The 144179-nt window shown below is 42.8% G+C and overlaps 1 protein-coding gene and 2 long non-coding RNA genes across 6 annotated transcripts; 1 reads left to right on the top strand and 2 right to left on the bottom strand.

The window, feature by feature from the left end:
* Positions 1-39385: 39385 nt before the first annotated feature.
* On the bottom strand, positions 39386-55266 carry LOC309514726. The gene is made up of 3 exons (XR_014212132.1): positions 55144-55266; positions 52490-52549; positions 39386-39896 (listed from the first exon to the last, which is right to left on the bottom strand). It is a non-coding gene; the product is annotated as an uncharacterized lncRNA (long non-coding RNA).
* Positions 55267-61804: 6538 nt separating this feature from the next.
* Positions 61805-125455, bottom strand: PIK3R1 (phosphoinositide-3-kinase regulatory subunit 1). Of its 4 annotated transcripts, XM_082191912.1 has the most exons (16): positions 125275-125455; positions 115219-115955; positions 86537-86629; positions 84745-84819; positions 82798-82929; positions 81648-81849; positions 81216-81295; positions 73730-73832; positions 73087-73185; positions 72792-72972; positions 71413-71538; positions 69661-69803; positions 69370-69546; positions 69196-69264; positions 67375-67545; positions 61805-66258 (listed from the first exon to the last, which is right to left on the bottom strand). In XM_082191912.1, the coding sequence occupies exons 2-16, from the start codon at positions 115550-115552 to the stop codon at positions 66069-66071; spliced, it is 2175 nt and encodes a 724-aa protein (XP_082048038.1). In that variant the 5' UTR covers positions 115553-115955; positions 125275-125455; the 3' UTR covers positions 61805-66068. The 4 variants fall into 4 exon arrangements, with proteins under 4 accessions (XP_082048038.1, XP_082048039.1, XP_082048041.1 ...); XM_082191913.1 differs by lacking the exons at positions 115219-115955; positions 125275-125455 and adding an exon at positions 91421-91692; XM_082191915.1 differs by lacking the exons at positions 81216-81295; positions 81648-81849; positions 82798-82929; ... (2 more) ...; positions 115219-115955; positions 125275-125455 and adding an exon at positions 77479-77618.
* LOC309514738 lies at positions 82936-84422 on the top strand. The gene is made up of 2 exons (XR_014212154.1): positions 82936-83601; positions 84120-84422. It is a non-coding gene; the product is annotated as an uncharacterized lncRNA (long non-coding RNA).
* Positions 125456-144179: the final 18724 nt, after the last annotated feature.

Raw genomic sequence — 144179 nt, 5'->3', positions numbered from 1 at the left:
CTTGTTCACAGACGGCTTTCCAGGTCATGTGGCCAGCATGACTAAACTGCTTCTGGTGCAAAGGAACACCGTGATGGAAACCAGAGCGCATGGAAACACCATTTACCTTCCCGCCTCAGCGGTACCTATTTATCTACTTGCACTGGTGTGCTTTCAAACTGCTAGGTTGGCAGGAGCTGGGACAGAGCAATGGGAGCTTACCTCGTCACGGGGATTCCAATCAGCAAACCCCAGCTTGTAGGTCGCCAAGGAATGCTCACCCAGCAGATGAGACTCTTTAAAAGCTCCTTACTGCATGCATCCCCCCAAATTCTGTATACTTGTATTGCCACCACCACCAGGGAAATGCAGGATGAGAATGCAGGTGCTGGATATGGTTGGCACAACACGTACAAGTAGGGGACTTTTAACTATTACGTGGAGATTGAGGTGGCATGTAACAATGCGCTTTGCAACTTCAGTTATGTTACTGTGTCCCCCCCCCTTCAAACAAAACTAATCTCAGGGACGTGAAAGGTTAAGGATGGAAGTTATCCTGGCAACAGAGCTACTAGATTGGCAGTCACCTGGGAGGAACTGATACCAGTGCACTGATTTAAATAACAGCGAATTCACAGTAGACTCTATTGTCTGCCTTAGGCTACATCACAGTCATCGCTTGATTGGAAAACCTGGCACAGCTTATTCGGTTCGGTTTTATGTATTTATTTACTTTAATGTCTGTAAATGGCAAAAGACAAAGAAGAACCATTTCTCCCCCTCTCCCTCTCTCCTTCTCCCTCTACATGCTCCCCTTTCTGCAGAGAAGGGTACCAATTTGAAAGAATGTGGATTTTTGAGTTAAAGCGATAAAATCAATAGGAAGGCAACATGTCCCACTGCCTTGTCATAGAAAGGCAGCAATTTAGCACCTGCAGCAAGTAAGGAAGAAATTATAATGCTTTGCCACAGCCTTGGGCCTGAAACATCAAGGGGGCTCTCGATGGTGTGTCAATTTGCTGCACTTATTTTCACTTATTGCTTCATCTTGTACTGCTCTCCTGCGGACACACAGATCAAAAGCAAATTGTGCAAAAATTGCCTTGCACTATGCCCAGAAGTGATTTTCCTCTTATTTTCAAATCAATATGAAGGAAACGGAAGCTTTCAGGCTGCAGAAGTAAGCCTCTTACTTCTTTTCTATTCAGAGTTGTCTTAATAAAGCCATAATACCTCATAGGAGCTCTTTGTTGCACAACCAAATATACTTTGTGGACATGGCCAATTTGGAGGTTGCTTTGTAAAAATCCCTTGGGATACAACACATGCCCTTACAACAGTGCTAGCTGAAAATCAATGCTAACCATTTTTATTTATTTTTTGCATCCATATTCTACATCAGACTGACATGCAAACTTTCAAGTGGATAGCCACAATTTAATTCAATGTTTCTAAAACTCAAATTTGGGCTTCTAAGATCTGAATAGAAATCCTCTCTTTTCTTTAAATTAAAAACAGCAATGTTTTTCCTCACAGCATAATTGACAGAAGGATAGTAGCGATTGTGTGTGTTATTTTTTTGTACTTATTCATTCTGCTGTAGGTATAACATTGTGCCCGCCCCAGGAATGGTAGAATGCAAATTTCAATAATTTCCTGTGACTGCAGAGATCCTGTCCTTACCACCTGCAGCCTATGATGTTCATACATTGATTGGGAAGGTCTGAAGGAGGAATCTTTGTGCCTGGGGTTGGGATCACCTCAGACCTGGGCGTGAATATGGCCCTCCATCCCTCTATCTGACCTTCAAGACCTCTTGCCCTCACCTTCCTTGCTTTGCACCTTCATCGGGTGTTTTTCTCTGGCTGAAATGTGTCCTTGACCTCTGAAACAGCCTGAACGGAGGATAGAGAGGGGCTTGTGAGCATGTGCAGAAACTAGCCTACTGCACAAAGGCGGTGGTTTCATTCTAAAGCCACTGGGTGTTGTAAGGCTGAAGCAGGATGATGTCTGTGGAGCTGAGCTGCTTGGCATTCACCTGCAGAAGCCAGTGGATATTTGAAGGTTGAAGCTGGTGCACCAATGGAGAGTGAAAGATGAATGTGTCCATTGGCATTCTTCATGGATGTTGGCTGGTGTGGGGGAATGGGAGGTTTCAAATGTGGTTGAGGTGACTGGTGGTGTGTATATGCATGAATGTGACTTGTGAAAGGAAACTGATAAATAGATGAAACCTGTGGAAGTTGGCTGTGGATGAAGTCAGTGGATGAAGTTGCGAGGGAGAAGCCAGTGGAGCTGCCCAGGTGACGTTGTCGGATGGTAGCCATCCCCCTCATTGTCTCTCTGTTTTTCTTCCAGAGATGTCTAAAACCAGTGAAGATTTCTCAAGACCATACATGAAAGCAATGAAGAGGACAGCCACAGGGCTGCCTACCAGCAGGATCCCCCACCTTGGAAAGCAATGAAGAGAACTGCAGGGCTCTAAGTGCAAGCCAGTTTTTATTTCTAAATATATATTTATTTCTAAATACATCAACCTGTAGTGTCCATTCTGTCTTTTCCTTCAAAGTGAGATAATAGAAGGTCAACTACTTTCTATTTGTGGCCTTTCGGATGCTGTTGGATTCCAGCTCCCATAATCCCCAGCCACCTTGGCCAGTGGTTGGGGATTATGGGAGTCGTAGACCAGCAAGCAAATTTTAGAAAGCTGTGGTGGTGGTTTCTGACCAACAGCTTGGTCAGCCATTTTGCTGCCACCTTTCAAAATGCCCTTGCATATTTTGGAGTGTCTCAGATCAATGGAATATTTGGCTGCAGTTGAATATATCCCTGAGCACTGTCCAAGGTTAGTTTCATGTATGGAAGTGAGTGAGAGGTGTGATATGTAAACCACATTTTAGCCAACCATTCAAACCTCGCTCCAAATGATCACAATCAGAGAAGCAAATGACATTATCCTGGATCTTCCTCCCATACGTGATTTCATCACTGATCATATTTCTAGGGGAAATGGTGGAAATTATGGCTACTCTTCACTAACATGCAGAGACAATAATCTGGAAGCATTTGTGCAAATTGCTACTGAGGTGCTTTGCATGTATGCATGCTCTTGAGGTTTTTAGGCCATGCAGCAGGCTTCACATCTATTTCTGAAGGATAGTTGATCAACATTTTCATAGCTTGCCTCCCCTGCTAGAGAAAGATTCCAGAGGCGACTGAAAGGGCATCTCTTCCAGCAGCCTATAGATCAAATTTAAATGTTTGCAACACCACCTCCAAGAAAAGGCAGATGGAAAATAGCACCACAATAGAGCTTTGTAAACAGCCTGGTTTGTGGGTTATCCTTAAACTTTATCTGTGGTTTTCGTGCGTCAAAAGAACACATAAAGCTCACCATAAATGAAATTGGAGACATACACATGTTGTGACACATGCAAACTGATTAAATTTTCTTTTCAAGGGAAGTCTTTATATGCAACTGAAACCGTATTGTGGAAGCCACAGCAGTCTCTGAAATGCAGTTGAAAAGAACTGTAACCGCCTGCCCTCTCAGCTTTGCCTGGAGGCTCAGAGAGCAAAAACTGCTTGAAGGCCAGGAGACTAGATGTTGGGCTGGACTTCTGTGACCAGAGCATCCCCCAGTCTCCTGGAGAACCAAAAGCACTGAGCCATTCCATATTGTTTTGGAAAGTGCAGATTAGGGGAGTTAACATTTAAATGAATTGGATTTCTTCCTTCTCCCTGCTCAGAAGTAAACCCCACTGATTTTGATAGAATTTGCTCTGAAGTAAGGGTGTGGGTGGCGCTGTGGGTTAAACCACAGAGCCTAGGACTTGCCAATCAGAAGGTCGGCGGTTCGAATCCCCGTGATGGGGTGAGCTCCTGTTGCTCGGTCCCAGCTCCTGCCAACCTAGCAGTTCGAAAGCACATCAAAATGCAAGTAGATAAATAGGTACCACTCCAGTGGGAAGGTAAACGGCATTTCCGTGCACTGCTCTGGTTCGCCAGAAGCAGCTTAGTCATGCTGGTCACATGACCCAGAAGCTGTGGCCAATAAAGCGAGATGAGCGCCGCAACCCCAGAGTCGGTCACGACTGGACCTAATGGTCAAGGGGTCCCTTTACCCTTTACCTTTAAGGGTGCACTGGATTGCAGCACTAGACAACCAGAGCCCCATTGCTCAGATCAGTGCTTCATGCACAAGATCCACCATAGAATTAATTTTATTTATTTGTTGTCTTTCTAACAAGGGCTCTCATGGCTGTCCACATAAAACATTCATTTAAATAATAAGCTATCTTTTGAAAGAGTAACATTATAACCGATCAATCAAGATTAATGACAAAGCAGGGGGCCACTAGGGGGTGCATTGGAAGATGGCCGACAATACCATCTCTCCAACCCACACGGGGTAATTAAGAGGCAGTTATGGGAGTAGGCAGCTTCCCTTGTTGCCCCAAGGAAATGGGGAACACTGCCCTTGCCTGCTGTGCCCATAAATCACCCCCTAATTCGAAAGAAGGGGGTGAGGGCCCTAGGCAGAATGCCCCTGTGTGGACCTCGGCTCTCCTGGATGCTGTCTCTGATCGCGCACTAGCTGCAGCAATTTGGAATAATTAATTACAAAAGAAGCAAATGCACATATTTCAAGTGAAGAAGGGGAGTGAAGTCTGCTAATTTAAGTGACCTCTGTGAAAGAAGACGACGGGTTGGAGAAACAGGAATATTTTACGATGAAGATACACCAAAGGCTGGGTATGTTGACAACGGGACTGAATGGAGGGGGGGACCTTTTTTACTTTCCTTCTATGTAATTTACAAGAACCCCTCCTCATTAGAATCGTCGGTTGAACTGACCCAAGCAGGATGATTAAGGTCTGTGTGGAGATAAACTTTAACCAAAATTAGGCTTTATGGAGATCGTGAAGTAATAAGAGCTTTTGGAATGGCGCAGCAATTAATTTGGAGTCGCCATCTTGCCAAAGGATTTATAGCCGAGAGAAGGAATGGACTTGTTTTCAGACTGCATTCCTGGTGAATCTCCTCAGAGGTTTTGAGAAAGGAGGCAGATTGGTGAAGATTAATGACGCTAAGACTGTTTTGATGTATGGAAGTGATGTTACATGGAAAACGTCTGGATATGGCTACTGGATAAAAAATAACAATATCCACGCAGGATTACAAACTGTCTAACCAGCTTGTGGAGACTATCAGAGGTCACAAAGAGAAAGGAAAAATATATGAAAATAACAACAAGAGATGTGGAAAAACAAGAAGAAAGGACTGGATAGTACTGTGAACATCATAAGGTTAGATTTGTGGACATTAAAACAGCAGTAAGAAGCAAGAAGTTGATTGGATCCCCTTCAGAACTTGAAATATGGGTACCCCCAACAAAAAATTAAAATTCGGCTGTGTAATTTGGAATTTATGTAATTTGGTTTGATTTGATGTGATTGGTCGGTTAATAAAAAATTATTCTTAAAAAAAAGATTAATGACAAAGCAACAACCACCAAGGTTCATATAACCAGCAAACAGCAGCAGTAAAGCCTTTCTGTGGCCAGCTGTATCAAAGGTCTTCTTTGTTGCTGATCATCAAACTGGGCTTGAGTAGGGACAGGAAAACATACTGAGTTAGGAGATGTTGACTGAACAAATACGTGATTTCTTTTTGAATCTTCTCAAAGTGCCTTCTTGAAAGAGGTAACTTGGGAACACTGAAGGGGAAAAAATATCACACCCTGCTTCTGGTAACTGCCAAACCATATCTGGCCTTGCTTATTGTGCCAGAGGTGCAGGACCTCCACAGTTGCTTCTAATACGGGTTTCTGGAAACTACAGAGGGGAGAGTGCTCTTGTTCTCAGATCCTGCTTGTGGGCTTTCCATAGGCATCTGGATGGCCATTGTGAGAAAAGGATGCTAGACTAGACTGCCTACTGACCCAAACCAGCAGCCTCTTCTTATGTTCTTATGTTGGAAGTCTGTTCTAGAAGTTGCAGTTAGTTCAAAACACAACCCCTAGGTCACTAACTTGACCAGGACATAGGAAACATATCTTATCAGTGCTTAAAGAGCTCCACTGGCTTCTGGTCTGAACACGATTCAAAGTGCTGGTGTTTACTTTTAAAGCCCAACATGGCTTGGGAGGGAGTGGCTGTCTTTTCCACATCAACCTGCTTGCACACAAAGGTCTTCTCTGGGTTCCTCTGCCTTCTGAGGTAAGGTGGTGTGGTGGTGGGAGAGACGATAGGGCAGGTGGTGTTTTAGACATGAGGTCTCACTTGTTCACTTCAAGCTGGACTACTGGTTGAACATTTCTTCAACAAGGACAATGGGATAATGCTCTCCACTATAGCTGGGATTGTGGGTAGAGACCAGTCCATATAACACACCTCTGTTCTCCAGCACTTCACTATAGCTCTCTGCCCCCAGCAACTGTTGCCAAAGGCGGCTGCCTCCCTCTGTCTAATGTTTCTTGTCTACTTGTGCCAGATGCTGCTCAACATTAGAGCAATGACAGAGCATCTCTGGAGTTTGCACTACTAAATGGGTGCTACGCATGCCTGAATAATTTCGGCCCCTGCTTGCCCGCTAAGAAACAGGCACACAGGCTGCAACATGATGAAATGTGACATAAAATATTTGCCCTAATTGTGGATCTTGTTTAGGTTTCGAGTTTAGCCCTCCCTTTTGTTCTTGGGCTGGCTGAAGAGAAAGTTGAAATCACTGCACATTTTCCTTGCTTGAGCTCCTTCTGTCTCTGCCCAAGTAAAAACATTTTTGTGACCACAAAGGGGGCTTGTTCCACAAGGCTGGTGACATGTCTGCTTAAGCCTCCAATTAAACTGTGGTTGATTAATCATACTGACAATTTAACTCCTTTGTTAATTAGTGATATTCTGAGGGAAACCAATCTCCTCGAAGCATTTCCCCCCATTAATTCAAGTAGGTGTTTTGTTCAGATATTTGTTGGCATTACAACCTCTTCAGATTTGTGCTTGAAAGCCCAATCAACACTCCTGACCTTGTGATCCTCCTTGTGACTCCTAGTCTATATGCAACAGATAACTCATTGGGACAATTGCTGCTCTTCATACATCAGGTGAGGGATCCTATAAGTAAAATCTCCCCCATTGCTATCCTTTTTGAAATTTCTTTCTTCACATAGAAAGCTAGACACTTATTACATCTTTCTGAAGAGTTTAGCCTGTTTTGCTTCCGGAAATTCTAAGTTTTCATGTGTTTTCCCCCTGTGTCACCAATAGATCACAGTCTAGGAACAGTTTTACTTCATGGTGAGTTTGGAATGAATTCATTTTAGGCACATACAGTGGTACCTCAGGTTACATACACTTCAGGTTACAGACTCCACTAACCCAGAAATAGTACCTCGGGTTAAGAACTTTGCTTCAGGATGAGAACAGAAATTGTGTGGTAGCAGCAGCAGGAGGCCCCATTAGCTAAAGTGGTGCTTCAGGTTAAGAACAGTTTCAGGTTAAGAACGGACATCCGGAACGAATTAAGTACTTAACCCGAGGTACCACTGTACTGTAGGAAGCTTCCAGTTATGTTAAAGACTTATAACCACTGGGTTATAAGATATAAATTGTACTTATTACAGGAAACATGAAGAAATGTTCTCAGCTTCTTAAAGGGCAGATCTATACTTCCCACCAGCTGCTTAGGGTCATCTGTCACCACTAACTGGTGTTAGTCCAGGTGTGATGGAGGAGTCTTTAACTGGCAACCCTCATTTAAGTCTAATACATTTTCAGTGTCTTCACCAGCAGAAGTCTTTATGCTTTTTCAAGACCTGCCCAGTGACTTCCTTTATTGGATCCTGGTGACTTTCCTCATGATAAAAACTTCCTCGTCAGGGGACCAAGCCTTTGCTTGAAGAATTGCCTCCTCAGGCCTGTGAATCAAACCATATGACCTGACATCCTCAGTGCTTCTTGCTGCCAGAGTTAAAAGCAAATAAATCCAGTCTTTAGTTACAAAGCTGTTAAAACAGGGCTTGGATGTTAAAAACAAACAAAACCTGGCTGAATAGCAATCCTAATGTCTTACCTGGAATTGACTGTGTACCTGGAATCCACTGCTAAAGCCTTGAGTTTGGAACCATTGCTTTAGGCTAATGACACATTGCTGTTAAATAAGGCTATAGAGTTACTTAAGGGCACTGACAAGATTTTCTGGTATTACTGGTGTATGTGAAGCAAACTTCCTTATTTAAGGGCATTAGGCCCTTTTATAGCTCCTTTATGCTCCTTTAAACCCAAGCATATTCTTGCTGGCTTTCTTTTTTTTTTACTTTTCTGTATAGCTCCCTTTGGGTACCCTCAGTTTGTTGGCTCACTTGATTTGTGTAAAACTCTCTTAAGATCACCACAGCTGCCCTGAAAAAGCCTGTTACAAACCAAAATTTCATTGGGAGCAGCAACTGGGGTTGCTTTGTCTTGAAATAAACATTGGCATGTTCTTAATGGAGCCATTTTCATCAGATATGTTCCTTAATTCCTGCAGGATCACTTCACAAAGATATTTCTCCCCATTTTACAGTTTTCTGCTGTAAAAAAAGAGTGAACAACAAACAAGAAGGAAGGAAGAGGAGTAAATGGATGGTTCTCACAATGGAAGGAATGTGAAAATGGGTGTCCTCCAAGGATATGTATTGAGATTGGTGCTTTATAACCTAGTTCGTAAGTAAACCACAGCTGAGCAACAAGGTGACAAATTTGTTCAGGATAGCAGAAACCAAATGGGATTGCGAAGCACTCCAAAAGGATCTCTACAAACTGGGTGAATGGGTGTTAAAATGGCAAATGCAGTTTGATGTAAACAGGTGTAAAGTGATGGATATGGATGGGGAAGCGGGCAGAATCCTAACTCATGGAGGTTGAACTGGTGGGGACTGACCAGGAAAGAGCTCTTGAAGTCATGATGAAGAGCTCAGTGAAATTGTTTTCCTGGTGTATGTCAGCTGGGGAAAGGCCAAATTCATTATTAGGGATCATTAGGAAAGAGGTTGAAAAATAAAAATAAAAACTGTCTATATCATAATGCCTTTAAGGTGTAACTGCTTGAAATACAGTGTACCGTTCTGATTACTGCACCTCCAAGAGGTGAGACCCTCCAGCATTCCTCAGATGAAACCACTTGCCCCCATTTTTTGTCCTTCCCCAGGATATTTCCTACCAGAAAAAGGGCGAAAGCCGCCACCACTGCACCAATGAGACACAGCACACATGTTGTCCACCAGCCTGAGAAAACCCATTAGTTCCAATTTTGTATTACAGCGGTACCTCGGGTTGCATACGCTTCAGGTTACATATGCTTCAGGTTACAGACTCCGGTAACCCAGAAATAATACCTCGGGTTAAGAACTTTGCTTCAGGATGAGAACAGAAATTGTGCTCCGGCAGTGCAGCGGCAGCAGGAGGCCCCATTAGCTAAAGTGGTGCTTCAGGTTAAGAACAGGTTCAGGTTAAGAACGGACCTCCGGAACGAGTTAAGTACTTAACCCAAGGTACCACTGTATTTTATTCTTTGGTAGATTTACAAAAAGAACAACAAACACTAATAAAGAAATTTTAGAAAGGGGCAAGATTAGACATGGATGACCAAAGCATCCACTCTCTTTTTCTTGCCACCCAGGGTGGCCCTGCCCTCTGCTAGCCTGTCATGCGGGGCTGGACCTTAGCAGAAGCAGCCTCTCTTCCTCCTCCTCACGGGGTGCTCCCACACAGCCAGCCCTGCCGCCGCTCAGGGGAGATAGGGACATTCCAGGACTGTCCCTGGAAAATCGGGACACTTGGAGGGTATGAGAGGTTATCGTAAAACTGGGAAAGGTACAGAAAAGGGCTACCAAAATGATTAAAGATATGGAATAACTCCCCTGTGGTTTTAAAAAAGTGGGCTTTGGAGCCTTTTTAGTTCAGATAAAAGATAAATTAAGGAGACAAGGCAGGAAATTCTATAGTGCTGCAGGAGTAGGGTCAAAAGTTGGCTGCTAAAAAGTCCTAACATGGGAAAAGTGGAAAGCTTTCTTGCTGCTACTTAGTTGTTTCTAGAAATGTGTTTTGCCATTGTTGTAGTTCGGCTATTTTCGTCTTTTAAAGGGGGAGGGAAATGTGAAGGCAACAAGGTGAAGGGGTAGGATAAGGACAGGGAGAGATGGAATAACCGCAGGAGCAGGTAGCTCTCCCTGAACTACCTGAAATCGACCAGAATATTGCCCTTTTCACATTTGAAATGAGGGTGGAGGGAGAGAAACAGCACAGCCTTTTGGCAGCGTTCCCCAAGGCTTTAAAATATTTGCAAAACACTAGAGTTATATCCTGGGCTATGTAGAAAGCCATTTTGCTAATCTGCTGCTGCAGGTGGGGAGTTGGCCAGCGAAGGAAGGCAGGAAGGAAGGCAAGTAAGCAGCAGGTTCTTCAGCATTCAACTGGACTTGGACAAGCCAATCTCTCCATCAGAGGACTGTCCTCTATAACGTAGGACACATAGGACACAGGGCTGTCAGATGCTGCTGTCCATATGCAGGTAACTGAGCCAGGTCTGAACAAATAAAGAGACATATAAGAGAGTCCCCTTTGTGCTAGTGCAATCTTCCAAAGGATAGGTACTTTAATATAATGAAACGGATAAAGATGTGATGAGAAATGTTTGAAAAAAGTAAATTTGGCTTGACAGGAATGAGGAGGCCCTCCCCCAAAAAAAGGTTGTTTCCTAAAATACACCAGCCACCATACTTTGTGCAGTTATTGTGCACAATCCTGCCAAAGTGAAGCACCTATATGTCTTAATTATTTCAGTGACATCAAATTATGTACCTGCTTTTTTCTGATAAAATCAGTGGAAGTTAAATATTAGGTGGTTATGCTGAACCCCAAATTCACCTTCTATTTCTAATTGATTTATCAGTTGCTTTGATTGGGGTTTTGATTTCTGAGACAAATCTAAAATAAATAAAAAATAAAAAACAGCTATAACATTACCCCCACTTTGGCCAAAGCCAAAGTGGATGAAATTTAGAGGCATAGGAGTCCTTCCAGAGGGAATGGACCCTGCCAAATTGCAGACTAATAGACCCAGGGGCTTTTTGTGGGGGAGGTAACTTTCCTCTATAATCTACGTATATTAGCTTCATTAGTTTAGACCCCCAAATCACCAATCCACCTTGCTACTTGGTCCACACACTTAGCCAACACCCCCTTGCCCAGTTTAAAGATGGACTGAGGGATTCTGGTTATGAGGGATATATAACTCCAAATGCTTTTAAATACTTGTTTATTGGAATAGCATCATTAAAGAAGCTGTATCAAGAAAGCCACTAAAGTAAGTAGCCAACTAGACAACCATGGGACGCTTGCAATCAGGACCTGAGCACAGCAGCAATCTTGTGATTCTCTCTTTTTTTAAAAGTTTTTATTTATACTTTTCAGATTTATACATTTCATTAATTTTGCAATCATTTTAGCATCTCAAAGTCTGGCTTCCTTCCCCCTCTTTCTGTGGTTCCTTAAATTTATTTTTAAATATCTTCTGCATATCCAAATTCATTTAATTTGCTCATTTAGTTATTTACTTTAAATATAAACTCTTATGAAACTGCAGGTTGTTACAATAATCCTGCCAATGTTTTTATCTGTTTGCAATTTATCTGTAAATATTCAATAAACCATTTCCATTCTTTTATAAAAAGTTTGTTATCTTGATTTCTTATTCTTCCGGAAAGTTTCGCCATTTCTGCATATTCCATAAGTTTTTGTATCCATTCTTGCTTTGCTGGGACTTCTCCTTCTTTCCATTTTTGGGCGAGTAGCATTCTTGCTGCTGTAGTCGCATACATAAATAAATTTCTATACAATTTAGGCAGTTCTGTCCCTATAATTCCCAAGAAAAAAGATTCTGTTTTTCCCCACAAAGGTTATTTTGAGCATACTTTTCAATTCATTATATATAATTTCCCAGCAACTGGTATTTAGAGGCATGCTGCTATTGTGACTAGTAGCCACTGATAGCCTTACCCTGCATAAATTTGTCTAACCCCCCCTTTGAAGCCATTCAGATTGCTGGCTGTCACTACTTCATTGTGGTTGCATATTATACGCCTGTGTACCTCACTGGATGACCCAGGGTTCTAGTATTAGAGCATGCTTAGAAAACACAGAGCCTAGGAATTGCCGATCAGAAAGTCGGCGGTTCGAATCCCCTCGACGGGTGAGCTCCCATTGCTCAGTCCCTGCTCCTGCCAACCTAGCAGTTCGAAAGCATGCTGGTGCAAGTAGATAAATAGGTACCGCTCTGGCAGGAAGGTAAACAGTGTTTCTGTGCACTGCTCTGGTTCACCAGAAGTGGCTTAGTCATGCTGGCCACATGACCCTCCGGCTCCCTCGGCCAATAAAACAAGATGAGCGCCGCAACCCCAGAGTTGGCCACGACTGGACCTCATGGTCAGGGGTCCCTTTACCCTTTACCTTTAGAAAAGATTTTGACATGTAAGCAGTAAGTAAGTAAGCAAGTAAGTAAGTAAATAACATACAGCCAATCCATTGTTTGTGCAATCCTTCTTCAGGGCCTCCATAACATAAACGTAATGCTAAGACTTTGACTTATCATGTAATGCATCCTGCCATGCAATTGTTTGTTAGCCTGTGTTGAATAATCCCATGTATTTTAAACCACAATTGCTCCCACTTTCTAAGCAGGCTTTGGCATGATTGAATCACCATTCTATAATCCATCCAATATCCTTTCCTCCTGGCTTGTTACGATTATACCCGATCTTGGTCTGCTTCCATCCTCAATGTTTTAACTCCATCTAGCTCTTTGATTATTAGCACTGTTGGAAACTGGTGTGATTGTGGATCTAGTTTTATATTCTCATAAACAGAGCAAGCCTAAAGAATTCTATTATGCTTTGATATATTTGTTTTCACACAGAGAGAAAGGATTCTATTTGGATGTGGGCACAAATCATGGAAAGACTCCATTTACTCTGCCATTTATGTTCTAGATGATATATTTGCAAATAATTACCATGTCGAGTCCTTCAACGTTCGTAATCCTCCTGTTTGCTTTTTGTTCTCCAATTCTTCAGTCTGCGTCCTGCTCCTAAAAATCCTTTTCTTCCGACTGAAAGGTCTGTTTAGTCTGCATTGCTCTCAATGCATTCCATAGCGTCGATCCAGCTCTAGACAACTATTCTCATACAGGGGTGGGGCAAAGCCATTTGCCTCAGGTGGCGGAACAGATCCCCTCTCTGTCCCCACCATTGCACCACTGCCAGCATCTCCTGGGCTTCCTGCACTGCCAACACAGTGCCCTTGCCCTTGCACTTGTGCCCGTTGTGCCCCTGCCTCTGTGTTGTGGTGGTAGCAGGGGTGCAGCTGCAGGTGAGGTTACAGCTGTGGCGATGGGGCTGGCGGCTGCATGGATGCAATGGCGGGGTGGGATGGGCCCTGGACAGGGGGGAGGCATTGAATCAGGGTTGGGGCATTTTGCCCTGTTCTCAGGACACCAGTAGCAATGGGCATCCCTACTCTCTGCATCAAACAATACTGCAATCCAGTTCAAGAAGATCTGAGCTGAGAAGTGGGAAGCAGGGGTGCCCACTTGAATAAAACATGGCGCCGGGGGGCGGGGAGGTAAGCCCCGCCCCACATAATTAATCACAAGATGTGCTACAAGCACACCATATGGATGGCAATGCCACCCTAAGGCTTTGGGCCCTTTGACACATTTCACAGGCACAAACATACTCTTCGATATGCATTAAGCATATCCCCCCCAACACTATATCAAGTTTAGATGGCTTACCATTCGGAGTCTTCACTTATGAGTTTATTTTATTGGATAAGTGTAATTCTAGAATACATTGATTTACTCACATGGGAGCCAAAGGGTTGTTACCAACGCTAGCCCAACTCAGAGGAAATAACAACAACAACAACAACAACAACAACAACAACAACAACAACAACAACAACATTTATACCCCGCCCATCTGGCTCAGTTTCCCCAGCCACTCTGGGCAGCTTCCAACAGACTATTAAAATACAATAATCTATTAAACATTAAAAGCTTCCCTAAACAGGGCTGCCTGCAGATATCTTCTAAAAGTCTAGTACGGTGGTACCTTGGGTTAAGTACTTAATTCGTTCCGGAGGTCCGTACTTAACCTGAAACTGTTCTTAACCTGAATCACCACTTTAGCTAATGGGGCCTCCTGCTGCTGCCGTGCCGCCGGAGCCTGATTTCTGTTCTCATCCTGAAGCAAAGTTCTTAACCTGAAGCACTATTTCTGGGTTAGCGGAGTCTGTAACCTGAAGCGTATGTAACCTGAAGCGTATGTAACCTGAAGCGTATGTAACCAGAGGTACCACTGTAGTTGTTTATTGCTTTGACATCTGGTGGGAGGGCATTCCACAGGGCGGGTGCCACTACCGAGAAGGCCCTCTGCCTGGTTCCCTGTAACTTGGCGTCTCACAGTGAGGGAACCACCAGAAGGCCCTCGGCGCTGGACCTCAGTGTCCGGGCAGAACGATGGGGGTGGAGACATTCCTTCAGGTATACTGGACTGAGTCTGTTTCGGGCTTTAAAGGTCAGCACCAACACTTTGAATGAACCTAAGTTAGCCATGTCTACTCTTGTGTTTGACACAGAGGAAGGGGGTTGCGGTGGGTGCGGCTCACCCCAGGTGTCATGACTGAGGGGGGTGACAAAATGGCAGGCGAGTGGGTGGCACACCTTGTGCCCGGCAGTGGCAGCTCTTCTGACCTGGCGGCAGAGAGCAGCCCTCCTCAACCATGGCAAGGGGCACTGGACCACAGCAGCTCTGTTGCCTGGTCATTTCTGACCCGGCTGTGGAGAGCAGGAGGAAAGTGAGCAGCAGTTTCCCCGCCCCTCTCCTATCCTGAACTGTGGTGCATGGGAGGGCACCCTCCGTGCCCCACTCATCCGGTGTGGTGTAGTGGTTAAGAGCGGTAGTCTCGTAATCTGGGGAACCGGGTTCGCGTCTCCGCTCCTCCACATGCAGCTGCTGGGTGACCTTGGGCCAGTCACACGTCTTTGAAGTCTCTCAGCCCCACTCACCTCACAGAGTGTTTGTTGTGGGGGAGGAAGGGAAAGGAGAATGTTAGCCGCTTTGAGACTCCTTCGGGTAGTGATAAAGCGGGATATCAAATCCAAACTCCTCTTCCTCCTCCTCTTCTTCTTCTTCTTCTTCTTCTTCTTCTTCTTCTTCTTCTTCTTCCGGGAGCTGCTGGTTTGATATAACTCCAAGGCTCAGTATGACATGGAGGGGAGAGAGATTTCTCCATGCAGCTGTGAGTGGTTTCCGAATTGGGATCTGTAGGTATATTGTAATATACCTTTTAACCATATTTACTAATGTTTGCTTATCTTTTACTGAGTCATTCACTTGCTATTTAGGGTGTTTATTGAAAGCAATGTTTTTTTGAGTTTAAAATATACAGCATTCTTGTCCAAATAGATTTTTCCGGTGGTGAAAAGCAGGCCAGGCAATTGTAGAGGTATCAACTGAAAGAAAAGATTGTATCATTTTATATCTTCACCCAAAGTGCTACACGTCTGCCAAGGAAAACCCACTTAAATCTAAAATTTGCTGCATGAAAGCATTTTTCAAAACAAGGTCAATTTCGTTATAAACTATGTGGGGAGGTTAAATTACTTTGGAGAGCCTTGATTCACTTCTCCACTTTTGACAATCAGATGGCTGAGCGGAAATCAAAGGAATACCATTTTAAAACTCAGGTGACTTCATGATGAATCCAATGCAATGCTTTTCAGTCAGCGCTAACTACTTCAGATAAGGGTTGCAATGTGGCACTTTTTTAAAAAAAGAAAGAGAAAGAAAACTGCCCCTAACTCAAAAGAACTGAAGAGAATTTCTAACTTCTATCAGGAAATTACAGACCCGCCAAACATACAGGCCTATCTCACTCGCTCTCTTGAAATCCTCTGTGTAAAGCCATCAAAGGGCTCCCAAAGAGTGAATGATTAGGTTGGGAAAGGAATTATGAGATCAGAGATAGATAAGAACAGCAGTAGAAACCTCCTCTCCAAATCCTGTTGTGATTCTGCATCTTGATTGGGCTTTGCCAAAAACAACCTGTTCTCAAATCCAAGTTTATTCAGTGGTTGAGGCAAATTATAGGTGATAAATTGAATTTGGATATTTTAAAGCTCATTCTACATAATTTGGAGTGGGAATGGGCATATGACTGTTGGGAGGAAGAACACAGAGAGAAGAAAGGCCATGGTGAAGCTACATCAGCACAACCAGATGCCTTCATCTGCCTCAGTTGCAACAAAACATCTCTCTCCCGTATCAGTCTCTGCAGCCACAGCAGACGCTGAAACTCTCCAATGGTTTGACATCACCACCAAAGCTGCACTCCTCCGCTGTCTCCAGAGACAAATGAATGCCAGTGCTGAACTGTGCATCCTTCCAGCTAGGGAAGGGCGAATCTGTCACTTTTGTTTTCTCTCAGTTGCTTGTTTTTCTAAGTTTTGGTTCTTCATTTTTCTGCAACAGTCTGCATTTTAAAGAATAATCATCATCAGCATGCATTTTCCACTAATGCAGATATTTTTGCACAGCAAATTTCCCTAATATGATGCATTTTTGCATGCTATTTCCACTGATGTATGCATTTTATACACACTCTATGCATTTTTGTACATATTACTTAGCTGGGGAACTGCACTGCAAAATCTGAAAAACTGTGAATTTGAAACAATGCCTGAGTTTCCATTCACATGTGTTTTTTGGAAACTGTGAATCACCTTTAAATGCGAACTATTAAATTCCTCCCCCATCCCTAGCCGGTTGAGGCAGAAATCCACTCCTTCCTTGGATTCAACTGCAGCTATTTTTTCCAGAGTATCCATTACAGCAATTTACTCATTTCAATACATTTAAACATGGCTGTTAAAAAATAAAATAAATGTCTTGCTTCCCTCAGAAAAGATGCTCTTGACTTCTTCTGGTGGAAAAAGAATATAAACATATTATTCCCTGAGTTTTCATTTTTAAAGAGATGGTTGCACGGGTTACCCAGTGCTCAAGTAAAGGTCTATCCGTGATGAAGTATTCAGCTATAAATAGAGAATGAATCTGAATACAAAGCCATTACAATTTTCTCATACTCCTCTCATTTAATTACAAAATGCACAAATGCAATAAGGGCCATAATTTGAATGTTAGCCCTCATGACACAATACACTTTAATATGATACAATACCTACAAACAGGGCATTAGGTAGATTAGCACAATGCAGAGCAATTCAATTAGAAACAGAGTGACCTTTTACTGCTTTGTGTTTGCAAACACTAAAAGCAACTCTGCCTATATCAAACCCTTAGTTATCCCCTGCTTTGCCGCTGTTTTTCAAACATTATCTAAATTAAAGTGTCTCTTCGATGTTGCAGATGGATCTCAATGGGTTTAACCTTTCAGCAGGGAAAAGCCCTTCTGTGGCTCACCGCTCAAAATGTTAAGGCAGTAGAATGAAAAAGGCCACCTATGGCACACAATAAAACGATGGCTTCCTATTCAACTGGTTGGTACAGCCTACCTCTTGGTTCTCTGTGCTAACATTTCCTTCTCAGATGAAAAGGTCCCAAATTATATTTACAGGATAACTTACTAAGGTTGCCACATGATTTCAGAAATACCTGGCAGGGCCAGCGGTTGGAGAAAGAGAGAGCAAGTGCAAAAAGGGTGTACAACCTGGTGCTTTGTAGATTTCGGGATTTTATCGTCCTCTCCTAAGAACAGAAAAAGAAACTACTGGATCAGGCCAGTGGCCCATCTAATCCAGCGTCCCTTTCTCACAGTGGCCATCCAGAGGCCTGTGGGAAACCTGCAAGCGGGATTTGAGCCCAAGAGGACTCTCCCAACTTGGTATTCAGAAGAATTACTGCCTCTGACTGTGGAGCCATCATGACCCTCCATGAATTTGTCTAAGCAACTTTTAAAACTATCATAGATGGTGGCCTTCTCTGCCTCCTGTGGAAATGAGTTCCATAGTCTATCTTTTGCACGAAGAAGTATTTTCTTTAGTCTGTCCTCAGCATTCAGCTTTGTTGGGTGTCCATGAAGAAGAGTTTGGATTTGATATCCCGCTTTATCTCTACCCGAAGGAGTCTCAAGGCAGCTAACATTCTCCTTTTCCCTTCCTCCCCCACAACAAACACTCTGTGAGGTGAGTGGGGCTGAGAGACTTCAGGGAAGTGTGACTGGCCCAAGGTCACCCAGCAGCTGCATGTGGAGGAGCGGAGACGCGAACCCGGTTCACCGGACTACGAGACTACCGCTCTTAACCACTACACCACACTGGCTCTCATGAATTCCAGCATCATGAGAGCAGGAGAAAAACTTCTCTCTATCCACTTTCCTCATGCCATGCGTAAATTTACACCTTTGCTCTAAACTAATAAGTCCCAAATGCCACAATCTTTCCCCATAGGGAAGTCACTTCACAACACACACCCCAGTCACCCATAGTAATGGATGCACCCACCAATTCTGCTTTCTCATTTTTCCATTTCCATTTGCCACCTTTCTGCATCAGCCTGTGATTTAAATAAAACTCGTGAAAATTCACCACCATTTTCACACACACTTTCCCTTAATAGATGTGGTTTTGTAGATGTATGTTTTGGTTAGAGATCTGCATCACAAAATACATACAGTGGTGCCCCGCAAGACGAATGCCTCGCAAGACGGAAAACTCGCTAGACGAAAGAGTTTTCCGTTTTGGAGGTGCTTTGCAAAACAAATTTCCTATGGGCTTGCTTCGCAAGACGAAAATGTCTTGCGAGTTCCTGCGCGTTTTCCCCCTCCCCCCCTTTTCTAAGCCGCTAAGCCGCTTATCAGCTGATCCGATAAGACGCTAAAAGCCGCTAATAGCACTAATCCGCTAATCCGTTAATGGGCTTGCTTCGCAAGACGAAAAAACCGCTAGACGAAGAGAATCACAGAACGGATTCTTTTCGTCTTGCGAGGCACCACTGTATTTTGAAAGATAGCCAGTTTTTGGTTCACGAATTTGGGAAGTGCGAAATAGGTCCACATTCAGAACTGAACCAATTTTCTCCTCTACCACCAGGGACGCAGAAAGCTGCCTAATCTCATGTGGAAGGTTACCGTAGTCCCCGAGGGCTGGACTGAGCCCCAGGGCTGTCAGCTGACGACTCCAACATGACACTGATCGCAGCAAATTTTATTTCAGAAAAAATGGTCCACAGAGAAAAGGACAGTTGGAGGCTGCATGGGGAAATAACAACTGGGATGGTGGAAAAGGAGCCCATACAGGGAATCACAAAGGTTAAAGGGCTGCATAGCTTAAGGCCAGAGCTGTTCCATTGGACAGGACACACTAATTTGTAGTCACTTAATTAAAGGTTTTATTCCCCAAGCGCTGGTGACTTCATTCTTGTAGGGTTTTTCCACGACCTCAGAAACATGTGGTTTTCTCCACCTCTCTGCTGCCTGATGCAATGGGCGCCACATTGTTGAAACACTTGATTGCTGCTTTGCTGATTGCATTACTTGCCAAGTTTGACTGGTCCTGCCTAACTGCAGATGCTGCTCAGCTGACCTTGTTCATTTATGAGCATTCCTGAACTGGATCACATTCAATAGCCGGTCTTAGCCTGTGAGTCAGCTGATAAGGCTGTCTCCTCTGTACCGATAGGTATTCTGAAAGGCTCCTGGGGGTAAAGGCTTGATCCGTGATGTGTTTTATTGTAATTGTCACTTTCCTTACCAGAACAAGAGGGCAGTGATCCGTATCTCAAAGCTGTAGACTGATTACTGTAATTTTCATGTATCAGTAATCAAAGGGACTGTCTTCCAACACTGGGTTTCCACAGGGCCGACAATGCAATCATTTTATTTGAGCTTGAAATGGTCATATTTGGGGAGAGAAGATCTCAGGCCAGTTGAGAAAGATCAGTTATTCTGGCAGGACCAGCACCTGTTGACAAAAAAGCAAAACAAAACCCACCAAACACTATTTTAAGAAGAAAATATAAAATAAATACAGTAGAACTGCATCCAAACTGTGTTGAGTCCAGGGCGGTGTGAGCCAATAATGTCAACAATCAAAAATCTTTAGCTCACTATATTGACTTCCCCTTTCTTAATCGGGTGCACTAGAAACCTCGCAGACTATGAACCATGGAAGTTCAATTCAAAGCTAAACCAAGGGCATGTTTCCAAATATGCTTTCCATGGGGATGTTACCAAGTGGCTTGGGAGAAGAGCCAGGAGAGTAATATCTTCAGAATACCATTATATAGATATTCTGCTCTGTCACTGGAGTCTCATTCACTAGCTATTGCTGTTCCTGGACACTCTTAAGGTATCCTAACCAAATTTTACATGATCAAGGAGTAGGTTTTTGTTTATGCTTGGATGCAATTGGATTCCATTTTGAATCAATAATCTTTTAAAACACAGATTTTAACCACTGATTTCAAAACTTCACTGATTCTCTCTCTCCCCCCCCCCCCCCAGGTTCTCAGAATTTCCAGGGGAAGCATGCCAGTTTTGGGCTGAGTATGAGGGAGGCAAAGTGGCTAGAGAAATGGATGTAAATTTTAACTTTGTAAATGAAGGTAGGTTTTGGCTTTGTACAGTAGGCTAGTTTCTACAGATGCACACAAACACCTACCTCTATCCTCCATGAGAACATGCAAGAGGTTTTGTATGTATGTATGTATGTATGTATTGAATTTATATACCTCCCTAGACCCAGGGGTCTCAGGGCAGTTCTCAGAAGAAAATCAAGATATAAAACCACAAAATAACTAACAAAAATAAAAGCAATGACCTAATAGCCCCCCCAACACATTTTAAAAGGGCATGGGATGTAAATTGGATCAATCAAAGTCCTGGTTAAAAAGGAAAGTTTTTCCCTGGTGCCTAAAGGTGTATAATGAAGGCGCCAGGCAAACTTCCCTGGGGAGAGCATTCCACAGACGGGGAGCCACTGCAGAGAAGGCCCGTTCTCGTGTTGCTACCCTCCAGACCTCTCGAGGAGGGAGCACATGAAGGGAGGGAGGGCTTCAGAAGATGATCTCAGGGTCTGAGTAGGTTCATATGGAAAGAGGTGGTCCTCTGAGTTCAAAGGCACATTCCAATGAGACAAAAGCATTAGGGGTACCAAGTGGTGTCAGTGAAGGGCATGGCCTGAGGAGAGTTCTGAGGGCCAAACAGAGAAGGCTGCAGGGCCAGATTTGGTAATGGGCTGAGAATTCTTGCTTAACACTCTTCCTTCAGTCACATATCTTCAACTCTCCTGGTTTCCTTGGTGTGTTAAGTGAGCTCAAGGACAGCTGCGCAACCGCATTCCAAAGAGCACTATCGTGACACACAACTAGTGTGGGACAAGGCCAAATTTTCCCAGTGACAAAAATGTCAGTGCTAAAAAAAAAAATCAATTCCAGCTGGGTAGTAACTGAGGAGCAATGATGAAATACGGCAGGGAAAATACTTTCTCTGGAAAGTCAAATGTCTTGTCATTGCTGTGAAAAACTTTTTTTAAAAGCTGTATTTCAAAGCCAAGAGATTTCTATCTTCCTTATGAAACTCTGATGATTTTGAAATGGGAAACCTATCAATAATTTTACTGATTCTTTACCCTTCATATATATATATAGTATATGACAGCACATAACTGGTATATACGTTATCAGGGCTACATACAGAATAGCCCTTTTAAGAAATTGTCAAAGTGCCATAAGGTACTGAGTCTGCAATAACTACGAATTTATGGAAAAGTCCTTGAGGAAGGAGGAAAAAAAGAAATAGCACAGTGGAGGCCTTGAAGAGGATCATGTCTCTATGCCCGGAGCAAGGGCTTAACTTTGGATATAATTTGTGCTATAGGGAAGGAAAAGTCAATTTTGTATTGTACAATGGAAGCGTTTCATTCATTCATTCAGAAGATAACAAAATGCAAACATCATCAGACTTTCATCTCTACTGATTCACAGACCTGGCACGAAAAAATGCATTTGATGCAGAATAGCCATTTAAAGGACTTCTGCTCACCCATCCCTCTCATGCTAATGGAGAACAGGCTCCGAGAACATTCCTAAGAGCAGGAGATCAGGACCAGAGCACATGCTCTGCATACAAAGGCTCAATTTCTGCACCTGCGGTGTTTCATTTCATTTATTTATTAAATGTCTGTCCATCCTTCTTCCCAAAGGAGCCCAGGGTAGTAAACACCAAAGCAGTAAAGGACCGTGATTAAAATTGAAATTAATGCATATTAAAAACAATTATGTTAAAGCTACGGTTTTCCCAGTAGTGATATATGGAAGTGAGAGCTGGACCATAAAGAAGGCTGATCGCTGAAGAATTGATGCTTTTGAATTATGGTGCTGGAGGAGACTCTTGAGAGTCCCATGGACTGCAAGAAGATCAAACCTATCCATTCTTAAGGAAATCAGCCCTGAGTGCTCACTGGAAGGACAGATCCTGAAGCTGAGGCTCCAGTACTATGGCCACCTCATGAGAAGAGAAGACTCCCTGGAAAAGACCCTGATGTTGGGGAAGATGGAGGGCACAAGGAGAAGGGGACGACAGAGGACGAGATGGTTGGACAGTGTTCTCGAAGCTACCAGCATGAGTTTGACCAAACTGCGGGAGGCAGTGGAAGACAGGAGTGCCTGGCGTGCTCTGGTCCATGGGGTCACGAAGAGTCGGACACAACTAAACAACTAAACAACAACAAAAAGAAACATTTAATAGCCTCATATCTTTACAGCTAATAATGTCAAAGTTGCTTGGAACAGTTATGCTTGTGTGGACAGGAACATTTTAAAATACATCCTAGAAGTTAATAATGACAGAGACAGAGCCACCTCACCAGCGAGGGCATTGCACAAAGAAGGAACCATTACTGAGAAGGCCTTGTCGTGGGTTGATTCTAACTGAGGAGCACCATCCCCAGTTAGAAGGACCAGGTTGCAAGTAATGAGAAAGAGGTGAGGTTCTCCAGATGTTGTTAGAGTGCTGCTGCTGCCAGCATCTCTGACTCTTGGCCCTGCCAGCTAGGGTTGAAAAGAATATGAGTCTGATAACATATGCGGGGACGCGGGTGGTGCTGTGGGTTAAACCACAGAGCCTAGGACTTGCTGATCAGAAGGTCGGCGGTTCGAATCCCCACGACGGGGTGAGCTCCCGTTGCTCGGTCCCTGCTCCTGCCAACCTAGCAGTTCAAAAGCACGTCAAAGTGCAAGTAGATAAATAGGTACTGCTCTGGCCGGAAGGTAAACGGCGTTTCCGTGCACTGCTCTTGTTCACCAGAGCTTAGTCATGCTGGCCACATGACCCAGAAGCTGTACACCGGCTCCCTCGGCCAATAAAGTGAGGAGAGCGCCGCAACCCCAGAGTCGGTCATGACTGGACCAAATGGTCAGGGGTCCCTTTACCTTTTATCATATGGATGGGCACAATTCTGCGCCAGATGAGCAAATAGTCTAATCTGGTATAAGGCTGCTTCCTATGTAACTAAAGGATAAGAGATGCTGAACCATACTTCCAAATCTTGCCGGTGTTGGCAAGAGATCGTAAAATGGAGTGCATAAAATATATTGTCTGGTATGACTGCTGGTTGAAAGAATAAAGAAACTTAAAGTTTATTACTCCTGGCAAGCAAAGCCATTCTGAGAACAGGTTTACATGTGGCCATCATGTAACCATGAAGTTAGCAACCCTGCTTTTCTCTCTCACCTGACTCCACCTTATCCCCCACCACTCCACTTCCAGTCTCCCAGTCGCACACCCTCCAAGTGCCCTATGTGAAATAGAGCAATCAGTGTGGTGGGAGACTGAGAGGAAAAGTCCATTGTGCCCATGTTGTACTCATATTTTCCTCTTGTATTTTGACTTTCCTTCACTTAACTTTCTGTAGCCTGAAGGGCAGCTACAGGTTTCCCCCCTCTAGTATTTTAGAATGACATTAAATGATGAATAACACAATTACCAACCTACACAATATATAAAAAGGTGTGTGTTTTGTGTGTGTGTTTTAAAAAACCACACACACACACACACACACACACACACACACACGGAGGCATTAGTCAAACCATTTTATGCACCCAGTGATGTGAAAATGCCCTTTCAGTTCAAAACCCACAACTCTGATCCCATATAGCTCTTTTAAGTCCTGCTATTTAGAGCCTAGCTCTTAGTACTTTAGTCCACAATCCTATTTTCACTTGCCTGAGAGTAAGACTTGTTGAACTCAGTGGGGTTTATCATTGAGAAGACATACACAGGGGACAGCACTGTTCACTCTTCCTACATAAGCCACACACTTATTTTCACTTGAAAGCCTCCAGTGAGGAGTGCTCAAGAGAGCTGGATCTGTCAATTCTGCAAATTCTTGCCATTATATTTATTCAACAACATAGTGTAAACAAGAGAACTTGTAATGCTGTATCAGCAACAGATGTTAGGTATAAAGATGTCAGGGTGAAGGACAAGACTGCTATAGACTTGCCCTGAAATTAAGGCAATGCCATTTATGCAGGCAAGAGTTATGGGAATGTCGCCTGGTGTTTTGCTTCTCTGCCTCACTGAATAGTTGTGCATGCTGTGTGTACATCTATCTTGTGTGCTCCCCTGAATCTGAATTCATTTGATTTAAATATCCCACACCATTTGCAAAACAGGGATTATTATTATTATTATTATTATTATTATTATTATTATTATCAGAAGGATATTGAGAAATGCTTAGAAATGTATTCAGTTAATTTCCCTGCTCACTGCTTCTTTAGCACCCATGGTAAATATGTGAGGTATTATCAACATCCCATGGAAAAAAGCTGGATAAGTAAATAACTCCCCTGAAAAGTTCATGAACTCTTCCTTCCCCCAATAAGTCTTCATATCTAAGTCTGATACCCTTCTGAAGTTATGCACACACAACATTTTGCCCTGAAGTCCGGCTGATTGGATTTGAATACATGCTTGCTGTCTTCTTCACTCAGCTGAGCAAAGCATGTTACAGTTGCATTTTTAAAATATATTATTTACTGAAGTTTTAAAATTATAAGAAAAAGAAAAAGGATTACAGAAAGAAAATACAGTGGTACCTCAGGTTAAGTCCTTACGGTAATTCGTTCCGGAGGTCTGTACTTAACCTGAAACTGTTCTTAACCTGAAGCACCACTTCAGGTGGTGCTTCCTGCTGTTGCCGCACCACTGGAGCATGATTTCTGTTCTCATCCTGAAGCAAAGTTCTTAACCTGAAGCGCTATTTCTGGGTTAGCGGAGTCTGTAACCTGAAGCATCTGTAACCTGAAGCGTATGTAACCCGAGGTACCACTGTATTTGTGTGTCATCCTTGTGCTGGGGCCATGCTAATTTTCTCTGTATCGTTACAATTTTAGTATATGTGCTGCCGAAGCGAGAAAGAAAGAAAATAAGGAAGAGGGAGAAAGGTTATGGGGCGGAACGTTATGTAGCATCAGTGCAGACATGGTGCATGAGTACAGCAGAATATATTTATGGTTTAACAAATGATGGAAAAGAAAATATCACAGTAATTACCAATGTGTTGAGCACCCAATTGCATTTTACCTTTTTTTTGCAGAAATTCCTATCGTTTCTAGAAATTCATTTGTGCCATCCCAGCGCTGCCGGGAATACTGCCTGAATCAGAGGCACGACCTCTGGATATTATGAGTGGAGACTAGGTATGGGAGAGAAAGTTGATTCAGTTTGCATTGACAGGTGAATCCATCAGGTTCACACTTTCTGAAACAATATGAGCACTGAAACACAACCGTCCCTCGAAATTCTCACTTATCTGGATTTTGTGATGCAGCGCTCCAACCAGTGTTTAAGAGAAGGCATACATCAGGGAAGCGCATGCACAAAAATAAATATATTCATAGAATCACAGAGTTGGGAGGGACCCTGAGGATCATCTAGTCCAACCCCCCTGCAAGGCAGGAATATGCAGCTGTCCCATAGGGGGAGCGAACCTGCAACCTTGGCATTATTAGCACCAGGCTCCAACCAACTGAGCATGAAAATAATATACGGAAATGTGTTGCAGTAGAGAAAATTGCTTGCAAAAAAAGGTGTATATCATTCAAAAGCAGCAGAAAAAATATGTTTAGTAGGAGAGATTTGCATTAACATCCTTATGAATTTTCAGGAGGATTTAAAAAAAAGAAGAAAATGACAGTGCAAATTATTGCAAAAATGTGGAGTACTGAATTTTAACTGGAAAAATGAGAAATGGGGAGAACTGAAATGAGCAGATCCTTTTGTTTTTGGTGAAGACAGCTATTGCGTTTGTGGAGTTTCCATAGGCAACTGCTTGGCAACTGTGGGAACTGGATGTTGGACAAGACAGATGCTTGGCCTGACCCAAAAGAGCTCCTTCTTTGCTTTCATGTTCTTAAAATAAGGCCACATCCATAGCATACATTTAAAGCACATGGCTTCCTGCAAAGAATCCTGGGAAATGTAGTTCATTCAGGGTGTTGGGCGCTGCCGCTCTGTGAGGGGGTAAATTTCAGTTCCCAGGATTCCCTGGGGGAAAGCCACACACTTTAAATGTGCTTTAAATGTATGGTGTAGATGTAACCACACATTAGAGGCAATAGTAAGGAGATGGGAATTCTTGCAGTGAGCAGTCTAGCTGTAGATTTTCTGGGAAGAATAAGTGGCTCCACCTGTTTGATGGAGTTTGGCTATATGTGTGATCCTGAACAAGAAAGAGGAACCAATACTGAACCTTCAGAGTGAGGTACTGTGTGGAGCCGAAAGTAATTAGGGATGCCAAGGGCTTTCCCCGACTCGTCTTGAGATTTTGCAGGTTTCACCACAGAGATGGCTGTCAGTTTGAATGAAGCTAACATCAGTCCTACTAACGCTGAACTCAGGTGGTGTGTATGCTGGCAGGAATGGAGTAAAACAAGGACCACTGAAAATAAGAGGAGGCTACTAGCATGGGGACGCGGGTGGCGCTGTGGGTTAAACCACAGAGCCTAGGACTTGCCGATCAGAAGGCTGGTGGTTCGAATCCCCGCGACAGGGTGAGCTCCCGTTGCTCAGTCCCTGCTCCTGCCAATCTAGCAGTTCAAAAGCATGTCAAAGTGCAGGTAGATAAATAGGTACTGCTCTGGTGGGAAGGTAAACGGCGTTTCTGTGCGCTGCTCTCGTTCGCCAGAAGCAGCTTAGTCATGCTGGCCACATGACCCGGAAGCTGTACGCCTGTTCCCTCAGCCAGTAAAGCAAGATGAGCACTGCAACCCCCGAGTTGGCCACGACTGGACCTAATGGTCAGGGGTCCCCTTACCTTTACTAGCATGCATGTGGAGGCCTTGGGGTTCATCAAAGTACATTTTTAAATAAAATAAAATAAAGGGGCACCCCCTAAAAATCATAATAGCAGCCTAATGTGGATTAACCATGCTCAGTAGCCATGGAATGGTGACTCTCAGCTGGAAAAGAAAAACAGGAAGCGGGGTGGGGGTGGGGGCAAAGGAATGGGCAGCCCAAGGAGGGCATGGCTGGTTGGCTGGCTCTAAAGCTACCCCAGGAAATGTGGCAAGATGGTAGCAGCCAGCCGCCCTTCCTGGAGTGGCACTGAAAAGTGTGGGCACAATGAAAGTCCAGAGAGAGCTAATGATAGGTGCCTAAAATAAAGAAGGGGGGGATGCTCGTGGGACATTGGGCATGGCTTAGGAGGAATCCTAATGCTATCAGTATTGTTTAGCAATGTTTTGTCACCAAATACGTTTGCTAAACATTAACTGAACTACTGACTCCATCATCAGGCCTTTCCATTCATACAGCCCCTCTGTACTCTGGACCTTAGGGTTAATGTGTCTTCATTTTGCAGGGGGAAAGTCCAGATCACATAACCTTGCCTTTTTAGGTTTCTCAGAACTCTTTGCTAGCTGGCTTGGCAGGGCACATTTCAAAGCTTTGGTTTCGGAAGAGTTACTTAACAGTTTCACATCAAGGCCAAGGTTTCGGTCCATCAAGAATGACTGTCCTCATTGAGGAGCCTGAGGAATGAAGTATTGCTTTGAAACCAGCATCACTTTGGTCCAGAAAACTTTGCTCCAGGGAAACAGTGCAAGCAAAGTGGACTTGAGAACAGGAGAACAAAACAAATTCAGGAGAAAGTAATGCAACAGACGAGTGAATTCTTGTTAAGACATTTGAAAGCCTCATATTGAAAGTGGTGGTGATGGGTTAATGTTCTGTGTAGCAATAACCATCCAAATGCTGAGAATAGGCTATTCTGAATAGATCAGGGGTAGGACCTGGTTAAAGAGGAATGTTTTTGCCTGGTGCCTAAAGGGGTATAATGAAGGCACCAGGTGAGCTTCCCTAGGGAGAGCATTTCACAAACAGGGCGCCACTGCAGAAAAGGCCCATTCTCCTGTTGCCACCCTCTGGACCTCTCATGGAGGAGGCACATGAAGAAGGGCCTCAGAAGATAATCTCAGGGTCTGGATAGGTTCAGACAGAAAGAGGCGGTCCTTGAGGTATTGCGGTCCTGAGCCATTTAAGGCTTTATAGGTCAAAACCAGCACTTTGAATTGGGCCCAGAAACTAAATGGTAGCCAGTGCAGTCTGACTAGGATCAGTGTAATATGCTCAAACCATCTTGCCCCAGTGAATTCTGCATTAGCTTCAGAGGCAGCCCTACGTATAACACACTGCAGTAATCTAACCTCGAGGTTACCAGAAGATAGACAACAGAAGTTAGGCTATCCCTGTCCAGATAAGATAGCAGCTGGGCCATGAGCTGAAGCTGATGGAAGGCACTCTGTGCCACTGAGGCCACCTGAGCCTCAAGTGACAGCAAAGGATCCAGGAGTACCCCAAGCTACATACCCACTCCTACAGAGGAAGCATTACCCCATCAAGAGTAGGCAACTTCCCAACCATTCCAGTCTAGGGAACCACCCACTAACAGTGCCTCAGGTTTACTTTGTCTAAGTTTTGGTTTGTTGGCTCTCAATCAGTCCATTATCGAGTCCAGCACTTCCACTGCCTGACTTGCAGATGTAAAGGAGAAGAGGAACTGAGTACAATGGTACCTCGGGTTACAGACGCTTCAGGTTACAGACGCTTCAGGTTACAGACGCTTCAGGTTACAGACTCTGCTAACCCAGAAACAGTACCTCGGGTTAAGAACTTTGCTTCAGGATGAGAACAGAAATCGTGCGGTGGCAGTGGGAGGCCTCATTAGCTAAAGTGGTACTTCAGGTTAAGAACGGACCTCCAGAACGAATTAAGTTCTTAACCTGAGGTACCACTGTATCATCAACATACTCCAAACCTCCGGACAACCCCACTCAGCCATTTCATGTAGATGTTTAACACCATATGGGACAGGAGTGAACCCTGCAGAACCCCAGAAGAAAAACATGGTTGATGGTATCAAAAGACACCGTGTATACATTTCTTCCTCTGGCCATGGAGACAGAGCCTAGCCATCATGGCTAGTAGCCATTAAGAGGAAGGTTTCTTTGGCTCTTCAACCAAGAGCTATTTCTAGCGTCGCTAAGGTTGACCCATGCTTGGTGCTTTGAAGGTGAGACACATAGCTAACAGCTTTCCAGACAGAAGTCATGAGTTCTGCAGTGTCTTGTTGTGAGTGGGCACCTCCTACTGTGCGCGCGCAAGATGGCACAACTCCAAATTGTGAACATTATAAACTTTCAGGAAACTCAATACTGACTCTAGATCAATATCCTGTTGCAAACCCCCAAGGTTTTCCAAGCTGGCTGCGAGTCAATAGTTCTTATCGGTCCTACCAACAAGTAGCTATTGAGATCTCCTGTTCTTGGATCTGACTATTGACACCATCGAACTTCCTCAACCTGGTGCCATCCAGAAGTTTTGGATTACAATTCCCATCAAGCCTCGGCCAGCGCAGTTGGGGAAGCCGGCAATAAAAACCTTTTGCCATATGGCATAGCCAGCATCCCTATCATGGATCAGTTGCTGCAAAGGCTGCCAGGTGACATTCTAGTTACTGGAGGGAAATTGGCAATGCATTTGAAGAATCTGGAAGCAGTTCCCCTGAGGTTGCAGAGCTAAAAATGAATGAGTAAATGTGATTTTTTTCCAAGATAAAGTTAAATATGCAGGACACATAATTCTCTGAATCTTTTGCCAGCAGAAAAAAAGTTCAGGCAATCACAGAGCACCCACCCCTAAAAGCATGCCAGTGTTGAAAGGTTAAATCCATGACTATATTTCCTATTCTGTATATATTAATCAATCAATCAATCAATCAATCAAATAAATAATCACATTTTAACCCCAGCTTTCATCCAAGGAACTCCTCTTCCTCATATCCTCACAACAACCTCATGAAGTGGTCAAAGGCCTGGAAACGATGCCTTATGAGGAACGGTTAAGGGAGCTGGGCATGTTTAGCCTGGAGAAGAGGAGGTTAAGGGGTGATATGATAGCCATGTTCAAATATATAAAAGGATGTCACATAGAGGAGGGAGAAAGGTTGTTTTCTGCTGCTCCAGAGAAGCGGACACGGAGCAATGGATCCAAACTACAAGAAAGAAGATTCCACTTAAACATTAGGAAGAACTTCCTGACAGTAAGAGCTGTTCGACAGTGGAATTTGCTGCCAAGGAGTGTGGTGGAGTCTCCTACTTTGGAGGTCTTTAAGCAGAGGCTTGACAACCATATGTCAGGAGTGCTCTGATGGTGTTTCCTGCTTGGCAGGGGGTTGGACTCGATGGCCCTTGTGGTCTCTTCCAACTCTATGATTCTATGATTCTAAGTAGTTAAGGCCGAGAGAAAGTAACTGCACCAAGGTCACCCAATGAGCTTCATGGAAGAGTAAGGATTTGAACGATCTCCCAAATCCTAGTCCAACACTCCAACCTCTATACTGCACTGGCTTTCTACAATAATGCAACTTTTTAAAATGAACGGCTAACAAAACAGAGGGTTGGGCCACGGGCTTTATCAGCAGAGCGCCATGCAGTTTGTGGGTGGTCTTCTCAGACTTGGAGCCAGCCTTGAGTGAAGATCTTTTACTTTGATGTGATAGCAGACACTGCAGAGCGGATGATTGCTTATATGTCTCTCAGGCCCAGTCCAAGGTGCCATTTGCAAAAGTCTCTCAATGGTTGCCAGTTCATGCTAGCCACTGACTACAGCAGGGGTCTGCAAACTAAGGTCTGAAGGCTAGATCAGGCCCAATTGCCTTCATGATCCGGCCTGCAGACTGTCTGTGGATTGGCGTGGGGATTCTGTTTGTTTGGGCTGGGCCATTTCCCCCCTGCGCCATTCCATTCCATACACACTGCGGCGCCGCCTCCCTCCCTCCTCCTGGCTTCTCGCTGCCCTGCCTAGAGGAGGAAGGGGGCTGGGCTGAGCTGGCTGAGCACCCTCTCCAGAGCCACCCCTTTCTCTCCCCTCATCTTCCCTCCGCTGCTGCGACCGTCCTGGTGCTCCTGTAAGCCAGAGAGTGGAGTGGATGAGCTCCCTCTGCCTACCCATGAGAAGCAGCAGCAGCCCCTGGGAAGGTAAGCGCAGCGGCTGGGGGGGTGGGGTGAGGAGGAGGAGGAGGACGAGGACTACTGTCCCCCTCGCCTCTTCTTCCATTTCCCCCCCAAAAGATATTTATTAAAGTTTTAAAAATATAACAATGAAAATGAAAAATAAAAAGAAACAAAATACAAAATACAACATAAAAACAATTAAAAAACAAATAATTTTCCATAACATATCTTCATTACGCTTATTTCCCCAGACCTCCTCATACTTCCCTTCTTTGTATTCCACTTCAATTTGTTAGTTCAGCAAATCCTTACCATTAGGCTTTTACCCATTTGTAATCCCCTCGCCTCTTCTTCCAGCTCCCTCCCCCCCCAGTGCCACTTCTCTGGCCCTCCACAAGGTCTGAGGGACAATGGACTGGCCCGCGGCTAAAAAATTTTGCCGACCCCTGGACTACAGGCCATTCATAGGCTGGGAATCTTTCCCCTGGTGGAAGCTTGGCTGCAAAACAGGACTCTGATTTGGGCTTCCTATCATTTCAGCTTAATCTTTAAACCTTTGACATGGTGTACAAATGCAGATGTACTCTCCCGTTTGCCTGTCAAAGGAATGGCACAGCCACTAACGTTGGATTTTTTTTGGGGGGGTAAGGGAGAACATTTACATTTTCCAGTCACAGATGTTGCCAATGCAATGTGACATGTTGGACCTCTTTTCACACTCACACGGGATGTCTCCTTTAAGATGGGCACCTCCTCCTACAAATGCATGTATCATTTAAGGCCAGAAGAAGCGCATCCTCCCGCAAAACCCACTATTGCAGTCAAATGCAAATTTAAGCGGTTATAATCAATTAAACATATGATTATTCAACTAAGATTTCTCTAATTGGGTGACAGCTGTACTAGTCAGATTAGTACTCTAAATATAATCCAAGAAGACAGCCAGGAGGAGTGGGTGTAATTGGTTTTTACTATTATAGAGTAGAATAAAAAGAAAATATGCTTTAACGCTTGGGAGTTTCTCCGGGGAAATGATATATGACTTCCACAGACAGTCATCACTACCTTATCATGAAAATAAATAGAAGTTTGTTGGGGGTCTCACAGCTTCTCCTTTCAAAGTCTGCATGTTTCTTCAAGATGCTTGAGTAGTTCTCCAGCTAAAGTAGCATCCTGGGGATCGTTTTCTTCTCGTTCCTGAAAGTAGCTGTCTTGAGAACAAGTTTGTTTGGATGTATTGTGTCCACTTTTCTCATAGTCTATTTCCTTATTTCATCTATCCAAGGAGAACACAAAAGAAGCATGCATCAACCATATCTTCCCTTACAAACTATTTTTAACTGGAAGCCATGATCCACCAAGGAAAACAATGGGTGCACCTATGCAGAGATAGACTAGGATTTGATTTTGGATCAGGTTTTAATCGGAAGCTCCCCAAATATGACCTGAAATGCAGCTATGCTTTGAAATTCACACTTCTCTGATTTGTGTAAGGCTGTCCTCCTACCCAAGATGTGTATATTAGGGGGAAATGTGTGTGGAAGTAGCATGAAGCAACATACAAAAATGCATTTTATTATGGAAATGTGCTTGCAAAAATGTGCATATTAGGAGATGTCCATATTAAAATGCTGAATAATTTTCACAAGAACTTAAAAATAAATAAATCACAAACTTATGTGGAGAAATGAACCTAAGACTAGCCAAATGGGAAACTAAGAGAAGCTGAAATTGAAATCCCTAACTCCATGAACCATATGCTCGGAAGATCTGCATGTACGGGCACACATTTATATCGAAGTTGCTACAGATTGTGCTCATACCCTGCTTTGGGGCTTTTTGGAGGCACCTGGTTAAGCGTTGTGAGAACAGAATGCTGGACCAGACAGAGCTGCCCCTTCTCCTCCTTATCCAATAGGACTCATCTTACATTCTTAAAGATTAAGGATTCTCACAGGGTGATATGGAAAACAAAAACAATTGTTGCCATTGTTAAACAGCTGGCAGTCAGAAAAAGATACGAATCTACTGCAAATCATCCAATCATAACGGTCATCTCTGGTCAAACAGATTTTGGAAATTTTTTTGAAGCAAGAGGGAAAAATGAATCCTGCGAAACTTGAAGGACTGGCCCTACTATCAGACAGAGAGAGTGAGGTGACTGCCTCGGGCAGCAGATACATGGGAGGGAGTGGCAGCAAAGTGTTGGGTGACAGAGCTGTGTAGGGTGCATGACTCCTCTGCACCCTCTGAGCTAGCCTGCTGCCCTCAGGTGCAGTGGAGGTCATTGCCCCATTGCCATTGTTGATGCAAGAGTCAACTTCTGTACATGGAATGAGGGGGGAGGGGAAGGGGAGAAGGCGTCTTCTCTTTCACCTCAGGCATTTCTTGGGCCAGCCTGTGCTTATCAGATGTGAAACTGCACTCACCTTGGGAGCAGTGATCCCCTCTTCAAATGACTTTTTACTTTCCCACAAGAATACTGTCTGCCTCAAGCCTTTTAAAAAAGGTGGTGCTCCAGTGCTCAAACCTCAAGCGCAGATCCACCCTCCAGTAACACGACCTCTCCTTCCCTGTCCATCGATTGGAGGCTGAGGGTTGTGTCCAGTGGTGTCTCTCAACTCACTGTAAGCCTTCCAGCTGCAGTTTTCAACCATTTATAAGCCCAGTGCCACCTCCCCAAATCAGCTCCATATGGCCCTCCAACTCTCTGGTGTAGAGGGGGAAGCAGAAAATTGCTTCCCTTCCTGTTTGGCTGATGACAGCCTTACCAGTTGCATAAAACCCTGACTCTATACTCTGCTCTGTGCCCAGGCAGGGCTAACCACACTTTACTGCTGCTTTTCATATTGACAGGTATTCCTGTGCATTTTTAAAGTCAGTGGAAAGGTTGATTGCATCTATTTGATATTCTTACTGCTTCGTTGCCTGTAATACTGTTGCTTGCTCTGGACGCTTGCGATCATAAGGGTCACAATTTGCTAGGTAGATAAGACTCTGTTGAGACAAGCGAGAACTGCGTAGGAACCTGGCAGTGCTTCAGCAAAGCTTCCATTCGTTCGAACATTGCTTGTGCAGGAGAACTTCCTTCTGGTAGACTGCACCCAAAGCGCATTGCATTTGCCCAAGGCTAAACACATTTAGACCATAAACTGTAACCCTCTTCCCTCTTCCCCATCAAAGGCCCTGTGAAATTCTCCATGAAAAACAAAAAGAAGCCTTTTGGCTGCATTACATATTTCTCCCTGTTTTGTATCTCCGGCTTCTTAGCAATGAATAATCTTTCAGAGCTGCAGTAAGCATCACAACGCCACCCACATGGGAAAGGAGAAGTGGAGGGACATGGCCAAGCCCGACCTCCTACAGCCCCTAGGAACTCCACAAGAACTCTTAGAAATGAATTTTCCGTTTCAAGTTACACATCCTTGCATCCCTGTGTGAGTTTCAGTTTCAAGTAAACCCAAATCTTATGGCAAATTCCGTCCCCACTGCCAAGTCTCAGATTGGTTTAAGGTGGAATCATAACTCAGCTCGGCCTCTTTGAAGCCTCACCCTGAACCATTCAAAACTTGGCGCAGGTTTGCTGAAAAGTCTTCAAAATTCAGCAAAGCCAGGCTGTCTTTAGGGCTGTAAGGAACCCAAGAAGAAGTTGGCTTCCTTCATACACCCTTCCCATTTCCTCAAGAAATGTTCCGCCAAGTCCGCTGTTTAGTGGCTTTGGGAAGGGAGCTGAGAGTGTCAGCCAAATCCAGGATAAGAATCTCACCTCTTGAGATCCAAGTCAACGTGCAGGCTAGGAACCGACTGTGTGTTTCTCGCACACAGGTGCGTATCTCAGGAGCAGATGGTTTTACCTCTGAGTTTCTCAGTTGTTTTTTTAAAAAAGCATTATATAGCATTGAAGGGAAAAAATCCCTCCTGAAAAATGACACATATACAATCATGGAGGAAAAGACATGCAAAAGTGTAAAAGGGTAAAGCTTAGTAACCCCTAGCATTAAAAAAGATCTAAAGAGATGTCCACAGTATTAAGATTCTGAAAGGCTGTGCAGCTGGAACCAAATAATTTTTCCCAGTGGGCAAAAATAAGAGTCATTTAGCATCTTGGAGGCCACAATCTGATTTTTCTTCCATGCTGGAAGCAACATTCCCATGGTTCCATGTCGGCACCCATCCAGGCACTGATGGCCAGCCCCTGTCCTGCTTAGTTTCAGGAAGATAGCAGCCTCATGTGCCTTCAGATCATATATCTCAGGACAGCTTTTTCTGGACCAGAGTCTACTTCACTGAACACATGAAATTATTTTCTCAGTTGGCAGCTGAGTATGGGTGGTGGTGGTGGAAACATGAACTGCGGGCCAAATGTCTTTAAAACAAAATGCAAAAAAGGATGGCTTCTGATCATGAAAGTTTAAATGTATGCAAAACAAGCAGAGTGGCCATTTTCAACAGTAGCCCTGCCACCAATAGCTGCTGTTATGAATGGTAGCTGTGCTTATTTTTTTGTTAAACTTTATTTGAATGATCAGGGACTGTACTTTTTTGCATTACGTTTCATGACATTTGACATCACTACCAGTGTTCTTCCTGCTACCTTGACATCTCTTTTAATCTTTACCTATAGTTACCTACTGAAGAAAATACTGAATACATCCGGGGTGCTTTCCCCCACCATGGCTGTTTATTATGGATTCAAACCCAGGTTATTTTCCCAATTGTTCCTGAAAATCCCATAAGTAGCGCGCGCGCGCGCGTGCACGCACACGCACACGCACACACACACACACACACACACACACAGAGAGATGTAAATCTGGATTTAATGGGGAAATATTATGGGATAGCATTTTGATGAGGATAATGTCGTATGAATGCTGCAGAAAATTTCCATGCATAGTAATGGGGAGTCAACAATAAACTGCTATATGGAAAGGTACTGGATGTCGAGGCGCCAACTTCTCCCAAACATTGCGGAGGCCTGATGCCAATTCCTGATGTCACACTTTGGTACCATTCGGAGTTCATAGAATCATAGAACTGTAGAGTTGGAAGGCACCCTGAGGATCATCTAGTCCAGCCCCCTGCATTGCAGCTGCCCCATACAGGGATCAAGCCTGCAGCCCTAGCATTATCAGCACCACCCGCAAAATGGTGGAGCTGTCCAGTTGTTGCCTTTTTCTTTCTTGTATATTTTTTTTTCTTTTGTTTCGTTTAATGCCGCATTGGGTGCTGCAAAGCCCTTCTTGCAATAAGGAAAGTGGCCACCTTTGCTAATAGAGTCTGATTCAAAAGCAAAGGTGAAGGGTGTGTGTGTGTGGAAGGAGAGTAGAATAAATGAGGCTTTAGATCTTATTTAGGAAAGTGCTCTAGTCGGAATGTCGAACAAGGAGAGACTGATTGGAGTCAATGAGATCGTGTTTTCTCCTTTTGGACACTGAATGTAATTACTGAACACCCCCTTGGCTCACGTTGTTATTTCATGTCAGTGTTATCCATCATGTATCTTTCGTCTCTGTAACGGGCGTTTTTTTGTGTGACACTGGAAGCGAATAAATTCACCTTCCCATACTCATGGAAGTCACAGAACCTTTCTGGGTGATGAGTTTAGAGCTCGACATATGTGATGCAATTGCTCACTTGGTGAATGCTGCATCCAGGTGCCAGGCTCAGTGCCATCTCTTGACACCCTTGGTAGGACCAGGTGGCCCTGACACCTGCCCTGATGTCTTGGTCTGTGAGCCATCCTTTAAATTTCCCACAGTGCCCCTGACTGAGTGTCATTGTGGGAAACTTGTACGGACTCCTGCTGTTCCCATCACCAGATCAACCCACTTCTTACAGGAAGGGTCCACCGGGGACACTTTGCTGAGGGTTCCCTCAAACTGGCACCAATCTTGCCAACCATCAAGTGACAAAGAGCACCTCACGGACATTGCATCACCAAGCTTATAGTTTGGGTGATAGATGTGCAGACTGCTGCTTTGCTGCACATATAAAGAATGAAGGGGGAAATAAAGATGCAAACTGTGTTTTATTGTGTAAGGCTCTGAAAGAAACAACTTTGATTTAATGGCCTGGTGGGGGAAAAAGGATTGGCCACAATCCAGCACACAGGTAGGTATGCACAACCCCATTGGTCTCCAAGTGCTGAACTGCAGCCAGAGGGATTTATGTGACTGTGTATGTGGGAAGAATATTCATTTACCTCATGATCTCATCGGCCTTGCTTTACTTTGTGTGCCATTCAGGAGACAATGCACGTTGCTTCATATAGATTGTGACTTGGTTTCCTAGCACTATTTTCTGCTGACCTCCAGCAGCTAAAATGTATCTGCAAGATCTCCCGTTGTCAATCCTGACTGTTGCTTGTACAGTGCTCAATGACAGCCTTTTCTACCATGTTTCCATGGAAATGGGAACTGAAAGAGGACAAGTAAGATCGAGAAGGAACTCTTGAAAATATAAGCTTTGGAAATGCTTCCCAATGTGCTTAGCTGTAATTGTATGTGGAACATATTTTTTCAACTTGGGTTGAATTTTTCAAATGAAGACTAGAATTCGGTAGGTAATGGAACAGGAATAGACTGACTTTAGCACCACCACTTTCCTGAATTCATAGAACATTACTACTTTATAGTGTCACTGCACTGGGAAGAATGCAGAGAGAAGAGGGTCTTCTAGTCCAATAACTGGCAGAGAAGGAAGAAGGTCTCCAATGCTCATTTTTCTGAGCAGTAAAGAACAAGTTTCTCATGCTCCAGAGAGGACAAAGAATCTATGTATCAGTCATAGGAGCCAACTTCTAGGGGCTGAGGTCCCTTCGGCCCCCCAATAAAATATGTAGGGGGGCTGGGGCCCCCATAGTGGATAGGCATTCAAATGGTGTGTGCGTGCTGTGTCGTGTTATGATCAGTTATGTGGGGTGGGGCTTACCTGGGCTCCCCCAATATTTTACTCAAATTGGCACCCCTGGAATCAGTGGTCAAGATACATCAGCTAGAGAGCAAAGGTCCAGGACAGGGGGTGGAAAACATGTAGTTCTTCAGGTGTTGCTCAGTTCCCATCATCCCTTACAATCTGGAGGACACCACATTGGTTACCCCTGGTTTTATAATGCCTGAAGAAACTGTCCTGCATATCCAACTCTATATTTTAGGTGTTTCCATACCTGCCTCATCAATGCAACTTGGGTGGAAGATGCTAAATCTATAGACTCAATGTGCCCATGCTAAAGTCACATCAGACGCTGACATTGTGGGGAGGATACCTGAAGTTCCTAGGCAGGGCAATTTCTGAGAAAAATATTCACTGGGAAGGAAACCAAGAGACTGAATTATACTTTGAAATGATTAAGATGAAACAGGACCATGGGAAGATGCCTTCTACAGAGTCAAGCCACTAGTTCAGCAGTGTGTACGACGACTGGTAGTGGCTGTCCAGGATTTCAGACATGGGGCATTTCCTGCTCTGCTTGGAGAAGCCGGGGATGGGGTGGGGGTGGCAGTTCCCCCTGGGTGCCATTCCAAAGGGTGTGTGTGTGTGACAAAATGCCAACCCCCAACTGGCGGCACCTCCCGGGGCACATGCTGCTCACTCCCCCAGGACATGCACCACGCCCCTGTGGGCAGCGCCCCTGAGGGCAGCACGCCAGGCCTCCTGGGATGCGCACCACACCCCCTGGGACGAGCGCCACTCTGGGTACCACAGCAGGTTGCTCCGCCTCTTGCCAGGGAATGAACTTGGGACTTCCTGTATGCAAAGCAGATGCTGCAACTCTGAGCTCCACATCTTCCCTGTGTTTAAAATGAAATCAAAAAAGGGAGGAAATAGATGAAAGTAAACATCAAGTATTCTGAAAGCAGGAGAGCTGGTACAATATCCATTGAGTTCAGTAAGTTTAAAAACAAAACAAAAAAAAACCCTAAAATCCTAGAGACCTTGCAGGTACATGTTACTTAGGCAAACCTGTTAGATAAGAAGATATCATGAACCCGCCAGCTTGCTTACTATGGCTTCCTGCCCAAGGGCACTTCATAGAGATTACACTGCACAAAGACATAATTCCACGATAGCTCTGTAAGAACAGGACCCTTTTGAGCGGAGCTTTTGCTAGCATTCCTGTTAATTGTTTACAGATGCTGTGAAAGGGGGGGGATTTCCTCGTTGGTCTAAGCAGTGCCAATCCATTCACCACAAAGAATTCTCAGGAAATGCAGCGTGGAGGAAGAACGAGAAGAGATTCAGAGACTAGTTTTCATCCATTTGTCGAAGTGATGATAGCTACCTATCGAGTTTTTTCCATACTGATGCCGGCTGCCTTGAAGAACCACAGTCAAACCTGGGGGGGGGGGGGAGGAGAAGGATGTTAAAAAAATGGGCATGGTTTAAGACAGGTTTGGTATGCAAGGCCAGCAGGATCTATGGGAGTAAGTTGCCACTTCCCATCACAGGGCTCTTAGGTGACACTGTGGTGCAGTTAGATTCTGAACTCAATGGTGTTATGAGAGCATTCTTTTGCTGGTATGAGCATCAAAAGAACACAGGAAGTTGCCTTAGACTGAGTCGGACCACAGACACATCTAACACCACATTGTTGACACAGATTGGCAGTGACTCTTCGGGGTTCCAGAAAGGCTTCTCTCTCAGTCCTACAGAGATGTCAGGGACTGAACATATGTAGATAAAGGTGAATAACTTTCCATAAATACCGGTATATGATTTAGCCTCATTTTCCTCCCCTCATTGCAGTGGGGTTGCAGCCTGGACTGGGCTCTTGGGTCCCTTGGCCCCACTAAAGTGTGATCTTTTCCTCACTCTCCTGGTGGATATGAGTACACTGGGAGCATCAGAGCATCTCTGGAGTGTCCCTCATACTTTTCATGGGGTGTCTGTGAGAAATCCATCTCCTGCAGCGGTGTGAACCTCCTACTTTTTTGTGCCCCATGAGGAATCCAATGTACAAAATGTCTACTGAAATAGTGAATTTAAAGCTCTGCCTCTCTCAATCCCCCCACCCCCAGTATTCTCCACTGCTACCAATCTGGACAGAGTCTGGGTAAATTTGCCCATCACTCAGTTAATCTAACTTTTTGCCATGTATGATAATAAACCTCATAGGACCCAGCTATTCAGCTGCACATAAAACATTTTAAATGTGTTGTAAAGTGCAGTACACAAATGTGGCACTAGACAGCGACAGTGAGCTATGCAAAATTCAATGTATTTTTCTAAAGGTTTAAAAATAAAGCATTTTCACAGGGGTTTTTTTAATATATGTGTGTGTACATTCCACCACAGTATGTCTTGAAGAGGCCTTTGAATATATACTGAAATAAATGAATCTAATTTTGTGGGTGCAACTGGAAGAAAATATATCCACGCTTAAATTCCATTGAAATTAGTCACATCTGAAGCTCCTATGCTTGCTCCATTCAAATGCAGAGAGCTGCTTCCGTTCATTTTAACTAGACTTGCATAGGAGAACATACTGTCAGTTCGTGACCAGAGCTTATAACTTATATCCAGTCCCACAGTTTTCAATGCAACTTGAACATGCTTTCTGTTATTTACTTGGCTCTGTGTCATTAACTGGCAAGGAGTGATGCTTTTGCTGAGTAACCACCATTTAATACCCTCCTGTTTTCTCTTTTCTAATCAGCCCTTTATTTTCTTAGGAAATAATTATGGTTGATTTGCTGTAGCAAGGAGTGTTCTTGCTAAATGTTCAATTGTTGTACAAATCTAATGTTATTTATTTGTTTGCAATTTAGCAAAATAGCACACTAATATGTTCTTTTTGGAATTTCACTTTCTCATAAAATTAGCCTGCCTGCTTGCCTAGCCTAATTTGTATCCCAGGCAAATTGTGTATCCTGCCATTTTAGACCCTGCATGTGAAGCTTATTCTCTTCCTACTCTGTGTTCACATTTTCTTCCAGTTCCTGATCTCCTTTTTCGCTGCTTCTTCACACTGTTGACTCATGTTCAACTTGTGATCTACTAAGACTCCTAGATCCTTTTCACATGTACTACTGGCAAGCCAAGTGTCTCCCATCTCATTTTATCCCAGAGTTTTCTGCCTACTACCATGTGTTTTGCTTAACAAAAGGTTGAAAGAATATGTTCCCAGTGAGCAATTGACTAAACCTGGCCATCCTTTGCCCGCCTCCTGTCTTAAAATTATCTCACCATTATCTTGATGTCATCCATTCAGGTGTTAAACAGAGTTTACTGGCAACTTGATTTACATGTGCTGACTTTTACGAGGTGTGAGGAACTCAAGATATTTTATGAATGCCTTCCAGGGCATGCTTTGAGATTAGACTGGTACCAGGGTTCAAGAAAGTTCATAATGGTGGGTCACCTGTCATGTTTAGTAATGCCAATCTTCTTACTTATGCCATGAACTACAGTAATAAACCATGGAATAAGTTCAGATTCACACACACACACATGCACACACACACACACACACCTATTGACACAAGGACAATCTATGGTATCTGTCTAAAGAACCTTTGCCGACCTGGTGACCTCCAGATGTTTTGGACTACAGCATCTGGGTGTACTGGGAGTTGTACTCCAAAATATTTTTATTAGCCTTTCTCAACCTTGGGTCTCTGCATGCTGTGGGACTACCACTCCCATCATTCCTAGCCAGCTTCGCCAGTGGTCAGGGATGATGGGAGTTGTAGTTCAAGAACATCTGGGGAACCAAAGTTTGAGAGAAGCTGATCTAGAGGGCACCAGGTTGGGGGAAGCTGGTCTAAAAATATTTCTAGTATCAGGAGATTTGAAAGACCCCTGCTTGCTATCTCAGAGATTCAGGGCCAGAAAGAAAGAATACTGGATTAGTGGTATTATCTGGCTGACCTGGTATCCTATGTTTCCTGTAACTTTCCTTCAGACTGTACTGTATTCACTGCACCAAGAAAAGACTGTCTGTCACTTTGAGTATGAAAGCCTTTGGTTCTCTGAAGTTCTGCATTTGCTTGGAAATCTGACCAACCTTTAAACAGATCTTCCCCATCATCTTTAGGCACCAGTTGCAATCTTTTTGCTTATGTAGGGTTGTTGTTGGTTTTAATTTTTTTGCCTGTGCAAGTTTCAGTTCTGGCCTTTCAAGTTTTTCTCCCCCCCCCCCCGGGGAATAATGATCTCTTCCTCTGTCACATTGGCCTGTAACCCCTATCCTTGTTTTAACATTATTTTGGGGTGGAGAGATGGGGCGTTTTTTGCCTTTAAAAAGAAAATGTGAGAGATACTGGGAGGGGAAACAAACGATTTTTTTAAATTCAGATTTGGTCAAAGCACTTTGGGTTTTAATATTAAGCAAATTAGATTAGTGTGTTTGGTTATTGACTTATTTCAAAGATTTTGTTACATTACGCAGCATCTAGCAATCTAGAATACTTTACATTAAAAAAACCAAGTGATTAAAACATTCAAAAACTGAAACAAAACTAAAGACAGAAGGCTAGAAAGTGACCAATAGGACCAATGGTTAACATATTGAACATGCAAATGCACATCCCACGAGTGTTACAGAAAAACCAGATTTTTATTATGAGAAGACAGTGGTCATTTTGGTCACCGTGATCTTGTGCAATTTTGTGGTGCAACTCCCCCGCCCCGGAAAATGCACTTTTTAAAGGGTTGTGATCTTGCATGATGCCCCCAAACATGTGTTTTTGGGCACCGTGGCCCAAAAAGTGCTGGGGGGGGGGGACAACCACAGTGCAAAATCGCACTCGATCATGGCAACCAAAATGGCTGCCGTGCTCTCATGATAAAAAAGTGGGAAGATGCCGTCTGGGAAAATGGGATCCTGCGTTTGGGCTTCAAAGTATTGGGGGGTATGCAACTGCACACAGCTAAAAAGCCTAGAAGTGAAAGGAAGTTTATAGTTGGCCCTAGAGACCCTACAATTCCAACAACATAAGTAGGGAAGGCTGCAGCATCTACAGAAGCCACCCACCCAAACCACCCTCATTCTGAAAAAGAACGGTAAATTATTTAGGTTTCTCTTAAAAAAAAATAAAAAATGGTCTAGATTCTCTAGAAAGATGCTCATGCATTCAGTCCATTGCTGTTCTCTCTTAATTAGCAGTCACACCCTTCTCCCAACTAGCTACAAAGAATTTGCTTTGAGGTGATCACCAATAGTCAGCATGGATTTCTGAAAAATAAGTCATGTCAGACTAACCTGATCTCGTTTTTTGACAGAATTACAAGCCTGGTAGATGAAGGGAACGCAGTGGATGTAGCCTACCTTGATTTCAGCAAGGCATTTGACAAGGTGCCCCATGATATTCTTGTAAAGAAACTGGTAAAATGCGGTCTTGACTCTGCTACCACTCAGTGGATTTGTAACTGGCTGACTGACTGAACCCAAAGGGTGCTCATCAATGGTTCCTCTTCATCCTGGAGAAGAGTGACTAGTGGGGTGCCACAGGGTTCTGTCTTGGGCCCGGTCTTATTCAACATCTTTATCAACGACTTGGATGATGGACTCAAGGGCATCCTGATCAAATTTGCAGATGACACCAAACTGGGAGGAGTGGCTAACACCCCAGAGGACAGGATCACACTTCAAAACGACCTTGACAGATTAGAGAACTGGGCCAAAACAAACAAGATGAATTTTAACAGGGAGAAATGTAAAGTATTGCACTTGGGCAAAAAAAATGAGAGGCACAAATACAAGATGGGTGACACCTGGCTTGAGAGCAGTACATGTGAAAAGGATCTAGGAGTCTTGGTTGACCACAAACTTGACATGAGCCAAGAGTGTGACGCGGCAGCTAAAAAAACCAATGCAATTCTGGGCTGCATCAATAGGAGTATAGCATCTAGATCAAGGGAAGTAATAGTGCCACTGTATTCTGCTCTGGTCAGACCTCACCTGGAGTACTGTGTCCAGTTCTGGGCACCACAATTCAAGAAAGACACTGACAAACTGGAACGTGTCCAGAGGAGGGCAACCAAAATGGTCAAAGGCCTGGAAACGATGCCTTATGAGGAACGGCTAAGGGAGCTGGGCATGTTTAGCCTGGAGAAGAGGAGGTTAAGGGGTGATATGATAGCCATGTTTAAATATATAAAAGGATGTCACATAGAGGAGAGAGAAAGGTTGTTTTCTGCTGCTCCGGAGAAGCGGACACGGAGCAGTGGATCCAAACTACAAGAAAGAAGATTCCACCTAAACATTAGGAAGAACTTCCTGACAGTAAGAGCTGTTCGACAGTGGAATTTGCTGCCAAGGAGTGTGGTGGAGTCTCCTACTTTGGAGGTCTTTAAGCAGAGGCTTGACAACCATATGTCAGGAGTGCTCTGATGGTGTTTCCTGCTTGGCAGGGGGTTGGACTCGATGGCCCTTGTGGTCTATTCCAACTCTATGATTCTATGATTCTAGGTGAGCTCTGAGCATGTCTGGACTGCCCTCTGAGGTAGCCTTAATATGCCAGTACGAATGCTGCTGGTTAGCCCTCATAGCAACAAATCAGGTGAGCTTTTCATGCAGGTCTAACTTTCAGGCAGTTTGAACAGCCACATGGTTTACCTGCTTAGAGACACATGGGAGGGATCTCTTTGCCAGAGATGTGTTTTTGGTTTAGGATTGGCTGAGTACTGCAGAGGCCTGGTTGGTCAGAGAATTGTACATTAACAAGAATGTTTGCAGAGCTGCTCTGAGTTCAGACAGATGTATAAAGTGTGTGTAGAATACGAGAGAGAGTGTGGCTTTGAGATTTTTTGAGGGCTGGAGTTTAAAAAAATAAGTTTGACAAGTTTTCACAGCAAGGCTGTGATCCAATGGCCCTAAAGGATCAGCCTACATTGGCTGCAGCAGATGAGGTGTTTAACCTGGTAAAAGGCACTGCATGCAACTGAGGTGACGAGCCTCACCTTATAACCAACTCATTTCAATAGACCTGGAGGTAGCATGCATGGAATTCCTATAGTTCTTCCATTCAGCCACAACTCTGTTTAGCTCTATCAAGTTTGTTCCATCTTGTGCTTCCATAGTATAGACTTGCCCATGGAGCAAGACCCCCCCAAGAGGTGTCTATAGTCTAAGCGAAGTGCAACTGTTAAGCAAAGCTCAGAGCTTGTTTGGTGCTTGAAGGTTATTTTCCATGAGCATCCTTAGTCGAAATGCACTCTCCCTGCACTGCTGTAATCTGTATTAGCCGGCCACAGATTTTTCCAACGAAAGAAGATGAAACATTGTTCTCGCCTGCATTTCACATTTATTAAAAGATTTCATCTGCTCCTGTATAATGTCTGCATCACAAAACAAATCATCAGCTTGCTTTGACCCTGACACCATTTTATAGGCTTAATAATAATAAATCTATGTCCTGAAATAGTTTCAGCAGATTACGGCAATCAATCAACATTCAGGGAGCCTTAAACCATTAATGTCATCAGCAATGATCCAGCACCTTGGGAATCTATCTAAATCAGCCATTATTACCGAAAATGTTCCTTAAGAGCTTTAAGAAAAAGGTAGTCTTTGGGAGCATAAATTGCAGCTCTCACCCTCTTTGGGAGATGGGAAATGATTGTCATAGCGATTTTTTAAAATCTCTTTCGAGCAAGGCGTTACTGAAATAGTGCCTTGCCTTATTATGTGCAACACCTTTTCAGCACTAGGGAGAAACCGTATAAATTGTGGCTTTGAATATCTGGACTAAAATCAGGGCCATCCCAAGTTTGTTGGCTGTCCTACACAAATCCAAACGTTACTGCTTTCTCCACCCCCTGGAGTGTATGCTAAGAAGCAGAATAGCACCTGGCATAATTCAAACTTGATCAGGATTATGGTTTTTGTTTTGTTTTCATTTTTAATGTCACCAGCTAAACTATTGCGCTGCTACACTCCACATTAGCTGAAGCGGAGTAAATAGTAACTTCCCTTCTTTTCCTAGGCAATTAAAGCACTTTATTTAAGCCTGCAGCCATCCACATGTTGGGCTCCCAACTTTTGTCAGCTACAGCCAGCATGGCCAGTGGCCAGGGACAATGGCAGCTGGAGCCCAGCAGCTGGAGCCCAGCCACGTCTAGTTGGCCACCCCTGCTTTAGAGGGAACCTGAATGAAGATATATATATATATATATATATGGTAGGATTATAGTATTTCTCGTCTGAGGACAATGAATCCAAGAACAAGTTTTCGTTTTCCTAATGAAGGAGGTAAAAGGTAAAGGGTAAAGGGACCCCTGACCATTAGGTCCAGTCGTGACCGACTCTGGGGTTGCAGCGCTCATCTCGCTTTATTGGCTGAGGGAGCCGGCGTACAGCTTCCAGGTCATGTGGCCTGCATGACTAAGCCGCCTCTGGCGAACCAGAGCAGCGCACGGAAACGCCGTTTACATTCCTGCCAGAGCGCTACCTATTTATCTGCTTGCACTTTGACGTGCTTTCAAACTGCTAGGTTGGCAGGAGCAGGGACTGAGCAACGGGAGCTCACCCTGTCGCGGGGATTCGAACCGCCGACCTTCTGATCAGCAAGTCCTACGTTCTGTGGTTTAACCCACAGCGCCACCCGCGTCCCTAATGAAGGAGGTAGAAAGGTTAAAAGCAAGTCCTAATAATATATCAAACGAAGATTTAAGTATCATACTTTATCATATTAAAAGAGCCAGTAGGGTGTCCTTCAGCTAAAAGAGGAAGCATCAGAGACAGCCCAAATAACTGTGATGTTGGTGGCCGAAAATTCAAATGGTGCTCCATCTGATCTTCTGCCCAGTCTGGTAAAAATACAGAAGTACATCTGCCAGGTAATAGTATCCTAAGGAAGGTTGCTCACTCAGCCAACCCTGGGAAAGAGGCATATCAGAAAGGTGAGCCACGGCTTCATGACACTTGGAGCTGGCATGTTGGTAAGAACCCTTTTCTAGGAATGTGCAGCACTTCTCTGCTCCCCAATGACTATATTCTGCTTAACTGCTTTGTCTTTTATCTTTAGTAGTAGCAAGGGTACCTTTTCAAGGCGAGACCAGGAACTGTAGCCTTGGGGAACATCCCATAATTTTTATATACTTTGCCCACTGTTCTGAGTTAACTAATTTGCATTCAGTACTAAATAGCGACTCGTCACTGAATAATAAAGTTGTTAATGGGGACCAGTGCAGCAGTGGGTGATGAGATAAGCTGTAAATGCAGCCTTTAATGTCAGTTTTTTACTGTTTAAGTTAAAAAAAACCCAGTAAAAAAACGCACCAGTTACGGTAAAAACTAGAGATGTCCAGGAAAGGAGGTGACAAACCTGTCTGTAAATGATGTGTGCTTCCTTCTTGTATAGTTAAGGTTATGGGGGAAGGGATTAGTACCTCTTAAAATTGTTTTAGTTAGGGGGGGGGAAAGGCAGGCACAGAGCTTGAACTGGATATGCAGCTCAACACAGTAGCAGAGGAGTTCACTGCCCTGTTTGTAGGCAAGTGCCTTATGCAAACTCAGCTCAAGAGTTCTATCTAGCTCAGCAGTGTCTATAGCAATGTTTCCCAAACTTGGGTCTCCAGCTGCTTTTGGACTACAACTCCCAACATCCCTAGCTAGCAATGCCAGTGGTCAGGAATGATTGGAATTATAGTCTGAAAACAGCTGGAGACCCAAGTTCGGGAAACATTGGTCTACAGAAAGGATGGAGAACCTGTGCCCTCCCTCCTACCACATATGTTGTTGGACTCCATCTCTCACCATCAATGGTCTGGGATGATGGGAGTTCAGTTCAATGATATCTGGAGGGCCATAGGCTCTCCGTGTCTGATCTGCACCGACTGGCAGAAACTCTCCTAGGTTCACACATGAGGATTTCTCCACCCTACCTGGAGATGTCAGGATTGAAACTGGAGCCTTCTACATGCTAAGCATGTGCCCTGCTAGGCTGAACTGCAAAAAAGGGAGCCCAGCCTGGTTCTGATCTGTTAAAAGTCATACAGTGATGAGCATCTTACCTGTCTTGAAACACCGGTCTTGAAAGACCTACACTGGCTCCCAGTACGTTTCCGAGCACAATTCAAAGTGTTGGTGCTGACCTTTAAAGCTCTAAATGGCCTCGGTCTGCACCTCCATCGTTCTGCCCGGACACTGAGGTCCAGTGCTGAGGGCCTTCTGGCGGAACGCCCTCCCACCAGATGTCAAAGAGAAAAATAACTACCAAACTTTTAGAAGACATCTGAAGGCAGCCCTGTTTAGAGAAGCTTTTAATGTTTAATAGGTTATTGTATTTTAGTGTTTTGTTGGAAGCCGCCCAGAGTGGCTGGGGAAACCCAGCCAGATGGGCGGGGTATAAATAATAAATTATTATCATTATCATTATCATTATCATTATCATTATCATTATTGGATGTGGAATTCACAATTGTGGGAGGAGTGCGCACTAGCAGGAAATGCATCAACAGGACTATACTCTATTCAACACAGTCATGGAATGCAAGTTCATGTGCGTTTACTTGACAGCAAGTCCCACAAGACCATGTCATTACAGAGGAGGCAGGTTTAGTCGTTGTCTGAGGACTATCCCTGCCTCCGGGTCTGATCCTGACCGGATGGATACTAGAATCAGCAAGGAATACCCACATGACCTGAAGGTGCTGCTGTGCAATGCCAGGTCAATGATTCATAAGACCACTGCCATCCATGACTTGATCATGGATGGAGGACTTGACCTGGCATGTGTAACAGAGACTTGGTTGGATGAAGCAGATGGGCCTGTCCTTGCCGCTGCTTGTCCACCAGGTTTCTCTTATGCACAGCAATCCAGGTCATGTGGGCGGGGAGGGGGGGTTGCAGTGATTTTTAGGAAGTCATTAGTTTGCACCAGGCATCCTATTGGGAAGACCCAGTTTTCCGAGTGCATGTTCTGGAAGTTGGGCAATAGGGGCAGTACAGGATTCCTTTTGGTGTACCGACCTCCCCGCTGCACCAAGGATTCCCTGCCCGAGCTGCTTCAGGTTGTGGCGGATGTTCTCCTGGAGATACCTAGCTTGGTTGTCCTAGGGGATTTTAACATCTATGCCAACACGACCTTACAAGGGGCCGCTCGGGACTTTGTGGAAAGCATGGCCTCCATGGGGCTGTCCCTGAATAAGTCTGGCCCAACCCATAGCCAAGGACATGCCTTGGACCTGGTGTTTACCTCTATGGATGTTGGTGATCTGACACTAAGTAAAAGCGAAACGAAAGAAGTGCCATGGTCAGATCACTTCCAGGTGCAACTGGACTTCTCTGCAACCCATCCCCTCTGCAGGGAGGTGGGACCGATTTGGATGGTCCGCCCCCGCCACTTAATGGATCCAAATGGTTTCCAGAGAGTGGTAGGGGATGCTTTATCCCATGTTGATGGCCTTTCAGCCGATTCCCTGGTGGCCCGCTGGAATGTGGAGTTAACCAGGGCTATTGACTGTTTGGCTCAGAAGCGCCCTCTCCGATTGCATGGAGCCCGGACAGCCCCGTGGTTTTCCACAGATCTGAGGGCAATGAAACAATCGTTGAGACGGCTAGAGCGCCGGTGGCGGATAACTCATTCTGAATCTGACCGACACAGGTTAGAGCTCAACGTCGAGCCTACCAAGTGGTGATAGCGACGGCGAAGAAGACTTTCTTCGCCGCCTCTATTGCATCTGCTGAAAACAGCAGCAGGAGACTTTTTCAGATGGTTCACAATTTAGTGGAACCACCTGAGACATCGGGGCCCAGTACGGGCCACATGATCTCCTGCAATGATTTTGCAAAGTTTTTTTGCAGATAAAATCGCTCAGATTTGGGAAGAGGTAGACTCCACCGTGGGAGCAGGGCCAGGGCGGGAGAGTGCTAGAGTCCTGTCTAGTCAAGTTGTGTAGGATCAATTCCAATCTGTTACCTCCAAGGATGTGGACAGGCTGCTTGTACGAGTGAAGCCAACCACCTGTCTCCTGGATCCTTGCCCATCCTGGCTTATAAAAGCTAGCCGGGAAGGACTGGGCGATGGGCTTCGTGGGGTGGTGAATGCTTCCCTCCGTGAGGGAGCCTTCCCAGACCCGCCGAAAGAGGCAGTTATTAAACCGCTTCTTAAAAAACCATCTTTAGATGCGGCCACGATGGCCAATTATCGCCCAGTCTCAAATCTTCCATTCTTGGGCAAGGTGATTGAGTGAGTGGTTGCTGAACAACTCCAGGCACGCCTAGAAGAAGCGGACCATTTGGATCCCTTCCAATCGGGATTCAGGCCTCATCATGGGACTGAAACTGCCTTGGTCACACTGGTTGATGATCTCTGGCGGGCTAGGGACAAAGGTGAGAGCTGTTTCCTAGTTCTGCTGAATCTCTCAGCGGCGTTTGATACCATCGACCATAACATCCTTCTGGAGCGTCTTGAGGGGCTGGGAGCTGGGGGCACTGTCATACAGTGGTTCCGCTTCTTCCTCCTGGGCCATGTTCAGAAAGTGGTGGTGGGGGATGAGTGTTCAGACCCCTGGGCTCTCACTTGTGGGGTGCCTCAGGGTTCTGTCCTCTCCCCCACGCTTTTCAACATTTACATGCAGCCACTGGGAGAGATCATCAGGAGGTTTGGGCTGGGTGTTCATCAGTATGCGGATGATACCCAGCTCTACCTCTCTTTTAAATCAGAACCAGTGAAGGCGGTGAAGGTCCTGTGTGAGTGTCTGGAGGCGGTTGGAGGATGGATGGCGGCTAACAGATTGAGGTTGAATCCTGACAAGACAGAAGTACTGTTTTTGGGGGACAGGAGGCGGGCAGGTGTGGAGGATTCCCTGGTCCTGAATGGGGTAACTGTGCCCCTGAAGGACCAGGTGCGCAGCCTGGGAGTCATTTTGGACTCACAGCTGTCCATGGAGGCACAGGTCAAATCTGTATCCAGGGCAGCTGTTTACCAGCTCCATCTGGTACGTAGGCTGAGACCCTATCTGCCTGCAGACTGTCTCGCCAGAGTGGTGCATGCTCTGGTTATCTCCCGCTTGGACTACTGCAATGCGCTCTACGTGGGGCTACCTTTGAAGGTGACCCGGAAACTATAACTAATCCAGAATGCGGCAGCTAGACTGGTGACTGGGAGTGGCCGTCGAGACCATATAACACCGGTCTTGAAAGACCTACATTGGCTCCCAGTACGTTTCCGAGCACAATTCAAAGTGTTGGTGCTGACCTTTAAAGCCCTAAACGGCCTCGGTCCAGTATATCTGAAGGAGCGTCTCCACCCCCAACGTTCTGCCCAGACACTGAGGTCCAGCTCTGAGGGCCTTCTGGTGGTTCCCTCACTGCGAGAGGCCAAGTTACAGGGAACCAGGCAGAGGGCCTTCTCGGTAGTGGCGCCCGCCCTGTGGAACGCCCTCCCATCAGATGTCAAAGCAATAAACAACTACCTGAAATTCAGAAGACATCTGAAGGCAGCCCTGTTCAGGGAAGTTTTTAATATGTGACATTTTAGTGTATTTTTCATCTTTGTTGGAAGCCGCCCAGAGTGGCTTTGGAAACCCAGCCAGATGGGTGGGGTACAAATAATAAATTATTATTATTATTACTACTACTACCAGGTAAGCATGTTTCTAGGAAATATGTTCTTGGTCAACTAGTTGGGAAACAGATATATCAGATTAAAGGTACTGTAGCCTTGGGTACCAGAGATCTCTGAAGCATCCCAAAGCTGGAAAACATTTCATGAGCAGGCTGGTGTGCCAAAGCTGTGTTTTGTGTGGATGCAAGGAGAGTCAGGGCTTCTTTTCTGAAACACTGGTAGCATGCCAGCTCCTAACCTCAAGCCACTGTTGTAGCATATGGAGGACATCATGTATAGACAGATGGCATGCACAAAACAACTCGCTGTATATTGGCCCTGATCCAGTTCAGAATAAAAATGCAGTGAAGCCGACTGAAGTCAAGCACATTGCAGCATGCTTCCATGGGAAGGGCTGAAGCTTAGGGGTACCTACATTCAGAAGGTTCCATGTTCAATCTCTGTCATCTCCAGGGAGGGCAGTCCAAAGGCAGATCTAGCGGAACAACAAGACATGATTCAACATGATGAACTTATGCATGCTTATGTATGCCTTCCTCTAATACAGTATATGGACATTGCTTAACTGGAAAGCTGCAGTGCAACGTTTGGAGAAATGTGGATTTTGAATCATAGTTTCATTTCAGTCCATGTATTATTTTGGGAAGTGTGAATTAGGTAGGTTCACATTAAAATGTGAAATGAACCATTCCCTGCCCCCCTCCATCTCAGCTCTGGAGTCAGTAAGAAATGGCCCTTAGGCATAACAGCGAATTGTGTGATTGTCAATTGACCTTGCAATAATCAATATGTGGGTTAAACCACAGAGCCTAGGACTTGCCGATCAGAAAGTCGGCGGTTCGAATCCCCGCGACGGGGTAAGCTCCCGTTACTCGGTCCCAGCTCCTGCCCACCTAGCAGTTCGAAAGCACGTCAAAGTACAAGTAGATAAATAGGTACCGCTCCGGCGGGAAGGTAAACGGCGTTTCCGTGCACTGCTCTGGTTCACCAGAAGCAGCTTAGTCATGCTGGCCACATGACCCGGAAGCTGTACGCTGGCTCCCTCGGCCAATAAAGCGAGATGAGCGCCGCAACCCCAGAGTCGGCCACGACTGGACCTAATGGTCAGGGGTCCCTTTACCTTTACCTTTTAGTGACCTACCCAAATTTGCTGACAGTAAGTACCGTGGGATGTGGAAGCTGGGACATGGGTGTAGAGTTTAGCATCTGCTAAACATGCCACCAATCTGATGTATACAAAAGGGCTCTGAGGATTAGGTGACTTCCAGATGGTTTCAGGGGTGGAAAGACATGGGCTTTATCTTATCTGGCCTAATAGATAAGTGTTGATTCATCCTCTGCGGAATCGGTTCACACTCCAAACAGGAAACACTTATTTTGGGGAAGAGGAGATGACACTAAGTACATACCAGTGTAGACACTTGGATGTTTGGACAATTTGCAGCTATGCACTTTACCCTTTCACTTGTGCCATGACCTTTGATTTGTTAACTCCACCCCACCATTACCTTGGGTTTTAGGAAATTGAAGTAGTTTTAAAGGCATCCATCACAGACTCCTGACCTTTCGCTTAACCCTGCATTACTTGAGGGCCAGACTAGATATGATGGCCAAAGACAGACCCATCTTTCCAAATGCAAATTTGCCCCAGTCATCCATAATGTGTAGGGGGTGGAGTCTCCAGCTCACCCACAAAAATATCCAAATGCCTTTAAAAATCCATGTTTTGAAAGAAAATGTTTTTTAAAAATATACATTTAAATGCAAATTTCCATGCAGATTAGTATTTTTTTAAAAAAATTACACAGATCATTGCAGAACATGACGGAATAGACGTATGAAAACAGGTACACAATATTAGATTGCTTCTAATGGATAGAAAGTATTGTTCACATTAAATGGCTTCTCATGCCAAGTGTGTGTGTGTGTGTGTGTGTGTGTGTGTGTGTGTGTGTGTGTGTGTGTAATATATATATATGTTTTGAGGGTGGTTTTCTTGTAGAAATTAATTGTGTCTGTAGGTTTTATTAATTCTGCAGACACACAGCCCCTCCTCCGGAGTATGTTTAGCACCGAGGTCTATATCTGAAAAAAGCTAGAAATTCCCCTATGCAGCTTTGATGTAATGAGGTGCTTTTACTTGTTGTCAAATGCTAGTTGTACACCTTTACCATCTTTGCTTCTTCTGTAGAAAACAAGCAAACAAGAGTATCAACGGCACTGCAATCCACGCACATGCATTAGCACCCGCCATTTTAAATCTGAACTTAAGGCAATGTTGAATACAATCACTGGCAGAGGAAGAGGAGTGCGGGGGGAGCACACCACCCCCGGCAGCATGATCCCCAGGGTGCCATTGGGGCTGCCCCCCCCCCCGTGCTGGGTGCCCCATCCCCAGGACACAAGCCAGCCCCGCCTGCTCTCCGCCCCCAGTGCTGGAGCATGAAGCTCCACCACTGAATACAATCTGCCATTGTGTCAACAATCTGCCATTGGGAAGCTGCCCTTCACCTCTCAAAGAAGCAATGCTCTTCACTTCAGCTTCAGCCAAATTGCAGCACTGCCAATAAAACAATGTGGCACTCAACTCAGTTAATTTTCCCCCCAAGGTTCTAGCCCTCATGGCTGCTGAGAATTTCCTGAAAATGAATTGCAAGCAAGGCTATAAATATAACCAAGGCAGCGCACATAAAGAGTGCCCAAAATTATGGTTGCGTTTGGAGGAGCTGACCTGAGTTCAGAATTCCTGTCACTCTCCAATCTATTATAGTCTTCCGCCTACAAACTGACAGCTACTGAAGCCTTGGCTACAGATTCTTTCGCGAGGGTGATTCCTTAATTCTTCTCCCCCGTTCTGCTAATGGGAAGAGCAGCAGCTGGGAAGAACATTTGCTGTGGGTCTCGCGTAGGCTGCATTAGGGATCAGCGTTTAAGCACACCATTTCAACATTGATGCAGAACCCATTTAGATTTCAGCTGTGAACATGTTTAATCTTGTTCAAAACTGAGCCTCTTAGAATCTTTCTGTAAAAGCCGAGAACTGCGAGAAATTAAGCTTGTGTGCATTACCTTTGCCGCAGAAAGGTCACTGGCAGTGCGCAAGAACAACATGTCCTTGTCTATCCATGTTGACAATATATTGTGCATTTCCCAGGGCTGGAGCTAAGTCAATGCAGACCCACCTGTTGCCATGTGTATTCAGAAACTCCTGATACGTAAAGTGGGCGATTATTCATACCAAAATATGGCAATCTTTGAGCATGCGAGAGAAAGCCATTTATCAAGTCCATACCGCAGACATTTCCTGAGAGGCCGAGCACCTGCCCACTAGATCTAACCAATAGCAGAAGGGATTCTTTGTCAACTCAAGAGCTGAATGGTATAATCTCCATGCCAGGTTAGGATCTAAAAGGTTGCTCTGTGTAAATTGAAAGATGTCGTATGACAACCAAGTGTTTCGCCACCCAGACAAGGGCAAAGTACGGTTAAATCAACGTCATGCTTCTTTGTGTGAATGTTAGCTTTGGCAGGCTGAAGAGAGAGTTCCTTCCTGTACGTCAGTCAGGTTGATCTCGGTTTGTAAGGGGGAAGGGATTATAGGCCAGAGCAGGGCTGCAGAACCTTCTGGAACCTTCTGTTCTGATCAACCTTCTGGGGGCCACAGCGTCCCAGTGGTGGGCGGGGTCAGAGGCAAAAGTGGGAGGAGCATAAAATGCAAATTAAAAAAAAACAAAACCTTTTGCAAACTAGGTTTGTTTCTACATACACTCATACACCCAGTGCTACTTTTTCTAGAAAAAGAGGTGCCGGAACTCACCATGAATGCTTCCCTTGTTCTCTTATAATGGCAATTGCACCCACCTGACAGGTGCCAGAAATGAGTTCCGGAAAGTTCTAGCTGAAAAAAAGCCCTCCATACACCCCTCCATCTAGGCAAACAAAGGGAATCAGCAAAAATCTTCGCCTTTTCTCTAAACTAAAAAGGCCCCAATTCTGCAACGTTTCTTCACAGGGGAGTTGCTCCACCCCTTGATCATTTTGGTTGCCCCTCTCTGAATGTTTTCCCAACTCTACAATGCTCAAATTTTTGAGGTGAGGAGACTAGAATTGTATATGGTACAGTTTACAACTAGTTCCACCTGTACTCAGATTTGGAGAGTTTGGCAAGTACAGGACATCTATGCTATTGAAGAAGATTGCGTATCTGAAAAACACAGCAGCAAATGAACTAATATTCACCACTTTGATAGGTAATTTGAATTGTTCTTATCTGTCCAGTCCCAAATGTATTCCAGCTGGATTGTTGACTCAGAATATATAACACTGTGTTAAATAACCTTTGTGTGTGTGCCCATTTTAATGCTATAGCATTGCTTATTTGAAATGAATGTCTGTGTGGCTGAAGGTGATAACAAAGCGAACTTGTACATTTCCCCTCCTTGCTGACCTCAGTATTGTTACCAGATCTGTGTGCATGTAGCTGCAAATGCATTGCACATTCCAGCAAGAGGACTGCATTGACAATTTAATGCACATTCAGACACTAAGCATGTGGCACAGCTTCTGCCCATTTCTGTGCTCTTTGGGTGTGATTATATCTGGGTAAGTCTCTCTCTCTCTCTCTCTCTCTCTCTCTCTCTCTCTCTGTGTGTGTGTGTGCATGTAGAGAAGGAGAGTTACTGGGGAGGCGGGGCGGATATGTCCAAAACTGTTGTAGCTGCTATCACAGTACAAACAATAATAAATACATTCCTAATAGATTTGTCTCGGTTCAAGTCCTTATGGATCACGTCCAGTATAATATGATTACAGCTTCTTTTTTTAAAAAATGAAACCCCAGCCATTCCATTCATGTCTCTGAAATATCTTGGTCCTTGAGGTTCTTAGGAACCATTTGGGTTTTCATGGTAGGTTGCCTAGCACATCACAATGACAAACAATTAACACGTTCTGAGGATCTTCCCTGGATGGTTCAAGTAATCCTAGGATTCAAATGTTATTAGACTTCTAAGAGCTTTGGAAAGTTCAAATTTTTCCTGCATGCATTATCCTTTCCCAGGGTATCAACAGCTGTTTTCATTCTTAATAGCTTTGTCCCAGTTGTGTCTCCATAGCCTTCTTAATGCCCTTTGCAGATTTGTCTACAGCTATAAGTCTAAGCTGCTCGTATACAGGATACACTGCGTACATTTTGAATCTTTAGGGGAGCAATGGTTTGATTTAGATCAGTAGATTACAAAGCAAGCCTGAAACCTGGGTTCAAATTGATGCTCAGCCACCAACTCATGCCGGGTGGTCTTTAAGTAAATCATTATCTCAGACTCAGCTGCTGAACAAGAAAACATGAATGAAGGTGTGTCCAGATGGCATGTTTTGCACCATCTGCTATCGACTGCCAAAAAAGGAGGTGCAGTTTTGCCAATTTAAAGACCACCCACTGTGAGTGGGCATCCAACACCTAATTAAAGAGGCACACATTTTTAACAATTGGTCTAGTTGGAAGTCCACCCGTCATCCTAATTCCCCATTATTGGGTCCTTATTCCTCCTTCTTTTATTTTAGCATTTGTATGATCATAGAATAATAGAATTGTCAAGTTGGAAGGGACCACAAGGGTCATCTAGCAATGCTGGAATCTTTTTACTGAACATGGGGCTCAAACCCACAACCCTGAGATTAAGAGTCTCATGTCCTACTGACTGAGCTATCACCAGTTAGACAACCTGCTGCAATTTATCTGCTCTGAACAAAGGAGGCTGATGCAGCAGGAGTTGTTTCATCCAATGGTTATTTTAGCTCCATTTTGTCTAATTCCACTGTGATGGATCTCCAAGGTAGCCCTGATACCTGATTAGAGTTACTAGTTACACCAAGTATTTTATGGATGCAAAGCATGCACTCTATCCATTGAGCAGGTTTAAAGAGAGGCACATGGGTCAGTTGTGCACAATGTGAGGTCACATTAGTTATAAGTGAACTTCACCAGCTCACTTTGGAATCAGGCCTGGCAAATTAAGCTGTTTTCTAGAGGACTTGGAAAATAGACAATCCCTTGTCCATGCTGGCTGGGACTAACAGAAGTTGAAGTTCAACGACATCTGGATGACCACAGTTCCCCACTTCAATCTATAACATATAATATGATCCAAATAGGCTGGGGGGTTCCCTATCTTTTTAGAAGGCAATTCCATTGGATGTGTAGAGAACCGAAGGCCGCTCTGAAACCCAGAGGGAGGGAGATTAGCTCTGTAAATAATCCTGTGCATGGTGAATGCATGGCACTGAGTCACATGACAACAAACGAAAAGCTGTGGAAACACAAGAAGCTTAGCTTTCCCTGGAGTGAAGGGACGACTAATTAACAAAGTAATCTAAGCAGAGAGATTAGTTCTGGGCAGAAAGGTAGGATGGAAATAAATTATCAAATAAAATGCTAAATACTATAGTCTCTCAATTCCCCCCTTTCCCTTTTAAACCAGGATAATGCCATTATCTGTACTGTTACTTAAACTTTAAGCAATAATGCTGATAATGGCATTACATTGGTTTAACTGGAGAAAGGGTAGAACGAGAAGCCGCAGAATTGACAATTTTATTTTAAGTCTTAAAAGAGAACAGAAACCAAGAGATAATGATGGAAACAGCAGCTCATACTCTGCAAACAAGAGATTTTCATGTGCGTGTATATTCCTTCTGCGACTTCAGATGGAGGAAAGGATGGAAACTGAGAGACAAATAGGATGCTGGTCTGTGCCCATTACAACCCAAGGAACTCCATATTCCCAGATATTCCTCCTGTGGGTGACAGACAGCTCCTGTCCTTTCAGAAGGTAGCAGAGCAGTGGTGTCCAAACTTTTTTCAAAGAGGGCCAGATTTGATGAAGTGAAGGGCCGTGAGGGATGACCAAAGGGCCAACCAAAGTTGTTAACTTTTTTTAGGACTGAAGTTGCCACAGGGGCTGGATTAAACCGACCAGTGGGCCAGATTAGGCCCCCCAAATGGACTTTGGACATGTCTGTAATAGGGAATATTCTTTTAGTGAAACATCTATGCAGGGGTCACCAACCCAGAGATCATGGGCACTAGTTTGCCTGCCAGAACTGCCAATGGCAACCAGTGAAGGACGCAGTAAGTATCCCCTCAAAAATCCCCAGTGCACATGGGAGTGTTAACTCTTCCTGCTCAAAATAAAAAAATTCCTTCCTGCTCAGTTCCTGTTTGCTCCAGCTTAGCCTCTCCTCCATTGAACATGTCCCCTTGAACATACCCACACTTCATTGGATGCCGGGATTAGATGCCTACCTTACAGAAGTACAAAGAGTTTCTCTCTGTGAGTGAGCAGAGAGGTGGTGGAAGTAAATCTGTCCCCCCCCCCCCCAATTGAAGGGGAGGCGTGTTCCTGTTTCTTTTAAGATGCAGGAGCTAAACTGTGTTATATCACACCTCCACAACAGCCATTTTGTGACTGGTGCCGATTGAACTTTCCTCAAAATTCCAGATGTGCCCACTGGCTCCAAAATATTAGTGAAACTCCCAGCTTATGCACTGCCGTAATGTGCATGATCATTGGCTTGGATAATATAATGTAATCAGGTGTGTACAGTTAGCTAGAAAGTTTCTTCAGCAACTTGTATCTGAAGAACTTTGTTCCTGTGGCCCTCTAGACAAGGATTATCAGTGGACTGAAACCACCTCCAATAGCCTTTTACAATTTTTGATGCTTCAGATGTAACAGGCAGCACCAACACATGGATACACCAAGGACCTTCGCACCTGTTTCCCCCCACACTTCTCAGTATCCAAATAGGAAGTCTGAGCTTGCAAATTTCCATGTGGAGCAGCAGCACTTATGTATGACATGGATTCCTCTTCAAAAACAGCAGGCTGATTTGGAACACCAATTGCCCACAGACCTGCTTGCGTGAAAGTGTCTCAAGCCAATTTGTCCAAAGCACAGTGGATGTCGGTGCCCAACAGAATTTTTGGACCAGTATTTGGAAGTGCTGGAACCACAACATTTGATTGAAAACTTGAGGTTTTCAGACAGTGACAGCGACACTCAGTGCTTCCAAACAGCAAAGGCCGACCAAGGTTTTTCAAATGTTCTCTTCCAGCAATTTAACCCTGGCTTAACTTTAACTAAATGTATCAGCAGATACTCTCCATTTCTTATATTCATTAAAGTTGCTGTTCTTTCCCCCCATCTACTTCTTCCACCCACTTGAGTCAACTGCTGGGAGCACTTTTTTGTGCCATGTTGAACCCCAGCTCTGTTCCCACATAAGACTTGTTTGCATGTCATACTATAGCAGCCTTCCCCAACGTGCTGTTCTCCAGATGTGGTTGGCTTGCAACTGCAATCATGCCTGAGCATTGGCCATTCTGGATGAGGATGATGAAAGCTAGGGAATGCTACCTGTAGTGTCCGTCCCTCCCTCAAACAGCTCTCAAGAGGGTGAAACCCTCATTGAACCGGGCCCTGTCATCCATCACCCTTAGAAGTTTCACAGTGATGCAACTATGGTTGGTCCAGATTAAAAACAATGTCATGCCAAATAAAGAGGGGGCAAAGGGGAATGACAATGACCTGATGCACAAAACCAATTTGGTCCATAGACCTGAGGTTCCACACCTCTGCCTTAGGCCCTCAAGTAAAGAGAAGTGTGAAAAAGAGGCCAGAACACACGAGAGCCACCAGATATAGGTTTAAAGATTTGGGCATGCCCAGTGAGATTTCACAGAACAGCACCGCCCTCACCGCCTGACCTTTAAAGCCCTAAATGGCCTCAGCCCAGCATACCTGAAGGAGTGTCTCCACACCCATTGTTCTGCCTGGACACTGAGGTCCTTCTGGCGGTTCCCTCGCTGCGAGAAGTCAAGTTACAGGGAACCAGGCAGAGGGCCTTCTCGGTAGTGGCACCCGCCCTGTGGAACGCCCTCCCACCAGATGTCAAGGAAATAAACAACCATCTGACTTTTAGAAGACATCTGAAGGCAGCCATGTTTAGGGAAGTTTTTAATGTTTTTAATATTCTGTTGGAAGCCATCCAGATTGGCAGGGGAAACCCAGCCAGATGGAAGGGGTACAAATAATATATTATTATTATTATTATTATTATTATTATTATTATTATTATTATTTGATTTTGGAAGTCCTTCATGTTTCAAAAGAGAAGCACAAGCCCTGGATGCCACCTAAAGTCTAGAGGGGACACTAATAATCTGTTTTATCCTAAAAGGCATTTGTGTGAATGAAGTTTTATTATAATACAGGCGACTCAACTTATGCGGGGATTATGTTCTGGGGACTGTGCGAAAAGTCAAAAACATGTATAGTAAAAATACATTGGGTTCAATTGCTGGTGGGATTGCTAAACCATTTTCCCCAGAACTCTCCCCTGCTCTCTCTCTCTCTCTGCCAAGCGCATGAAGCTGAGTGCACACAAGTTAAATGTGAGTAGGGTGCAAGTTACCTGTACCACATGGAAGTATGTACCACATACTCTTACCATCCAAATAAAAAGGAAAGTATGTCCATCTCATGCACTAGGAACTACTAATCTACTGGAGTACCAAGTTGAAATATTTATTTTCCCCTTTATACTTGGGGTCCTTTGGGGAGAAATCATATGCTACCATCCTTTAGACTACCAGCTGATCATCAGAAACCAAGCACACAAGAGAGCCAGCAATGCGACCATGACCCCATTGAGGATTCAACACATAAAGCGCAGTTGCAAAACAATCTTTATTCTGGCTGAAGATCTAGTACAATTTTTTTTTTAAAGCAACTTAAAAACAGGACACAGCTCCATCAATTTCAGAAAGCCAGCATCTTTTAAGGAGGTGCATTTACCTTTTAAAGGCAATGTACAAAGCGATCCATTTAGCTTCTTCCTCCCTTACAAAAATTAAAAACAACAAAAATTTTAATGTTTTAAAGACATTTAACAGAACAGAGCTTATTTTTTTTTCCTATGGAGGGAAAAAACCAAGAATAAAAATAGCAGCATGTTGGGCAGCTAATGCAGTCTCATAGGGACAAATGGTAATGTAACTTTTCCTAATTTTGTATCTGGCTCATTTTAAAAGCAGATCTTACAAGATCTGTGGGGTTTCTTTGTGTGTATGTTTTTTTAAAAAATGGAATATTGCATTTTTAACCATGTCCCATGGGAGGCATTTTGCTTGGAACTGCCCATTCTGAAAGCGATCCTGAACAAAAGCCACCTTAGGAATCACTTTCCCAAACAAATACCATGCATAGCAAAAGCACTGTGTTAAAACTAACCAATGTTCTTCTCAATGAAAAACATCAGAATGACCCCCCCCTTCCCCCAAAGCATCAAAGCTCATTGTTAATTACATGACAAAGCCACTTTTTCTACATAACAGCTGACACTGAAACATAAGATTTGGCTTGACACATTAAAACAAATTCTAGAAACATGACCTTTTCCAAGCTCCCTCTGTCTTTGAACCAAGTTGCTGGAATTTGAAATCAGGTGCATCCAGATCATTCACTCTTCCCTAGTCTGAAGGGCAGGAGGGGTGGAGAAGGCTGTGTGTTCCTTTTTCAATAAAAGTTAGAGACGTTGAAATATGCTCAGTTAAGTACCATGATTGAATACAGCAGACTTCTTCCATTTCTCTTTTATAATAGGAAATAGTGATCTGGACTCAATTTTTCCTCCTTGTAAAAAAAACCAAGAAGAAAGCACTCCCCCTTTATACAAACTTCCAATTAACAGCATTTCTCTATTTTATTTGCAATGCATCTTCTGCCAAATGGCACAAAGAATCTCCAGGGCAGCCAACGACACACAAAACGATAAAATCTGAACATTAAAATACACCTCAGAACACCATCCAGCCTGCTCCTTCCAGGTTGTTTGGTTGTTTGAATACATGGGAAACTTGGGAGTAAAGTTTCACTTCATGCTGAAAACCGAGGTGAGAATGTGGTCCTTACACACACACACACACACACACACACACACACACACACACACACGTAACATCAGAGACAGCAAACCTAAGCCTCAAGTTAAGGAATCCATAACTTGTTTTGTCTGTAGTAGCTGTATTCATTTTAGGTGCACCGGGATATAAACAGGACAGTTCATATTCTAGAAACCCAGTTTAATTATCTTTGTAGCTCGGAGGTTTGCTTCTGTCTCTCTGCATCCTAAACCAGAGAGGGAGAGGCAATGCAAAGAGGCAGAGTTTTGCATGTGCATGCACTGCTAGCTTGGGGACCACAAACTAAAAAGGGTATTGCTATGCAGTTTCCAAGGCTGAGACACTGTATCCAGCTCCAAAAGCTGCACGTGTGGTTTCGCAGAACAAGATTGGCAACAGTGCACAGCAAATACTGTCAAACTGAGCAGTGCCGATCACTGGGGTGGCTAGTTTGGGTGGTGTGAGGACTGAATCCAGGCATCACCTTTCTTTGCCCCCATGGACCTACGCTTAGCCTTCTCTTCCCTCTAAACAGGTGATCAGAACTCGCAGCGCCACCTCTCCGTTTGACAATACGTCAGGCGCAGCCAACCTACAGATGCACAACTATCTCTGTCAAAGTGCATTCGGGTCATATGACAACAGCAAACTACTTGCTATTCAGTGACCAGTCGTAATTTGCCTTCCAAGAACTATCACTGGAGCAAAATGCATGTGTTTCCTCCTCGCTACTGTTGAGTGGAGAAGAATAAAGGAACTGATTAAAATTGGTATAGTTCTTGTTGATCAATGCTCCTTGAGATGAAATGTGACACTCAGCCCACTTCCACCTGAGTAAACTTGGGAGTAATTCCATTGACTCTCATGAGACTACTCCAGTGAAAGGGGATTTAAGCTTGCAGGGGCAGCCCAAACTCCCGCCAAAGCCTTCTTCAAGGTTGGCAAAGCCCCAGCTGGTTTTAAAGGGGGTTTGAACCGAACCCTGAAGTTTTCTGAAACACACTGCATTCCTCAGAAAAGCAAAGCCAACGAGTGATAAAAAACTCCTCACAGCATCAAATATAAAGATACTAGAAAAAAAAGGACTGAGGGAACAAAGCTAATTTATTCATAGTGTTACCTAACAAGAAAGATAGATGTGCAAGGAGTCCGTAGTGCTTTGTTTTAAAAAGCACTGATTACCTAATGGGTTAAAACCATAAAAAGTTCCACAATATCTATTTTCTTTTCGCTTATTCACTAAAACAAAATAAAAAAAGACTTCCAGAGTTCCTTAACACTAATCTGTAAAACAGAAAACACAACTATGATTTTTAAAGTTTTGCTCAAGAAATGCAGAATTTGGTTAGATACTAGATCAATGAGGTTTTATGTTTCTTTCATTACTTTTAATCCATTGGTACCTGATTTGTTTGCCTATTCAGATGACTGCATTTGTTTTTTGTTTTACTCCATAGAGATATGAAAGTAATAAAAGATTAATTGTGGGAAATATGTGTCACAGAACCGGGACTTCCTAAAATTATCCTAATTATACTCTGTTATTCACAAAAATATGAAATATGGAAGCCAAATGCACACATGGTTGAAAAACCACCCACCAAAAACAATTTACCCATACAATATGGAAAATATCTTGATGAAGCGTCTAGAATTGTTGGTCAAAATTTCACATGTCAGTCAACAGGATTAAATCTGATTTAACTACCCAAGTAGCCAATGTTTTCTGACTGTTTTTCTGCAGCATTCAAAACAAGATGGACATTTGTCTTCATTCAAATACAAACAGAACCAGCACAGAAATCTAAAACTCTCCCAATAAAATATACTGGGATTCCATAATCTGAAGGTATTTCTCAAACAATATTGTTGGACTCAGTGATACTTTGCAATGTTCATATATTCTTTTATTGAATAAAGCAGCTTTGAAGCTTATCAGGCACTGCCCAACAAAATATTTAGTCAAGAAGGAAATCTTGAATTTTAACCTTGAGCTAGCAGCCCAATTCTCTATACAAAGTGAGGCGGGGGGGGGACCCTGTTAAAATAGTTCGTAGTTTTAATTCTAAAACCACCTTTTACTGACATCCTGCACATTACTTTTTAAAAAATGGCCGAGGAAATAATGAACGAACTGAAAAATAACACCAAAATATGTATTAAGGGAACATTCTGAGATGACAAAAAGAAAAAAGCTTATCCTCTAGTTACACTTGAACAAATACAGCCTATAGAAAATGAAGTATTGCATAGCAGTGTAAGGATTTAGCTTTCGGTGAAACAAATAGTGAACAGAATGAGTTTGGTATTGACAGTATCCATCTAAGATATTTAGTCATCCGGAACTATGTACATATTATATATACTGTATGCCATAAAAGTCCAGTTTTATTCAGTCTTAAATATCTTCTTAAAACAGGAATTTAAATGTCTAAACAAAAACACTTCCTGGCACTTATGTTACCCACGTCTGTTTTAAAGTGTCTTCTAAAGTGTCCCTTAAAACATGAAAGTGCCGCTCTGCTACATATCATTCGCCAGAAAACCAGCAATCCACAAAACTGGCAATCCGCATCCTCTGTGTGCAACCACATCACCCAAGTCGCAACGGAGAAATTCTGACGCCACTTTACACAGCCCCTGCTGCACTTTGGAGTCTTCAGAGTTCCAACATTTGAGCTCTTAAAGCTTCGACGAGGTGGTCAGCAAGCACCATGGTTAAAGGCCTCTATGTCCCTGCAGGGAGACAGGTATAGCACTTCTCTTTTGATGTGTTTTGCCTTCTGCTTAGTTTTTTTTTCCTCTAAAAAAGAAAGCACTTTAGATTAGAAATGTGTGTTCGCAGCTCTTAAAACTGCATTCTCTCCCACTGCGGTTGCGAAGAAAGCTTCAGTCCCATCTGAAGACAGATGGCTTTGACACTTTAGCTCCAACTCAAGAGCATTCTCTACCCAGAGGCCTCAAGATTGTTGAATGATCTTTGTGGGTGTTTTAATAGAAAGAGACAAACCCCAGAGTATTATTAACATCTTCATCGCCTCTGCTGTGCATATACTGGATAGGCTAGTGTGACATTGAGAGAGTCATTGTGTTGCACTAGCGATGTGTGTTGATAATGTAGCACCAGTTCTTTCAGCGAGTTGTACAAGTTATATGGCTCTGCAAATCCAAACCCAGTAGGCGTTTCGTTGATAACACAATGCTTCACTTCACCATCCACACTAAAAGAAGAGAGAAAGATTTTTTTTAGGTACATCCTTCTTATTTTAAGTTATCCTTAAAATGAGAAAATAAAAAAATCCTTTGTTCCATTATTACTATATAACCTAAAATTACTCCCACTGCTCCACTCGCCTTTAACTAATAATATTTTTTGATTTTGTTGCTCCACATACGGATAACCTAAAGTTCCCCGTTTCTCTGAAATAATTTCAACATCTCTCAGAATATTTCTTGAACTTTGGCTGCAATCCTATACATACACCCCTGGAAGTCCCACTGAATTCAACGGAGCTTACCTCAAAGTAAACATGTATAGGATGACACTATTATTCAAAAACATTTCGTATCACTGAATAAAGTTTGAACATTCTTACTTTAATTCATGTTCGTCATTAATTGCACATCTTTATGTCAACAACCAGCCTTCACTCAGAAGTGAAGTTAGGCCTAAAAGTGCAGAACATATTGGGTTGGCAGAGTGAGCATTTAAAAAACATGGCTACTCAAGGAAACAAGTATGGGATTGTGAGGGGAGCACGGCCAAGCAAATTACACTGGCTGTTGGGGTCTTCTCCACCAGCAGAGCAGATAAGCATATAACTAAGAGAGATTAGGCAGGGAGGAGAGCACATAGGTGCGTACAAATAACCCACAAATGTTGGTAACTGATAATATTAAAATGTTAAGATTCAGGACAATATCCTCATAGAATTGGAAGGGATCATGAGGTTCAGGAACTGTTTTCCCAACAAGGGGCTCAAACCCACAACCCTGAGAGTAAGAGTCTCATGCTCTACCAACTGAGCTATCCCAGATACCTCAAACGTTATTAGTCAGATTCAAATGCGAGTCCTGCTAGAACAGCGAGGGTTCCCCTTCTCTCCTTCCTCCTGCCCAATTGGCTCTGGAGAGGTTGGGAGATCCCCTCTGAAAGCACACAGGGGTAGGAGAGTTTGTTCCATCTGGCAAGAAGTCATTGCTTTTGCTGACAGAACAATTGTATGAGTGTGATGCTGAATTTCGCCCAATGTTGCAAGATAGATAATTTTTAATGGAATTGAGGATGTTACATGTCCCACTGCTTTAGAAGTAGGGTAAAACATTTGGATACATACACAACGGAGCACGCAGAGCAACCCGGCTTGCTACTTTCCCGAATAAGGAATGTGCCATCCCTTTTCCCACGCAGCAAATTTTCTGCTTGGCCTCTGTTGATATTTCCTACATTCCATGTTCGTTCATCATGATGAGGCAAATCCTCATCATCTTCCACCATAGAATATTGCCTATTGGGAGGAGAAGCAACATGCAATAGTTAAGAACCAGATGAAATTAACTTTTAATATATTTATTACACTTCCACCCAAATTATTTAATTCAGGACTTCAAACGTTGGCCCCATCAGCATTCTCAAATACAGTGGTACCTCTAGTTACGGACTTGATCCGTTCTGGGTTGCCGTTCGCACCCCGAACAGTCTGCAACTAGAGCGCTGCTTCTGCACATGTGTGCGGCGCGATAGAGCACTTCTACACATGGGCGAGATGCACAGAGCGCTTATGCGCATGCAGTGAAACCCAGAAGTATACACTTCTGGGTTTGCTGTGTTCGTATCCTGAAAAAATGCAACCGGAGACTGATGTAACAAGAGGTGCGACTGTACATGAGGGCATGATTCAGGCTTTGATGAGAAAAAAATAATTTCCTAATCATCATGACTGTCTTCCAAATATTGTAAGACACAAACTACAGAATTGTTTTCCTGAGTCTACAGGATGTACAAATTGCTGCCTACAACTTTTGCCATGTGGCAACAAAATGAGATCAAGAGGATTCTTGTCAGCTTCACATTATGGTAACAACCCAGTTATTATTATTTTTTAACAGGTTGGATCCAGACTGCCTTCCATGGGTGGAAAGTCTCCTTCCAACTGTCTAGATCAATGTGAGCAATGCCAAGGAGGCTGCGTGGCGGAAGGTGGAGTGAACGGGTAAGCCATCTCCCTTCCCTCACCAGTGAGAATGGAGCCTGGACCTAAGCCAACATGACTGAGAAGTTCTCAAGTACTGCCATCACTAATGGTGCTGCCCTGCTGTCAGCACAAAACAGTTCAACATGAGCCAGCTTTGGGTCCGCTAAGATGGCTCTAGTTTTCAAACAAGACTATGCACTCACCCAAAACACAGATTGCGATCCATAATCACAAATGTGTCTTATAAATAAAGCGGAACAAGCCCTAGATTAATGCAGAGTGTTCCCGCTAACAGGGAGTAACCCCCCCCCCCACTGCTTCTCCCCCAATCTGACCTTGGTGTTATTTAAAAGCATTCCTCTATGAATTTAGAATCTGTCTTGTTCTGCTGGTTTACTGAAAACACATTCTGGAATGCTCAGCAGCAGCATAGCAAATACCTTTCCAAAAGAGCTAGCACCCAAAGTTTGTTGAAACCCTGTTGCCTTCACATTTACTTGCTCCAAACATCTAAGGCTTCAGCAGCTGCTGCAAAATCACTATTGTGGGTTCAATAGTAATATAATGTGGTTGCAATTGTCATAGTAAACTATGAGCTTCTCTTTATTGAAAAGAACAGGAGGTGCCACAGACCTCTGTGCAGATAGAAAACTAGATGAAAGGTTGACTATCTCCTCTACTTTCCTAGGATTAAGATGGACAAAAGGATAACCACCTTGTGGTATCAAGGCTGTGGGAGAATCAGACGCCGTAGCCTCTTTTACAAAATATGAAATTGCTAAGGATTCAACTCTTAGCTCTCCACTAGCCCGAAAAGTAAAACTGATGCCCAAGCTAGCCTTCTTGAAGAGACCAAGTATCACAGTCCCTACATTACAATATTCATATTCCATCAATGAAAATGTATAGAGTCATAATTTAACTGGTGTAATACAAGTGCTCAAAAAGACTATGGATGCTTACTCTTCTGTATTTTCATTGCCAAGCCATTCATTCAGTTTCTTTTGCCGAACTCCCTTCTGAGTCAGCCACCTGAAAAGTAAATTTGAAGGCATAGTTAGTGATGGAAATATGCATTAAAAATGGACTCAAATTGAAGTAGTACACTTAAAAATCTGGCAACTCATAGGCACTTACATCAAGTACTGATCTCTGGTCTTTCTGAGCTGTATAAGGTCTGGTTTAATGCTGTTCATGCGTTTGTCTATCTCCCTGTATTCAGCAGCTTGCTTCTTCAAATCTTCTTCCAGTCTATGCCGACTGTCCACAATTTCACTGATTCGAGATTTCAGCTTTTCATAGTTGTGCATTATTCTGGAGGGGAAAATTAGGCATGTTAGATTCTAGATAGATTCTTAACGCACTGCTTAGGCTTGCAGTTTCTTTAGAGCACTTTAAATATAAAAATCTTAAGACACTGCTACCAACCTTTGTATTTCTTTCTCATTTCCTTCCCGTTTGAACTTTTCAATATATTCTTTGCTGTATCTTTCCTGTGTTTGGCACTGCTCTTCAAATATTTTTATGGTTTCATTAAATGCTTCAATAGCAGTTCTTTTCATTTGAATTTCCTAGAGGGGAGAAAAGCTGCAAATTCAGTTTCTGCAAAACTCAGAAAGGGGCTGGATGTTCTATACCTGAAACACATTTGTGATTGGGTATTTTTTTTAATGCCAGTAAAGTAGCAAGGGTGGTTGCCTGCATGCCTTTCTTTCTGATGCCTGAAAAATCAACTTTGATTGGTGAACACAGGAAGTTGCCGTGTATTGAAATCAGACCAGTGGTCCAGCAAGCTGTGTACTGTCTGCTCTAACTGGCAGTGGATCCCCACAATTTCATAGAGGAATCTTTTCCAGCCTTACCTGAGGATGCTAGCGAGTAAACCTAGGACCTGCTGCATGCAAAGGATGTATGTGCTCTACTAATGAGCTACCACCCTGCCTTGGCTGAGATCCAAGGAGCCAAGCAACTAGTTCTATGTGCCCAAGGGTGCAATGGGCTGGTGTGCGCTTTTGAACAGCAGCCTTGCCCCTCAACCCACTACCACCACATGGCAAACTAAGCTGCAGGGGCATTCAAAAGCAGGTGTTCAAAGAGAAAAGGTCAAAACTTCTGCAGGGCACATCTAAAGTAGTTCTATCAATCCCATCATTTGTTCACTGCATTTTTGTAGGTTTACAGCAAAGGTAATAAAGACATTTCTGTATCTATATACTGTGGTCTGGATGTGTACTAAGTTAGTTGTGTTTTGTTCCTAACTGTAGGTCTGCTGATTTCAATAGGAACTTAGTTCAACTTCCAGGCTGGATCCAGCCCAATATATACTCAGCATCACCACTATTTTCAATTGTAGGAACACTTTACTCTAATATTGAGGTCGTCTGAGCAATTGGTTAGCTTTCCTGGTTTTATTTTGGCTATAATAAACGCTAAAACCAATGGTTTACTAGTGACAGTACCATAAAGTATTAAGTCCAGTCTAGACACTGTTCCTGACTCCAGTGGCTAAGTTGAAGTCCTTCAAGAGTACTAACAGTACAGTGTTCATATACCTGTGCAACTATGTTATTCTGATAAGAAATAGAGCATCATTATTTAAAACATATTTCTTGCTGGGGAAGTCATTATTATCACGAATATAAGCATTAGTCCGAAACCAGGTATAGTAAAATTACAAGTGAGTTGTGTGTGCAGACATAAAACACAAAACTATAGTGTAACTATAACCCAGAAATAATATTTTTTTAAAAGGGCATATCCAAATCTTTAAGAAGTAGAAGATTCCTCCCATATCAACAGTGCGGTTTACTCACACTAGTAAAATCTAGTCTCTGTATAGATAATGTCAACTTTCCTGCTGGGCCCAGCTGTCTTATTCAAACAGCATATAATCTTTACTGTAAAATTTATTAATTAATAGTGTGCCAGTGCCCCTGGATGTGACCAGACAAGAAGCACAGTGGCCAAGCAAATAAGGAGTAAAACAACGGCAAGCTGCTCCACTATTCAAACCATACACTTTTCGTCCTTTCAAAACATACTCAAAGGTCATCGTAGCACATTTACAAATGTCAAGAAGATTTAACCTCAGAATGCTCCTGTTATAGTTCCTACTGAAGGCCCCGCTGTGGCAAAGTGCTTTATAGACTGAGTTCATGGTAGACATTCCACACTACTCACCTGAGATGTTCTTGTGTAGTCTTCATAGAGTCTGTCATACTCTCTGTTCTTCTCTTGGAATTGGATATTATATTCATGCAATTTCTTCCCAACTGCTTCAATGCTATCCTCTTTAACCACTTGATCCTGGAAAGACAAGCACATGGAGATACATGTCCAATGAAGACCAGGCTTCTTAAATATTCATGTTTTGCACAATGCAATGGGCTGGGTCTAGAGACAGGCATGTATAATACAGCAGCCCCCCGCCCCTCATCACCAGTAATCAGCCAAGAAATTTTGACTGAATGAACGTCCATGGATTCTGCACATGACAGAATGCATTGCTTACAATGCTGCCACCGAAAACAGATGTATACCCCATGCATTTTATTGTGGAATGAGCTTATGTGTTTATTAAATGCAACGGCTCGTTCTTCTTGCTTACAAGAGAAAGCTCGTGTCGTGATTAGCCTATTAGTCCAAGATGTTTCTTTTGCTTATGCCACTTACGGAGCTCCTGAAATGTGCACCACTATTCAAATCAGCAACTTTTCGTTTTAATAGATTTATAAACCACTCACATTACAAAACTACCAAAAGCTGTGTAGAGGAAACAAAAAATAAGTAAAAATATATACAAAAACAACAGCAGATGGCAACACTGTAGCAACAGCAGTATTCTGCACCATTATTAGAACTTCTGGACCAAACTCAAGAGCAACCCACATCTAGTGCACTGCAGCACTCATTGAGGTTACTAGTACATGGACTGCTGTGGCCAGATTGTACCTGCCCAGTAACATTCACAGCTGGTAGAAGCCACGTGTAGCCACTGACACCATCTGAGCATCTAATGACAAGGTTGTATCACTGTGTAGCCCCAGACCATGAACTCGCTCCTTCAAAGGGTGTGTGACCCCATTCAGAACAGGCCAATGGCCATTTTCCCAGAACCGGGAATGCCCACCCACAGGGTATCTCTCCTTCCAGGATCCAGTCTCAGTCTTGGTCATTTCCAGCCTACCACTGCATCCAGATGCACACCCAAGATTTGCAGATTCACTTATAAATGAGACAGTTATTTAGATAACAGTGCACATTCCAGAAGAGGAGCTGTGTTAGTCTGTACTAGCAAAACACCCCATGGCAACTTAGACAAACAGATTTAGTGGGCACGAGCTTTTCCTTGTAGGCAAAAACCTACTCTTGAATCTGATGAGGTTAACATGGGTTAGGGTCAGTGAGCACTTAAATGTTACGTTAAACAGTAACCATGCCCCCATCCCCACCCCAATTCCTATCCTTCACAGATACACATATGTTCATTTTGTTAGAAGACAATCTTACAATATTTTTGTACTTAAGCAGAAGAGGCGATGAAAATCTTTTTTTTTTACCTGTTGATACTTGGATACCGGGTAAAGCAATTTAACATCCAGCTTTGGATTATACTGGGCTAAAGACTCGTTCCGGTAGTGGTTTATTAGCTCAACAACGGAATTGAACGTTAATGGATCCGAAAAGCCGTATTTCCCATCTCGGTGAAATATTTTGATTAATTTATTATTTCCTCCCTTCCTGTAAATAAAATTTAATGGGGAAAGTCAGTCATCTTCATGAGGAAAATGTTTCTTAAATCCAGCCATGTAAAATGCACTTCAGTAAATAATATGATGATGCAACAATATTTACCTTAGTGTAAGCGTATAGTCCCCATGCATTTTGGTGGAGGCATCTCGTACCAAGAAGGTGCCATCAGCTGTATCACGAAGCTTCTCATTCACTTCTTCCCTGTGATGGGACCAAAGCAACATCTGGTTTAGCTTCTAAAAATACTAGCCTTTCACTACTAACGTATTTTCTCCCTTTTTTCTTTTTTATTCAGCACAGTCAAAGTATGAGGAAGTTTTCATATGAAAACCTGCCAAGTTCTGTTATTCTGTGAACTGACTTCCCACTTGTTCCAAGAAGTTTATAGCAAGAGAGCTCAGTAATAGACTACTTTCTCCTGTATGTACAAAAATGTGAACTGCTAGCAATTGTATTCTTATTCTTTGGTATGAATTTCAGAGAGCTTTAGATGTAAAAACAAACCTTGGTGCTCTTGATACGTTTGCAAAACAGTTATTTCCTGTTGTAAGTAACCAACAGAGAAATGTTTAACAGAATATAGCTCTGGCATGTTTTGTACTTCTGGTTTGCAAATATACGCTTTTTAACTCTTTAAAAGCACTGCAAACAAAACCTGTGCTTCAATGTTTTAAACATTTCCTATCAAATAGAGAATGTGCTAAAAATGTGCATATATAATTAGCAAGATAAAAGGTGTCCTTACCTTGAGATATCTCCCCAGTACCATTCAGCATCTTGCAGAGACATGTTGTTGTTCATACCGTTATTTGCTACAGTATTAGGCTTTGGAGGTTTGGGAGGCAGTGCTGCAAATGAAAACAATAATACATATATATTTATACTGCCTGCTGTGTACAGGTAGGTTACGTTCTAAAATGACAATCAACTTAAATCCATTGAGAAGAAGAAAATTATTTCAGCTCTGATTTATTTGTTTTTAATCAGCACTGCTTTTGAAACTTCTCCCTCTCCTGCCAAGAAACAAGCTTAATTACTCTAGTAAGCATTTATAATTTCAACACAATCCTATGCATCTGCTTAAATGTAAGCCCCACTGCATTCAACATGGTTTCCTCTAGATAAGTGTGCATATGATTGCAGCCTTGGTTACCTAAAAGTCCTGTGCTCTCAGCCAAGGAGAGCTCCTCCCCCACTCCCATCGTAGCACAAATTGCAATTTGGACTTGGAAAGATATAAACTGAAGTTTTGCACCTCCTTTCCCATCCCTTGTTTTCACATCTTTCTATCATTTGATGTATTAAAAATTATGGTACACTCCACACACACACGCTTACAGACACATACTGATTTAATCATCCAAGAGGAATTACGTTGCTTTCTAGATTCGGCACCGCTGTGGCTAATAACAACTGGAAAATTACACAGCACTGCTATAGGGAAAGAATTGGGTTTCTCTGATCCTGCCAAAATGCACTTTAAGGAGTCCATCTGTGACCCAAATATCCCTGGTTCTAATCTTAGCATTCTATGGGATAAAACTGCTCCAAACGGCAATACTGATTCTTCAAAAACCCACAGTCCTGTTTCTCAATGTCAAAGCTGCATGCAGACACCAGTGGGTGCCAGAAAAGATACTGCAGGATTTCTGGCTTACCAGCTAAAAATGGGGGTGGGGGTGGGGAATCAGGGCTAAATAAAAATTAAATCAAATTATTTACGTTAACGGAAACCCCAATCCCATTTATCTACAACAATGCATGTGGGAAAGATGCACATCAAAATGAATGCTGTATTTTCAAAGGTTTAATGCAGCCCATTGATCTTCCTAACCTGTGCTAAATGAAAGTAGAAATGGTGACACCTAACATTTAATAACAGTGCCCAATAATTTTAAAGGCCGCCATTGTTTTGAGGAAAAAAGCAGCTTTTTACAACATTTTCTGCCTGACATCAAGACACACAAAGCAGGGCTATTTTTACTGTACAGTATAACAAACAGACCTACAGGTGAGAGGAAAAAACTAAAAACAGAAATCACATGACAATTACAGTTTCATTAAGCAAGCCGAAGAGAATTCTGAACAATAACCCTTGCTGTCTTCTTTTCCCCCCATGCACTAAAGATAATTTAATTCAGCAACTTAACAGCAGCAGGTTAACCCCCAAATCCCAGTTCTGCTCTGAGAGCAGCTTTTGTGGCATCCAGAATATGCCAGCCTCCGACAATAATGCTGCAACGTTACCTGGTGGGTCCATTTCTATGTAAAACATCAAATCCGTGCCACAATTTATATCTGTCCTAGGATAGTCTATGTCCAGTTCTTCCATGTTCCAGACAGTGTTGTACATTTGTACGAGTTTCAGCGAGTAAGCTCACTTAGAAGGAAACAGCCGGGATCTCTTTGTAATGGTGTCTTGGAATTCATTTTAAAACCTATAAGGGGCTGCACTGTAACCTATTACATCATAATCCCCAGCCAATCATGTCAAAAATAATGTCACTGGACCACTCCTGTTTCATTCCCCCCCCCCACTTTTATTCCTTGTTAATCTTATAACAATTGTCATTTCAGAAAGAATAGACACTTCACAGAATTGTGATCGGCACCTGATTGTATTTATAAAGACGACTGAACATGTTCTCAGTTTACACTGATTCCACCCCCCCCCCTTTAATCTTTTCTGTCGGCTGCTTGGTACATTCCACTGCTGGCAGGTTGACAAAAGGCTGATAGCAGCAGCAGGAAGCGTTTTCCTTCAATACAGTAGATTTCTTGGTGCACAGAGAGATCACATCTCTGTCCCAGCTTTCTGTTCTCTAGCAGGGTTTACGACTGACTGCAATCCTTCCATACACATTTTGACTCTACTACGGGTGCGCTTTTTAAATAAAAGCCTGACAAGTGGAAAGTTCGGAAGCTCCAGATATATTATCAAGTGCCCATTTTGCACAAGTCTGGGTACCAACTGCTTCTTTAAAACACAAGGTCCTGTACTAATAACATGCCACCTTCAAGAAATGCCCTTTTCAGGAAAGCTGGCAAATGCAATTGTCTAAGTCTTCACAAAACGTAGAAACTCAGAATCTATCTTTGCTGTTTTGAGTTCCAATCAGTCTTTTTTTTAAAAAAAGATAAACAACGGTAGAAGTTTACACTGCTATGAGCAAAACCAAACAACTTCATGTTAATTAAATCAAGCCCACCATTGTTAAATGCTTAGCAAAATACAACAGAATATATCAGTATGCCTAGTTCATACTGCTTCTTTTGACCTGCTGTCATCAGGGCATTTGCCATTTTGGCAATTCCTGAAGAGCAAAAATTCTTGGTCAGCCTTCTCTGCTTTAGACTGGATATTTTCTCAGGTCTCTTCCTCCAGGCTCTCTCACAGCTAAAGCGACCTATTATTTCTTTAAAAGGTGATTTCTTACTCAGCATCAGGAAAAAAAAAAATCCTTAAAGAAGTCACCAAGCAGACAGATTCCAATATTTTACACATTTATCACCACAGAAAGCCAGACGTGGAAAATATTTAACTCATTAGTACTACTGTTGCCTTACCAATTCTTATACCGGAACTCTAGGTGATGTGCATTGCAGAACACCTCGAATGAAAGCCAACTCACATCTTCTAAGCACTGCACATGCAAATGAACTCTTGACCATTTTTATCCTTCAAGACAAGTACTAGCATGTAAGGACATGGCTGCAGCACCAACAGCAGCAAAAACATGCACACACTCGTTGCCCTGCAACAGCCATGCTTAAACCCACCCCACAGTAGCCTCCCCCTCCTCTACAACCCCTTAGGTGGACATGCTCCAGAGATTCCTTCCATTTGCCTCATGTAACAGGACACTTCAGACAGTCCCAGACACAAGTCCAAACATTGAACTTGAGGGTTTAGCCCACCTGCTATCCAAACAGCTCTGTTGCCAAGGTACATTTCTTAAATTAGGTTCTGAAAGACGAAAGAGCACACATAGCTAGCTCCCGTAGCCCAACGAGGCAGTCGCTGTCATTTTTATTTGTTTCCCCCCCTCAAATCGCTTTTAACAGCAAAAGTGGGAAGAATAAGTACACTCCCTCACCAAAAGTTTTACTACTGGCTAAACTCCGGAACAGTCACACTTATATGATCAGGTTACTGCTTGACCCAAACTAGTCTAGCTTGCTGTGACACGGTGTGGAAAACCAGAACAGGCAAGACACTGACAGACAGGTGATTTTCCACTGTTCCAGCAGATAACTGAACAGGTGTCAAGTTTCACTCAAATCACATTTTAACTATGAAAGCTTGCTGATTAGTCTAATGATCATATATAGTACAAGTATGCATATACAATGCATATATGCATGCATTTATATACGCATACACACACATATACAATCACATGCATTTCATTTAAAGATTGAGTGTGTGTGTATACACACACAAAGCGAGAGAGAGAGAGAGAGAGAGAGAGAGAATGAGAGTGAGTCACTTACTTTGTATACTGTGCATGGCACTTGGTCACCCTTGCATTTGACAACCTGAAATTGCCAGATTGTAGATGGCCTCTGCCCAGCTCCACAGAATTTACATGTACCAATATATTTCAAGAAAATAAACTATCCTTGGAACCGAAGGCAACAAGAATCAAGTGTCTCCAAAAGTGTCTTCTAGCTCCTTAATTCCAGAAAAAAAAAGCAGCAACGTGCAAAATAATAATAATAAATTAAAAAAAACTCCCAAGTCCTCTTACGCTTTAGAAAGAATTGACTTCTTGTGGCTCTCTCAGACTATCTGCTCACCTCTATTTCATCACTGATTTTAGTAGTTTAAAAAAAAAGTCCTCTGTAGCTTGCACGTCTCTCTGAGATAAAGATCTCAGTTTCATGATTAACTTGGGCAGGTTCAAATATTTGCTGAGCAAGAGATTTCATGCGGGTGGGGGGGGGAGGGTAGGCAGAGTCAAAGTCAGAGTTGTCATCGGCTAACAAGTGGCCAATGCAAGACTAACCCAGTCTCATTTTAGCCAAGTAAATGAGAAGACCATTGTAAGTGGCCTTAAAATAGTCTCTGTAGCTGGCTGCTGCATGCAGAAGTGAAGTACATGACTGTCAAGAAAAGCATTATGAGCAGCCAAACACAGGAAGTGGCTGAGCTGGGGGGGGGGGGGAGAGAGAAACAGAATGAAAGCCTTCCTTGTAAAGTTATGCGTCTCTGAGAGCCCACAAGCGCAGAAGAAGCTTGTTAGCATTCACTGCATCACCTTCCACACACTTTCACCGGACCACAACGACAGGTGGTGTTTGAAGACCCATAAAATGAAGCCCCACACTGCTGAGTCAAATTAAAATCAACTTGAAGTCCCCAGTCCCTCCCTGAACGCCCGCTAGCTTCAACCTGGGTACATCGACAGCCACAGAGCTTTCAAGTTACATGAGTTTAAACTTGAAACTCAGCCCTTCTGTTTGCTTGCATTGCCTGCTTATATCAATCAATCACTCAATCAATCAATCAAATCAGGATTTATTACTCAACTGACCATAATAACTTATACGTATACTTTGGCAACTTTTGACATCTCGGGTACCAACTGGTATTCTCAATCTTTGTTGGCCTGGGATCAAACTGCATTAAAAGTCCTGAATTTGGGCAGAAACATATTTTGGGAGATTTTACTTTCTTATGAGCTTCACATCTCCTTGCCTTTGACTACAAAAATAAAAATGTTATACAACCACAAAGGAAATAAGCTTCTGGTTCATTTAATGGGGAACAGAAAATTAATTGGGGGGGGGGAGGGAGACACATATTTATGTTTTCCACTTTAATGTAATTTGAGTACTATAACGGCAATCTGCTTAAACTGTTCACGTTTAATTACAGAAACTACTATTAATTACAGAAACCTGTTGACTCCATTTTATGATATTGTTTCAACGATTGTAGAAAAGTCCATTCCCATCTACTCTGACTTGGAATACAGGAATGGTATTCAGAGTCACTGTCCAACTATGGGTTTCTATAAACTTATAGGAGTATCTGATATTTAATTTGGGCTTGATTTAGTTCTTCCCCTATAGATGGCACCAAAAACACAGAACTCAGTGTGTGGAGCTAATCCGTTCATGCGTATGCAAGGCTGCATGCAAAAAGCAAAAGAGAGGGGCAGGATTGTGCATTGTGACTGCAATTTGATTTATTCTCTTCCATAAAAACCAGAATTTTACCACATCTTGCATAATTTGGTTACTTGTTTGATGGTGCTTGAAAGACTGGATTCACAAAGAATCTAAAAGCAGAGGTTGATTACAAACCCAACTTCCAACTGCAATATTTGTCTGTGTTACTTAGTTGGCTTACACTAAGGAAATCACTGGTGTCTGTATCCCCCCCCCCACACACATACAAAATAAGAAGCACTGACAGAGTATGGGAATCACAATTCAGCAAGGTATTTTATTTGTTTAAAATTATGTGAGCCTTGCTTATTATTAGCTTAGAAGGGGAGCCCTCTGCTGGACAAACATCAGAATGTAGACTGGCTTAAAGTGACAGTAAGGGATGCCAAGAGCAGGGGGATAGAGTTAAAATTATGTTTTTAAAGCCAAATCACTTAGACTCAATAATTTTCCCTAAGCACAGGTGAGTTGTGATAAAGGATTATACTGAAATCTATAAATGCACATCTTACAGTGATATCAATTGATAATGTAATTAAAATATTCCTTAATAAAAACATAGGGTGAAATACAGCACAGTGCAGGTGAATTTCCTTTCCTGAAATGAGGCTCTTCCTTCCTTTTCTTCCCCTGAAGCCATGATGCTCCCCTCTCCCCACAAAGCAACAACAAGGTTTGAGCAGGGGGAGTATGCATGGATACGATTCAGTAGGTACCATCTGGGAAGAATCCTTTGACACTTGGTGTGGTGTCTATTCCAAGATAGAACTGAGTGCCTACAGTTTTCATAATCCAGTTTTCTAAAAAGGGTCAACCAACCATGTCAATTCAATGACCAAAGCTGCCGTCAGATTTCACATGCATTTTTTTCACAATTCCCTACAACAGCTCTCTAAAGCAGGCAACAGTTTTCATACCCGATCCAATCCAATCCAATCCAAATAACTTTACTGTGCTAGCCATTGGTCATGACAAATCTGAATCAAAAATAAATACAAGCAAAAGGGATGCTGCGCCACAAATAACAGTCTCTATTTAGATCTTTGTGTCTCCCTTACAGTTCACAGTTTTCATACCCAGTACCAATACATCCATTTGTTTCTGGGTATCCATTTTCAACCAACTATTGCTTTTTAAAATTATGCTCGCACACCCAAATCACATCTGTTTGACTTCACATTCTGTTCCCGAGACAGCCTCTACTACACTCACATTTTTTCAGACACATTAAATCTGCTTTAAATAAAAGTATGTGCCAAAAGTTTGCTTATTTGGTCATCAGTCACCAAAGAACACCTTACAATGTCCACAGTATAGAAAATCCCCCAGCGAAAGGTTCTTTCCAACATTATGTCAGTGCAGTGCCAAGGTCTGCCCTATGGTTACAGGTCATGGTTTCAGGAGAGTGACGTTAACCTTGACCCTGAGCTTGGACAATACCCTAAGCCAAACCTTTCTTGCAGGAGCCAAAAAGGCACAGGGAGGAGCAAAATGGGTGCAGGCTCCTCACTGGGAGTCAGCACATTCATGGAGCCATAGTAAGCCATACTCTTCTGCATTGTGATGACATATGGCTTTAAGCAAGGAAAAATTGGTTGACAGATTACCATCCTTAGCTTACAGACAGGGGTGGGGACAGCCCAATAGATTGTGTAAATCTATCTAGGGAGTTTGTGGCAGAGGTGAGATTTGAACCCAGCTCATGGTACAACTGTGTATCTTATCTTTGGATATTTCTACACAGGAGTTTCCCTCAGTGCTTAATCAGAAAACAAGGCAAGCAGGAAGGTACAATTGCATACCAGAACAGCTCCCGTGCACTGCCCTAGATTCCTCATAGCTGCCTTATGGACAGCGCGGCTTGGCAGAGTAGCCTACTTGGTTTTCAGCTGTGAACATTGCTACCTGAAGTTAACCATCAGAGAAGGCAAAACCATTTTGCCTCAGACTTCCCAATTCAACATAATAATAAAGGTAGAGGGTAAGAACATGCCACAAGTACAGCCTTCTCCAAAATATACTTCAAAATGCCTCCAAAATCCAGATTTTCTTACCTGGTGCAGGTTGTCTTTCATTCCATTCACTTGTAATTAACACTTCCAGGATTTTTATGTGATGTTCAGGACTGTCAGAGCTGTAAAAAAAAAACATTGGTCTTATATTAAAACAAGGAAGCATGCGCTGAACAAGTTGAATATTCTGAATAATATCAGACACGTATGCAAATGATTTCACTTGCTTCTGCAACTGTAATTGGTTTTCTAACTGCATGATTAAATGGGTGGCATTCAACTAAGGTTTACTTAGTGTAGAGCCACTGGAATTAATGAACATGACTAAGTTAGGGCCATTAATTTCAATATATATACTTTGAGTGAAACTTTATTAAATACTATCTCATTATTAACTCACTCTAGTACCTTATGGTTGGTGGGGAGGTAAGAAATCTTATAAATAAGTAAGTTAAATAAATGCATACACCTTACCTTGCTATCTGGGTCCTGAAGAGCAGAAAGCTGAAAATTTCAGCTAGGGATCTTGCATTTAAAAGGTTTTTGGTAGAGTTCTGACAAAGTCTGGAGAAATGTTTGAGTAGATACTGGAGTGTGAGCCAATACTGCTGAGGTATATTAGGAGATCTGATGAGCTTCTTCAGCACTTGAGCATATTCCTCTGAGTTTTGCACTTCTGCAAAGAAATGAACGTTTCCTAATGAGGTTCGTGTAATTCAACAAGAAGTTTTACAGGAAGACATGAATTCTTTCTTCTCTTGAACGATGAGAACTTTAGTAAGCATGGACAGAAAAAAGGATCAACTATACAAAAGTCAAAGTGAAACAGGAGTATAATTTGGTAAAAAGCCACAAAATGTTCAGCGTGTGCTGATAGAAGTCTGTCTTCTGTTTAGCATCATACATGATTGGGTAATTCTGAGATGTAGCTGATAAGCATCGGAGGTGCTGTTGTAACTTTGAAGGTTACACTAGAAGCAATATCCTGTCCCTAGAATTTGCAAATAACTATCAAGGCTGCCACTGAACAGGTTGAGTCCTACTGCCTGAATTCAATACTAAAAGAGATGGGCCTTATCTATGCATATTTATTGCACTGTATCCCAGAATTGCGAATGGACTTCAGAATCTTGTCTACTCTAATACATTTACCTCGCAAGTACTGATAAAAGGTTAACAATTAGCTCTTTCTGCATACAGACAAATCCTTGATTTGTTAACCAGGGTTTGTACAAATATCGTACTTGCCAAGTCACAATGAGTTCTTAACACTAAGAACCGCTTCGTACATTATGTTTTTAAGAAAATTCCATGAGATTTTGTTAACATGAAAATAAAAGGTGAGCGCATAACATGCAAACAGACAAACGTTTTCAACTAGATATGTCTGCCAGGGAAACAGGACTATGCGGCAGATCTTTGCTATGTGTACAAAGCAGATCCAAAAGGAATGTGTGTGTGTTTCTGCAGGGCTCAAAAAATGTATGCAAGTCTTGTCTAAAGGTCCGATTTTTGGTGTATCAAGCCTCCCATAACCTACCCTTGGAGGAAACAAAAAATACCACTGTTAATGAATTCTGCATTTGCAAAAAAAAAAAAAAAAAAAAAAAGTTTACGTTCATACCTTGTGCTATGGAAATCATTTCATTGTAAACAGATGCTGGAATGACGGGATTTGGCAAGTCCACAAAGTACCTCTTCAAAGCATCTGATAAAACCTGCAGATCGAGGGCATCAAAATCCACTGCAGAAAAATCTGAGAGAGGGAGAGACAGGTCCCAGTCATGCTTTGCCTCTGGAGCACGTTCAGTCTGCCTGCCCCCACCCCTACCGTTTTCTTGATCATGCAAAACAGAAAGCAATGCTTGCATCTCAATTTGGTTTATAATGTAGCAAACAAGGCATCCAAAATGTGCTTTTATTTATTTATTTCGATCCAGAAGGCTACCCAAGTCAGCTTACTTAAAATAACACGCGACACAACATCACTGAGGCTGCTTCTACCCGGTTTCATGCAAGTCATTGCTCTGGGGTAGCATATCCCCGATTTCCTACAGGGCTATGGATCATATTATACTATCCAAGGGCAGATAGGGAGCTACTGTGCATTGGCTGAGCTGCTTAGTGATGGCAGTTGGGTGTTCTGTTGCCTGGATGTTCTGTTGCCTGGGTGTGCGGTTCTTACTGCCCTCCCCCTAGGACTCCATACCTTTTACAACTATCTAAAAAAGGAACTCTTCACAGAAGTTCAATTTTATGTAGAACACATGTAAGAGACATTGCAGAAAGACAACGTACTGTAAAAGCTCCACTTCCTAATGTAAGAAGTTTGGCAATCACATCCCATGACCCCCACTAATGCCAAGTTTGTCTACAGAAAGTAATGGCAACAGGCCGCTAAGAGAGAGCATGGTGAATCTGCACACTGGTGAAGAATATTTTTTTAAAAAAATAGCAATATATAATAAGCAAGAACCTTTACAAACATAATGAATGCCTTTGCATTATTCACCTGTAAGACCATTCAAGGAATCATGAATGAAAAGGAAAATACATTGCCACACCATGCAAATAACATACAAAAGTATACTCCAGTCAAGGAGATCTGTCCAAAGTCCACCAGGAGACTTCGTTGCTTTGATATACCTCTCACTAATGGGGCAATATGAGTAGATTGTTTTAGGCCTTCTAAGAGTTCAAGGTATTTTTAACTGAGCTATGTTTTACATGCTAATATTTTGTGTAAACAGTAGCACAGTAAAGCATTACAACCAATGATAAGGCCAGAGTGAAAACAAGAACATGTTTTATTGGCTGGCGCTGAAAGTTACTTTACATCTCTAAAATTTCAGATATATATGCAAATGCATATACACATATATGCATGTGCATGCAGAACAAAATTATTAAATGGATGCATGTTAAAGTTTAAAAATATGTTTTCAGGTCCAAGAGAAATCCTCCTCGGACCCAGAAGATTTGAAGAACTGTAGACTGGCTGTATCTGGAGTTTTACAGCATGTTTTCATCAATATTCTGATTACACAAGGCTCTATTTCTCATGTTTTGCTCAAGCAGTTATAGTGATGGATGTACTGGATTGGTCCCTAGGGAATTCTCTCCCCAGGGAGGCCCACTGGCACCAGCCTTGCTATTGTTCTATTGCTTGTGTTTTCCTGGGCATTTGGGAATTTCCAACACTATGATATTGTGTTCTTATATCTCTTTTAATAATGTTTGTATGATTTTTTCATTGCATTTCTCACTTTCTCTGTAAACTGCTCTGAGACTTCTTTTAGTGGGGAAGCCATGCATAAATCTTACCTTACCTAACCTAAGTTACAGCAGCATCCTCAGCCAATCATATTTCTTAAAAGCTATTACCAACCAAGATATTTCCAAGTAGGCCTAATCCCAGGAATTTACGAAGTCAATGTGACCCGGGGTCAGTGAAAGCTAAGACTGTAACTGAATACCAATGGAATACACTGCTCTGCCATGTGTAAGTTTTACATGTTAAATAATTTGTCCCATATGAATTACCCTGAAATCTATTAATATTTGTACCTACCACACTCAGTAATTTGTCTCAATTCACCAGTACTGCTTGATCCATGTGACCTGTACAGCGTTGAACATTCCAGACCTTAAAAACAGAGCAGATTGGGTTTTTAAAACAAAGAAACAAGCACTCTCAAGCAAATCCTGTGGCTTTTTGTACATCATGTTTCACCCAAATGCCACTGCATAGCAGGAGTTTGCACATGCTTGTGTAATTACGTTCTTAGTCTCTCACATCTACTTGCACCCCATGCAGGGCATGTCTGCAAACAACCAGCTGAGAAACACTACAAAAATATACCTTATCCAAATTCTTGACTTTGAAATTTGCATCAGGGCCAAACTAAACATGAAATGGAAGATCTATGATCAGTTCTGACTTTAAAACAAAACAAAACTTTAATAGTTAGTTGGTGGAAGAGGTTTCAATAGCATAAGAGTTTGGCATGATCCTTTAAGAAACCCTCCCAAACTCATTGCCTGTATATTTTGAAACAGCCATAGTACAGGTGCTACTTCCTTTCAATAGGAAGTGTTTGAAGTTGGTGACATTTAACAATGGCTGCATTTAAAGTAAACCAGTCATGATTGCAAGAACTACACTTAAGAGATTGCAAACAATCAACCTTCAAACCGTTTGCCTTTTAACCTGCACCAATAGTCAGTCCTGTTTTAACTTCTAAACCTATGGAATAACACTGCGGAGGTGAGGCTGACCAGTTGAAGAAGTCAGATGGGGAAAGGAACACACATACACAATAAATCCATGCTGGGATGGGAACAGTACAGTAACAGAAATGCTAGTCAAACTATAGAAGGAAAATTCATGTTTCATGATGGGAGGAAATTTCTCTCCTCTGGCAACATTCTTCAGCAAATGGGAAGGGCAAAGAAAGGTTTGTAGCAAGTTTGAATTTTGACACACACAGACGGAGAAGCGAGAGTTTCCACTGAAGTTTACTAACACTGAAGCACTCTGACGGCTGTTCTTCTTTCTAAGAAACTGACACAGCCTTAGCAATTGTGCTTTTTGTCTTATGAGTTTTTTTCCTCCAAAGTGTGATGTTGGTATATTTGTTTACAAACAGGGAATACAAAAGACATTATTACTCTCCAGGACTCCCCGCCATTCAAAGTAAACCCAAACACTGTGCCTTGGCTTCTCACACCTGAGGGAAGCAGGGGCCCCGTCAGGCAGCCTTTCCCAACGTAATGCTCTCCAGATGTTGTTGGGACTACAAATCCCATTATCCCTGACCATTCATTGGCTGGGTTCGATGGGAAATGTAGCCCAAAACACCTGGAGGTCAACAGGTTAGGGAAAAGCTGGTTTAATGCTCCCAAGCAGTCCCTACCTGTGGATCAACTACTCACTTCAAGGGCAGCGTATTTGCTACCTGTTTGAAAACACTTCACATTTCTAGGGCTTTTCCAAATTTGTCTTTACACGTTCATTTCAATATAGCTCAACAGCCAGTTATGAGGTGGCAAGCTGTTCAAGCTTCATTACTACTTTAATAAACCAAGTAGCCACAATTCAAACAGCATGCAACTGTATTATTATTATTATTATTATTATTATTATTATTATTATTATTATTATTCTGGACCTTGGGTATAATTCCAACATCACTGGAAGCAAGCACATGAGTATTGTACAAGACTAAGCATGACCTGATAGGCCTCCTGACATTTAGGCCTGCCATTTGCAATTCAAAAATGTGAAGCTCAAAAGGGGTGGTATCTGAATGACCAGGCACACAACAAAGTTATATTCTAGCCCCAGGCCACCATATGCATACCTTTTCTTTCAATGGCTTCCACTAACTTGATAAGAAGAGGAGCCGCCTTTTCAGGTGGTGAAAACTGCTCTGAAAGATCTGGAAGTGTAAAAGCTGTAAAGGAAAGGAGAAATAAATAAATTAAAAAATTAAAAAATGAAGCAGCTGAGGTACAGTTAAGAGTTCGTGAAAAGCATGAGATGTATTGCAGCTGGTTAAATTTTAAACACTGAACAAATTCCCTTTATCAGCTGGCAAAGTCTAGGCAAACAGTTTTCTCGTCAGCCCTTGCGCATTAGAACCATACATAACCACTTAGTTAAAAAGAAGAAGTTTGAGTCCCAAATAATTCAGGACATATTCAGCATAGTTTCAGTAGAAATTCTTCTGGCCTGGAATGAAACTTCAGAAACACATGCTACACCCTTTGCTATTTTGAACCACTTATCACTACAATATGAATTTTCTCATGCAATAGTGAATAAATAATATGCACCCTTATATTTCTCTAACTCTTTCACTGCAAAGGGCTCAAGCCATGTTGCATCAATGGCACACTCGTTTCTGAGAAACATAAATAAAAGAAAGGTCATGAACCTTATCCAGATCTGTGTCCAGCCCATGTGTGATAGCCATGCACAAGTGTTTTAGTGGATGGGAATAGCAACCTTGTCACAGGAGTGCTTAGGGGGTCACTGTGCCACTATCAACGTCTTGCAAAAAAAAGAAGAAGCAACCTTATATTGAATGCTATCCCTGCCAGCATGGCATATTTCCATGGCTAGCTAAAACAGAGTATAAGAGCAGTGATGGACCCTGGCTGGGTGAAAGATGGTCCAGAGTTTTGCACTGGCTGCCATGAGCAATGAAAACATGCACCCAAATATGCTGCGGATATAATAAATAGGATACAGTGGTACCTCGGGTTAAGTACTTAATTCGTTCCGGAGGTCCGTACTTAACCTGAAACTGTTCTTAACCTGAAGCACCACTTTAGCTAATGGGGCCTCCTGCTGCTGCCGCGCTGCCGGAGCACAATTTCTGTTCTCATCCTGAAGCAAAATTCTTAACCTGAAGCAATATTTCTGGCTTAACGGAGTCTGTAACCTGAAGCGTATGTAACCTGAAGCGTCTGTAAACCGAGGTACCACTGTAGTTGCTGTACGGTGGTTCATGAAAAGTGCATGGTAGTTTGAAACAGGCATCCAATTTTGTGATTGTGGACACACCAAAATGGCAACTGGAGCTCTTCATTGGGCAACCTTTTGAGAAGTCTTGACATGCCTCCCCTGGCCTTGTCTGCTTCAATTTTCAGTATAACTGATGAAGGAAGCCTGTTGGGCATGGCAATGCAGAATTCTGTACCACAGGGCACCACTGGAATGTGACCATTTATCAATGAGGCAGTATCAGAGCCTCACCACTTCTGCCGCTGAGGGGGGGGGGCATTCTGGTGCGCAGCACTGCCGCTCGTCTTCCCCGCCCCAGGCGGAGAAGCAAAGCGAGTGGCAACAGTTGGAGGAGCGCTCAGGCTCCTGCAGAGTTTGGTGAGACCTGGGACATGGCAGGTGTGGTAATTCCCATTTCACCTCAGGTGGCGAAACGGGACAGGTCGCGCCTGTGCAGAATTGCACCAGTCTTCCATTCTGGGTCCGTTTGCACCTGGAAGTCCAGATGGGAGATGCGGAGGCGCCTGTGTTCATTGCTCCTCATCAAGTTCCTGAGACCTTTCTGTCCTTAAAAGACACTTGCACCTGCTTTTCCTTGCACTGCATATACAGCATAACCAATACTCAAACTCGCTTGACCCCACCACCCACTTTTTCTGTCGCTAAAAAGGCTCTTTAAGGGCAGTATGCTTGCTTCCCCCGCAACCTGTAATCTCGCTGAAAAGACACGTGCAGCCTCCCCAGGGAAAAGGATTCAGAATGGGGGTGCACTTGGCTGGAGACAGGCACAGGGAAGTCTGTGTTGTCATCGAGTCCACATCATAGCACTTGCTATAAAGTTACATACAGTTGTACCTCGGGTTACATACGCTTCAGGTTACATACGCTTCAGGTTACAGACACCTCTAACCCAGAAATAGTGCTTCAGGTTAAGAACATTGCTTCAGGATGAGAACAGAAATTGTGCTTCGGCAGTGCAGCGGCAGCAGGAGGCCCCATTAGCTAAAGTGGTGCTTCAGGTTAAGAACAGTTTCAAGTTAAGAACAGACCTCCAGAACGAATTAAGTACTTAACCCGAGGTACCACTGTATTTGATGAGCCTCCTCCTTCTCTTTTCTTCCCCTGTCCCCTGTGGTGTAGTGGTTAAGAGCGGTAGTCACGTAATCTGGGTAACCGGGTTCGCGTCTCCGCTCCTCCACATGCAGCTGCTGGGTGACCTTGGGCCAGTCACACTTCTGTGAAGTCTCTCAGCCCCACTCACCTCACAGAGTGTTTGTTGTGGGGGAGGAAGGGAAAGGAGAATGTTAGCCGCTTTGAGACTCCTGAAGGGGAGTGAAAGGCGGGATATCAAATCCAAACTCTTCTCTTCTTCTTCTTCTTCCTCCACAGGCTGCACAGATGCATGATCACATATGTCTGCACACACATACACACCCTAGTGTTCCATACAAAGCATGCGCGTGTTTCCCTGTGTCAACATGTGCTCTGCACTACTGTAGAACTCTTGTGCACTTCAAAACAGAACACAGCCGAATGTGCAAAATCTATACAACCTTCTTATAACAAAATGCAATGGAACAGAAAGCTCTGGACTTGACCAGCCAGGGGAGCTACGTACCTTCTTTTTTTTTGCCCATCCCCTCTGTGATTTCTACAAGAACTATACGGTTCTTTTTTTTAAAGGATCAGAAACTTCCTCTTAACAGCAGTTCTTTGAATATGCCACAATTACTAGGAAATCCACAGTACAAGAATCTGAAGAAGATTTCCTTGAAGTGCTCTTTGTGAAATGTGTCCAGCAAAAGAACGAACTCTGTGAAAAGAACATTCACTCCCATCCTAGCATGGTGGAGCCAGCAGTAGTCAATCTCGCATTTGTCAACAAGCAATCCTGTTATAAAAGTTTAGAAGAAGCTCTGCCAATTTGGGGAAAACTGATCATTGTGAAAGATATCCATGCACAAAGCACCTTGCTGTGTTTTTAAGAGTACTTGTACTTTTATACCTACATGAGTTTTCAATCACTGTGCCTTTTTCAAATGCATGCATGCATGGCCATGTATATGTCGGGTTTCTGCACAAAAATATCTGCATCGAAAATAGCTGTGCACAAAGCAGTTCTGACGGAGGCACACGGCAGAACGAAAAATTCAGCTCACGGCCTTCTCTCTCTTACTCCCTCTAGCGGTTTCTGTAAGGAAAGCAAATTGCATTTTCCACCCGCCCACCACAATTCCTTTGAGCCTACTTCTCCCATCCTAGATCAGAAGTAAATTAGGAATGCTGTATCAAGTATTTTGATGTTTTAGAAGAGAGGCTTCTCTTCTCTTGTCTTATCTTTTGCAGTCAGAAAAATAGGCTGCTGCAGAGCTAGAAATGCTCTTGCAATCAATTGGGTTTGCTACATAAAATATAGTTTTGAGGGCTGCAACATGCACTATCCTATGCACATTCCCAATGGGGCTTACCCCCATGTAGACAAATCAGTTAAAACTGCCTGAAAATCTACCACTAAAACCCATTAATCAGTGCTCGAAACTCCCATTGTTCTAGGCGCATTCTGTGACAGGGAATTCCATGGGCGCGAGCAGTTTCTGAGACCATGTGAAAAATGAACGTAATATTTTAGCTGCAGTTCATTCATTTTCAGCTTTGTATTCTTGTTATAAAAAAGCACACCTAGACATTGCATTGTTGCACCCATAACCTAAGTTTAAGGTGCCATTTAGCTCCTAGCTCTCATATCTAAGTTTCTAACACTGCCATTAATTGAGCAGCATTTAAAACATATGTAAGCTGGAAATGGCCACTAGAACAGGTATTCTCTGTGCTCTCTCAGGAAAGAGAGAATAACCCTAAGATAAAATGAAAAAGGTGGAACAGGAAAAAGAATCTAGTATGGTATAGGACTACTTCACAACTATTTTTACATATGCAAATATAACTGATTAATCATAGGTAAATCAACCAATATCATAAAGTTAAAAAAGATTTATTTAATTGGGTGACAGCCCTGATTCTTTGAAGCCAAATACCACCTCACTGATTCAAATAAACTGCCAATCATAACTTTAACGAAATTAGTTAAATTCTATATAAACTGATGGGGAGGGGAACCCCTTAACATTGTAATGTGATGAAGTGATGAGTGAGCAAAGCATATCACCAACAACTCTGACACAATGACCCTCTCTTAATAGTAGTGGGCTTCGTAGCTCTTGTAGCTGTGAGCTGCTCTGTTCTGCAATGCTCCTGTATAAAATTCCCATACCATTATACTGCAATTGGTACTTTCGACAGTAAACTTTCCACCTTTGGCACAAAACTGAAAATTACAGTCATTTAGGGTTTTTTTAAAAAATAAAAAAGACCTCAGGAAACAGTTGTCTGCCAAACTAAACACTTTACAACATTCTTAGAACTAAGTACCATTTTACAAGATTTACACAGAAGGAAGCCAGGTTTCTTCGTGGTGCTTTAATTTTTTTATATATATTTTTAAAGAAAGCTGACATGTTACAGCAACAAAACGGAATGGAAGCAAATATTCCAGCTACGACTGCCAAAACAAGCTCTGAATATGGATTAGTGGTAATAGAGCAGAGGACTGAACATGTATCAAAAGGACTATGGCAAGAAACAAGCCCCCACCACCCCCACCCCACCCCTCTCAACACACAATTTTCAATGGACACAGAGAAATAACGAAACTTGACAAGCAGCCTGCAATCTGTACCTGACTTCAAAACTATCTTCTGCTTTGATGTGTGCTTCACAGCACAAAGGTTTGGAGAGCCAAGTCCACTCTTAAGAATCTGGGCAACTTTGCAGATCCCTTTGCTACAATCCAGTATCAATTTTTCACTTAAAGTAATCATTTTAACGTTCACGTTCAGATCAAGTGCACCCTTTGGGTTTTATTTTGAAGCCCACTGCCCCCAGTGTTTAAAAGTTGCCGGGGGTTTGTCTTAAAAGAGCCTTCTTCCCTGGTCATTAGGCATTTATCCCAGGTTAAAAGGAGGCTTCTGGTGACATGCGAGAAATGCTGGATTTTCCACTCCTTCTATTTTTACCTTGCCACCGGCCATAACCAATCAGAGGAAACAGAAGCTGAGATTCCCTCCAATCCAAAAGCTCTCCCCCTCTTGTTAATAGAGACATGCCTGAACAGCATTTAGCAACAGCAACGTGTGTGAGCAGACGACGCATACCTTGCAACTGAGCACTGCCAACATAGCTACGAGCTGCAAGACGAAACCAGCACACAGCTGCACTTTTTGCAGGAGTTCTCAGTAAAAAGAGATTTTCAGAGTTATTACCTGGCAGAGACCTATGGAAAGTTAAAGCTGGAAGGTTGGCTCTGCAAGCCTCTGAGCCAAACCTTTCATTACTGCTAGAGGAAGCATGAAAGTGGATAGAACCAAAATTATAACCTAACCTGCCCTTTAAAATATAATAAGATACACTATTGAAAAAGCTGGGGGGACGGGGGACGGGACTCATTTACTAGAAGGTATCCAGGAGACTATGGTCTAACGTTACAGTTAAAATCAAATCCTGAGTAATTTTACCTTTTCTTTTCTCCTAGATTTTCTCAGCACCAGGTCCAATGAAAGCCTAATGGCTACGGCAGTTCCAGGCCGGCATAGCTCACAGCACATTTCTGCCTGCCTCCTTCAACCTCCAACACCAGCATAATGGATGGGGCTGTGGATGCAATGGTGGCTGTCACCCCAGCATGGCCTGCTGCTGCTGCCTGGTCACAGTCTGAATTGCTCTGTTGGTATTTTATGAGGCGGTCCAAAGGCAGAGATTATAGAATCACAGAGTTGTAGAGTTGGAAAGGACCACAAGGGCCGTATTTTCCAAACCCCTGCAATGCAGGAATCTTCTGTCCAACATAAGGCTCGAACTCAGGACCCCGGGATTAAGACTTTCATGCTCCACCAACTGAGCTATGTATGTAGGTGGCTGGATCCCTTTATTTGTGCTCAGTGTGAGTTTCACATGTACTCAATCACAGATTAATTCCTTGCCATGCTTTATTTTTAGTTTTTTTAAAAAATGAACTCAAATTATACACACTTTCTGCTAAAATTTATGTCTCATATGCTTTTCACTGCATTTCCCCCTTAAATACATACTATTGCATTTTTAATTCTGAGGACGTATGCATTTTGTGAGAATATTTTGAGCAGAAATAGCACCACGAAATTCTGAGAACTGTGTAATCTGAATGACAGCTGCATTTTAATCCACATTAATTAAACTTGGACCAATGAATTTCTCTTCCTTCCTTATCACAAGGATTGGTGTTGGTATTGTCTTATCTTTTTTAACTTTAAAACGAAGCCATAGTTTAGCGACAGAACAACGACAGCCCAACTGCTACTGTGGGGTGCACTAGTGTAGAGTGACGTGTTGTTAGCAGCACATTGTATGAAAACAAGATGGTTGCCCCCCCCCCATGGGGTGACCACAGAAGACCTCAAAAAACAATTAGTAAGTAATACAGTTGCCCCCACCTAGATTCCAGACCACTTCTGCCCTGTCCCCCAAATGTTCAAGAACTCTCCCCCATATTTTGTCTGTTCCAAGGTCTAGTGCAGAGCTTTCCAAACTGTATGTCACGACACATTAGTGCAGGATTCCTCAACCTCGGCCCTCCAGATATTTTTTGGCCTACAACTCCCATGATCCCTAGCTAGTAGGACCAGTGGTCAGGGATGATGGGAATTGTAGTCTCAAAACATCTGGAGGGCGGAGGTTGAGGAAGCCTGCATTAGCGTGTTGGCTGCAGTGTGTAGGTGTGTTGTGCGAATGCCCCCCGCCCTGCCCTGCTCCTGCAGCTGGAAAGGGCTTAGTTTAATCTCCGGTTTGCTAGCAAAACTGAATTACTGTGTCGCAAAATGATGCATGTCTAAAAAGTGTGTCAGCAATATGAAAAGTTGGGAAAGCTCTGGTCTAGTGAGATGGGAGGGATGGGTGTGCTCTGTGGTGCAACAACTCTTCATTTGGATGGCATTTGCTTTCTAAGCAACATAATGTAAACATTTATATTTGTAAAAATGATGCATTTATATTTCGCACATTCTATCATTTTAAGCTGCTTTAATAAGGTGCATATGCCATCTGTGGTATGAATATGTGTTGTGAGCACCTCCATGCCCTCCAAAAGAAAATGTGGCTTTAAAACTTTAGGAAAAAGCTTGCATGGGGAAATACTGCTTACCAACAACTTACCAAAGCCTTCATCCAAAAACTTGATTATAAACTAAGTTGGACATACACTCTCACAACAGGCTAATTCAATCCCAGCCCACAACCCAGAAAGCTCTCGTTTACCAGTATTTTCAACAAAATAAAAAATGATATGCTAGAAAATGTGTTCCCCTCCCCTCTCCCTTGTTAAAGAAAAAAGAAAAACAATCCTCAGCAAGACAACGCAAGGGGTTCCTATAGTACAAAACAAAAATAGATTCTGAGGGGGAAGTTAACTGGATTTAAAAACAAAACAAAACTGGCTTAGAATCACACTAACAAGATGCATCTCCGCAAATTGCTGGTTCTGAGCCAACATTTTGCAATAATAGGCCATGGTGCTTCTTTATTAAAGTTTAATTATTATAACAAGGGCTGTAAATTGTATGTCAGCGCTCAATTTAATATGTAGCAAAGCCATGCTATCTTGTGTTAAAAGGAAGCGATATTGTCTGTGTGGGAGGGAGGAGTTTGTACATTATGTTCTATCAGATTAGGCTTTGGTAACTTTATGAATTATGAGCTGTCATCCACTTTTTCATCTGCCACAGAATATACTTCTTGGAACTGGGAACTATAAATAAGACAGCAGATGTTTTTAGTTGGCTCCAACTGGAACTCTTTTAAAAAAATGCCTGTAGTTAAATCGTCCTGTTATATTCTACTCCCCTCTACGGGCTGCTTTTGAAGCACACACTATTTTATGAAAGCCACAACACCTTTTCCAACCTGCCTTCTGTTTAGAAATGCCATGTTCAGTATAGAACTGTTAGTTCAAGGTGCTAACAAAACTTTAGTGGCACTGGAGTAACAGTTTAGCTTGTAAGACCCTTAGAGCTGGGAACTATCTTCTTTTTGCTTGTGCTACTGTAGAAAAACACCGTGTAAAGCAATAGCATGCTGTGGAAGTAATAATAATAATAATAATACACACTTATTATTTTTCCTTGTTGAACAGCAACTATAGAAATGCATTTTCTAATTACACTAAAAACAAAGCAGGACATTGGCAAGATCCGCTACCTGTTTATCTTTCTCTCGCTCTTTTAACCTGATGGCCCTAAAAGTACCTAATGTTGACTGTCTGTTAGTCCCGCTTTACAAAGGACAGTCTTCTTTTTGAAGGAGTCCTCTGTTTTGACCTAGTCCGGTTTCAAGATAAATAACCCTAAAACAGAGGCATGGAAATTATTGCATGGACGCAAGTCTGAGCAGCCACGTAGGTCACCTGGACACAGGGTTCCCACTCCCCCCTCCCAATGTTGAGATGTATTGGCTTTCTATTTAAATTATAGTCCTAATTTTAAAATTGGCACCAGTGCTTATAGGAAGGAACACAGGGGTCTGTGGCTCAATATAGCATCGTACACAGACTGGCAGTGGCTTTGCAGGGTTTCAGTTTGAGGACATTCTTGTCCTACCTGGAGATGGCCTGCGATTTTCTGCAGGCAAAGCACATGCTCGTCTTTTGTCCTCTTTTTTGGAGTGATGTGTAAGTGGTCACTGTAACATAATACATTTACTTATTTCATTTACAACTGGCATTTAGAGCTACAGTCCTACATGTTCTCTCCAAAAGTTTTATCTTCACTGAGGGGTAGCCTAAGAGATTGACTGGGGTTACTTTTGGCCAGTAAAATATGTAGTATCTTGCCAGTTTGGTACCCAAGTGAGACAGGCAAAATATATTTTACCTGAACCCTGCAAAGGCCAATCTTGCCGTGACCTGTACAGTGATACCTTGGGTTACAGATGCTTCAGGTTACAGGCTCTGCTAACCCAGAAATAGTACCTCGGGTTAAGAACTCTGCTTCAGGATGAGAACAGAAATCGTGCTCCGGTGGCGCAGCAGCAGCAGCGGGAAGCCCCATTAGCTAAAGTGGTGTTTCAGGTTAAGAACAGTTTCAGGTTAAGAACACACCTCCAGAACGAATTACATTCTTAACTAGAGGTACCACTGTATTGCATTGTGTTAAAAATGGAGCAAGTACCATGTAATGTTGGTAAATCTTTGCCAAAAGATGAAAGAATTTTCAGTGCCTAGAGAGCACTTAACAACAACATTAACAATAACCCACCCACCCCCACAACACTTTGCATGCAGAAGTTCCCATGTTTAACTCCAGGTATCTCATTGTATGGCTGGAAGGACTCTTGGCTGATACCCTGAGCTAGATGAGCAAATGAGTTTGACTCAGTATGAGGCATCTTTCTATGCTCCTAAGTTCATTAGAGATGGTCAGCACCAGTTACAGGGCCAAAGTTCTCAAAATGCTTAGAAGGGATACCATTAAGGGGAGGAAATGCAGAGCAGCAAAATCTACTGGAAACAATGTAATGTAAGAGTTAAGTGATCTTATAACTATGAGATTGCTTTGAAGTTACTCTCCACCTCAGGGTGTCAGTATTTTCCACAAAAACCTTAGATCAGTCTCCTGCACAACAGCAGGCCATTATGCTATAAGCAGCATTATGCTGCAGAGATCTCTTTTAAGTCTCTAGTTATTCCTTAATTATAGGCTGAAACTGATGCTTCATTTTTTTTATTAAATAGTAATCCATGCCTTTTTTCTAATCTGTGCAGTTCCATGAGAGCATTGCATTTATCCCTGAAGTGTTACATTATTTTGTATTTTACCTTTACCTTTTACTACATTGTTTTGTTTTACTAAACACGTTTTGACTAATCATGTAACTAGGGGAAAATAAATGGATTTTAATAGATTTATTTTATATAGTATTCTTTAACAGATTGGCTCATTACCACTTATATTGTCCAAAGTGGGCTTCTATATGAAGAGTTGAAGACTTATCACGCTCCCAAAAGGAGGCAAGATTCATAATGGTAGCTTCAGATTATCAGAAAACATTGACGAAATTTAACTGTAAACATTTATTGTCAATGTACGCATTTGTTCTTGGGTTCCTACCATGTATCCATTTTGTTTGTACTATTAAGCCATTTAGCTGCCTATTTTATTTCTCATACAAGGGAGTTGAAGCAAATACTTTTCTTCCAAATTAGCACCTCATATTTAGAAGACGAAATGATGTGTGTGTGCCTAATTTAATGACACAACAAAGAATTTATTCTATACAGAAAATTGGGTAGGTCACCAACCATGCACATAAGCATATGCTGTATGTATTTGTGACAATGTCTGGTCTTATTTCATATTGGCACTCTGACAACAAGCTGTCACTCGTAACAGGAGTTAACACCGTGACATTTCACACTGCTCTGCAAATTCATTTGTCATCTGTTAAGATACCTATGACAAGTTTTGGCAATCATTTTATAGTGAGCTATTTTTAGTCTGGTTTCATTTTTAAAAAGGACAGCTTTGTTTACATCGAAATGATTAAAATCACATAATCAGGGTAGAGAAACAGTGGTCCTCAAGATGTTGCTGAACTGCAACTGCTATCATTTCTGAGCACTGGCCACAGCTGGCTAGGACTGAGGGCAGCTGTAGTTCACCACCATTTGGAGGGTGTCTTAAGTTACCAATAGGGGACAGGGACTAATTCATATAATTGATTTAATGCAGGTTTCTTGCTTGCAATTATATCAAGAAAACCACCCCTTGCCCGTCTGTGAACATCTAACTATCTGGAATTTCAAAACTCTGCCCCTAGGAAAGCTCATCTCTTTTCTAACACAAAAACTAAAGCTGCCAGTATTTAACAATCCCAAGATTTCTAGTATCAGCAAACAGTTCCTTGCATGTTCTGTTTACACAGCATCATACAACATGGCACCGTGCCAGACCCACAAGTAAGCCCATGCAATACAGACAGGAGGTGTGTAGGCCAGAATGCTCAATGAGGACTTTTTCATTACATAAAGCAGCCCTACTTGTACGGAGAACTTAAGATCTACGTATTTGAATTCTGGTAAACAGGAAATGGGGTGTGTGTGTGTGAGAGAGAGAGAGAGAGAGAGAGAGAGAGAGAGAGATTGAGAGAGAGAGCTGTGTCTAAACTAGGTCTGGTAACCTTTTCTTCTAATAGGCCAGTGCACTTATTCCTAAAATAACTGAAGGCAACACCGCCCACAGCACCTGAGCATGTACTTTGCACACGATTTTTTATTACATTGAATCCACACAGGCAGTTAGAACAAGTTGTACCCTAATTAGCCTTTCCCTTGAATCTTACAGCAATGTACAGACATATGCACCAATTAAAGCTGCTTAAAACTGCGCTGATGTGGCAATTAATCTATTGCACCTCATATTGCTTTGCTGCAGAAAGAGAAGTAACCCTCTTATTTTCTTGTCCGCCACATTTTCTTTCCTGTTCCCCGCGTGCTGTTTTGTTTTTTAAAGATACTTAACATTGCAGGCCTCTCCATGTCTACGCATAAGTAAGATCCACTGAGTTTGATGGGACTTACTCTCAGGTAAGGGCATCTAGGATTTCAGCCAGTCACTTCCCTTATACTGGATGCCTTGGTACTGCTTTCTATCTCTCTAGTATAACAGGCATACTGTGTAAATAGCTATCTTAATTATCTGTAGGAAAGGGTTTACAGTTTGTCTTGTGCAAGCAGTGCTGTCATCAGAGGCCCACACAAAATAACCTGAACACACTGAATGTGCTCTGATAATGGTGGTGGTCTCTGAGCTATTGCTGGGAGTCACTTGCTGTGGGGCAGATGCCAACAAGGGGTAGAGGCAGGATCCTCTCTCCCCCCCCTCAATGGGCTACCAGGAAAGGGCAGGTAGATTCTGCCTTAACTGGTCACTTGCAGAGAGCTTTTCAAATTAGGCAATGTGCACAGATTACCCCCTGCTGCCATAAAGCAACAGAAAACTCACTTGTGCATTTTAGTCATCAGTTTCCCTACTACGGAGTGGCAACAAGGGTACTGCAGCATGGAATTGGGTCAAATATGGTATCAGGGCCAAAGTAAACATTTGCTTAAACACATATCATCTTTGGTCCCGTATAGGTGGCATCTGAATTAGGACAAATATTATGCAGGGCTATCTGGTTTATCGTATTTTGTTTTCCAGTTACCCTGTATGCACATACAGTGGTACCTCGGGTTACATACGCTTCAGATTACATACACTTCAGGTTACAGACTCCGCTAACCCAGAAATAGTACTTCAGGTTAAGAACTTTGCTTCAGGATGAGAACAGAAATCGTGCTCCCGTGGCGCAGCAGCAGCAGCAGGAGGCCCCATTAGCTGAAGTGGTGCTTCAGGTTAAGAACAGTTTCAGGTTAAGAACGGACCTCGGAACGAATTAAGTACTTAACCCGAGGTACCACTGTATATTCAAACCTATCATAGCAGCATCCAAACACATGATAAAAGCATAGCTTGAAACCATGTGTGAAGTAGCCGTAAACTGCTTACCAAAAAGCTCACTGTTAAATTGACAATGGACTCAGTGAGCTGGTTCACATGTAAATGGTGAACTGGCTGCTCATTGTGCCAACCCCCTCCTCTGTGTGTTGCACCAGAAAGCAGGAAGGGGGACCCAGAATGTTGTGAATTGCCCTGATTATTCTGAGAACCTCTCTGAGATCTATGGGTATAGGGTAGTATACAAATTTAACAGCAACACCAGCAGCAGCAGCTTAGCACTGCATGATAACTGGATAGTGAGACCAGCAAATCTAGCTGTTCTGTTACTATCGACATTCTTTATTTTCAAAGCTGCTCAAATACTTAAGAAATATTGAGAACAAAATGCCCACGCTTTCTAAAAGTTTGAAGAGAAAGGTATTCCAGATCTCAACATATTTGACTTAAACGTGTTTTGTTTTGTTTTAAAAAAGCCACACACACAAACACACATCATATATGCCCAAATCCTGAAGGAATATAATCTTGAGCCCAGTACAATAAATTGGAACCACATTTAATCCTACTTTCCTCCAGTAACATTATAGTTTCCTTACACTATAAACACACACTACCTCAACATTTGGGCTCTCTGCCCTCCCCACCCCCAGTGTGCTGTAATCTTGCCAGCAGACAAGCTTTGCTTTTAATAAGTTGATCTGCCAACTTAAACAGCAGTCTCCTAAGGCAATCAAATAATGAAACACATGCGCAAGTGCTTGCATGTAATCTGTCAGAGGTTTACTCACCCCGACACAAATGGTTTCCTCAATATTAGCTGTTATATAAATGTACATTCACAACCCTTAGGTACTCAAAAAGCACACATATGTTCCATCAATCTCTCATTTACCACTCTTCCTTCTCCTCTTCGTTCCTTCCCCTCTTCATTTTTTTGAAGTTTCATGATTTAGCAGAGAGAGAAAGAGATAGAAAAGTCAAAGTACAGAACCTTGTACAGAATCTGTACATAGACAGGAATCCAAAGAGAAATAAGACTTCTATCAAAAAAGGCAACAGATGACGTCAATAGGGGCTGGTAGACAGAGGGAGGCAACTGTTCCGCCATGAGCTCCCCAGCTGTTGTTCCCCTCTGTTGCCACAGGGTCTGTTCTGGGGCCTCTAACTCTGGTGCAGTGGAAGATGTTACCCTTCACCAGCGCTAAAATGAGATTCAATTGACAGTCCACTTGGGTTCAGAATGTGGGCTGGGGGTGAGGAATTACTTTGTGCTTCACCTCAGGCAGCAAAATGTCTTGGGCGGTTTCTTACTGTTAAGAACTGATTTGTTGCTTTGTCTCTTCTTCCCTTAGAAACCAAAATAGTGAAATAAATAAATAAAACCTTAATTTGCTGTTTGTTTCTGTGGAAGAAATTTCCCATACTGAAGAAACAAGCTGTTCCAACTTTAGAAGAGTTCTTCCACAGTAAGTGTGCGGTGAGAAAAATATAAAACAGTCCCTCAAGTTCTTCACAGGTTAAGAGGGGATATAATCCATTCCAGCCCCTTGCTACATGTACCAGTATAATACTGTATAGGCATCTGCAAATGCACATTTACTGTCTGTATATGTGTATTTATTTGCTGGTCTGGGCCTTTAAAGTCCTACATGTCCTAGTATTTAAAGGGCTGCTTTCACCCATAGAAACCTGCTCACTAATTTCTTGGTGCTCTTGTCTAAGCAAGTAGCTTCTGGAGAGAGGACCTCTTCCATGATAGCACCCAAATTATAGAACTCCCAAGAAATATTTGGCTTATGCTTTCTTAGGTGCTGATGCCTTCTGTGTTTGTCCAAGCCTCCAATGGCTTTTACTGATGTTTCAGACTTATTTACTGCTTTGGTCTAGCTTTCACTACTGATCTCACAGTTTTATTTCCTGGTCTAATTTTGCTGTTTAGTGTGGTGGATGTGTTCTTATGATACTGTATTGTTAAAAATGTAAGCTAGCTTGCAGCTGTTTGGTAAAAGGCAAAATATGAATAACATCAATAAAATGTTTTATGCATTTGCAGAATCAAATTCTGAAGTAATTCAAATTTTTCCTTCAACCACATGAAATCATTCAGAGGTGATTCCACGTGACATTTCTCTACTCATGGAAACTGCCAAGCGCATAAAGCTGCTTTCACATGAGTTAAATGTGCACAAGTTGTGATCCTACTGTCAGGAGCTCATCCTACACTCGAGTAGGACCTTGGTAGAGACACAAACCCAACTGGCATGTTATCTCCCTCCTGGTCATTCATTCGGGAGCTTCAAAAGCTTTCTTCAGCCCGAACATCACAGTGACCGATGCCAACAGACACCGGCACACTTAGGGATCCGTAGAGTCTTCACAGCTTGCGTAACAGACCTCAGCAACTCAGCATTTTGGCTAATCTACTTTATTTACATACAAACACACACACAGCACTGCAACCTGGCTCCCTCTCTCTCTAGCATCAGGCAGAAAAAAAAAAGGACAATAGTCCCACTTCATGGAACACAGTAACACAAACATCCTATCTCCATCACTTCCCACTCTGTGGAGTCAAAACGTACACCGTCATGTGATAGACAAAAATCCCATGACAGTAATCATGGAGCAGGAATTCTAACACCTACTGCATTCTAACAGTGTTCCTAGATGGAATCTCCCAAAGGTTTGGGATAAACTTTTGTTTTAGATACAGCAAAGTACTTCTTCGTGCACCACATAGTCAAACTCGGGAATGTGTTCTCCCGGGAAGCAGTGATGGCTGCCAGGTTGGATGGCTTTAAGCAAATTCATGGAGAAGAGCTCTTTCAATGGCTACTAGCCATGATGGCTGTGCTCTTTGTCCACTGTTGGAGGCAGAAATACTTCCAAATACTAGTTGCTAGAAATCAGGAAGGTGGAGGTGGAGGTGGAGTGTTTCTTGTGCTGATATTCTGCTCCCTGGTTTCCTACAGCTATCTGGTTGGCCACTGTGAGAACAGGTGTTGGACTGAATGGGCCATTGGCCTGATCCCGAAGGCTGTTCTTATGGCTATAGTGCAACCCCACAGTACTTTCTCAGACAAGATTCCCAGGTTAAACAGGCAATCCCGGATAATCTTCGTTGGTCTGATCCTATTTTCACTCACGTTAATGAGGGATTTGGCTGACGACCTTGGTAGGAGGAAGATGACAGCTTGCTCTTTCCTGTCTTACTCTGAACAAATACGGAATATTTGAGAACAAAAAGAAAGTTAAACACACCCTTAGCAAAAAGAAATTTAAAATGCCGTTTTTAAAGCATTTCAGCGGTAGTTATTTACGAAAAAGATAATTCAACCTCGCAGATTAAAAGGGGCAACATGTGCTTTTATTCTGTCCTGATACAAACAGTCAATGAGAAATGCTGAACGTCAGGCAAATAGCACAGACTTAAAAAAAAGTTAATTGGTTCCTTCTCTTACCTAAATATAATTTAAAAAACCTCTAGTTGTGAGTTTTGGAGGAAACATCTGGAGAAAACCCTAGACCAGCCTATAACTGTCTTCCCCCTCTGGTGCTTGTGGGGAGAGTTGCGCCAACGTATGATGGCAAAAATGCTCAAACATCATAGATATTTACACTATCAATTTGGGTCTTTTTTTTTTTTTTACTTCAGTCATTCAAATGGTGGGCATTTAACTTTAACAAACAGCTTATGAAGGAACCTTAATTATGGCCAAGCTCACAAAAGTTACGAACTTGTCTCCCGCTTCATAAAAAAGGGGGGGGGAGTGCCATCTCTCCTAAATTGCAAAATCTTCCCTGCCTGGAGGCAATTCTTCATCACCAGAGGCAAATAGAAAAGTGGCTATTTACAAATCTGGGAGCTGCCAAGAGGTAGACAGGGTGGAGGCATTAAGGAGAGCATGCCAGTAACCGCTGAGAAGTGATGATGGGACCCTGAGTGTCTCAGTCAGCACTATGCAAGCATATAGTTGTCAATCACCTAGCATTCTCCAGTGATGCCAGCAATACACACTGTGGGTTCCTAGCAGTTGCACACTTACATAGTGCTGACTGAGCATCCCCTGAAGTGACCTCCACCTGATTGTTAGGCACAAGATCATGCCTTCTCTCTCAAAGTGGCCTGAAGTGCAAACACAATTCTGACCAGCAAACAGCCTTATTTGCTGAAAGCTGTCTGGAGTGGTCAAACTAGTCTGTAACTGTTTTAAACGGGTACATTCACTGCAAGGTGCTTTGAAAAATGAGTGAGGACAACTGTCAGTTTATTAACAACAAGGGGTCTTAAAAAGCCCATGGCATGTGTTGCACCTATTACCATCTCACTGGGTACAGGCCCCAAAATTATTATGCCCCATTAGAATTCATTTCTGGACCACAAATAATTAATATTAAAGATTTTTGTTAGCATCAGCACAAAAATATATCCCAGAGAGGAAACTGCAAAATTACAGAACCGGTGGCAGTTAAGGGTGGTTTTTTAAAAAGCTTGTTTTTTCCTTTCTTTTTTTACCATCACTTTGCAGCATCAGTGCACTTGAGGAGGCCCCTTCCTGGATGAACAGAGGTCCTTTAAAATCTAGATATCTGATTTAAAAACAAGTAGCTCTTGTTATGTACCATTGTATGACTGAATATGCATTCCTCAACACTTTCTCCTACTAACAAGCAAGACTCTGAAGCCCATAGAGAGGTCAAGTCTCAGAACTGGATTATGCTAGGAAAAGCCCTCAATAATGCTTTTCATAAAAATGCTTAGGCAGGCTAATTATCAGCTAAATTATTCCGGATTTGGAACAGCCGACTGGATTTGAATTGGCAAGAACTCTAAATCTGTTCTATAGTCCATGTTCAAAAGCTTAAAATCAAACAGCAACCATTTCTGAAGCTTCTCTCTCTCAAGAGAAGAAGTAATAATAATTTATAAAGCAAAGAATAGCCTCCCCCCCCCCTTTAAAGAAAAGACATGTACTCATGTTTGCTGTGGCATTCTGTGGCAATAAATTCCATAATTATTGAGAGAAGTTTAGCTTACTTTTATTTGTCCTGAATTTGTGACTGATCAATTCCACTGTACACTCTTATGTTCTAGTGTTTGGAGAGAGAGTATTTTCTCTCTCTCATAATTCTCTCCACACTTTTCATAATGATGAGTTATCTTCTTCCTTTGCCCCCTAAACTCAGCAGCTGGAACTTCTCAAGCCTTCCTTCATAGGTGATGGTCCACATACATCCCTTCATTCTTTTCTCTCTCTCTCACACACACACAATCGGTTTTCTTGCTATACAATCAGCAGGTGCTGTCAGTGAGCTTTTTGCTATGAGCCAAGGATCTCATGAACAATTTCAACCAACTTGAACACCATCAGCATCTATGTGCAATCAGGAACTTTTGTCTCATGATGCACTACTTTGCATGTGCTTAGGCTGAAGTTGATATGAAGCTGCACAGCCATAATGTCTAGAAATATCTCTTTGCTGTCTGCTTTAGTGTTGGGTTAAAAGCATGAGCAGACCCCAGTTTAAATATTAGCTCAGCCACAAACTTGCTAAGTGGCCTTCAGTACAGTTTCTCAAGTCTTAGCATCTCTTCTCATCTGTAGTATGTGGAAGAATAATATTGGCCTGCCTTGTTGGATTTTGGTTGTTGCAAGGACTGCTAAGATTAAGTATTCAAGTGACTGTTTAAAACTGAAGATTTACAGCCTGATACACAACACTGACAGGAAGCTCTTAATCCATTCCTGGCCCTGTCTGGAATTCACATGTTGTCATTGCTCGCTCACAGTTGAGACCAGGATGCAAGCCCCACTTCTCTGAGTATCAGTTTCTCTTTCAACAAAAGACAAAAGCACATGTATGGGGATAGCTCTGAGCTGTAGTAATCAGCACCCTGCTTTCTTACACAAAGGAAGAGCAGTCATTCATTCACTTGGGGAGTCCAGTTCTATGTCTCTTGCTGCTGGTGAGCGAAGAGTCTTCTCCTTGCTCCAGCAAGCTTAATCAGACTGCTAAACCCCTCAGTACTGTTCTCACTACTAACCGTTACAGCAAGGCATGCAAGTAAAAAGAGAGAGACCAGTTTTGACTATGAATTACATGAGCCACAGATGCAAGATAATGAGTTGGGTTTTGCTGCATTTACAGTGCAGGGCAATTATGACTAAATCTCTGCTTGTAACAGAAAGCAATCGCAGTGGCGCAAACTGTGCCGTTCACCTGCTCACCATTCATCATGAGATGTCCTATGATGTTCAGTTTAGCAGGCAAGCAGCTGTGTGAGCTTCTGTACTCACTGCGGCAGTGATTACTTTTGCCTCCAGTGACTTGCACTTTGAGAAAGCAGCATTGTGGGGTTTGCAGCTGGGAGACTCAGATTCAAGAACTGTCTGAGGGCCCACTCTGGGTTTATCCTGAGAAATGCAGTTACAGCGCCATAGATAATAGCGAGTGCAGCGGAGGGACAATCGGCAGAAGATCAGTAAGTTGAAGGGGTCAGTTCCCACCCACCTGCTTATTCTTCTCTGTAAACACTGCCCCCTGTATTGGGATGGTGAAGGATTTCCTGCCTTTGCATTGTGAAGGAAAGCTCACGTTCCCATATACAGTGGTACCTCGGGTTAAGTACTTAATTCGTTCCGGAGGTCCGTTCTTAACCTGAAACTGTTCTTAACCTGAAGCACCACTTTAGCTAATGGGGCCTCCTGCTGCCTCCACACCGCCAGAGCACAATTTCTGTTCTCACCCTGAAGCAAAGTTCTTAACCTGAAGCACTATTTCTGGGTTAGCGGAGTCTGTAACCTGAAGTGTATGTAACCTGAAGCGTATGTAATCCGAGGTACCACTGTAATGTCTACCTTGGCTCCTTAAGCCACATTATAACTTCAAGGGAGGCACAGCAAAATCACATCCCTGTGTAAAACACAGCTAAATTTTACTACAAATCTCTAAACATTTTAGGCTTATCTAAGCTTGGCTCCTCCTCTATTCCTCATTCCATTTCATTCTAAGATCAGCCATGACTAGCCTCCTAATATTTATATGTGATACATTCAGTGATGGGGGTGGAAATTTTTCCACTACTATATTTTTTCGTGGAAATTTTCCCATTTCTAAAATGCATATGCCAGAAAATTGATTAGTAACACAATGAAAGCATACTATACTATGCAATACTAGTCAAATTACACAGCTCCTGAACTGTATTGTTTCAAGTGAGTCATTCCTAAACACGCATGCATATACTGTGGTACCTTGGTTTTCGAAGTTAATCTGTTCTGGGAGTCTGTTCGACTCCTGAAACTGTTCAAAAACCAAGGTGTAGCTTCTGATTGGCTGCAGGAGCTTCCTGCACTCAAGCGGAAACAGTGTCAGATGTTCGGCTTCCTAAAAACATTCGCAAACTGGAACACTTACTTCCGGGTTTGCGGCATTCGGGAGCCGATTTGTTCGACAACTAAGCCGTTCAAGAACCAAGGTACCACTGTATAACAAAGCTAAACACACTGATTTTAAGCATGCTAAAATTGGCCTAACAAGTTTTTGGTCCCTTCATTCCTTTCCTTAGCCAGTTTTTTGAGTTGTGTGTTAAAATATTTACAAGCATTCAGAGAAGAATAATTTCCCAGTAAAGCTTTGAACGAAGCATTTAGTCAACACTAAGGCTGTCATTCTATTAACATGTGCTGTTGAGCATAAGGTCAATGGGACTTATTTCTGAGCAGACATATACTGCAGTGCAGGTGTGGTTTACTGACTTTTCAGAAATCAACCACACAGTTCAATTCAAATACTTCTTGGGGGGGGGGGGACTGTGATATGTATGCAGCGTATTAAATCCCAATGTTGCACTGTGCTTTTAGAGTTTTGTTTGCTAAATAAATGCAAGTCAAACAAACATGCTAACCAACTCCAATCTATTCAGGACATCAGAAAGTTTGCTGGAACCTCTATTCATTGGATCCGTTCAGACAACAAAAAGGCACAGACAGAAGAGCTCTTGGTCTCTGTCGCAGCTGTGGAATTCCCCTCCCCTTGGGAGCAAGCCAAAAAAACTAAGCATATTTTTAAGAAGCACTGTAAGACCTTTGTCTAGGCTGGCTTCTGGGGTCAGGGTTTAGTCAACATAAGTTTTTTTTAAAAAAATGAAATTAAAATATGTTGTGTTTTATTTGATTTTATGCATTGTTATATAGTGCGCTTTGTTATAGGGCAGGATGAGAATTTAAAGAATTAGGACATGGCATTTGAATCTTTCTGTTTTGAAATAAAAATTAAAAGCTGGCTGGATTTAATAAGGCAAAGCCAACCACTCCTTCAGTACTGTCAGTATAATGCCACAGACTGCATAAGCCATAACCACTGTTAAATACTTAAAGTGCAACACAAATGCCCTTTTCATTCCAGGCTATTAAAATAAGGTAATTCCTCAGATTTCAGCCTTCAGACTGATTTCATGGTAATTCATCATGGACACAAGATTTTAAGCAAGATACACATGCAGAAAGTTTTATGGCCAGCTGCGCTGCAGACATCTGCGTTCTTTCACAAGAAACTGTGTATCTGTAAATGGCATTAAGAAAAGGTTTAAGGGGGCATGGTGGTACAGAATTAATCATTTCTTGGCAAGAAATTAGCAGCTGCAAATGACCACGTTTTGCAAAAAAACCAAGTCTTCCTTTATAAACAAACCCCAAGTGAAAGACTGCTAAACCTATAGACTGTGTCAGCAATGCGCATTACTACCAATTAAGAATATCCTTCAATTTTTTATTAGAAGTTGGGTGGGATGGGGGTTTGGGGCTGGTATGCAATTGTCTATTTTAACACAAGCAAGTGGCCCTAAAAGTAGACAAGACGACAGGTTCTGGCTTTCTTTTAATTTTAGCAGGAGTTATAATCAGATACACTACTAGCCTGGAACCATTAGATACAATATTTAAATAAGATGTTTGTCTTGGTTGGGTGGGGGACACACACACAAAGACTGGATTCCATTTTGTTACTTTCAATCCATCAATTACTTGTGTTAAATATTTTTGGGACTATGAGTATTTACCAGCAGATGGAGTCAAACAGCAGTCAGAGAAGCTCTGTGGCATTGAGGGGGGGGGAGTGCTTTAGCCTTTTAAAAATAAATAAATCAGTTGTTCAAATGTAACACCAAAAATATGCCAAGCAAACTGATAATTTCATCCCTTTTGTGTGTATATTACTTAAGATTAATAGCTACCTAGAAGTCCTTTGATAAATCAGCCATTTAGCCCTTAAAAACAACAACTAGTGAACAGAAACTTCCTAAACAGGTAGACATTTTAGGAGGCATATTGAAATGTCAATCCATTTTTCAACAGTATTAATGTAAAAGTTGTTCAGAAGGTGTGTTACCATGTCCATCTATATCAGAGTTTCCCAAACTTGGGTCTCTTATCTGTTTTTGGACTAAAACTCCCTAGCTAGCAGGACCCACCCACCCTGTGGAACAGCCCTCCCATCACATGTCAAGGAGGTGAGTATCTATCGAACCTTTAGAAGTCATCTGAAGGCAACCCTGTATAGGGAAGCCTATTAATGTGTGAAGTTTTATTGTCTTTTTATGCGTGCTAGAAGTCACCCAGAGTGGCTGGGGCAACCCAGTCAGATGGGCAGGGTATAACAACAACAACAACAACAACAACAACAACAACAACAACAACAACAACAACAACAACAACAAAAATTGTAATAATTCCTTCCCCTTTTCTTCTTCTCCTTAGGAATAAAACAGCCATACATATTTGTCTGTATGTACACATACATACATACACACACACACACACATGCATCCACACACCCTTCTTCATTGTGGAGTTCAGAATTGTTAGCATGAATACATTAGCCCTCTTTAGGGATTAACAGTGTCTAACTATACAGAGGCTGCAGGGTTCAGGAAATCAGCCCCACGTCCCTCCAACCTGACATTCCTGCATTTATAGAGTTGAATGGGCTTATTATCCCACTTCAGATCTTCCTGCTCAATGTGGGAAGGCGCGGGGTGAAGGGGTGGAGCCAACATGTACATCTTTGTGCCTCCTACACAGGTATTCAGAACACCTGAAGAGAACTATTATCTCCGTGGGCAAACATGTAGATATAGCCCATTCTTGGATTTCCTGCACATGTGCAAGTCCATGATGTACAAGTTCATGATGGGATACCAACTTCTCAGCTACTTTGTTTGATTGCTATTTTAGAGTACAGGGATCAAGATACATATTGAAATGTGAGTTAGGGCAGGAGGTTACTTGTAAATGTCACATGTTTTAAAAGCACCTGGCCTTGCAATATATTTCATGGATATACCAACATGTTTGGGGAAACCAAGAATTCCCCACTATCCTGGCTTTAGACAACTGCCTCCCACAGAAGTATCTGTACAAATATTGAAGAGACTTCATATATTATTTCACATCTTTGTAAATAATGCAATAAACTTTTGAAACATTTTCTTTCTGGGTCTGAAAAACAGCAGTAGAGATTTTTCCAAGCTGAGATATTGTCACTTATCTTTTCAGAAGCTTTATTTCAGGAGTAAACAATCAACCCCACCTGCTTTGGTGGGGAATCAGACCAGTAGATTGCAATGCCTCTTAAAAGAAATACAAATATGCTGTAGAATAGGATGCTGTTTCACAGCGTTGAACTGTCAATTTTCAATATTTTACTATCAGTAAAGACTCCTGATATTGTTTATTTGTACAAGTAGCCTCTCTCCCTTGAGGAAGATGTCCCTAGGGATTATCTGAATTCTTCTGCAGGGTGCTCATAATTGCATTTCCCTCTCTGTGCAATTCCCAACAAAAGACAGAATATACATAAAGACCATGCTGTTCAGCTTTGTCGAATGTTGTCAAACGGAGAGGTGAAACTCACAAAGATATGTCCTCCCCTTCACCGCTATGTCTCTCCTTCTCCCCCCAAGGTTATTTTGGAAACTTTTTACCTTTGAAAATATATTTCTAATATTAATTGGTAGGGCAACCACCATACCCAAAAATGATTGTGTGTGTGTGTGTGTGTGTGTGTGTAAACACATCAAATAACCAATAAACGTCTTAAAGGCTATACAGATTATTATTTTTTTGGCAGGAGGAGTAATAGAAGTGCCCTCCATCTTGCAACCATATGATTATACCAGCACTGATACTCACACAAATGTTAGTGGAGTAGAATAAGCACAAGGGGGGGGGGGGCTGGAAAGGGAAACATACTTTGGGAGGTATCCAACAAAAATTTGCTCAGAATGGATGCATTGAAACGAACAGGATTAGGTTAGGTCCATTAATTTCAATGGGCCCCCTCTGAGCAAAACTTAAAGACCATCCATACTTCTCCAATCACTCCAATTCTCTCCTCTCCCCCCCCCCCAGTAATGACCAAGTATAAACAGCACGGTCTACAAAATTTCAAGGGGATGTTCCTGAATTTCATCCATAAGTGATGGCTATTTGGTTACCAGAGCAGTGTGACAGCCGGTTCCTGTTGGCTAAATTCCTTATGGCTCCAATCTGAAAAGAGAAACCACACCATGTGGGCGAGTAATGTGGTTTCTTCCAAGACCAGCATCCCTGGAAGAAATGATACTGGTGTTTGACATAACCACATGATATGGTTTCCCCATATCACATAATTCCTCTTTCTAGATATGACAATAACAGAAAGAGTTCTAAACATGGGGAAGCAACAGCACCCATCATTAAGATAATGTTAAATTGGCCCTTACTGTCAAGATGTACTTACACAAGTACACAAGGTCCCACCCTCAGATAATCACTGGAATTCCCAATAACTATTTTTTATTTTAAAAACGGGGGGTTAGAAAGAGGAATTTCATTTTTCTGCAGTAAGGCTAACCACTATTATTTTTAAAAAGTGTTTTGTGGCATCTTAAAGATTAATGTATTTCTTATGTCACATGCTTTTGGTAAGCAAGTTCCACTTCATCAGATGGGCGAAATGTTATCCTAAATTGCTATATACATGCAAAGGGAAAGGATTGTAAGCAATGAGGTCAAAGGAACATGAAAGGGAAAGTGCAGGCTGATACTTATGTTAAAAGCTTAAATGTACCGGTATGTAGAACCATTCACAAAGCAAAACAGTGCTGAAGATAACAAAGATCCTGGAATGGGTAAGCCAGTTACTAATTTGTTAAGTAATTAGGGTGCTACAAAACTGTTACTTTAACTGCAAAAGGCTGAGACAAAACTGTTGAAAATAATTATTATTTGTCTTCCACAACCCCTTAAGAGTTTCTATGTTATGTAGCCTATGTTATTTAGGCATACATTACCGTATTTTTCGCTCTATAACACACAGATTTTTTCTCCTAAAAAGGAAGGGGAAATGTCTGTGCGTGTTATGCAGCGAATGTGTGGTCCCTGGAGCCGAAAAATGAGGCAAAAATCAAACCGCGCTTCAGGGAGAAGGGAAGCCTGAAGAGAGGAAGTGGCAGCTTTCCTGCATTCTGCCTCAGGGTCTTACTGCCCGCCCTCTCTGTTTCGTTACTGTGTTTGCTCAAACGGAACAAAGAGCAGGGGAAGCCCCTCCCCTCCAGGCAAGAAGAGAGGAAAGCAGAGCGTCCGTCCTTCTATCCTCTCCCTGCTCCGGAGGAACAATGTTTGTGAAGGGAAGAGAGATTACAGGTTCGGCTTAAAATTCTGATTTGACTTCCTGCTTTTTGTTTTTGGAGACACACAGCATTCAAATATGCTTTCTTCCATTTAAAGAGGGGGAGAGAGAGAGAGAGAGAGAGAGAGAGAGAGCGCACACGCTGGCTGGCTTGTGTGGGTGGGTGGGGGGAAACTTTTGCCTTCCTTTCCTCACGTTATAGCCCTCTCCTGCATTCTTAGCCTTCTGTGTTTTTCCTTCCCTCCCCACTTAAAATGTGGTTACAAAGCATGGATCCACATGGATCCTCAGGATCTTTGCATTGGGTCACCCCAAATTCACCATCAGAGCACACAGCATGTCCATGGCTACAGCCTGTCCCCCCCCAAAAAAAAAAAAATCACGCACCCACTGTTGCCTGGGGCTGCAATGGTGCAAAAACATGGTTACAAAGCATGGATCCACATGGATCCTCGGGATCTTTGCATTGGGTCAGCCAAAATTCCCCATCAGAGCACATAGCATGTCCATGACTACAGCCTGTCCCCCCAAAAAAAAATCACGCACCCACTGTTGCCTGGGGCTGCAATGGTGCAAAAACGTGGTTAAAAAGTATGGGTCCACATGGATCCTCAGGATCTTTGCATTGGGTCAGCCAAAATTCACCATCAGAGCACATAGCATGTCCATGGCTACAGCCTGCCCCCCCCCCAAAAAAAAATCACGCACCCACTGTTGCCTGGGGCTGCAATGGTGCAAAAACGTGGTTACAAAGCATGGATCCACAGGGATTCTCAGGATTTTTGCATTGGGTCACCCCAAATTCACCATCAGATCACATGTCTGTGGCCACAGCATGAAGCACAAAAATGATACGTCCACTGTTGCATTCAGAATATTTTTTCCCTTGTTTTCCTCCTCTAAAAACGATGTGCGTGTTATGGTCAGGTGCGTGTTATAGAGCGAAAAATACGGTAAATTGCTTTGGTTAGCATTATATATTTTAAATCCTAGGTTAGCATAGAGAATTAAATTTGAAAAAGAAAACATTTCTGTTAGCTAATTAAAGCTCAGGCTTCCTCAAACATAGTGCACAAATTTCAATCACATCTGTTGATTTCAAGATATGTACGCTCACAAAGACAAAACACTTGTCTGATTAAGGAAAGAGAAGTGTTCCAAGTATTAAGTTACTAAGTCTGATAAACAAAAGCAGAAACCCCAAATAAAGCTTGTTTTGTTTATGGGAACACATGTTAAAAATAGTTTGGGGGAAAGGTACCATGGTGAACATATCAGTGAGAAACCACAACAGAGGTCTAATCTGTAAACCATACAACTATGTTTTCATTTTCAATTTGACTCCAAGTAGTACAGTAAGAAACATCACTCCTCATGTGCTCCCTCTCCTACTGATGGAGCAGTATGAAAAAGTTAAGCCTGGAAAATATGAACTTGACCAAATACAGTCAAGCAAGCTTTACATCAAGTCTCCTTATAGTCAAAATGCACTCTAATGTGCAGAACAATGGTTTATTATCCTGGGAAGGTTCCTGTTGGTTTGCTGCCCACATTCATCTGGACTATATAAAAGATTAACCATTTCATTATCCTGGGAACAGAATTTCCCCTTTTAATAATTTACACTGTGACTCCAGAAGGGGAAAGGCACCAGTGCTGGTATTTAAGCACCCCCCACACCATAGGATCCAAAGACATTTCTTAATATCTAATATGTAAGGGGAGATTATGTTTTCAACATAGAGCTGTAGGCAGCCATATTGTCACTACTTTGTGGAACACTCACACAGTTGTGAATTATTCCCTCTGTTGTTCTAAAAGAGCTCTATTAAACATGCAAGGTGCTTACATTTGCCATGTGTAAGAAAGACAGCAGATAATACCATGTTACATGTTTCCACTTTCTCTTCTACTTTGTGGGTATTCTGCACAACAGAACCTCAGAGGGAAATTCATTTATGCACCTCCTGCTCCCCAGGCAACGTCAAAGGAGATGGATGTACACAGATGCATGTAGCCAGAGCCACCTCTTGCAATTCAATTCCACTCCACTCTGCCACCTTCCCATCAGCAACTACTTTTCTGAATCAAGCTTTAACATTTTACCATTCTGTACTACTTTGGGATTTTGGTGGGCAGGCGGGATTCAGGGGTCCATGAAAGGCGAAGATGACAAACACTGTTACTCAACAAACAAAACGATAAAGATTCATGTTATGTGAATTCATTTAAAGTAACAAAAATGATTTCCTAGTATGTTACTTCTGTTGTCACACACACACATGAGAGCTTGAAGAGAGAACATGAAGGACTAGAAGTCACCAAGACTAAGTGTTGCATCCAACTGGCATCTCTCCAATGATGGAAGACTCTCTGATCCATTGGAACCTTCCATCAGGAGAAGATGAGAGCGAGGCAATTTCCAGTGATTCCCATGCCCCCCTGCAAGCACCAAACCATCACCCATGCTGTTCCAGAGGGTCCTCCCAACTCTCTGGAGCAGATATGGGGGACATGTGAAGCTTTTTGAGGAATGAATGCAAAGTCTAAAAATTTGTGTAGTAGAACAGATGCTTTGCAAGTGTAAGGTACCAGTTTGTTAAATAATTATGGCCAGAAGAGCTGGGAATGACTTCTACAGTTAGAGTACAGTGGTACCTCGGGTTACATACACTTCAGGTTACATACGCTTCAGGTTACAGACTCCGCTAATCCAGAAATAGTGCTTAAGGTTAAGAACTTTGCTTCAGGATGAGAACAGAAATCGTGCTCCAGCAGCGCGGCGGTGGCAGGAGGCCCCATTAGCTAAAGTGGTGCTTCAGGTTAAGAACAGTTTCAGGTTAAGTACAGACCTCCAGAACGAATTAAGTACTTAACTCGAGGTACCACTGTAATGGAAAATGTATCTTTAAAGAAAACTCGTTTGCCGTTAACAGCATTCTTACTGAAGTACCACAGGGTTCTCTGGAACACAGTCTGAAGGCAAGTATGCTGAAGTACTTCCCAAAACCATTATGGTTTTTGCTATTTTATGGTCATGCTGCACCAGGGCAATCAAAATGCAAGGAAAGCATGAACTCTTTTCTAGTCCAAATAGGAAAATGCAGTTGTTACAAAGTGAACATGGTTTAGAAAAATACGAATAATAATAAAAAAAAGCTACCAGTGTTCTGACCAATTTCAATGACTTACCGTTTGCAGTATCCACTTAATATTCCATAGAATAAAGGTTTGGACATTGAACCACAATGAGCAGGGGTGGGGGAGAGTCGCTACTAACCTGGTTGATCATTGTCTGTTCCTACTCTTGCTGGACTTGGTGCCACAGGAAGAGGTCGAACAGGACGAGGCTTTGGAGTTGGGGGACAAATCTTTTTTCTTCCGATATATTCTACGTAAGTTCCTGGGAAGTCCCCCCTTTCTCCAGTAGTTTCGTTATAACCATTCAGCCAACCGATTTCCTCAGGTTTCTCTTCTTCCCCGTCATTGAATCCAAGGGCCACTAAAGTACCTTTATTCACAGTTAAAATATCTCCCAGGTGCAAGTCAATGTCTTCCTCTCGTTCTTTTTTGTAATCATATAAAGCTCTGTACTGGTATCCTTCTGCACTCATTTTGGCAATGGTCTTAACATTCAATTATTTTAGCGAAAAACAGCAACACAGTGCTACTCGGTTTTATTGTATATACAGCGAAAGAAGTTATAAACAGGGGAAGTAACGTGTCAGTTAGAAGGACTGTAACACAAACACATAAGAAGCACCAGAATCTGTGGCTGTACAGCTGAGGCCGTATGTGCGTCTTTTACATTTAATCAGTGAAATTTCAGAAGAGTGGACTTTTATCTATGTATAGACTCCCAGCTAGTTCCTTTTCAGGTCAGCTTGGCACTTATGGGCACAATTTTTCAAGGTGGGCTGAAAATTACTCCTCGCTGCACCTCCTTCTGATGTACTTGCTGGAAAATGTTCACTTTTCTTAAACTTTTTGCGGTGGAGTTCTGCACACATACTTCACCTACGGAGGAAGAAAAAGAATTCAGACATGAAATTAATGTAATTACTCCCATTCTCATTGAAGGCCCTAACTATGGTAAGCTCAGGTTCTAGTGGGAAATGTTTCAGAAACAAGTGTGCTGCCACAGAACAAAAATTATAATGGAAGACCTGACAAAACGGACCTCAAACTAGAACTCCAAGGAGGTACGCCAACCCAGAAAAGAATCTACTTGGCACCAAGGGGAAGCTCTTACACATGCGCCCCTCTTTTCGTAATATAGATAGGGGGTGAGCACTAACAACTTCAGTGCACATACTGAAAACTAGTTTCCAGTGCGCTACGTCTTGTAGTACTGCCTCTACATTGGAAATCAAGTCCAGTCTGGCGGGACAGAGCAAGGTGGAGCAACATTGCTTCCCTGGCTTCTCACTGAGGAGGTCACGTGAGAGGGGCACGCTGTTGTGGAAATAAGTATGATGTGGGCAGAGAGGTGGGGGCATTAGTTTGACAGCCCCCACACCATGCCACCCTCCCCACCATCTCGCCTCTCTCAGTTACCAGCAGCGACCTCTGCATTGGGAAACCAGGTGAGCAGTGCTTCCGCATTCCAATCCAGGGGTTGCTAGAATGGATAGTTCAGTTGGTTGGAGCATGGTGCTGATAATGCCAAGGTTGCAGTTTCGATCCCCCTATGGGACAGCTGCATATTCCTGCCTTGCAGGGGGGTTGGACTAGATGATCCTCAGGGTCCCTTCCAACTCTGTGATTCTATGGGAAGTCCCCTTAATAAGTGCTCATCCTTAATGGCCAAGTCACCCCTGCTCTCTGTTTGGTGCACTTCCACCACCCACCCCTCGCAAATTACTGAATCCCTATTTCATACATATTTTTTTCACAGAGGAGCTTAAATATCAGTATCAAACTTTATTTCGGTCACAGACCAGTATAAGATAAGACATACGGATAAACTGAACACATAAGACTTAAAACAGGTATGGGATAATGATTAGGAAATAAAAGGTGATTATATCATACGTGCTTAAAAAGACAGAAACAGGGGCGAACAGTTAAAAGTCACGATAAGGGAGAGAGCGTGAAGGAGCACAGGTCTTTCATTTTAGGCCAGGTTGGTAGGGCAAACCACCCTTCAACAAATATCCATCATGGCAGAATCTAGTGACTGAGTATGGACAGAGGAGCTTAAGTTCCAAGACAGGAGAAGGCAGGAAAGGTGCTGTAGGGTTCTTATCTTTAAAATCTGCTATAATCCTAGGGGATCAGTGTTCTTCTTCCCACTGGTCTATCTTCTCCAATGCTAAGAGCAAGCATGAGAAAGAGTGAATTAAACTAGGGTGGGTTTAACCCATAGCATCCTCCCAAGCATGCCTTCTTGCTTTGGGGTGGCTCTTTTGAGAAGAAGCACAGCTTGAACACAAATTGATTTTATGCATGAAATCACGTGCCTCCATTTTTTATTCCCTCAGAAACTATACATTTAACAGCAAGGTTACAATTTTTCTATGAAGACTTTAACTTACTCCTTTCACATTTTGATGTGATTTCCCACAGCTTTATGTAACTGTACTGAAGCTAGACCACCTAAGGAGCAGTATTTTGTCAGGCTGGGGGAAGTGGTAAATACTTAAATTAGACCTGGAGCAAAAGACGAGGCTTGAACATTTAAATCATGTTGGTGTGATTACGAAGTTAAAAAAGCAACACACTGCTGTAAAATACTATAAATATACACACTAAACACTAGCTTACAGAAATCCAGAACAGTAGGTGCCTTATAAAGTTTTTATTATTTCACCTGTTATTCATTCTACAGCTATAGAAAAAGCTAAATTCAAATCATAATCTAATTGCTGCATTGCTGTACCAACAAGTGAAAGCATTCACTTAAAACAGTGAAAACCTTTTAAAGCAAAGAATAAAATGTCTTCAGGGGGCTATGTAATTCTAGCAGGTGAGACTATTTACAGGATAATATTTTTTTTATCCTGCCACTCTGCCATTTGCTGCAAAGTATAATGAATAACGGTTAAGTGAAAATTCCAACTGATGGATGAATTCTGCCAAAGCAATTCTCTGGAAAAAAACTCGCTCTATCCCAGTTGCAGTAGGATCACATAACACAGTTTTTGAAAATCTGTATTTCTTGAGGTATGGCTCATAGTAGAATAGACGTGGTACCCAATCCTACATTTTCAAAGTCACAGAAACCGTTTACACCTGACCTAATAATTCTAGGATCAAAACTCCTTCAGTAGAGTTAAGGTTCTTACAAAGTCATTCATGCATCAAAAAGCATGAAAATTATGAGTTAAGGAGACAGTTTTGTCTTCTGCACCAAAGGCAGTATACATGTTCCGTGCTGTGACATACTGTGCCTTCATGCATCTGAGCCACACTGGGATCAGCTGCACTAAGTGGGGCTCATTTTCGGTGCCCATCAGCTGATGGGAACTGAAACTGAGCCCTGCTTCGTCCATTTGAGCTAAGTGTGGTTCAAATTCCCACTCAGCCATGAAGCTCACTGGGTGATCTTGGGCCAGTCACCATCTCTTAGCCTAACCCATGGGTTGTTGTGAGGATGAAATGGGGAGGAGAACCGTGTACAGTCATACCCTGGGTTACAGACACTTCGGGTTGCGCGATTTTGTGTTGCGCACCGCGCCGAACCCGGAAGTACCAGAACAGGTTACTTCCGGGTTTCAGTGCTTGCGTATATGCAGAAGCGCTATATTGCGCTTTGCGCATGCGCAGAAGTGCCGAATTGCGACCCGTGCGCAGGCGTGGTGCTGCGGGTTGCGAACGTGCTTTCCACACAGATCACATTTGCAACCCCAGCATCCACTGTACACCACCTTGATATCCTCGGAAGATAAAGGTGATATATAAATATAATAAATAAATGAAAATAAAATTGGATGTTTGGATTCAAACCACAGCTGCAAATAGACATTATTCATCTGTAGCATGCCTTTGAAGTTATCGCCTGATGTCACAATGGGACAAGTGAGCACCTCCCACACCTGGTCAAGGTGACCTGCAGAGGATGGTGGAGGTTTGGATCTGGTCCACCAGCCAGAAAAGGTCCCCTGCCCCTGTCCTACATGGTCCTCAAGTTTCTGGGTGTTGGAAACCAAAGAGCTTTCTAATGTGTCTCCTGAATTTGTTCTTAGGACCTGGCCTGGCTTCACACATCATGGTAAACTATGGCTTACCATGACTGCTCATATTGCATCTACTCTGCTGCTCCCTTTGCTTAGCACAGAGAAAATAAATGTGAACCAGGGCTTACATTTGTTTCTCTCCAAACAAGCCACAAACAGAAGCCCAGAACAAACCTTGGCTTCTGCTCATGGCTCATCTGAAGACAAGGAAAGCATGAGTGCTGGTTCACATGTAACATATAGACAGCACTCTGCTTTGTTCCAGCCCAGCTCAGTAAAGGAAGGAGTGTGACGGGCACAAGTTGTGGTATGCCATGGTTTGTTACTGACCATGGCTTACTGTTCTGTGAAAATAGGGCCACCATAGAAATGTGGAAAAATTAGAAACAAAATAGAATCTCACACAAACAAAATATTGAAGTTCAAGATACTGAGATCCAAAATAGTGATGGTACCACTGTTAACCTCTTTCCTCCTACATCCAGCACTTTGCTTCTCTATATACAAATAACTTCTTACAAAGATTTCAGTGAAGACAACTGTACTGCTATTATCACCAACTGCTCCATTAATAACACTGGTTGAATGATTAATGATGACAGATACCTGATGACTGTATTAGTGAGTTCAGAGGAAGAAGAGGAATTATGTGAAGAAACTTGTAGCACAGATGGCTTCACAAGCAATAGCAATGACACAGATTCAGTAGCATCAGAGGATAAAATATGGGGAAATATTTCTCAATATAACCGATGGTTACTAATGGATGTAAATGGTTACTAAAAGTTATCATCTTTTTCTCTATCTAGACCTGCAATGTGCAGTTATGTATGAATGAAGAAAAATGGAGCACAAAGTGCCATATCTCTGTCTACCGATGACTGGCAAATATATTGGAAGTAATGATAACAGGACCTTTGGTTCTCATGATCTTAAAAAAATGGGAGTTTACACCATGTTTACTCTTCCATGAGCCATGCTTCATAATATATGGGGGGAAGTGCCTTTTGACCCCCTACATCTCCAATGCACTGAGGAAATGTTGGTGAAGACTAATCAATAAGGACAACCAATCATCATCCGTCAACAGAATTATTTTCATGCATGTTGTCATTTGGCTGTGTGACTGTAAGCCAAGTGTAAAAGAGCATTCCTGTGCATATACACAACGTCAAGAAGCAGCTCTGCACAAGTCGCCATCTATCAATGTACTTAAAAGGTGAAACTATTGGAAAGAAAGAGGAGAAACAGACCACCAGCAAATACAGTCCCTTCCCAAACTCCTACTTTGGTTATGTTAGTTGGGTATACTGACTGCTTTGATTAAAGAAGAATTACATTTGAGAGCCAGTAAGCTCTGTTACAAGTGCCTATCTCCCCCCCCCCCGCCCCTCTTCTGTCATTCTGTTACACTCCTCACTGCAAAGCTGCCCCTTTGATTCTGAAGATGCCACAAGTTATCAACCATCCAAAGGCACCATGTAGTGTCTCTACAAAAGCTCTTCTCCCACAGTACTCCAGCTTTTCTGCTGTACTTAGGAACCCACGAATGAACATGCAGTATCACTATATGCTAAATTTCTCCGCTCTTTGGTATCTGCAAAAAGAACTTGACAGGAAGGGGAAATGATGCATTGAAATAATTGATATGCTACAAGGGTGCCAGCTCCTGGGGGCTGAGGCACTGTGCCCCCCGATCTTGCACAGCATCCTGATGTCGTGCAACATCGCGTGCACGACAACAGGATGTCGCATCAGGTCCCCTCGATCCTCCGGAGAAGGTGGCGCCTCCAAGTCGCTTGACAAATGCAAAAACATCTAACAAAGCCCACCACCAAAACTCAGGGGTAAACCTCTTAGTAAGGAAAAAATATGCATATCAGTAAATATATTTACTGATTACACTCAGTAATAGAAAGGAAAACCACTTTCTATAGATACAGCACGCAGAATTTTGCACAGCATTGCCACTGCACCTATGGGATTGTGCTATTGCCCAGGCATCAAGCTGGCCTAGAATGCTGGTCTAGATAAACCTTTGATCTGATCCTGCAGGGCTCTTATGTACTGGTGGAAGCTAGCCAAACATCTTACATTGGATTTAGACTCTTGGAGTATAATGATGGGGAGGTAAGGTTATGTGCCTCAACATGCCCGCACTAAGGAACTGAACACTTCGGCATTGGCTATGAAAGTCTACTAATAACTCTAGAACTTTCACACCTATGCCTAGGAACACATCTGGAACTGGAAACAAGGGGGAATGCACCGTAAGTATTAATTAAATTGTTCTACAGTGATTTCTGTGTACATTGTTTTCGTCACTAATTCTTGCAACGAACAAGCAAGTCCACTTAAACACACCTTGACATGAGAGTCTGGAACATCGCCAACACTCAACTAAATATATACACAACCTGTGCCAGAAAATTAACACTTCTCCAAATATCTCAAATGCTTTGAAATATTTATTATCACGCTAAGAAATAGTTTCAGCTCCACAAGCGCACAAGTGTGTGAGGAGGCCTACTCACTTTGTCCTCATTGCCACAACCATTTTGGCACACTGCCAATTAAGAGTTCTTCTCTAAACACTGTAAAATGTGTCTAGTATGACCTATTTTCCCCCTCCCCACCAGTAGAGAAAGATAGCACAGCCCCTCCACCCACTCCAACAAACTTTCAGTTAAATTTGAAAAGGGCGGGTTTCACCGTAGATGCAATACAGCAACAACCCCCTTGAACCTCAGGGTTGACAATGGATCACATGGGAAGCAAATGCCCCAAGTTGCTTTGTTAAGTGCTGAACTTCTTTATACTCATGTACTAATGTATTCCCCAAATGCAGAAGTTTCATTTTGCCTTTTTGTTATCAGCCTGTACAAGTCTGTATTGGAAATCAGGGCCAAGCAATGGTCTTGCCCAGCAAACCTCTAGCTGTTAAGCCTATTCTCCAAGACAGCAAACTGATGGATCTTACCAACACAGCTGCTGTGCTCCAGTACTTCCATAATACAGAAATACTGCAGTATTTATACCAGCAAGGTACAGATAGGGTACAGATCAGTCTCTGGTTTGCAGTCAGTTTGAGAACAGGAAAGAATCTCTCAGGATAGACTCAACTGTTTCCTTGACCAAGACATTTTAATATGGGTTTTCTGCTTCTGAAGTTGTGCTGAAGAGCTATTTGCTCTGCCTAAGACATCTTTATGACCTTACACATTAAGCAATAACTTTTTAAAAGAACTATTTACTTGTTACATTTATTCTTTGTGCTATTAATGTGTTCCACAAGCCAATCACATTTTAAACAAAATTAAAACACTGTCTCCAGCCATTATTGTAAACAGTCCTGTACTAATTATAGGAGCTTTTAAGGAAGTTAGAATGCAATTCTCTGCACATCTATTCAGAAGTAAATTCCATGAAGTACAGTGGGGCTTACTCCCTTATAAGTGATTACAGCATTGCAGGACAATCCAAGTACTATATGCAAACATTATTATGATCTTTTAAATAAAGTGGAATTGGATTTGCCTGATCAAGAAGCAGAATGCTCATTAAATTTATGTGGTCCAGATTTTATCCTTCTGTAGCTTACAGGTTTTAATCCTGAGGAGTAATGGCATTCTTTCTTTATAGCAGTCTCTCTACCTCAGAACAGTATACAGTGGTACCTTGGGTTATGTACTTAATTCGTTCTGGAGGTCCGTTCTTAACCTGAAACTGTTCTTAACCTGAAGCACCACTTTAGCTAATGGGGTCTCCTGCCACCGCCGCGCTGCTGGAGCACGATTTCTGTTCTCATCTTGAAGCAAAGTTCTTAACCTGAAGCACTATTTCTGGGTTAGCGGAGTCTGTAACCTGAAGCATATGTAACCTGAAGTGTATGTAACCCGAGGAACCACTGTACTCTAGAAGTCATTCCCAGCTCTTCTGGCCAAAATATTTAACAAACTGGTACCTTACACTTGCAAAGCATCTGTTCTGCTACACAAATTTTTAGACTTTGCATTCATTCCTCAAAAAGCTTCACATTAAGACTACAACTGTGTACTTACTGAAATAGAACTAAGTTTCAATGAACTCAACAGAACTTGCTACCGAGTAGACAGGCACAGGATTTCACCTGTGAGTGTCATAGCCTTAAGTTATAATAGCTCCTCCTGTCGGCACCACAGAGATTTTACTAGGGTGTTGGTTTTTTATTTTGTTTTTTGTTCCCTTACACATCCAATTAATTGGTCTGTATCCAATAAGTTCTACGCACAGTAGACCTATTGAAATTAATAAATAAGTTAGTCAAGTTTATCAATTTCAATGGGTCTACTCTGAGTAGAGATTATGTTGGATACAACCCAGTGTCTTCATTTTTCACACTATGGGTACCACACACTGGATTTTTTTCTGTTGATGAATTAATAAAAATATAACCCAGCAACACACATCATGTGAAAATGCAGTACCTTGCTTAATTCCTTTTGCACTTGAATAGCAAGAAATTTCTCTGCCTATTCAAATGGTTCTATGCATCTTATACCCTCTTTTTTCAGCGTGGGCACATTTTAATCCAATGCTTAGAGGCAAGGATTTGGCAGCAGAAAACACAAGACTTTCCTCTCCCCTTCCTGAACTCAAATCCTTCAACCAGCCATTTGTTCCTCCAGAGCCAGACACTTTCCATTTCCAGGAAAGACACAATACATTAATAAGAACTATTTTTCTAAAATGCCACCAGTAAATCCCAAAGCAAACACAATGCAGCACTCAAGGATAGCACAAGAAGTTCGCTTAACAGCTCATTACACTTCACCGAAATGCAGCTTTGGCAGCACAAGCTTCATATAATATCAGGGCTATGAATTCAACAAATTGCATCTCTGCTTCACATCGCATCTAATTAAAACCAGTAAGTCTCCCTGTGTGTTCCTGATAGGGTAGTAAGAGTTTGCTTACTTATTTATAAAAGAAATTTAAAAATTTCAAAATAGTAAAGACAATACATGTAGAAAAGAGCAAAGTTATGTTGAACAACATTATGCAAATCCGGTACTTATAATATGAATACATTATAGGAGTGCGGTGGGGAGGGGGGGTTAGCCTTCCGATACATGATTAAAATTCCTATCAGGAAAATGGTGTGAAGCAATTTTCCAGATTAACTTCCGTGGATTGCTCACTTATCCAGAGAATGAGATTTTAGTGTCAATATTTAGCCAGCTTTATTTAGCATCAACCAAGTCTAGCACCTTGTGCTCCACTCTTGCCATTGCACACTGTCTAGACCAAGAAGTGCCATGCACTCTTTTGATTCGCTTCCCCACATAAGCCAGCAGCGTGGACTTCCTCACGCAGCACAGCCGCTGTGCAAAGTCCATAAAAATCACCGGGGGAGGCAGAAAAAGAAAGAAAAAGGAAACGTGTTCAGATTTTGAAATATAAAGTCAGCGAGAGGGTTATTCCTTCCGGGTTTTTCAAACGACCTGTAGCCGATTGAGAATTCGCCTAACCGCAATGCATGCAGTTCAGCGCAGCTTCAACTGTGTCGGCCGCCACCAGCACCCAAAAAAGGGGGAGACGAGGCAGGGAATACGAAATATTTAACCCGGCAATTCCTCCCTTCCTCGCACCCTTCCCAGTTCCCAGACCTTGAGAGTGGAGGGCACCTAGGCTGGTCTGGGGCTGAGGAGCGGGGCTGCTATAAAATGCAACCTCCTGCAATCCTGAGCGCCCTTTCCCAGAGAAAGCATTTTTCTCTCCTTCGCAAGCATACCAGCTGGCGCGGGGATCGGGTCCCGCTGCTGCAAGGACGCCGCTCCGCTCCAGTTCAACTTCCTCCAGCCAAGCCAGCTGGGCAGGGGAGACGGGAAATGAATGCAATGCAATGCAAGGCTTTGCTTGCTTGCTTGCCTGCCTGTCACCGGGAGGGGAAGAAGCAGGAGCCGCGCGCAAGAGAGAGACAGCGAAGCCCCCCTTCAGGCGGCAAGAGGCCTCGCGCCGCCTAACAGGATGTCTGCAGCGCGCGGCCAAGCGGCGTCCTGGACCCGCCGCCGCCGCCGGACTCCCCTCCGCACGCTCGCTAGGCCGGCAGCAGCGAGGCAGGGAAGGGAGGCGGGCGGCGGAGAGGGGACGGCGACGCGGGAAGGAAAGGCTCTCACCTTCGGCTGTCACGCACCCGCCCGGGCCCCAGCCGCGCGCCCTGCAGCGAAGGGAGAGAAGCCGAGCGCGCCAAGCCTCCGTCTGCGCCTGCTGCTGCTGCTGCTGCTTCGCCGCCGCCGCCACAGCAGCCCTCGCTCGCCGCCGCCGCGCTGCTTCCTTCGCCTCAGCCCCAGCCAGCCAGGCAGCCCGAGCCCAGCGCAGCCTGGCGCCCCTCCCAGCTCGCCTCTCGCCCCGCCTCCGCTCCCTCACCCCTGCCAACCCGCGCCAGGCCGGGGGGACCCAAGCGCCGCCTACCCGCCCAGCCAGGCGGCAGCCTCTCCAGCTTGCTCTCGCTCTAGCCGCCGCCACAGCTGCCACCGCAGCGGCCGTCCGCTTCCCCTCGGGCTGCTTGGCGGTTCCTCCTCGCGGGCCGAAAAGGTTCCTCTTGCTGCAGCCCGCCCCTCTCCGTTCGGGTGGCGGGCCGGAGGAAAAGAACCGGCCATTGACCCGCTGAGATGACAGCGAACGAGATGGAGGGGGGGGAAAAGGAATTTTAGGGGGGTGTGGAAATCCCCAGCGCGCGCCAAGGGGATCGTAGACCAGCCAGGCGCCTCCCCCCCCCCCCCCGCTCAGACGTTCCTTTCCTGCAAAATGGGCGCCTGGCCACACACCGGATTCTAGGCTCCACATCACACGATTTTTGCACCCTCATTGGTCTATCGAGCCCCTTGATAAGGCTGCCAGCTTTTTCTCTGGTAGGCTCCTGTGCCTTTCACAACTACCTGCCATTTGCACGCCTCTGTAAAAGGGTGAGGGGGCTCCAGGTGGCTTCCATAAGCTTCAGCCAGCATCATAGGAGAGTACCTTCGGCCCACCCAATAAAATATTTGAGGGGGCCATCCCCCACAAAGTTGATGGGCATTGGCATGGAAATAGTGTGCATGTGCCACATCTTGTGATCCGTTATGCAGGACAGGGCTTACCTGCCTCACCCCCTAATATTTTATTCAAGTTGGCACCCCCTGACTAGCATGGACAATGGTCAGGGGCAAGGCCAGCCCACCCATTAGGGTCAGGCGGCAGGATCTGGGAGGGCAGCAATTCCTGCTTCCAAGGAATGCATCATTGCTGCAGCAACAAGGGCTGTGGGGTACTCCTTGGAGGTTGGATCTGCATCCTCCTCAGAAGTCCCCCCCCCCAACAAATGCCACCAGTACAGCGGCCTCTCAGCTGATAGGGGTCTTTTGGGCTCTACACCCACCTGGCATGATTCAGAGCAGACCCCTTTACCCATATAATGGCTCTTGATTCTCACTTCAACCATTGGGTAAGGTTGATTTGATTTGATATTTTGTTGTTGTTTAGCCGTGTCCGACTCTTACTGACCCCATGGACCAGAGCACGCCAGGCACTCCTGTCTTCCACTCCCTCCCGCAGTTTGGTCAAGCTCATGCTGGTAGCTTCGAGAACACTGTCCAACCATCTCGTCCTCTGTCGTCCCCTTCTCCTTGTGCCCTCCATCTTTCCCAACATCAGGGTCTTTTCCAGGGAGTCTTCTCTTCTCATGAGGTGGCCAAAGTATTGGAGCCTCAGCTTCAGGATCTGTCCTTCCAGTGAGCACTCAGGGCTGATTTCCTTCAGAATGGAGAGGTTTGATCTTCTTGCAGTCCATGGGACTCTCAAGAGTCTCCTCCAGCACCATAATTCAAAAGCATCAATTCTTCGGCAATCAGCCTTCTTTATGGTCCAGCTCTCACTTCCATACATCACTACTGGGAAAACCATAGCTTTAACTATACGGGAGTGTGTGTGTGTATTCCCCTTCTTAGATCTTCACTCACTTCTTCTTACCAGGGGGATGCCATTTTGTGCTTTGCCTCAGGTGCCGAAATGAATTGGTCAGTGGTAAGCCCATGAAAAGAGCCCGGCTGAATCAGACCAAAGGTGCATATAGGCTATAGAGAACCCTGTTCTTATGCTGGCAAACCACATGCCTATGGGAAGCTTGCTGGCAGGACTTGAGCAGCAACAGCACTTTCTCCAGCAATGAGTATTTAGAGCCATTGTGCCTGCGTTACTTCAGCCATTGCTAGCCTTATTTGTCGTGAATTTGTCTAAACCCCAGTTTGGCACTCCTGCTGGCAATGACCTCCCCACTGCCGTGCCTTCACCTCACTGTAAGCAGCAACAACCCATCTGCCAGGCAACCAGTAGAGCTGTTCCACTGCACCCAGCAAACCACTTCTGCCTCATAGGGAAGTTGCTCCAGCCTCTGGGCCATTTGGCTTCCCCTTTTCTGAGCCTTTTCCAGCTGTACAGTATTGTTTTGGTGTGGCAACCAGAAATGAACACCGTATTCTAAGCATGGCCACATCACAGATTCGTTCAGTGACAATATAATATTGGCTGTTTTATTTTAAACCCTTTCCTAATGATCCTTAACAGGGAATTCGACTTTTTCACAGCGGCTGCACACTGGGTCAATATCTTCATCAAGCTGCTCCTTGGCCAGTCGCTTCCAGTTCAGAGTCCTTGAGTTGTATATGTGGTTAGGATTATTAGCCCAACATGCATGACACAACGCTTGCTTCCACTGAATCACATTTGCCATTTTAATGCTCATTCCCCCAGTTTGGAGATATCATTCTGGAGCCTCCCGCAATCTGTTTTTGTTCTTACAGCTCTGTTATCATCAACAAACGCAATTACCTCACAGCTCACCCATAACTCCAAATCCTGTATGAACAATTTAAAAAGCAAATGTTCCAGTCAATCCTTGGGGGACTTCACTTCTTTTATTGGGAGAACTGTCCACATTTATTCCTACACTCTGCTTCCAGTACTTTAAACAAGTTACTTTAACCAGGATGATGGGAGTTGGAGTCCTACAACATCTGGAGGGCCTCAGGTCCCACAGCTCTGATCTAAATGCTGACCCCAAGGCTTCAGAAGTCAGCCTAATTTTAAAACAGCTTGTTTAGCACCCTCACCCTGCAACTCCCGCTTTGTGCGACATCTCACCTGATGAAGAGTTCTGGAATACTTGTTATTATTATTCAAAGCTTGCACACATTTTTGCAACATTTTATCGGCTCCAATAAAGTTATTATGCAACTGGATTTTGGATTGTTTTGTTTTGTTTCTACCTTAGCCAAGTTTATTTAGAAGTAGATGCACACATCACATTCCAGTGCTGCAGGTTGCTCTATTATCCCTGTTCCTAAGAAAGCTTGAACTGATAAAAACACTGGAGCCCTACTATGATTAAATAAGGACAGTCCTAGGGTTTTTAAAAAAATGTTTTGTGGACTTCAATGGCTTGATGACTAAATAAAACCACACAAGCTCAAATCAGAAAATTCTGATTTCAGAATGTCCTGTGGCTCGGAAAACTATGTAAATAGCAGAGTTCTTTGTAATGCAATGTTCCAAAACAAGAGGTAACACCATTAAAACATTTTTCTGAGTGGAAACTCTTTCTCCAAAAGTTGCTGTAGAGGAAACATTCCTAGGCCTCCTTTCCACTTTTTTCCTCATCCTTTCCAAGCACCAGAATCTCCTCCTCTTCTGGAAGTTTTTCTTAAAACAAAACAACAAGACACACACACACCAATTGAGTGGGCTGTGGATTCCACCCATGTGTACTGAAAAGAAGTTGCAGTGTCGGTGAAATTGCAGGAGGAATATACAAAATTCAAAGAAATAACTTTCCATTTGGATCAGGTCCCCTTTGAAAGAACTGGATAAATTGCTTATGTCAGAACTGTAGGTTCAGTTACACTTGCCGTGGTTGGCAAACTGGCTCAAAACACCTCCCCATCATTAGTTTAAAGGATAGCATAAGGAGAGTTCAAACAAAAACCCAATGCAAAATGAAATAATACTTGTATAGATGATATGGTTCTTCTGTGCTACAAATCTGCAAAATGCGTATCATGTCTTGAAATAATTAGATGACTCCTTAATAAAAGGGCATTTTTTATTATTATGACGTTCATATGTCAGCTACATAAGCTGTGTTTGGATTTCCCTTATATGATGACGCAATGGGACAATGATGTGTCATGGTTGTGCAGTTGTTTCCTGAAAACTGTCAGTGCAGCAAACCTCACTGAAAAGGTCTGTCCTGCAAAATCTAAAATGTGTGACAGTGCAGTCAGAGAGCTAGCCCACTAACAGATTCAAAATGAGAGATACGTGCTTGGACTTGTCAAGAGCATCCAACTGCACTATGAGCTGTTTAGGCTTGCAAAGATAAGGACAGTTAAAAATAAGTTGGAGTAGATGGGAGGTGTTCAGGGTAGCCAGATATTAGCTCGGGCCATAGTATAAAACTGGGGCATTCAGATAACTTATCAGCATATAGTTATTGTAACAGAGGGCTGAGTGAAATACTCAGGCAGACAGGATTAAAGTTCTAAAACCAAGGCTGAGAATTTTTAATGCCTTTGTGAAAGGAAACTGGGTATCAATAGAAATGTTCAAAAGAGTGAGTTCTAATAACTATCTTGGGGGCCATCAAAGAAGATGGATTTAGCACTGAATTTTGTAGAGACTGAAGACGGCTACACCACTGTATTAAGGTCAGGGAACAAATGTTTGTAATAATCAAGCAAGAATATAAAGACATGCGGAAGAGTTTGAGGTGTGTGGACAAATGTGAGGGAATCAGCTTCTAATTGTGTCAGAAGAAATACTATTTCTAATTACTAATAGCGAGATGGAGACCAAAGTCCTCACTGCACTCAATGGGATATACTTCTGAGTAGACATGAATAGGATCGTGCTGTTCAATTGGGACCTTTTTTCCTTTAGAATTCAAGTACATTTTGGAAAGAGGAAAAAGAACAACCATTCATTTACTGGTTTTAAGAAAAATTGACCGGTATTTAAAGCTTCCTTGGAGATACCATTAAGTAACTTCCGCATTTGTTGATGTAACTGGCCATGTTACAATGATGTCATGGTGGACCTTCCTTTTCAGTAAAAATATAGTCAGTAAGGCAGAGCTTTCCAAACTGTGTGTCGCGACACATTAGTGTGTCAGCTCTGGTGTGTGGGTGTGTCGCACGAATGCTCCCCATGCTCCTCCTGGGGCTGGAAAGGGATTGGTTTAACCTCTGGCTTTCTAGTAAAGCTGAATTACTGGGTCGCGAAATGATGCATGTCTAAAAGGTGTGCCACCAACATGAAAAGTTTGGAAAGCTCTGCAGTAAGGTACCTGTAATAAAGAAAATAACAAAGCAAGGTTCTCAGGAAAGGTTTGCGATGTCGACCTGAGACTCAGAAATTTTAGTGAAGCTCAGTGTCTCCAAACTTCACCATTCCTTAGCATTTTCCACACTGATAATTAGATATCTGAAACTTTATTTGCAAGCACATAGTAAAATGTGCGACATTATCTGTAATTGTGACATCTGTGTTTATTTCTCAACCTTGTAAAAGTATGACAACACAGATCCTACTGTTTCTAAAATATGAGTAAGGCTTTCACCGCTAACAAAGCCACAGTAAAACATGAACCATATTATCCCATAGATAATTATTGTACTATGCGCTTCCCAGTCATGGAGACAATTGTCTACCATTTGGAGAATATCTGTGACATAAGCAGCACTTTTATAAGCATCTACAGATAATCCATTAAAGGAACCATAAAATTTATACTAACAGAACTCCCTTTAGAAGTCACAGTGCCCTTTATGTTGTGTTTATTTCTTCTGTTATGGGGCAGATCAGAGGGCTAAAGTTGGTCACAGAATCACCCTGTACTGGTACCAATTTAATAGGGCTAGTTTTCACTAGGTAAAAGGTAAGGTAAAGGACCCCTGGACGGTAAAGTCCAATCAAAGGCAATGCTCATCTCTCTTTCAGGTCAAGGGAGCTGGTGTTTGTCCACAGACAGCTCTCCAGGTCATGTGGCCAGCATGACTAAACCACTACTGGCGCATGGAGGACCGTGACGAGTGCCATAGCGCATGGAAATGCCGTTTACCTTCCTGTCTCAGCGGTACCTATTTATCTACTTGCACTGGTGTGCTTTTTGAACTGCTAGGTTGGCAGGAGCTGGGACAGAGCAACAGGAACTCACCCCATTGCAGGGATTTGAACCGCCGACCTTCTGATCAGCAAGCCCAAGAGGCTCAGTGGTTTAGACCACAGCACCATGTGACAGATGGTGCATGAACATGGTCAACTATTCTATTTTTTCTCAGGGAAATTTCCTGTGACATTTTGATATTGAATTGCCATTTCGCTCTGTGCCGCATAATTAGGGAATGTGTAAAATTTGGCTCATCCCCCAATAGTATCCAGAGAGTTAAAACCTATATAGTAATGGTTCTGCTACAGACTAAAGTCAGAACTTATTCCATAGCTAAAGGTCAAAGGGAAGGTCCAGATGGCGGCATGCTAAAAGTTATTTTTGTGAGCGTCTTGAAAATTATCCATGCTGATTGGAAAGGTTGATGTCCCCCTTTGCTAGCAACTACAGATGAACAAGAATGTACAACGTAGGAATTCTCTGAGGTTGATATCTGGTCTTCCTACCACTCCATGGTTTGTAATAACCTACAAGGGCTACCGTCTGTTAGAATGCATGCTAAAGTCTATCCCCAGGCATTCCACATTAGGAAGGAAGGCTTCCCCTCTTCAGGTCAGTTTGTTACATAGACTGCTGCTCCATAACCCTCCCGGTTACAGGGGTGGGTTTTGGTCCTTCAGATTCCAGTGGCACCCTGTGCAAGGTCAAAATTTGGCATGTGCCCCCACACCTCTTGCCTTTTATTCTGCTTGGCGCCCACTGCAACAGAACCTTAAATCCACCTCTGCCAGTTAATGACCTCCAGGGCATTTTCTAAGACTCTTATGTGGTTCTACTTATCACAGCTCAAGTGCTTGGATTTGTGAATGGCATGTATGCCTTGGAAAAACTGTGACACTAATCTTCTCAGTGACCCAGAGCTAGCTGACATCTGCATTGTGGTCATGTGTCCTGTGTTACAGAAGACAGTCCTCTATTTGAAGGTGTCCTCTCTCTGAAGGGTTTCCTGGTTCAAGTCCAACTGGTTCAAGTCTATCTTCAAGAGAAGAATGACATGAAGGTTAGCATAGGAGCCTTCAAATGGCCTATCAACAGTTGCACCTAGACAGCAAACTGAGTGGGCACACAATTCACCAGGTCACAGCCTTCTGCACTATAGTAAATATGCATTGTGTTTCTATTTAAATCTTAGTAATCGTTTATAAATGTGCATCTACACATACAAAGCAATGCAACTTGCAAACTTTATGCAAATTTGTAGCATCATCTTTTTAAAAAATGATGACAACCACCTTAATCATCTGGCTGGCTGCCATTTTGTTCACTGGCTTTCTTTTCCCAAAAAGAAAATCAAGCTACAGTCTGGTTATCAGTTCTGTTGCCCTCTTCCTAATTTGTCGGGCTGCTGGTTTGGGGAGTAACATTAGAATCGAGTGCATTGACCATGCCTGGGCATCACTAATGTATTAGTGGCATTGATTAAGCGTCAAAAAAGTTCCCAGCAAAACACCTGTATGATGGTACCATCTCACTTGACGAATGAAAAAGCGACAAAACAATGTTTTCTATTTTTGCTTCGACTAATTTTAAAATGGAAGAATCGCCTTCAAATGTAAATCACCAGAGTGCTCATTTGGCACAGATACAATCTGCAGACAGGAAACACGTGTATGTGGGCAGCAAATGTTTGAGGGAAAATATATTGCAATGAAATATGAGGAAGAACTGGTAATAACTGTCATGATAACTGCCAGACATTAATACAGTGGCAATAGTAGAAGGATGGGAGCTATTTCATAAATGCCGATTGATTTAGTAGATGTCAGATTAACAAGATTACTGTATCATTTGTATATCCGTCATTTTCTAGATATCGTTTTTCTATTTCAAAATCTTTTAAGGTTTATTTTGGTGCACAGTTTGCCTTATCTGTAAAGTTTGAGGCAAGCAACACAATCTTTTTGACAATCAGCGATAAAACTGTATGTCACTCTCTCTAAAGACGAACAACCCAAGCCATTTGATGCTAATGTTTAACAGAATTTGAAAACTGAAAAGGGAATATTTTAACTCATACAGTGTGGTATTACAGCACTTCTACGGGTCTCCTCTCACCTGGAGGCTACCTATGGTAGAAAGATACCAAGCCACACAGTTACAATACTCTGTGTAGTCTTTTTATTCTGAACCAGTGGGATTAACAGAGTGTCTCTACAGATGAGGGGAACTTCAAACGACACCGTACAACACTTCTGATGAGGGAGCTGCCGCTGGCAGGTCACCCGACCAACTTCAGCAAGTGCTGCAGAGCCAGAAAAAGCATTAAACTCATTCTTCTGCTTGCATTGGGTTGGCAAACTACATCTTAGAAAGCTTTCTGCATACAATGTGTTACGTTGTGGGCGAACATATCAGACGACACAGCGATTCTTCCAAAGCAGCTCTTTATTTGTAAGCTGGAACAGAACTAACTGAGGAGCTCAGTCAGCCTGCTTATATAGAGCTCCAGAACAATTGCAACTGTTGCAACTTTCTAAAACTATCCAATCACAGAACGTCACTTTTCGATCCTTCATTTGCATACAAACTATCCAATCACTGAACGTCACTTTCGATCCTTCATTTGCATAACTATCTACAGTATCCCCCTGCTGGCCCAGGGTGAGAACATCGGTACATAACACAATGCTTCATAACTTTGTATCTAGAAGGCCCAGAGACTTACTTTTTAAAATGAAAGCTGAAGAGTTTGGGGTCTCTGCTGGCATGGGCCCTGGTGCAAGTATTCCATCTGCACCATTATAAATCCAAACCTGTTAGGACCTCAGGGATTCCTATTGCCTGGAATCGAAACAACTCGCTTATCAATCACAGCTCTGACTTCACCCATTGGTTAAAACAGGTGGGAGCAGCCAGGCTGGCTCATTTAACAGAAACTGATTAGAAATAGCACATTATGCTTTATAGCTTTCTTTCCAGAAGGGCCAGAGACTTTCATTTTGGTGAAGAGAATTGCATTGCAAAATTGGAAGAAGTGCGAATCTTGGAGGTTGGCTATGTTACCCATGTTGTTTCGGAAAGCACAAGTTATGTAGGTTTGCCTTCAAATGTGAACAGAATCAAAGTCCTCCCCAGTCCCTGCTTCAGAGAAAATATGCATAGGATTCACCTGCATTTTCCTAGTATATTTGGGCATTTTCTTCCACTCTAAACAGAATCTTTGAAAATGTCGAGTATTATATAAGCAGTGTGCGGGGGAATTGTTGAATATGCTGTGTAATGAAGCATGATGGAGAAATCTTTTATGAAAACAATACACTGAGAGCAACAAGAAACCACAAATAATTTGTCATTTAACGATAAAACTGTCCTCACAATTCAGTTGCCATTTGCATAATATCAGTAATGCCCAGAGCAACCAATTGATTCGGGGTTTTTTATTTAAAAAAAAAACTTGCATGCAGCTGGTACAACTCCCTACCAGTCACTTTTTATCTTTCAAACCACAAAAAACTGCAATAAAGTAATAAGGAAAAGTATGGACCTTCAAAGATAAGGCAGAAATTCAGCCCTTTACCTTTGATACCATGCTTTGCTACTGACACAGAAACTGAACTCCGCATGCTTGTCAGCAAAAGTTCACTAGTCTGGAATAAAGAATTTTCCCACTTCATTATTTTTGTATTATTATTATTTAAATTTCTTATTCACCTTTCACCATAAGGTCCCAGGGTGGTTTATAACAATAGAAAAATACCCTATTAAAATCAGACTGAACAACCTGCAATTAAAAGAAGGAAGTGGGTCCTAAAAATACATCTCACACATGTCTAAGGCCAGGTAAAAAGGTGCTTCTTCAGCATATGGCATAACATTGCTACCAAACTAGGACTTAAAGGCTAAATCCGTGTTGCTTATTTCCATTTTTTAAAGCAGGAATGGGGAACCTGATGTTGTTGGGCTACAACTCTCAGTTGGCAGAGCACAAGACTCTTAATCTCAGGGTTGTGGGTCTGAGCACCATGTTGGGCAAAAGATTCCTGCATGCAGGGGGTTGGATTAGACCCTTGTGGTACCTTCCATCTTTCTGTTCTAACTCACATAACCCTTGACCATCAGCCATGCTTGGCTGGTACTGAGGGGAGTCAATCAACATCTGTAGGACCAAAGAATAGCTACCTCTTCTAAAGCACTGCTTTATACAACAAGGGAGAAGAAAAGTGTCGGACAATAAGAGAAATGGCATATATGGAAACATATATGATCTGAGATACAGTGTGGTATTGTGGTTAGAATATTGGACCAGGTTTGAGGAAATCAGGCATAGAAGTTCTCTCCTGATGCTTTACATGATGAACAAGTTAATGGTCCGCAGGCTTAGAACTGAATTAGATCTCATGGCACAAACACAACTCCCCCATCTCCATGTTTATCTAATAAGTCAAATATGGGAGTTGGGGTTGCATTTAAGACCACAGATCCTTCTATTCCAATCCTTCCTCCTCCCCCTCCTTTTTCACTTACTCTCCCTCAGCCTACCAGCCAACTGGACTGTGAATCCAGCAGTAAATCCAATGGTGTTGTTTTCTGTGGTGAGAGGCAGAAGAATAGAGGAAGCAAACACACCAGGGAAAACATGCTGCATATGGGGAGCGTTTTGTTCATCCTCCTACCTGTCGATTTGGTCATACGATGAGTCCCCATCCCCATATTTACATCACAACAGCAAATGCGGGTTTTGCTCATAGGAACTGCTAAGCAAAACTAAGTAACACAATGCTAAATAAATAAGGCTCCAGCAATATGGAATATAGGTTCACAGAGCTGGAAGTCAAAATGTGGACACATGCCTACAGTTCACCTCCTGAAAAATTACGACATGAACTTTCTCTCAAGCACTGGATACTGTGAGATGTTTTCTTTTTCACAATGATGGTTTTTATTTTTCCATCTCCTTCACCCACTTAGGCGGCAGAAGTGGAATTATTTGAAAATGAAGGTCCAGGGAAAGCCATCTGGCCCAATTCCCATGTGAAAATCCCCATTGTGTTTCTTCTCAGAGGAGCACTCAGCATCCACAGCTTCTACAAAAATGTCTGATCCATTTGTCTGTGGTGCGACTTCTGCCAAGAATGAAGCTGAAAATTGTTCAGTTGGCAAAGAATGTTATTAACTTCTAGTTCAGAAGAATCCTATCCCGTTGGCTTTCTCTATAAGCATCCAAGTCAAGTTCACAGTTGTTTATACCACATCAGAAATGGCCATTTCAAGAGAGTCTGTGAACAAACAACACAAACAGACACACAGACACAGATACACACTTAGACACAAACTCTTCCCTCCTCTAAATGAGATGTTATACTAATGAGTGGTGTTACAAAATAGTGCAATATCGTTTTGATAGTTCCACTATTAATGTCCTAATGTGTTGAGGAGGTAACAGACCATGCTTGCTGTACCTACAAGATATATCCCTCCAACACTGACACACTCACTGGCTACATTTGTCCCTGTGTCCTGCATTCAATGTTTGTGTGAAAAGGAGCCTATGCACATACAGATGTCCCAACTCATGTGACGGTGTCCTCCATGCGTACACAGGCTCCTTTTTCACATTGTCGCCAGATATGCTGTTGTGGTGGTTGCCCAAGGCATTTGTTGGTGAGGGTTTATTTCTGAACAGGCCTAATACTGTTTAGCATTGATTGGCTGATCTGTGGGGTGGGGTGTAAGCAACAGCATCACAGTTTCTCTGGTTGCCATAGGCTTGGCTGTTCTGATGTCATAGAAGGCTTTGTCAACTTTGGTTACCAGGCCCAGCCACAGCAATTGGCCAGGCCAGGAATTGACTCAGAGCCCAGGAGCTTCGAAAAGCCCTTTCCCAGCTTGACCCAGTCATGCTGCCAATCACCAGCTTCCCCACTCGGTCCATGGATGCCTTTCAGCAGTAGGTGGTGCTGCCAATTTTCAACGGGAGTCAAACTCAGCTCCTATCTGCAGTGACTGCCTGCCATTTTAAGTCACCCAAAATATAATGCCTCCAGCCCACAAATCTATTAAATATGATGCTTTCATAAATTGATAGTCTGGGTAGTTCTTAGCTCCTATTCACAATCAATGCAACCTGCCCACTGCTGAAGTATGCCCAGCAGACAGCAATGAATGGTACTGCTGCCAAGGCCTCACATGTGGTCAGCTGCAGTCACCATAAGCAAGGCTGGGCCCTTCCCTGGTTGGGGGTGGTGTGGGGAGGGGGTCAACACCACACTCAAGGCCCCCCAAATCTGGCCCTGGCCCTGGTCAAGGCTGACAACTGGTTTAGCTTTCTTAACGTTCATCTTTGCTGGAACCAAACATGGTCCACTAATTTAAGTGTTAATATTTCCAGTTCGGCCTGTTTGATCTTCCTCATTAAATCGTTCATTTGATGAGGTTAATTTAACAGCCTGATAATATCTTCTAATATTGGGATGCTTTACCCTTCCTTTCTTGTTACACACAGTCATTGCTGAACTATTTGGTGGTATATTTTGCTAAGCAAATCAAATTATGCATTTCTGCCATTTATCCAGAATCAATGTACTGATTTGTAGATGTCGGTTGCTAACAGTATTTTAGATAACACATTTGTCTTGATGGCTGCAGCTTTCCTCAGCCATGCTGGGTTGCCATGCTGTTCAACAATTGATGACTTTTTCAATATCTGCGAATAGTTATTGGTAATGTGTAAGGAAGCAGTCAGCTGTTTAATACACTTCAATTCCTAGTTTGTCATGAGAAACTTCTTCCCCATTTTTGATGACTGAAATTCACTTTTGGCACAAATGCACCAGAAGATATTTGAGCCCAAGTGAGGCTCATATTTTAGCAATTACCGAAAACACTTGCATTTGTATGATGGAGTATGAGAACAGTTAATAATTTATGTTGTTCTGATTCCAAAGTACAAGAGTGTGAAAAGGAATGACTAATTTGTGATTATTGATAAAGAACGGAATGTTAATCTTTTATGAGAACATATTGGCCGCAGGCATGTTTTATCTCAGAAAGACTCAGACATTCTGAAGTGGCCAACAAATGTGTATTGAGCAAGTCCTCAGCCTGTGAGCCCTACGATAAAAATAACCGAGGAAGAGAGATGTTACTTCTGCAGAGTTGGGTCTTCTTCCCAAGAAGTGGCTTTCTAAAACAGAGATGGGCCATTTCAGAAAAGTGATGTTTCAGCTCTGCAAATTCATCTCAATTCACAGATTTCCATGTGTCCTCTGTTCCTACCTGCAGTTGATAACTGGAAGGGCGCTAAGCTCCCTGCACTAATAAGCCAAATTAGTGGGGTAGGAGAGCTGGGGAAAAAACATCTGGCAACCAATGCATCCCTTTGGTTTCAGGTAGTACATGAGTAGTCTGAAAAGCCCAGGACACAAATTTTCATGGCTCTCTAGCAGCTATGGTAGCTTACAGTGGTACCTCTGGTTACATACTTAATTCGTTCCGGAGGTCCGTTCTTAACCTGAAACTGTTCTTAACCTGAAGCACCACTTTAGCTAATGAGGCCTCCTGCTGCTGCTGCGCTGCCGCTGCCCGATTTCTGTTCTCATCCTGAAGCAAAGTTCTTAACCCGAGGTATTAGTGGAGTCTGTAACCTGAAGCGTACGTAACCTGAAGCGTATGTAACCCGAGGTACCACTGTATTTACAAGAAGTAATGTATTCACTGTTAACTCTGGAAGTGCATCCTTAAATTAAGCCTCCCAGAGCAAAATATGCACCAGGAGGCTTCTACTCAAGATATATGTTCTAGGAAATGTCCCTAAGGGATAGATAAAGCTATGAATTGTAGTTTGGATGTAGCTAAGTTCACCAAAATCGCTTTCAAAAATTGCAGCCGCTATAGCTGTATGTCACTGAGCATTCACAGACTGCCTCCTATCCTTTGATCCCATCAGAGTTCCTTCCCTCCTGTTTTTCCTAGCTCTTGAAAGCATTTCCCCTTTCTTTCTGCCTTGTTTCAGAGCAACTGGAAGAGGCAGCATTTTATTGGATTAAAATAATTTTATTTTATTGATTTGTATTTATGAGATGCCCCATAAAATCACTTCTCCAGGCATCACACAAAGGAGAATAAAATAATACTATGATAAAATCATGCTAAACTTAAGAGAGCACATAAAAACTCAGAACCAGCACAGTTAAATAATATGTAGAGCACAAAAGTGAAACAGTCACCAGATGCATACATTAAAACACTGGCTGTGGCTTAAGACTCTTCCCCTGAGCTTTTCCAGATCTGGTCTTTGTGAAAATTTACCAGCATTTTAATGTGAATTTCTTCTACCATTCCCCCCACCTCAAAATGTTTTCATTATATAATCACAGACACATTAACTCCTAATATATACATTTTAATATGCAGCTTTGACTAATATGCATATTTTTGCAAGCATTTTTCCATAAATGTATGTCATTTTAAATAATGTATGCATTTTTGGGCACACTTTCCCTAATACGTGCATTTCTGTGTGCAATGTTTGGTTGGGGGAAAGTGTGAATTTTGAAGGATGCTTCTATTTTGGTTCTCAAATTGGGTTCAGATGTGAGAATTACGTTGTTTCTCATTAAAATGCACACACACAAAAAAGATCCCCCATTCCTTGGGTAGTTTGGGTCTTCTTCATCAACATTTGCTGCCACCAGTCAGGTTTATTCTCCCACCCTTCCAAAGTAGGCATGAAACCACGTCGGAAGCCCAGGCATTGTTGCAGCAACAAGAACCTAAAGCTGTGTTTCTGTTACCACCTTTCTGTTTTATTGAACATTGCCCTTTCTAGTGGATTGAGTTGTTTTTAAATGTCATGAGTCCTGTGCCATAGGCACTAGGAAGGCGGGCTGTAAATTTTCATATATAATAAAAGTGAGAAGATCTAACTTCAGATCCATAAAACACATCTTCCTCAGAAATAAAAAACCCCAACTCCCCCATTCACAGATTTTGTCATCCTTGTGTTAGCTTCACAGAAAGGTTTGAACTTTTATGTCCTGCATTCTCTTTCTGTTCTCATGTCATGTTTTGGCCAAACGAGACAGGTGCATGAGAAAGAGAAAGCTATGATGAGACTAGGCAGGTGTCCAATATCAATTACCATATTAAATACGAGCAAGACAACCTAGGTAAAGTGAAACCCTTTATTATATGAGGGCTAGATGATGAGAGTGAGCACGTTTAGCGTTTCGTAGATCTCTTCTTTAAGCAGAAATCAAACTGAAAACCAACACACATTTACATTTTAAAAAACACACACAACACAAAATATTTATTTATCTATTTCCCTGGAAATATGCTCCACAATTCCTCAGAGTGGGAGCTCAGAGCAGCTAACAACACAATGCAAAATATCACAATTATAAACAGCAATCAAATATCTTTAAAACGTCACATCAAATACAGATACAGAAATGAAACAACCAGCAAAATTATCAGAAAAGCCTGGACCAATCTAAAAGTTTTCCCCTAAATGCGGCCAGGGTAGAGTGCAACCAAATATCATTTGGGTGCCCCATGGATGAGTTGGGTTCCCCTTATATGCCGTATTGCATTTGAACAAGTGTTATATCTATTCTAGTTATAGTGGTACCACGGATTTCGAACGTAATCCGTTCCTGAAGACCGTTCGAGTTTGAAACGTTCGAAAACCGAAAACTCAATATGGAAGCCTCAATACGGAAAACTCAGTATGGAAGCTGCATGACATGTTTGACTTCCGAGGCTTGTTCGAAAACCGAAGCATTTACTTCCAGGTTTACGGCATTTGAAAATTGAAAAGTTCAAAAATGGAGACGTTCGAAAACCGAGGTACCGCTGTACAGTGGTACCTCAGGTTAAGTACTTAATTCGTTCCGGAGGTCTGTATTTAATCTGAAACTGTTCTTAACCTGAAGCACCACTTTAGCTAATGGGGCCTCCTGCTGCCGCCACGCCTCCGGAGCATGAATTCTGTTCTCATCCTGAAGCAAAGTTCTTAACCTGAAGCACTATTTCTGGGTTAGCGGAGTCAGTAACCTGAAGCGTATGTAACCTGAAGCGTATGTAACCTGAAGTACCACTGTACTAAGTTTTTATACCAAAGCCGATGAGTGAGTAATAAGATTGTATAACATCTTCTTTATTTAAAGAGTCCCGCCCCTATCTGAGGTCACCATTATTTATATATATATTTAAGTTAGATTATGAATGTTTGGCCACTGTGAAAAGCCATTTCCTGCTGAAATGCGTCTGGTCTGGCCAATTCATGCGCCTGCTTGCTTTTAATAGGCATTTCGCCTGTAAGGAGAATGTAAGAGTGCATTATTCATATCGATCTAACGGGGTGGGGGAATTTAAAATATTTTTTATGTTTGTATAATCTACAAATAAGTGTTTACCTTAAACTTTGTCTTTTCGAAGTTATCTCATGTTAAAGAGAGCGGAACTTCTTTTTCTGCTTCTTTCTCTTATAAGCAATCCTGTGTCAGGATGGCTACAGCAATGGAACTTCAAACAAGAAAGACAATCGTCACTAAATCTCTCATTCTCGTTACAGAAGTACAGAAAACAAAAAGCAAACCCAAATTCAAAACTTCTGTAATACCCTATTCCAGCCTTTATCCAGGCCAGGTTATTCACTGCACCCCTACCGAGAAAGGAAAGGAGACGATGGCAGAAAAGGATATGTACAGTTCAGTCCTGATGCCAGTGTGTTCCCTGGAGAAAGGGGGAAAACACTTTTTAAAATCTAAGTCTTGTCTTGCCCCTCCGGTGCAAAATGGTTCCTGGCTAGCCCTGAGGAGGCAGTTGAGGGCAGGAGCACCAGGGGCTAGACAGCAGGCAGCTCACCAAACTGTTCTGTCTTCTTTCTCTTGCCTCACGGCAAAGCCTTCAGTAGGTTCCTGCCTTCAATAGCCACCGCAGGGCTACTCAAGAATCATCTTGCCCTGAGGGGAGAAAACACTTGGCTTTTTGAAACGTTTTTTTCTCATTGAAGCTTGCTCCCCACCCCTTCTGCTTTATTATATAATGTTCATTTTCATCTAAACTGCTTTGAGAGGGTTGCATGAAAAGCACTGTATAAAAACTTTTCATACATAGTTTGTTCAAAATCTTGAGTTAGAAAAACACTTTAATTTCATTTCATAGCTCCTGGGAAAGAAGATGTTGTCAGTCAAACCCTGAAATGCCCCCTTCATAATGTATCATTTCATCTGGACATCATATCTATTCAGTAAACTCAGATATTAAGTGTAGGTTATTTAAGGCACCCATTAAACCAATACATGAATGCTTGGAATTTTTCAACAGTTCTTTCCCTGTCCTTAGATGTGCAGAAAATAATATATTTTGTTTAAGAGAGAAGGAGAGAAAATGGCATTCTGCACATGTGCTGTGGCACACTTCCCTAAATAAGTGCTGTTGTCCAATTGTCGTGAAAATGGCAAGGTTAAATATTGCAGTCCCCCCCCCCCAGTACTGTGAGATAGCACTGGTTGCATTAAATATCTCACTGCTTAAGAAACAGAGCGTTTAAAGCATTCCTTATACTTCATGTTGGATATTTTAATTTAGTGTTTTTCATCTTTCTAAGATTCAGCAAAGATGGAAGTTGTGGCTCACAGAATCTGGAAGGCAACATGTTGTCTACTCCCAGAATAGGTAGAAAAGATTCCACAGCAGCACATTAACTGCAAAATCATACCAAATCCAATGTATCTTAGTTTTGTTTGTACAGAGATTATGGAGCTAGCCCAAATTCAAAAACCTTGGTCCACAATATGAGGATATTAAAAAAGGTAAAGGTAAAGGTACCCCTGTCCGTACGGGCCAGTCTTGACAGACTCTAGGGTTGTGCGCTTATCTCACTCTAGAGGCCGGGAGCCAGCGCTGTCCGCAGACACTTCCGGGTCATGTGGCCAGCATGATGAAGCTGCTCCGGTGAACTGGCACCAGAGCAGCACACGGAAACGCCGTTTACCTTCCCGCTATAAAGCGGTACCTATTTATCTACTTGCACTTAAGACTGCTTTCGAACTGCTAGGTGGGCAGGAGCTGGGACCGAACGACGGGAGCTCACTCCGCCGCGGGGATTCGAACCGCCAACCATGCGATCGGCAAGTCCTAGGCGCCACCTGCGTCCCGCTATGAGGATATTATAAGAACATAAAGTTACAGTGTAGAATCTAGAATCTAACTGCTTGGCTGCTCTCTTCTTGAGCCATTTCAAACCTATGAGGCAACTGCCTGTTTTCTTCCATTGGCATTTTCCACAAACAAAATCACTTGGATAAAAATTGGTGCAAACTAAAGTTTTCACAAGTACAAAGTAGAATTGAACTACCCATCTCTGCTATTATGGCTACTTTGCAGTTGTGGGTCATAAAATTCAAAAAGCTGCTGGACGTAAAATTGGCCATGCAGGTAGGTTAAAGAAATTGGTCCTTCACCACATCTGACTGAGTTACTCAAGACAGACACTTCTGACTTCATATTTATAAATAGTTTGGGCTCTGGGACGGTAAATCCAGGGCACCTAAATCACACTGTTTCTTCCAATCTGAGTTGCCAGAGACCAGCGCCATATGGAATAAGGTTTAGTCATCTCCTGAGGAAGTCTCTCGACAAAAGTATTTCACACAGGTGGCCGTGGCAATAAAGCGAACATTAAAATGTTTGCCTAGCTCAGAAGGGTCTGTCTTTCATTCTTGACTTCAGGGGGAATCTGACCCAACTCTCTACTCTATCTTGACAAAATCAAAGCATCTTCCAGTGTTGTCAGCTTATTTGTAAGAAAGAGAGTTTTGAAAATGAACCCTCTCAGAATATGGGCCAGTTGGTCAGCTGCAAACTTGGCACAGC

Source organism: Podarcis vaucheri (genome assembly GCF_965113315.1).
Source record: "Podarcis vaucheri genome assembly, chromosome: 11".
NCBI lineage: Eukaryota > Metazoa > Chordata > Lepidosauria > Squamata > Lacertidae > Podarcis > Podarcis vaucheri.
This window is presented reverse-complemented; position numbering and strand designations above follow the sequence as displayed.

Bases quoted from the DNA above. Each gene is read 5' to 3' on its own strand.
- PIK3R1 (XM_082191912.1), bottom strand. From the start codon at position 115,552: ATGAGTGCAGAAGGATACCAGTACAGAGCTTTATATGATTACAAAAAA. The intron at 81,850-82,797 runs GTATGAACGTAA...ATTTCTTTGCAG, and splicing joins AATGATTTCCATAGCACAAG to AAGTGCAAAACTCAGAGGAA. The intron at 73,186-73,729 runs GTAAGGACACCT...GTCCCATCACAG, and splicing joins TACTGGGGAGATATCTCAAG to GGAAGAAGTGAATGAGAAGC.